The sequence below is a fragment of the Ranitomeya imitator genome, chromosome 2 (genome assembly GCF_032444005.1).
Source record: "Ranitomeya imitator isolate aRanImi1 chromosome 2, aRanImi1.pri, whole genome shotgun sequence".
In the NCBI taxonomy this organism is placed as follows: domain Eukaryota; kingdom Metazoa; phylum Chordata; class Amphibia; order Anura; family Dendrobatidae; genus Ranitomeya; species Ranitomeya imitator.
The window spans coordinates 292,835,216-292,979,394 of record NC_091283.1 but is presented as its reverse complement, the minus strand read 5'-3'; the positions used below and the strand labels follow the sequence as shown (position 1 = coordinate 292,979,394).

General features: G+C 45.6%; 2 protein-coding genes across 2 annotated transcripts; both read left to right on the top strand.

Moving 5' to 3' along the window:
* Window positions 1-30,391: 30,391 nt before the first annotated feature.
* Window positions 30,392-112,798, top strand: LOC138663272 (oocyte zinc finger protein XlCOF8.4-like). Its single transcript, XM_069749448.1, has 7 exons — window positions 30,392-30,429; window positions 86,259-86,408; window positions 86,538-86,717; window positions 86,800-86,923; window positions 87,007-87,104; window positions 87,303-87,393; window positions 112,664-112,798. Exons 1-6 carry the CDS (start codon window positions 30,409-30,411, stop codon window positions 87,357-87,359), a joined length of 630 nt encoding a protein of 209 aa, XP_069605549.1. The 5' UTR covers window positions 30,392-30,408; the 3' UTR covers window positions 87,360-87,393; window positions 112,664-112,798.
* A 14-nt stretch (window positions 112,799-112,812) lies between these two features.
* On the top strand, window positions 112,813-113,700 carry LOC138666434 (oocyte zinc finger protein XlCOF22-like). Its single transcript, XM_069754655.1, has one exon. The coding sequence runs from the start codon at window positions 112,813-112,815 to the stop codon at window positions 113,698-113,700; it is 888 nt and encodes a 295-aa protein (XP_069610756.1).
* Window positions 113,701-144,179: the final 30,479 nt, after the last annotated feature.

Genomic DNA, 144,179 nt, shown 5'->3' with positions numbered 1-144,179 from the left:
TTCCCCCCCCATGCATGGCTCATATTCCCCCCCATGCATGGCTCATATTCCCCCCCATGCATGGCTCATATTCCCCCCCCATGCATGGCTCATATTCCCCCCCCATGCATGGCTCATATTCCCCCCCATGCATGGCTCATATTCCCCCCCCATGCATGGCTAATATTCCCCCCCATGCATGGCTCATATCCCCCCCCCATGCATGGCTCATATTCCCCCCCCATGCATGGCTCATATTCCCCCCCATGCATGGCTCATATTCCCCCCCATGCATGACTCCCCCCGCTCCCATCTTGAATGCCGTCCTCATTCATCCCCCCCTACCCTGTCCCTCATACTTAACTGTTCCTCACCGCGCGGCCATCCCTCTCGCAGTGTCCCGACTCCCGGCTCAGTAGTGCACCTTCTTCTTCCTGCTTGAGCGGTCATGTGATACTGCTCATTAAGGTCAATGAATATGCGCATATTCATTGACCATAATGATGCTACCACGTGACCGCTCAAGCAGGAGCGCTGCAGAAGCCGGAACCAGGCATCGCTGGAGCAGGGTGAGTATCGTCTTCAAGGAGGGGAGGAGGGGAGGGGAGGCGGTGAGGGGAGGGGAGGAGAGGCGGGTGGGGCGGGGTCGGTCGGGAGGTGACCCAGCTTTTATAAAAAAAAAAAAGAAAAAACAGCAACAAACCTTGCGTAGTGCGGGACAACTAATGTCCCGCTCGGGATCACGGGGCTGACTGCCGAAATCTGGACAGTCCCGCGGGATCCGGGACGGTAGGGAGGTATGCAACAGGGCTAAGCTGAGCAAGCAGCTTTGCTTGAATTGTCTGAGTAAATTAGCAGTTCTTCCGTATGGAACAGTTTTTCTCAACCTATAAAGGGACATAGTACTGTCCTGGGAGCAGAAAATACCAAGAGGTGGAAGGAAAAAATCCTTCCCAATTCCACATGTGACAATCAGGCTGGTTTCCTTGATTAACATCCAGTAGACAGATTCTCGTCCCATAAGTCTATTGTATTATGGTTACCAGGGACGGCACGTCTGCCTTTGGCACCTTGTGGCGAATCAGCTCCTCTCTGGTGAGAAGAATCCTGTTTTTCTCTAGCCATAGAGTACTACTCTACTCTAGGCTACTCCCTCCATGGCTGTCTGGGTGGATAAATAACACTGACAAGCTTGCCCCTTAGGATATGTATATGTGTGTAATATCAGTAAAATAGGAGTGATGATCCACGTTTCCCTTTCAGCGTTTCTAATGAGAAGGCCAACTCTGGTAATGTTAGGAAATATTACCTGCCGTATTGTCTATTCCTTAGTTGCAATAATATCCAACCCTTGTTTGGGGTTTAGACACCTAAGGATTCGGAATAGACGTGATCTCCTGGATGAGTAATGTGTGTACATCCTAATGCTCTGCCATTATCCATGTACTAACTGTTATTGGTTTGTTCTTCCCGCAGTCCAGGACCGGAGGCTAGTGCACACGCGTGGGGTGAGAGCGCGCCCTTATGACGCAAGCAGACGCTCCAAGTCCCCTCCTCGTGGAAATATAGAGCAGGTGGTCGGGGGCCGGTACTCAAAGCCCTAATATGTGGCAATGGTCAAAAGGCTGGTCACCCAGACTTCTCTGGTGCAACTCCTCAGAATATTAGCCATAATATTGATCGTGAATGTTTCCAGGAGTAGAGAAGACCATGTAGGAACCACCAAACTGCTGGGGGGGGGCGGGGGGAAACCTGGAGGAACTTCCTTTCAGGTTCCAAGTTAGAAGAGGGAGTTTCCAATAACAGCTGTCTTAGAGTTTCTGCAAGGAATTGGAACAGGGGCTAGCCACAAATACTTTAAAAGTTCAGGTCTTTTGGCTTTAAGGGCCCTGTACAATTACGACCCGGCTGGGTATCGGGGATATCCAGGTTCATCAAAGCGTTGGCCAGGTCTAGACCCATCCCCTCTCGGTTTACTCCTCCTTGGAATTTAAACTTGGATATTATATCCCTATCCAAATCTCCTTTTGAACCCCGGTCAGAGGCTTCTCTGGGAATCTGTCCCTTAAAACATCACTTTATGAATCGGTGGGTTTCCAGGTTCATCAGGGCAGCAGGTAGTTCGAGGCCACTTCCAGTAAAGTTCCCTTCAACGGGATTTATTTTCGGTCCTTAAAACCCTGTCTAAACCGCCTTCGAACCCTTAGAGGATATCCCATTAAAACTCCTATCCCTCAAAACATCCCTGCTCGTCGCCCTCTCATCTGCTCGTAGAATAAGCAACATACAGGCTCTATCTGCTAACCCTCCTTATACACGGTTTTTAGAGGATAGTGTTACTCTCAAAATAGATCCAGCATACCTCCCGAAGGTGGCATCCCGGTTCAACAGAACTCAAGAGATATCTCTCCCCTCCTTTTGTCTTAACCCTAAAAGTAGGGAGGAGGAATCATTGCATACACTAGATGTCAGGAGATGCTTCATGCAGTACTTAGAAGCCACCAGAGAGAGTAGGGAGGATGCCTCTCTTTTTGTGTGCTTTCAGGATCCCTGGAAGGGGAAAAAAGCCTCCAAAGCTACTCTGGCGAGATGGATCACAGATGCTATCAGCCTATCATACTCATCAAGTGGAATATCTGTTCCAGGGGAGGTCAAGGCTCACTCAACGAGAGCAGTGGCAGCTTCTTGGGCGGAGAAGGCTGGAGCTTCGATTGACCAGATATGTAGAGCTGCTACTTGGTCATCACTTTCCACATGCTATAGGCACTATAGATTGGACCTTATCTCCTCTTCGGACCTTACTTTCCGTAAAGGGATCTGGAAGCAGTGGTCCCTCCCTGAATGTACAAATCTATGAAATCTCTCCGTGGTGCCGTCATGGGCGACAGAGAAAAATATAGTTCTTACCGATAACGGTATTTCTCTGAGCCCATGACGGCACCCGTACATTGCCTCCCTTCACTCATGGGTGTGCACGTTAATATAGTGCCATAGTTTATTTATGACAGGTCACGCGGTATCTCAATTAAGTTAAGTAATATTGAAACTAATAAGCTGTTCCATAGTCTCCCATTGTTCTGTAGTAAACAACTGATGCGGGAGAGTGGTACTGCCCTTTTTATCTGTAGGTTTCCTGTCCTTGGTGGGCGGATCCCCTCTCTCCGTGGTGCCGTCATGGGCTCAGAGAAATACCATTATCGGTAAGAACTATATTTTTTGTCCACAAAAATTATTTTTTAGCCCCCAGTTTTGTATTTTCCTGAGGGTAACAGGAGAAATTGGATCCCAAAAGTTGTTGTCCAATTTGTCCTGAGTACGATGATACCCCATATGTGGGAGAAAACTACTGTTTGGGCGCATGGCAGAGCTCAGAAGGGAAGAAGTTGCATTTTGGAATGCAGACTTTGTTGGAAAGGTCTGCGGGCTTCACGTTGCGTTTGCATTGCCCCTGATGTACAGTACAGACCAAAAGTTTGGATACACCTCATTTAAAGATTTTCTGTATTTTCATGACTATTGTAAATTCACACTGAAGGCATCAAAACTATGAATTAACACATGTGAAATTATATACTTAACAAAAAAGTGTGAAACAACTGAAATTATGTCTTAAATACTAGGCTCTTCAAAGTAGCCACCTTTTGCTTTGATGACTGCTTTTCACACTCTTGGCATTTTCTTGATGAGCTTCAAGAGGTAGTCACCGGAAATGGTTTTCACTTCACAGGTGTGCCCTGTCAGGTTTAATAAGTGGGATTTCTTGCCTTATAAATGGGGTTGGGACCATCAGTTGTGTTGTGCAGAAGTCTGGTGGATACACAGCTGATAGTCCTACTGAATAGACTGTTAGAATTTGTATTATGGCAAGAAAAAAGCAGCTAAGTAAAGAAAAACAAGTGGCCATCATTTCTTTAAGAAATGAAGGTCAGCCAGTCCGAAAAATTGGGAAAACTTTGAAAGTGTCCGCAAGTGCAATTGCAAAAACCATCAAGCGCTACAAAGAAACTGGCTCACATGAGGTCCGCCCCAGGAAAAGAAGGCCAAAAGTCACCTCTGCTTCTGAGGATAAGTTTATCTGAGTCACCAGCCTCAGAAATTGCAGGTTAAAGGCAGCTCAGAATTAGAGACCAGGTCAATGCTACACAGAGTTCGAGCAGCTGACACATCTTTACAACAACTATTAAGAGTACTTTGGTCTGATGAGTCCAAATTTGAGATCTTTGGTTCCAACCACCGTGTCTTTGTGCAACGCAGAAAAGGTGAATGGATGGACTCTACATGCCTGCTTCCCACCGTGAAGCATGGAGGAGGAGGTGTAATAGTGTGGGGGTGCTTTGCTGGTGACACTGTTGGGGAATTATTCAAAATTGAAGGCATACTGAACCAGCATGGCTACCACAGCATCTTACAGCGGCATGCTATTCCATCCGGTTTGCGTTAGTTGGACCATAATTTATTTTTCAACAGGACAATGACCCCAAACACACTTCGAGGCTGTGTAAGGGCTATTTGACCAAGAAGGAGAGTGATGGGGTGCTATGCCAGAAGACCTGGCCTCCATAGTCACCAGACCTGAACCCAATCAAGATGGTTTGGGGTGAGCTGGACTGCAGAGTGAAGGCAAAAGGGCCAACAAGTGGTAAGCATCTCTGGGAACTCCTTCAAGATTGTTGGAAGACCATTCCCGGTGACTACCTCTTGAAGCTCATCAAGAGAATGCCAAGAGTGTGCAAAGCAGTCATCAAAGCAAAAGGTGGATACTTTGAAGAACCTAGAATATAAAATATATTTTCAGTTGTTTCACACTTTTTTGTTAAGTATATAATTCAACATGTGTGATTTCATAGTTTTGATGCCTTCAGTGTGAATTTACAATTTTCATAGTCATGAAAATACAGAAATATCGTTACATGAGGTGTGTCCAAACTTTTGGTCTGTACTGTACCTAAACAGTAGAAACCCCCCAGAAGTGACCCCCATATTGGAAACTAGACCCCCCAAAGGAACTTCTCTAGATGTATTTTGAGAACTTTGAACCCCCAAGTGTTTTACTAAAGTTTATAACACAGAGCCATGAAAATAAAATATCTATTTTTTCCCACAAATATGATTTTTTAGCCCCCAGTTTTGTATTTTCCCAAGGGTAACAGGGGAAATTGGACCCCAAATGTTGTCCAATTTGTCCTGAGTACGCTGATACCCCATATGTGGGGGTAAACCAATGTTTGGGCGCAAGGCAGAGCTTGGAAGGGAAGGAGCACCGTTTTACTTTTTCAACGCAGAATTGTATGTAATTGAGATCGGATGTCATGTTGCATTTGCAGAGCCCCTGGTGTGCCTAAACAGTGGAAAGCTCCCAATTCTAACTCCAACCCTAACCCCAACACACCCCTAACCCTAATCCCAACCATAACCACACCTCTAACCTGAACACACCCCTAACCCTAATCCCAACCCCAACACACCCCTAACCCCAACAAACCCATAACCCTAATCCCAACCCTAACCATACTCCTAACCATGACACACCCCTAACCCAGCCACAAACGTAATCCAAACCCTAACCCCAACTCTAGCCCCAACCCTAACTTTAGCCCCAACCCTAACTTTAGCCCCAACCCTAACCCTAATGGGAAAATGGAAATAAATACTTTTTTAAATTTTATTAGTTTTCCCTAACTAAGGCGGTGATAAAGGGGGGTTTGATTTACTATTTAGGCTGCTGTCACACTAACAGTATTTGGTCAGTATTTTACATCAGTATTTGTAAGCCAAAACCAGGAGTGGAACAAATAGAGGAAAAGTATAATGGAAACATATGCACCACTTCTGTATTATCACCCACTTCTGATTTTGGCCTACAAATACTGATGTAAAATACTGACCAAATACTGCTAGTGTGACGGCAGCCTTATAGTGGGTTTTTATAGCGGGTTTTTATGTTTGGCAGCTGTCACACACTAAAAGACGCTTTTTATTGAAAAAAATATTTTTTGCGTTGCCACATTCTGAGAGATAAAATTTTTCCATATTTTGGTCCTCAGAGTCATGTGAGGTCTTGTTTTTTGCAGGACGAGTTGACATTTTTATTGGTATCATTTTTGGGCACATGACATTTTTTTATCACTTTTTATTCCAATTTTTGTTAGGCAGAATGAACAAAAATCAGCAATTCGTGAATTTCTTTTGGGGGGCGTTTATATCGTTCCATGTTTGGTAAAATCGATAAAGCAGTTTTATTCTTCGGGTCAGAATGATTAGAGTGATACCTCATTTATATCATTTTTTTATGTTTTGGCGTTTTTATACAATAAAAACTATTTTATAGAAAAAATAATTAATTTTGCATCGCTTTATTTTGAGGGCTATTATTAACCCCTTCAGCACTGAGACTCTTTTGGGGTTTTTGTTGCCACTTTATAAGAATCATAACATTTCTGTTTCTGTTTCCTGTAATAGATACATACGACCCAACTATGGAAGACAGGAAGCGAGGAAACAGATTGTTCTCACAGTACAGGGACACTTTCTTAGCCCCCACACAGTGTAATGCCCCATTATGCCCCTGTAAGTAGGGTTCTGCCCCACAACCACTTGCCTCGGGCACTTTACCATGAGCTGGTACCTCAGAATCTTCCCCAACATCCTGTTCCTTTGATTGGTGCCAAATCTGTTCTGGCTTTGGGGCTATGGCCTTTATAATAACAGTAAACTACGTCATCAAGGTCACCTGACCTGGTGTACTATCTAGTCCAGGGTGGGGAACCTTTTTCCAGCCGGGTCCATTTCAAAATTTCTACCATCATTCGGGGGCTACACAAAAATGATCACCTTGAAAATCACCCTTAATGTGATGGCTGGAGCTGCTTCTCTTTGGTGCAGCTGTAATGTTAGGTGATACTGATCATGTTGCTTCTCACAGCTGCTTTTCCAGGTTTGTGTCGGCCAGGAGAGCAGTCAGCTTTTTGTCATAATAAGTTTTCTAAATCATATACATCACATAGGAGACGCTGGGACTAATGTATGTACATCGCATAGGAGACGCTGAGACTGCTGTATATACACCACACAGGAGACGCAGGGACTGCTGTATATACATCACACAGGAGATGCTGAGACTTCTGTATATACATCACACGGGATGCTGGGACTGCTGTATATACATCTCACAGGAGACGCTGGGACCGCTGTATATGCATCACATAGGAGAAGCTGGGACGGCTGTACATACATAACACAGGAAACATTGAGGCTGCTATGTATGCATCACAGGAGACTCTGGGGTCATATAAATTACAGGAGGGGCTGGAGGCATAGACATCACAAGAGATGCTGGGACATATTCATCAAAGGGGAGGATGGGGGGAGTAGACATCACTGAGGGGCTATATACATCACTAGGAAGCACAGACCGCACTGGGTGTATACATGTCCCTGGGGTGGATATACATCACTGGTGGGGGTCACATACATCACTGGGGGCTATATATATCACAGGTTGGGGGATATACAGTACTTGGGGTAATATACAGCACTTTTGGGGTAAATGCAGCAATGGGGAATATACGCATCACTTGGGGGCACATACAGTTATATGAAAAAGTGTGGGCACCCCTATTAATCTTAAGCTTAAGGTTTTATAAAAATTGTTTTTTTTTTGCAACAGCTATTTCAGTTTCATACAGTCATGGCCAAAAGTATTGACACCCCTGCAATTCTGTCAGATAATACTCATTTTCTTCCTGATAATGATTGCAAACTTTATTATTTGGTATTATTATCTTCACTTAATTTGTCTTAAATGAAAAAACACAAAAAGAATTGTCCTAAAGCCAAACTGGATATAATTCCACACCAAACATAAAAAAGGGGTGGTCAAAAGTATTGGCACTGTCATAACCAACAACTAAACCAAGCAACAGCCTAATGTGGATCCTTCTGCAACCCATCCAGAGGATAACTGATATTTCAAGCCTCCATCAACCTCCACTGAGCCGACGGTGGTGCATACACCTGACCAGACTGTTGCAATTAATTAAGTAAATAAGGCAGCACACTGCAGCGCTAAAACATACAAACTTGAAAAACGAAATTTGAACTGCATTACTGCACTAGAAATATGAAACATGAGAGCTTTTAGCGCATAAAAATGGCCAATTTTATGTGTACCTGGTAGCCCCGTTACGGCATCTCTCTTATACCAGGTCCTAAACTTGCCTTACCTCGCTGAGAATAAACGTCTCCATCTGAATGGGTACATGTGAAAACCTCTTACTAGACTAAAATTCTCTCTCTCTGTGGAGGGGTATTGGACCTGCTGTAATTAAAACACCTGAAGCTAGGAGGCGGAGTGCATGATCAGAAGGCTAAAGAATACATTTCAAAAACCTGACCGGCACATCCAAACATAGACTCAGTGTGAACAGGTGCTGAACCTAGAGTCGCCAACTCGTATATAGTTAAGTAAATAAGGCAGCGCACTGCAGCGCTAAAACATAAAAACTTGAAAAACGAAATTTGAACTGCATTACTGCACTAGAAATATGAAAAATGGGAGCTTTTAGCGCATAAAAATGGCCAATTTTATGTGTACCTGGTAGCCCCGTAATGGCATATCTCTTATACCAGGTCCTAAACTTGCCTTACCTCGCTGAGAATAAACGTCTCCATCTGAATGGGTACATGTGAAAACCTCTTACTAGACTAAAATTCTCTCTCTCTGTGGAGGGGTATTGGACCTGCTGTAATTAAAACACCTGAAGCTAGGAGGCGGAGTGCATGATCAGAAGGCTAAAGAATACATTTCAAAAAACTGACCGGCACATCCAAACATAGACTCAGTGTGAACAGGTGCTGAACCTAGAGTCGCCAACTCGTATATAGTTAAGTAAATAAGGCAGCGCACTGCAGCGCTAAAACATACAAACTTGAAAAACGAAATTTGAACTGCATTACTGCACTAGAAATATGAAAAATGGGAGCTTTTAGCGCATAAAAATGGCCAATTTTATGTGTACCTGGTAGCCCCGTTACGGCATCTCTCTTATACCAGGTCCTAAACTTGCCTTACATCGCTGAGAATAAACGTCTCCATCTGAATGGGTACATGTGAAAACCTCTTACTAGACTAAAATTCTCTCTCTCTGTGGAGGGGTATTGGACCTGCTGTAATTAAAACACCTGAAGCTAGGAGGCGGAGTGCATGATCAGAAGGCTAAAGAATACATTTCAAAAACCTGACCGGCACATCCAAACATAGACTCAGTGTGAACAGGTGCTGAACCTAGAGTCGCCAACTCGTATATAGTTAAGTAAATAAGGCAGCACACTGCAGCGCTAAAACATAAAAACTTGAAAAACGAAATTTGAACTGCATTACTGCACTAGAAATATGAAAAATGAGAGCTTTTAGCGCATAAAAATGGCCAATTTTATGTGTACCTGGTAGCCCCGTTACGGCATCTCTCTTATACCAGGTCCTAAACTTGCCTTACCTCGCTGAGAATAAACGTCTCCATCTGAATGGGTACATGTGAAAACCTCTTACTAGACTAAAATTATCTCTCTCTGTGGAGGGGTATTGGACCTGCTGTAATTAAAACACCTGAAGCTAGGAGGCCGAGTGCACGATCAGAAGGCTAAAGAATACATTTCAAAAACCTGACCGGCACATCCAAACATAGACTCAGTGTGAACAGGTGCTGAACCTAGAGTCGCCAACTCGTGTATAGTTAAGTAAATAAGGCAGCACACTGCAGCGCTAAAACATACAAACTTGAAAAACGAAATTTGAACTGCATTACTGCACTAGAAATATGAAAAATGAGAGCTTTTAGCGCATAAAAATGCCCAATTTTTGAAAAGTTTTTCAGGTTTTTGAAATGAAACAGACTGTTGCAATTGACGGGGGGATAGAAATCGCAAGGAGTTTAGGGAAGCCCAACTCACGGACCCCACCCTAGAGTTTGCCCGCAGTACGGCCTCTCGACCTAGAGAGAGATCAGGGGGAGGTGTATAAATGGGAGAAATGACTGCTATATCAGGAAAGCTTACATCCTGCCTAGAGAAACCCTGGACTCGTGTCCATCAGCTGGTGGTGCCCCATCAGTATCGACTCTAACTCCTGTGCTTGGCACATGACATTCCTGTTGCTGGGCACATGTGGGTCAGAAAGACCCGGGCTTGACTGCTGCGTATTTTCTTTTTACCAAAGGTCGCTCAAGAGTTGCGGAAATACCGAGCTGTTATGAAGGCAATCCAGTAACACAGTGTGCAGTAATCAGAGCACATACAGTGATCTGACAATAACCCAAAAACAATAGAACGAGCTCTGAGACGTGGAATCTCTGTAGACCGCAATACCTGAACCTATCCTAAACACAACTAAAGGCAGCTGTGGATTGCGCCTGACACTACCTATGCAACTCGGCACAGCCTGAGGAACTGACTAGCCTGAAGATAGAAATACAAGCCTGACTTGCCTCAGAGAAATACCCCAAAGGAAAAGGCAGCCCCCCACATATAATGACTGTTAGCAAGATGAAAAGACAAAACGTAGGGATGAAATAAATTCAGCAAAGTGAGGCCCGATATTCTAGATAGAGCGAGGATAGCAAAGAGAACTTTGCAGTCTACAAAAAACCCTAAAGCAAAAAACCACGCAAAGGGGGCAAAAAGACCCACCGTGCCGAACTAACGGCACGGCGGTACACCCTTTGCGTCTCAGAGCTTCCAGCAAAAACGAATAGACAAGCTGGACAGAAAAAACAGCAACAAAAGCAAAGAAACACTTATCTAAGCAGAGCAGCAGGCCACAGGAAAGATCCAGAAGCTCAGATCCAACACTGGAACATTGACAAGGAGCAAGGAAGACAGAATCAGGTGGAGTTAAATAACAAGGCAGCCAACGAGCTCACCAGAACACCTGAGGGAGGAAGCCCAGAAGCTGCAGTACCACTTGTGACCACAGGAGTGAATTCAGCCACAGAATTCACAACAGTACCCCCCCTTGAGGAGGGGTCACCGAACCCTCACCAGAGCCCCCAGGCCGACCAGGATGAGCCACATGAAAGGCACGAACAAGATCTGGAGCATGGACATCAGAGGCAAAAACCCAGGAATTATCTTCCTGAGCATAACCCTTCCATTAAACCAGATACTGGAGTTTCCGTCTAGAGACACGAGAATCCAAAATTTTCTCCACAATATGCTCCAATTCCCCCTCCACCAAAACAGGGGCAGGAGGCTCAACAGATGGAACCATAGGTGCCACGTATCTCCGCAACAACGACCTATGGAATACATTATGTATGGAAAAGGAGTCCGGGAGGGTCAGACGAAAGGACACAGGATTGAGAATCTCAGAAATCCTATACGGACCAATAAAACGAGGTTTAAATTTAGGAGAGGAAACCTTCATAGGAATATGACGAGAAGATAACCAAACCAGATCCCCAACACGAAGTCGGGGACCCACACGGCGTCTGCGATTAGCGAAAAGTTGAGCCGTCTCCTGGGACAAGGTCAAATTGTCCACTACCTGAGTCCAGATCTGCTGCAACCTGTCCACCACAGAATCCACACCAGGACAGTCCGAAGACTCAACCTGTCCTGAAGAGAAACGAGGATGGAACCCAGAATTGCAGAAAAATGAATGGAGAGACCAAGGTAGCCGAGCTGGCCCGATTATTAAGGGCGAACTCAGCCAACGGCAAAAAGGACACCCAATCATCCTGGTCTGCAGAAACAAAACATCTCAGATATGTTTCCAAGGTCTGATTGGTTCGTTCGGTCTGGCCATTAGTCTGAGGATGGAAAGCCGAGGAAAAAGATAGGTCAATGCCCATCGTACCACAAAAGGCTCGCCAGAACCTTGAAACAAACTGGGAACCTCTGTCAGAAACAATATTCTCAGGAATGCCATGCAAACGAACCACATGCTGGAAGAACAAAGGCACCAAATCAGAGGAGGAAGGCAATTTAACCAAGGGCACCAGATGGACCATTTTAGAAAAGCGATCACAGACCACCCAAATGACTGACATCTTTTGAGAAACGGGAAGGTCAGAAATGAAATCCATCGAAATATGTGTCCAAGGCCTCTTCGGGACCGGCAAGGGCAAAAGCAACCCACTGGCACGTGAACAGCAGGGCTTAGCCCTAGCACAAATCCCACAGGACTGCACAAAAGTACGTACATCCCGTGACAGAGATGGCCACCAGAAGGATCTAGCCACTAACTCTCTGGTACCAAAGATTCCTGGATGACCAGCCAACACCGAACAATGAAGTTCAGAGATAACTTTACTAGTCCACCTATCAGGGACGAACAGTTTCTCGGCCGGACAACGATCAGGTTTATTAGCCTAAAATTTTCGCAACACTCGCCGCAAATCAGGGGAGATGGCAGACACAATGACTCCTTCCTTGAGGATACTCGCCGGCTTTGATAAACCCGGAGAGTCGGGCACAAAAGTCCTAGACAGAGCATCCGCCTTCACATTTTTAGAGCCCGGAAGGTACGAAATCACAAAATCGAAGCGAGCAAAAAATAACGACCAACGGGCCTGTCTAGGATTCAAGCGCTTGGCAGACTCGAGATAAGTAAGGTTCTTATGATCAGTCAATACCACCACGCGATGCTTAGCTCCTTCAAGCCAATGACACCACTCCTCGAATGCCCACTTCATGGCCAGCAACTCTCGGTTGCCCACATCATAATTACGCTCAGCAGCAGAAAACTTCCTGGAAAAGAAAGCACATGGTTTCAACACTCAGCAACCAGAACCTCTCTGTGACAAAACCGCCCCTGCTCCAATCTCAGAAGCATCAACCTCGACCTGGAACGGAAGAGAAACATCTGGTTGACACAACACAGGGGCAGAACAAAAACGACGCTTCAACTCCTGAAAAGCTTCCACGGCAGCAGAAGACCAGTTAACCAAATCAGCACCCTTCTTGGTCAAATCGGTCAATGGTTTGGCAATGCTAGAAAAATTACAGATGAAGCGACGATAAAAATTAGCAAAGCCCAGGAACTTTTGCAGACTTTTCAGAGATGTCGGCTGAGTCCAATCCTGGATGGCTTGGACCTTAACCGGATCCATCTCGATAGTAGAAGGGGAAAAGATGAACCCCAAAAATGAAACTTTCTGCACACCGAAGAGACACTTTGATCCCTTCACGAACAAAGAATTAGCACGCAGGACCTGGAAAACCATTCTGACCTGCTTCACATGAGACTCCCAATCATCTGAGAAGATCAAAATGTCATCCAAGTAAACAATCAGGAATTTATCCAGATACTCACGGAAGATGTCATGCATAAAAGACTGAAAAACAGATGGAGCATTGGCAAGTCCGAACGGCATCACTAGATACTCAAAATGACCCTCGGGCGTATTAAATGCCGTTTTCCATTCATCTCCTTGCCTGATTCTCACCAGATTATACGCACCACGAAGATCTATCTTAGTGAACCAACTAGCCCCCTTAATCCGAGCAAACAAGTCAGATAACAATGGCAAGGGATACTGAAACTTAACAGTGATCTTATTAAGAAGGCGGTAATCAATACACGGTCTCAGTGAACCATCCTTCTTGGCTACAAAAAAGAACCCTGCTCCCAGTGGTGATGACGATGGGCGAATATGTCCCTTCTCCAGGGATTCCTTCACATAACTGCGCATAGCGGTGTGTTCAGGCACGGATAAATTAAATAAACGACCTTTAGGGAATTTACTACCAGGAATCAAATTGATAGCACAATCACAATCCCTATGCGGAGGTAGGGCATCGGACTTGGGCTCTTCAAATACATCCTGATAATCAGACAAGAACTCTGGGACCTCAGAAGGAGTGGATGACGAAATAGACAAAAATGGAACATCACCATGTACCCCCTGACAACCCCAGCTGGATACCGACATAGAGTTCCAATCCAATACTGGATTATGGGTTTGTAGCCATGGCAACCCCAACACGACCACATCATGCAGATTATGTAGCACCAGAAAGCGAATAACTTCCTAATGTGCACGAGCCATGCACATGGTCAGCTGGGCCCAGTACTGAGGTTTATTCTTGGCCAAAGGTGTAGCATCAATTCCTCTCAACGGAATAGGACACCGCAAAGGCTCCAAGAAAAACCCACAACGTTTAGCATAATCCAAATCCATCAGATTCAGGGCAGCGCCTGAATCCACAAACGCCATGACAGAATACGATGACAAAGAGCATATCAAGGTAATGGACAGAAGGAATTTGGACTGTACAGTACCAATGACGGCAGACCTATCGAACCGCTTAGTGCGCTTAGGACAATCAGAAATAGCATGAGTGGAATCACCGCAGTAGAAACACAGCCCATTCAGACGTCTGTGTTCTTGCCGTTCAACTCTGGTCATAGTCCTATCGCACTGCATAGGCTCAGGTTTAATCTCAGACAATACCGCCAGATGGTGCACAGATTTACGCTCGCGCAAGCGACGACCGATCTGAATGGCCAAAGACATAGACTCATTCAAACCAGCAGTCATAGGAAAACCCACCATGACATCCTTAAGAGCCTCAGAGAGACCCTTTCTGAACAAAGCTGCCAGCGCAGATTCATTCCACAGAGTGAGTACTGACCACTTCCTAAATTTCTGACAATATACTTCTATATCATCCTGACCCTGGCACAAAGCCAGCAAATTTTTCTCAGCCTGATCCACTGAATTAGGCTCATCGTACAGCAATCCGAGCGCCAGGAAAAACGCATCGACACCACTCAATGCAGGGTCTCCTGGCGCAAGAGAAAATGCCCAGTCCTGAGGGTCGCCGCGCAAAAAAGAAATAATAATCAAAACCTGTTGAACTGAATTACCAGAAGAATGAGGTTTCAAGGCCAGAAATAGCTTACAATTATTTTTGAAGCTCAGAAACTTAGTTCTATCACCAAAAAACAAATCAGGAATAGGAATTCTTGGTTCTAGCATAGATTTCTGATCAATTGTATCTTGAATCTTTTGTACATTTATAACGAGATTATCCATTGAAGAGCACAGAGCCTGAATATCCATGTCCACAGCTGTGTCCTGAAGCACCCTAATGTCTAGGGGAAAAAAAAGACTGAACACAGAGCTGAGAAAAAAAAATGATGTCAGAACTTCTTTTTTCCCTCTATTGAGAATCATTAGTTTGGCTCCTTGTACTGTTATGAAGGCAATCCAGTAACACAGTGTGCAGTAATCAGAGCACATACAGTGATCTGACAATAACCCAAAAACAATAGAACGAGCTCTGAGACGTGGAATCTCTGTAGACCGCAATACCTGAACCTATCCTAAACACAACTAAAGGCAGCTGTGGATTGCGCCTGACACTACCTATGCAACTCGGCACAGCCTGAGGAACTGACTAGCCTGAAGATAGAAATACAAGCCTGACTTGCCTCAGAGAAATACCCCAAAGGAAAAGGCAGCCCCCCACATATAATGACTGTTAGCAAGATGAAAAGACAAAACGTAGGGATGAAATAGATTCAGCAAAGTGAGGCCCGATATTCTAGATAGAGCGAGGATAGCAAAGAGAACTTTGCAGTCTACAAAAAACCCTAAAGCAAAAAACCACGCAAAGGGGGCAAAAAGACCCACCGTGCCGAACTAACGGCACGGCGGTACACCCTTTGCGTCTCAGAGCTTCCAGCAAAAACGAATAGACAAGCTGGACAGAAAAAACAGCAACAAAAGCAAAGAAGCACTTATCTAAGCAGAGCAGCAGGCCACAGGAAAGATCCAGAAGCTCAGATCCAACACTGGAACATTGACAAGGAGCAAGGAAGACAGAATCAGGTGGAGTTAAATAACAAGGCAGCCAACGAGCTCACCAGAACACCTGAGGGAGGAAGCCCAGAAGCTGCAGTACCACTTGTGACCACAGGAGTGAATTCAGCCACAGAATTCACAACACCGAGCCTCTTGTCCAGTTTGTCAACGAATGGGGCAAGCACCCTGTCGTGCCCCACTCCAATCCATGCCCTTGGTAGGTGAACCATTTCAGAGGGTTGCCATTGATTTAGTGGGCCCTTTAGCTATCCCCAGCCACAGCGGAAAGGGGTTTATTCTCACCCTGTTCGACTCTGACACCTGCTGTTGCCTTGTTATCCATAGATGCTGAACACGTGGCTCAAGCTCTACTGGACATTATTAGTCAAGTAGGGTTTCCACAGGAGGTATTGACTGACCAGGCGACCCAGTTCCACAGCGAGCTGATTGAGACCCTCTGTGAGAAACCTGGTGTCCGCCCCATGCGTACCACCCCAACACTAACGGGTTGTGTGAGCGTTTCAACACAATGCTCAAGCAGCTTTATTAGTTGGTATGTGGAGTCTGATGAAGGGGGACTGGGAGAAAAAACCTACAGCAGCTCCTGTTAGCCTACTGGGAGGTGCCGCAGGATTCTGTCGGGTTCTCACATTTTGAATTGCTGTACGGACGAAAAGTACGAGGGTCGTGGAGCTAGTAAGAGAGAGTTGGGAGGGCATTTTTCCCAAAGAAGAGTTTTCCATTCCAGAGTATGTCCTAAAAGTTTAGGAAGAAGATGGGGTACCTCACGGCCTTAGGCCATAGGAATTTAGACGTAGCACAGAAAAGGCAACAATGGTGTTGCAACCATGTTGCCAGATTCCGAGACATTCCTGTGGACAATAGGTTCTAGTGCTAGTACCAGTATGCAAAAAGAAGCTGCAAGCCATGTGGGCAGGTCCGTTTACCATCACTAGGAAATGCGGGGAAACAAATTCCACTGTGGCCTTGGATCGAGCAGGTGTGTGTGAACGGACCTATCATGTTAACATGCTAAAAGCTTATGAGGAAAGGAAAGATACCAACCTAGTAGTTTGCTGTCCCCCTTTAGATGACCTAGATCTGGACCAGATCTCGGACTTATTGGTTTAATCCAAAAGAGGAATGGGGGTAACGGATGTCCCATTCGGGGAGCGTCTTGGTCCATCACAGAAGCAGCAATTAACAAAACTGATTGGAACATATGGCTCCCTGTTCCCGAGTCGGCCTGGTCGATCCCCTTTGATCCAGCACTATGTCAACACAGGGCTAGCGACTCCACTCAGACAACCTGCCTACCAGGTGACACCTCCAGTGTTGGCAATGATGAATTCCAAAGTGGATGACATGTTGAATATGGGGGTCATAGTTTATTCCCATAGCTCATGGGCAGCCAGTGTAATGTTGGTACCCAAGAAAGACAAGAGTACTCGCTTCTTTGTGATCTATAGGCGACTCGATGAGGTCACCATTATAGATGCGTACCCCATGCTTCAGGTGGATGAACTACTAGACAGATTAGGTGGATCTCAGTTGATATCTACCATCGATTTGAGCAAGGGATAGTGACAGATCTCACTCGTAAGAGGTTCAAGAGAAGTCTGCATTCATCACCCCCTTTTGCCTGTATGAATTTACCAGCATACCATTTGGGACGCCCCAGCTACTTTCCAAAGGATGGTAGACCAGTTATTAGAGGGATGTCGGGTATGCCCGGGCCTACCTGAATGACATCGCTATCTTCAGTGATACTTGGAAAGGGCATCGTCAACATGTGTCTCAGATGCTGCAGATCGTAGCAAAAGCCCAGCTTAGCATCAGATCCGACAAATGCCAGATGGGGATGGCTGAGGTACTATACCTTGGACATCAGGTGGGAAGTGTGTGCATTCGTCCCGACCTGCAAAAGTAGAAGCGATTACCCAGTGGCCTCACCCGCAAGCAATTATCAAAAGTTTATCTCCAATTACAGTATCCACATAATCTCATCTGGACCCCAGAGTGCTTGTCCACATTCCTCCAGTTGAAAACCCAGCTAGCCCAAAGTCCAGTCCTGACTTCTCCTGACTTAAACCGTCGGTTCATTGTCCAAGTAGATGCATTGAACATTGGATTGGGAGCTGTACTCAGTCAAGTGGGGGACGATGGTCAGGAACACCCGGTAGCCTATGTTTCCCCGAAGCTGTTGGACCGGGCAAAGAATGCTTTGCCATAGTCGTTGCCCTAAAGAAATTGCAGCCCTACCTCTACGGCAAGGAATTCACTGTCCTAACCGACTATAATCCTTTAAGTTGGCTAAATCAGACTGCTTGGGACAAGGGAGGTTTACTCAGATGGAGTGTGGCCTTAAAATAATTTAATTTTTCTGTCTCCAATTAATAGGGAAAAGATTATGGAAAAGGCTGGAAAAACACAGAACCGCTTCGTTGACCATCACTGAAAACCCCAGAGATGTCTTAAAGAATCCAAGTTGGGACAGTCGGGTCACCTGGCTACATACCTCACTGCTCTTGTTTAGCTTCCTAAGCTTGTCATTAACTCCTCGCTGCGGGGGCCCGCCAAAAGCGGGGAGCCACTCATGGGGGTATTTGGCACTGGAAGCTGCTCTAATCCCGGTGAGTCAGCAGAAGGGTGAGACTCTGTAATTTGCACCATCTTGGGTATTTGCTGGGACTGTAATGTATGCTATTGTGTTGGTGGTTCAGTAAATTGCCACACTGTTTTACCCTCATCCTATGTTGTCTGAGTAGTGTTCTACCCACGGGGAGAGAGAGTGGGCATTCAGTGGTATGAGCCTAGTCCATGCAGTCTTTCTAAAGACAGCCGAGCCAGTGGACGACAGTACCCACTGACCCCCGTGTCTCTAGGAAGAGAGGTGGTACAGGGAGTATGGACCAGAAGTGAGAAAACACTGTCGTCAAATGCAAAGGAATTGCTGGCAGTAGAGAAGGCTGTAAATAAATGTCTTGTATTCCTACAGAGCCTACATGTCACGATCCTCTTGGACAATCAATTATATAAATATAATTCAAGTGGAGTGGGAGCTGAGTCATGAAATCTTCAGATAGTTCGGATGTGGAGTCCCAATTTCAAGACCTTTTTGCAAGCAGACTAAACAGAAAGGTAAAGGTGTTTTATTCCCTGGACCCCAGGGAGGATCCACTAGTAGTAGGCGCATTCTGAGCCTCCTGGGACTTTAGCCTGGCATATGCGTTCCTCGCAATAACCCAGATCCCATTAGTCATAAGAAAAATCAGGAAGGACAGAGCAAGGATTGTCGATTGCTCCCTTCTGGCCCAAAAGACCATGGTTTTCATGGCTAAGAAGGATATAGGTGTCCAATCCATGTGTTCTTTCGGAGGTGCTGAAGCTGCTTTCTCAGGGGCCAGTATTACATCTGCAAGCAGCCAGTCTCCACTTGACTGTGTGGAATTTTAAAGCGCAAAGTTAAGGGAGAGCGTTTTTTTTCCCAAACCTTGTATCCACTCTGCTTCAGAGTAGGAAAGCAGTCACGACCAGGATATATGCTAGGATATGGAGAAAATGTTTATACTCGTCAGGTTCTAGGGTCGAAGATGGGCAACCGGTAAGGATCTTATCTTATCTTCGAATTTTTGCAGAAAGCCTTGAGTTAGGTTTGTCCACCAGTACCATTAAAGTGCACGTGGCAGCTCTTGGGGCTCTGTACAGCTGTAATGTGGCCGGTAATTATTGGGTTTCAATATTTATAAAAGAATTATTAAAATCTAGGACCATTTGTAAAGTAAAATTAGTATCGTGGGACTTAAATCTGGTCTTGACAGCCTTAATGGATGCTCCTTTTGAACCCATGGAATCTGCATCCCTGAAGATCCTTTCCCTTAAAACAGGTCTGCTGGTAGCATTGACATCAGCCAGAAAAGTCAGGCTAATCAGGATATTCAGGCTCTTTCTATAGCCCCACCATTCACCCAAATCCTAGTTGATAGGGTAACCTTTAAGCCTGAACCATCCTACCTTTCCAAAGTAGCGTCGTGATTCCAGGCTACAAGAAATCAACCTCCCCTTATTTTGTTCCAATACAAAAAAACAGAAGGAGGAAAAAACTGCATACTTTGGATGATAGGAGATGTGTAATTAGATACCTGTCCACTTTGAAACACTGGAGAAAGGAAATATCTTGGTTCTTATCCCTCTAGAGTTTTAGGAAAGGATGTAGAGCCTCATAACCCACAATTGCTAGGTGGATTACAGAGGCCATTTCTCTAGACTACTTAGCAAGTGGCTAGATGGCCACATAACTTCTCAAGCATCTTTCTACTCGGGCCATGGCATCCTCCTGGGCAGAGAGGTCGGACCACTTGACAGAAGACATCTGTAAGGCAGAAACCTGGTCCTCTACTTCTATCTTCTATAAGCACTATTGATTGAATATAAGTGCGTCCTCCAACCTCACATTTGGGCAGGGGTACTCCAGGTGGTAGTCCCACCTTAGATTATGATATTTCTCTGTGACTCTCTCACATAAAATAGGCCATTTTTATGCGCTAAAAGCTCTCATTTTTCATATTTCTAGTGCAGTAATGCAGTTCAAATTTTGTTTTTCAAGTTTGTATGTTCTAGCGCTGCAGTGTGCTGCCTTATTTACTTAACTATATACGAGTTGGCGACTCTAGGTTCAGCACCTGTTCACACTGAGTCTATGTTTGGATGTGCCGGTCAGGTTTTTGAAATGTATTCTCTAGCCTTCTGATCATGCACTCCGCCTCCTAGCCACAGGTGTTTTAATTACAGCAGGTCCGATACCCCTCCACAGAGAGAGAGAATTTTGGTCTAGGAAGAGGTTTCACATGTACCCATTCAGATGGAGACGTTTATTCTCAGCGAGGTAAGGCAAGTGTAGGACCTGGTATAAGAGAGATGCCGTAAAGGGGCTACCAGGTACACACAAAATTGGCCATTTTTATGCGCTAAAAGCTCTCATTTTTCATATTTCTAGTGCAGTAATGCAGTTCAAATTTCGTTTTTCAAGTTTGTATGTTCTAGCGCTGCAGTGTGCTGCCTTATTTACTTAACTATATACGAGTTGGCGACTCTAGGTTCAGCACCTGTTCACACTGAGTCTATGTTTGGATGTGCCGGTCAGGTTTTTGAAATGTATTCTCTAGCCTTCTGATCGTGCACTCCGCCTCCTAGCCACAGGTGTTTTAATTACAGCAGGTCCGATACCCCTCCACAGAGAGAGAGAATTTTGGTCTAGGAAGAGGTTTCACATGTACCCATTCAGATGGAGACATTTATTCTCAGCGAGGTAAGGCAAGTGTAGGACCTGGTATAAGAGAGATGCCGTAAAGGGGCTACCAGGTACACATAAAATTGGCCATTTTTATGCGCTAAAAGCTCTCATTTTTCATATTTCTAGTGCAGTAATGCAGTTCAAATTTCATTTTTCAAGTTTGTATGTTCTAGCGCTGCAGTGTGCTGCCTTATTTACTTAACTATGTACGAGTTGGCGACTCTAGGTTCAGCACCTGTTCACACTGAGTCTATGTTTGGATGTGCCGGTCAGGTTTTTGAAATGTATTCTCTAGCCTTCTGATCGTGCACTCCACCTCCTAGCCACAGGTGTTTTAATTACAACAGGTCCGATACCCCTCCACAGAGAGAGAGAATTTTGGTCTAGGAAGAGGTTTCACATGTACCCATTCAGATGGAGACGTTTATTCTCAGCGAGGTAAGGCAAGTGTAGGACCTGGTATACGAGAGATGCCGTAAAGGGGCTACCAGGTACACATAAAATTGGCCATTTTTATGCGCTAAAACCTCTCATTTTTCATATTTCTAGTGCAGTAATGCAATTCAAATTTCGTTTTTCAAGTTTGTATGTTCTAGCGCTGCAGTGTGCTGCCTTATTTACTTAACTATATACGAGTTGGCGACTCTAGGTTCAGCACCTGTTCACACTGAGTCTATGTTTGGATGTGCCGGTCAGGTTTTTGAAATGTATTCTCTAACCTTCTGATCGTGCACTCCGCCTCCTAGCCACAGGTGTTTTAATTACAGCAGGTCCGATACCCCTCCACAGAGAGAGAGAATTTTGGTCTAGGAAGAGGTTTCACATGTACCCATTCAGATGGAGACGTTTATTCTCAGCGAGGTAAGGCAAGTTTAGGACCTGGTATAAGAGAGATGCCGTAACGGGGCTACCAGGTACACATAAAATTGGCCATTTTTATGCGCTAAAAGCTCTCATTTTTCATATTTCTAGTGCAGTAATGCAGTTCAAATTTCGTTTTTCAAGTTTGTATGTTCTAGTGCTGCAGTGTGCTGCCTTATTTACTTAATTATCTCTCATTGTGTTGTCATGTGCGATCGATAAAGTCTTAGTTACTTACTGGTAACGTGATTTTTCAGATCCATGACAGCACCCTTATTTTCTCTCCTTTTACATGTGGGTGAACACTACTTTTGCTAGCGTTGTTTCCACACCTTTAGTTTATTAGGTGGTGTTAGTTGTTTTATTATGTCTTTGGTAATAATAAAGGACACATAAAGGACTCTCAGACTATGAGAAATAAGATTCTCTGGTCTGATGAGACGAAGATAAACCTTTTTGATGAAAATTCTAAGCGGTATGTGTGGAACAAAACAGGCACTGCTAATCACCTGCCCAATACAAGCCCAACAGTGAAGCGTGGTGTTGGCAGCAACATGCTGTGGGGGTGTTTTTCAGCTGCAGGGACAGGACGTCTGGTTGCCATTGAAGGAAACCTTAATGTGGAGAAGTACAGAGATATCCTGGATGAAATCCTCTTCCAGAGTGCTTCGGACCTCAGATTTGGCAAATGTTCACCTTTCAATAAGACAATGACCCTAAGCACACAGCTAAAATAACAAAAGGAGTGGCTTCAGAACAACTCTGTGACCATTCTTGACTGGCCCAGCCAGAGCCCTGACCTAAACCCAATTGAGCATCTCTGGAAGGACCTTATAATGGCTGCCCACCAACATTCACCATCCAGCTGGAGAGATCCCCAAATCCAGTCTAATAAAAGTCATCACCGGCTAGAGTATACATTGAATTTTATTGAAGAAACATCCCAATGATAACAGTATAATCTCCAAAATGAATAAAAACTCAAAATGCATTGTTCCAAATTATTAGGCACAGTAGAATTTCTAAACATTTGATATGTTTTAAAGAACCAAAAATGCTCATTTGTGGAATTTGCAGCATTAGGAGGTCACATTCACTGAACAAAAAAGCTATTTAACTCCAAAACATCCTAACAGGCTAAGTTACATGTTAACATAGGACCCCTTCTTTGACATCACCTTCACAATTCTTGCATCCATTGAACTTGTGAGTTTTTGGAGAGTTTCTGCCTGTATTTCTTTGCATGAAGTCAGAATTGCCTCCCAGAGCCGCTGTTTTGATGTGAACTGCCTCCCACCCTCATAGATCTTTTGCTTGATGATACGCCAAAGGTTCTCTATAGGGTTGAGGTCAGGGGAAGATGGTGGCCACACCATGAGTTGAGTTTATCTCCTTTTATGCCCATAGCAGCCAATGACTCAGAGGTATTCTTTGCAGCATGAAATGGTGCATTGTCATACATGAAGGTGATTTTGCTCCTGAAGGCACGTTTCTGCTTTTTATACCATGGAAGAAAGTTGGCAGTCAGAAACTCTATATACTTTGCAGAGTTCATTTTCACACCTTCAGGACCCTAAAAGGGCCCAACCAGCTGTTTCCCCATGATTCCGACCCAATACATGACTCCACCTCCTTGCTGACATCGCAGCCTTGTTGCGACATGGTGCCCATTCACCAACCATCCACTACTCCATCCATCTGGAACATCCAGGGTTGCTTGACACTCATCAGTAAATAAGACTTTTTGAAAATTAGCGTTCATGTATGTCTGGGCCCACTGCAACCGTTTCTGCTTGTGAACATTGTTTAAGGGTGGCTGAATATTAGGTTTATGCACGACAGCAAGCCTTTGAAGGATTCTACAACTTGAGGTTCGAGGGACTTCAGAGGCACCAGCAGCTTAAAATAACTGTTTCCTGCTTTGTAATGGTATTTTGGCAGCTGCTCTCTTAATCCAATGAATTTGTCTGGCAGAAACCTTCCTCATTATGCCTTTATCTTCAGGAACTCTGTCTGTGCTCTTTTTGTCACAAATCTCTTCACAGTATAATGATCACCCTTAAGTTTTCGTGAAATATCTAATATTTCTAAGGCATTGCACTATTTAACGCTTTTCAGCAGCAGAGAGATCCTTTTTATTTCCCATATTGCTTGAAACCTGTGGCCTACTTAATAATGTGGAACATCATTTTTAAGTAGTTTTCCTTTAATTAGAAACACCTGGAAAACTATTTATCACGTGTTTAAGATTGATTTCAGTGACCCATTGAGCCCTGAAACACAATACCATCCACGTGTTTATTTGAAAAACAAAACAATTAAATCTTTGACACTTAAATCCAATTTGCATAATAATTTGGAACTCGGTGTAAAGTCCTTTATTAGAAATAGAACAAAACACAGTTTTCCATTTTTATTTAAAAATAACAAATACCATTCTACTCACCTAACACTTAAATCCACCGAAGCCCTCGATCTCCTGTAATAAACCAAAAATAAAAAAATAACAATATGCCATACCTGTCTGTCATTCTGTCCCTCACCGTAATCTATATCTGGAGGATAAACAATTTTCAACCTGGACGGTGCCAAGATTCGCTCGTCCAAGCTGAGAACCACGGGTGACTGAACTGTGAGCGCAGTGACATCATGGAGGTTACCTCTGGTCACTGAGGCTCTGTTCCCAGCTGGGCTGAACTGCCATGACCTCGGTGAGATCTCCGCTAGCACCGTGAGAGTTTTAAATTAAAAAAAAACTGCGTGGGGACCCCTCCGTTCATGATAACCAGCCTTGCTGAAGCTGATAGCTGAGGGTTGCAGCCCCCGCTGTGAGTTTTGCCTGGCTGGTTATCAAAAATACAGCGCAGCGCAGGAGCACCTGATGAATACTCCCATCCGCTGCTCCTGCTCTCACTGATATTAGTGGCTGCAGGTGACGGATAGTGGGAGCAGTATTCCCATCAGCTGGCACCAGTGACCAGAGGTAAACTTTATACCTCTGATCACAGTTGAGCTCTCACGCTGTCGTTTGCCGCACTGTCATGCACATGACCGCGTGACAAACACCTGGTGTTTGGGCAGCCGAACCCAAACAGTAGGTGTTCGATATGGATGCCGAACTTTACTGTTTGGATTTGCCCATCTCTACTGCCAAGTCCTGCTGGAGAATGAAATTTTCATCTCCAAAAAGCTTATCAGCAGAGGGCAGCATGAAATTTCCAGGTGGATGGCTGCGCTGATTTTGGTCTTGATAAAACACAGTGGACCTACACCAGCAGATGACATGACTCCCCAAACCATCACTAATTGAGGAAACTTCACATTAGACCTCAAGCAGTTTGGATTGTGGCCTCTCCACTCTTTCTCCAGATTCTGGGACCTTGATTCCCAAATGAAATGGAAAATTTACTTTCATCTGAAAACAACACCTTGGACCACTGAGCAACAGTCCGGTTCTTTTTCTCCTTGGCCCAGGTAAGACGCTTCTGGCGTTGTCTAATGGTCATGAGCGGCTTGACACACGGAATGTTACACTTGTAGCCCATGTCCAGGATACATCTGTGTGTGGCGCCGGCGGCTCTTGAAGCAATGACTCCAGCAACCTTCCACTCCTTGTGAATCTTCCCCATAATTTTTGAATAGCCTTTTCTGAACAATCCTTTCAAGGCTGCGGTTATCCCGGTTATTTGTTCACCTTTTTCTACCACACATTTCGATTAATAGAAACAGAACCAGTTGAAGTGCATTTGGCACAAAACGGCCGTCGTCCGTGTGCATTCACCACCATCCCTGCGTTCTGTATGTTTTTGTCCGAATAAATCTGACGTTTCACTACCGGTGAGTGCGCTCTATTCTTTTTCTTTTTTTGTGGATTTCCATTAATATGCTTGGATACAGCACTCTGTGGCTTACCCTCCTTGTGGAGTGTGTCAATGACTGCCTTCTGGAAATCTGTCAAGTCAGCAGTCTCCCTCATGATTGTGGAGCTACTGAAACAGACTAAGGGACCTTTTCAAATGCTTAGGAAGCTTTTTTTTGTTAATTATTCTAATTTACTGAGGTAATGACTTGTTGTAGAGGCTAAAGTCTGACTGATTAATTGAGTCTATGGACAGGAGTCTTTTATAATGGTAACTATGTAAGACAGCTGTGTTTAATTCAGGTAACAAGTTGATCAGGAGCGTCTAACTGGTCTGTAGGAGGCAGAAATCTTAATGGTTGGCAGGGGATCAAATATTTAATTCTCGCTGCAAGATGCAAATAAATTTAATTAATTTATACAATGTTATTTTCTCGATTTTATTTTTGATATCTGTCAATGTTAAAATTAACCTACCCTTAAAATTTTAGACTGTTCATGTCTTTTGTCAGTGGGCAAACTTACAAAATCAGCAAGGGATCAAATACTTATTTCCCCCACTGTATGAGCATGATGAAACTGCCTTACCATTTCAATGGCAAGCACTCAAATGTGTCCTCAGAGGGATAGTAAAAAAAAACGTGGATAGAGGCTAAAAAAAGAGAGCAGCTAAAGTCTCCCATTTGCTTGAGCGGATTGATCTCGTTGACAAACAACATAAATGATCTGCTTCCCTTCAGGTATACGCAGACCTGCTTAATGCTAAAAGTGAACTAAGATAGTTTCATGGATGGGGTACAGCCAAATATTGTGGAATTTCAGGGCACCTACTTATGGAAGGAACCAAGTGGAAGCTTCCATTCTTGGTACTAAATATGGGGCATCCTCGAGAAAATGAGTTAAAGTGCCCTACACTAAAGTTAATATATAAGTTTTGGGATAGGGGGAAAATATTCTGGGATGGGAAAGTACACAAACTATACTCCTTTATGGCACAACTATAACTTACCAGAGCTACAGAACTAATAGGAGGATAGGGGTTTATGTCTGGTATCAGACATTGAGGGATGGATTATTCAAGAGCTTTGAGCAAATAAAGGCAGATTTTAACCTTCCGCATAAGGTGTTTTATCAATATCTACATATACGTCATATATCAATAATCCCATAATCCTATTTAAATAGGCGAAAAGGACTTCAATTTATCAATAAACACAATCTACCAAAATGGTACAAAGCGACTAAAGAAGTAGTGAGATAAAATAATTTTTTTCTTAAATACAAATGTTAAAACTATGGTTTTCATTTGTTCTGTTGTTACCTTTCTGTATCCATGTACAGTCTTTGGAAAAAGCCGCAGTAAGGATGATAATATGATCATATAGTCCCCTTCATTGCCTAGGTCCCTCGGCATACACAGTCACTTTTTCTATCCTATAAAGCAGGCTAAAAAAATTTCAAACACCCTTTGATTACAGATGTTGTTAATTCCTTCCACCTGACTGTACCAGTCCCCAGGTACGGACTGGGCCTGAAATTCAGCCCTGGCATTTGAAATCACACAGTCCCATGTTGACCCTGTCCCCATGAACCAGATGGGATACATTACTAATATTATGCTGGATGGAGGAAAGGAAGACTTACTACAAGACCAATATTTCTAATGATACCTGTGGCCTGCTGGGGTAAGTGACGGAGTCAGCAACTTTGTGCTCCATCACAACTCTTAACAGTATGGGTGTCTAGAGAACACCGATTGTGTCAGTAACATAGCAGACAAGGCAGTCCACAACCAGACAGGCCCTTCTGGCATTTGCTAGAATTGCCAGATGGCCAGTCTGGCCCTGCCAGTCCCTGACATTTCTTGGAGGTTATTGTTCCTTTATTTCCCTATCTTTTTAACCATAGTTTTATCTGAGGAGCAGTAGAGGGAAATACTGGATTCGACACCTAAACTTTCCTTGTCGGAGTCACAAAGATTGTCCCACATTCCTCTCATCCATAGGGAATATAGATCCCCAATATTTTATTTAAAATTGGAATATGAACAGATGACAAATGCCCTAGATGTGGTCACAATGACGCCCACCTGATGCATATGATGTGGGGATGTGAGAATATTGGTGACTACTGGAAGGGGGGGATCGATCTTGTACTATCTGTATTTGGGATCCAACTTCAGTTGGAACCTAAAATCTGTATCCTAGGACTCCTGGGAGAGGACGTAGACCCAGACTCCCATATGGCAATAGCTCAAGAATACTATTCTAGCCAGAAAGTTGTTGGCTCTACATTGGATAGACAATTCTCCCCCAACGATAACAGAACTAAAGTCCAGGATAAATATCACTCTATGTTTGGAAAGGGGAAGCTAATATTAAAGGAACGTTCTCAAGAAATCCATCCACATATGGAACAATGGTTAATTACCCCCAGTATTGTTTCAGAAAACCTTCTCAGAAATCCTATACTGGACCGTTTCTCCATTTCCTTACAGTAACCTGGGAATTTCTATCCTTATACCCAAGGTGTCCGCAGATAATAAATTGCCTCAGGCCACACAATTGCCCCTTCTTAGATCTATTCTTTTTCTTTTGATGTCCTAATAGTTGAAAAAATAATCAGTCAGGAAATATTCAGATATTTATGTCTGTACAAATGGAAAATTACTATTCCAGAGCATTGTACTATAGAGCGAAATCGGGATTCGTTTTTACTGTTTTTCTCACAACATTTGTATAAAAATAAATCCTAAATGTTGGGAATTTTTTTTGTTTTGTTCAATAAAAACGATCTGACTGAAAAAGAAAGAAGCCAAAGTCGTTAACCCCTTCACCCCCGGGCCATTTTCCATTTTTTGCTCCCCTTCTTCCCAGACCCATAACTTTTTTATTTTTCGGACAATATGGCAGTGTGAGGGTTTGTTTTATTACAGGACGAGTTGTACTTTTAAAGGAATCCATTGGTTTTACCTTATACTATACTAGAAAATGGGGACAAATCCCCAAAACGTGCTATTTCACAACTTTATATATATCTTACCACGATCACTAAATGCTGAATCTGCCGGCGATTCTGATTCTCCAGATACCGAACATGTATCGGGTTTTTTTTTAATGTAAGTGGTAAATAAATGGCGCTATTTTCTGAGACCTGTGGAGATCTGGGGCTCGGTGAGGGATTATTCTTTGTGCTCCGAGCTGACGCTTTTATTAATACCATGTTGGAACAGATACATTGATCGTTCACCGCTGGCCGGTGCTCAGATCAGCTATGACAACCACAATGGTCTCCTGCAGACCCCAGGGCATCATATCAACCCATCGGTGCCCCGTGATCATGTGACAGAGGCGCCGATGGGCAGAGCCAGTGATGCGCTTCCAGAGTGGCCATGTTAAGTGCCTCAGATTTTCATAGCAGTATTTAACGTGTTAACAGCTGTGGGGGGATCGCGATTCCATCAGCGGAAGTTGGGGGCACAAAACAGCTGATCAGACCAGTGCCGGAGCCGCATGGAGCCAGGGACAAGACCAATCACGTGTATATATGTCATCGCTCGTGAAGAGGTTAATGTTTTCAATATTTTAAGCAGGAAACGTCCAACCACAGTTTTACCGTGTGTGTCTGGTGTCAGATCTACAGTGTGATAAAGAGCTGCGGGGTCTGTCAGTGAAGCTGGGGGTATACGGGTGTATACAGTGTACTGAGGGGTCTGCGACTGAAGCTGGGGGTACACAGGTGTATACAGCGTACACAGGGGAGTCTGTGACCAAAGCTGGGGGTATACGGGTGTATACAGCGTACACAGAGAGGTCTGTGACCAAAGCTGGGGGTATACGGGTGTATACAGTGTACTGAGGGGTCTGCGACTGAAGCTGGGGGTACACAGGTGTATACAGCGTACACAGGGGGGTCTGTGACCAAAGCTGGGGGTATACAGGTGTATACAGCGTACACAGAGGTCTGTGACCAAAGCTGGGGGTATACGGGTGTATACAGCGTACACAGAGGGGTCTGTGACCGAAGCTGGGGGGGATACGGGTGTATACAGTGTACACAGGGGGGGTCTGCGACTGAAGCTGGGGGTATATGGGTGTATACAGAGTACACAGAGGTCTGTGACCAAAGCTGGGGGTATACGGGTGTATACAGCGTACACAGGGGGGTCTGTGACCGAAGCTGGGGGTATATGGGTGTATACAGGGTACACAGGAGGGTCTGTGACCGAAGCTAGGGGTATACGGGTGTATACAGCGTACACAGAGGGGTCTGCGACTGAAGCTGGGGGTATACGGGTGAATACAGTGTACACAAAGGGGTCTGCGACTGAAGCTGGGGGTATATGGGTGTATACAGTGTACACAGAGGGATCAGTACACAGTAGTCCGTACACATGCGGCTCCGCTCCGTACACCTCGTACACACGCGACTCCCCTAGATCTACACACTGAAAACCGCTCCTGACCCCACACATAAACTTCCCCTCATACAGCACCATGACAACCAGCACAGCAGAGTCCTGCATACACTGAGGCCTCTGATCATGTGACCCCCTGACTCCTCCCCCCTGTGACCTCATCACAGGTCCTGTACGCACAGAGCAGCCGTAAATGTGGAGTGCGGCTCTGCAGGTCAGTTATGGGCATTATAGCTCTTCTTGCAGCAAATTTTCACACTTTTCTCCCTCGAGTCCCTTCACTATAAAGCCCGGGCCTCATTATACAGCTGTACAGGGGCCTAGTGGAGGCTTTTTAGCCATTTCTCAGACTGTAGCTCCTGGGAACAGGCCCTCACTCCAGTCCCTTCACTATAAAGCCTGGGCCTCATTATACAGCTGTACAGGGGCCTAGTGGAGGCTTTTTAGCCATTTCTCAGACTGTAGCTCCTGGGAACAGGCCCTCACTCCAGTCCCTTCACTATAAAGCCTGGGCCTCATTATACAGCTGTACAGGAGCCTAGTGGAGGCTTTTTAGCCATTTCTCAGACTGTGGCTCCTGAGAACAGGCCCTCGCTCCAGTCCCTTCACTATAAAGCCTGGGCCTCATTATACAGCTGTACAGGGGCCTAGTGGAGGCTTTTTAGCCATTTCTCAGTCTGTAGCTCCCGGGAACAGGCCCTCACTCCAGTCCCTTCACTATAAAGCCTGGGCCTCATTATACAGCTGTACAGGAGTCTAGTGGAGGCTTTTTAGCCATTTCTCAGACTGTAGCTCCTGGGAACAGGCCCTCGCTCCAGTCCCTTAACTATAAAGCCTGGGCCTCATTATACAGCTGTACAGGGGCCTAGTGGAGGCTTTTAGCCATTTCTCAGACTGTAGCTCCTGGGAACAGGCCCTCACTCCAGTCCCTTCACTATAAAGCCTGGGCCTCATTATACAGCTGTACAGGGGCCTAGTGGAGACTTTTTAGCCATTTCTCAGACTGTAGCTCCTGGGAACAGGCCCTCACTCCAGTCCCTTCACTATAAAGCCTGGGTCTCATTATACAGCTGTACAGGGGCCTAGTGGAGGCTTTTTAGCCATTTCTCAGACTGTAGCTCCTGAGAACAGGCCCTCGCTCCTGTCCCTTCACTATAAAGCCTGGGCCTCATTATACAGCTGTACAGGGGCCTAGTGGAGACTTTTTAGCCATTTCTCAGACTGTAGCTCCTGAGAACAGGCCCTCACTCCAGTCCCTTCACTATAAAGCCTGGGCCTCATTATACAGCTGTACAGGGGCCTAGTGGAGACTTTTTAGCCATTTCTCAGACTGTAGCTCCTGGGAACAGGCCCTCACTCCAGTCCCTTCACTATAAAGCCTGGGTCTCATTATACAGCTGTACAGGGGCCTAGTGGAGGCTTTTTAGCCATTTCTCAGACTGTAGCTCCTGAGAACAGGCCCTCGCTCCTGTCCCTTCACTATAAAGCCTGGACCTCATTATACAGCTGTACAGGAGCCTAGTGGAGACTTTTTAGCCATTTCTCAGACTGTAGCTCCTGGGAACAGGCCCTCACTCCAGTCCCTTCACTATAAAGCCTGGGCCTCATTATACAGCTGTACAGGGCCTAGTGGAGACTTTTTAGCCATTTCTCAGACTGTAGCTCCTGGGAACAGGCCCTCACTCCAGTCCCTTCACTATAAAGCCAGGGCCTCATTATACAGCTGTACAGGGGCCTAGTGGAGGCTTTTTAGCCATTTCTCAGACTGTGGCTCCTGGGAACAGGCCCTCACTCCAGTCCCTTCACTATAAAGCCTGGGTCTCATTATACAGCTGTACAGGGGCCTAGTGGAGGCTTTTTAGCCATTTCTCAGTCTGTAGCTCCTGGGAACAGGCCCTCGCTCCAGTCCCTTCACTATAAAGCCTGGGCCTCATTATACAACTGTACAGGGGCCTAGTGAAGGCTTTTTAGCCATTTCTCAGACTGTAGCTCCTGAGAACAGGCCCTCGCTCCAGTCCCTTCACTATAAAGCCTGGGCCTCATTATACAGCTGTACAGGGGCCTAGTGGAGGCTTTTTAGCCATTTCTCAGTCTGTAGCTCCTGGGAACAGGCCCTCGCTCCAGTCCCTTCACTATAAAGCCTGGGCCTCATTATACAGCTGTACAGGGGCCTAGTGAAGGCTTTTTAGCCATTTCTCAGACTGTAGCTCCTGGGAACAGGCCCTCGCTCCAGTCCCTTCACTATAAAGCCTGGGCCTCATTATACAGCTGTACAGGGGCCTAGTGGAGGCTTTTAGCCATTTCTCAGACTGTAGCTCCTGGGAACAGGCCCTCGCTCCAGTCCCTTCTCTATAAAGCCAGGGCCTCATTATACAGCTGTACAGGGGCCTAGTGGAGGCTTTTTAGCCATTTCTCAGACTGTAGCTCCTGGGAACAGGCCCTCGCTCCAGTCCCTTCACTATAAAGCCTGGGCCTCATTATACAGCTGTACAGGGGCCTAGTGGAGGCTTTTTAGCCATTTCTCAGACTGTAGCTCCTGGGAACAGGCCCTCACTCCAGTCCCTTCACTATAAAGCCTGGGTCTCATTATACAGCTGTACAGGGGCCTAGTGGAGGCTTTTTAGCCATTTCTCAGACTGTAGCTCCTGGGAACAGGCCATCGCTCCAGTCCCTTCACTATAAAGCCTGGGCCTCATTATACAGCTGTACAGGGGCCTAGTGGAGGCTTTTTAGCCATTTCTCAGACTGTAGCTCCTGGGAACAGGCCCTCACTCCAGTCCCTTCACTATAAAGCCTGGGCCTCATTATACAGCTGTACAGGGGCCTAGTGGAGGCTTTTTAGCCATTTCTCAGTCTGTAGCTCCCGGGAACAGGCCCTCACTCCAGTCCCTTCACTATAAAGCCTGGGCCTCATTATACAGCTGTACAGGCGTCTAGTGGAGGCTTTTAGCCATTTCTCAGACTGTAGCTCCTGGGAACAGGCCCTCGCTCCAGTCTCTTCTCTATAAAGCCTGGGCCTCATTATACAACTGTACAGGGGCCTAGTGGAGGCTTTTTAGCCATTTCTCAGACTGTAGCTCCTGGGAACAGGCCCTCACTCCAGTCCCTTCACTATAAAGCCTGGGCCTCATTATACAACTGTACAGGGGCCTAGTGGAGGCTTTTTAGCCATTTCTCAGACTGTAGCTCCTGGGAACAGGCCCTCGCTCCAGTCTCTTCTCTATAAAGCCTGGGCCTCATTATACAGCTGTACAGGAGTCTAGTGGAGGCTTTTTAGCCATTTCTCAGACTGTAGCTCCTGGGAACAGGCCCTCGCTCCAGTCCCTTAACTATAAAGCCTGGGCCTCATTATACAGCTGTATAGGGGCCTAGTGGAGGCTTTTAGCCATTTCTCAGACTGTAGCTCCTGGGAACAGGCCCTCACTCCAGTCCCTTCACTATAAAGCCTGGGCCTCATTATACAGCTGTACAGGGGCCTAGTGGAGACTTTTTAGCCATTTCTCAGACTGTAGCTCCTGGGAACAGGCCCTCACTCCAGTCCCTTCACTATAAAGCCTGGGTCTCATTATACAGCTGTACAGGGGCCTAGTGGAGGCTTTTTAGCCATTTCTCAGACTGTAGCTCCTGAGAACAGGCCCTCGCTCCTGTCCCTTCACTATAAAGCCTGGGCCTCATTATACAGCTGTACAGGGCCTAGTGGAGACTTTTTAGCCATTTCTCAGACTGTAGCTCCTGGGAACAGGCCCTCACTCCAGTCCCTTCACTATAAAGCCTGGGCCTCATTATACAGCTGTACAGGGCCTAGTGGAGACTTTTTAGCCATTTCTCAGACTGTAGCTACTGGGAACAGGCCCTCACTCCAGTCCCTTCACTATAAAGCCAGGGCCTCATTATACAGCTGTACAGGGGCCTAGTGGAGGTTTTTTAGCCATTTCTCAGACTGTGGCTCCTGGGAACAGGCCCTCACTCCAGTCCCTTCACTATAAAGCCTGGGTCTCATTATACAGCTGTACAGGGGCCTAGTGGAGGCTTTTTAGCCATTTCTCAGTCTGTAGCTCCTGGGAACAGGCCCTCGCTCCAGTCCCTTCACTATAAAGCCTGGGCCTCATTATACAGCTGTACAGGGGCCTAGTGAAGGCTTTTTAGCCATTTCTCAGACTGTAGCTCCTGAGAACAGGCCCTCGCTCTAGTCCCTTCACTATAAAGCCTGGGCCTCATTATACAGCTGTACAGGGGCCTAGTGGAGGCTTTTTAGCCATTTCTCAGACTGTAGCTCCTGGGAACAGGCCCTCACTCCAGTCCCTTCACTATAAAGCCTGGGTCTCATTATACAGCTGTACAGGGGCCTAGTGGAGGCTTTTTAGCCATTTCTCAGACTGTAGCTCCTGAGAACAGGCCCTCGCTCCAGTCCCTTCACTATAAAGCCTGGGCCTCATTATACAGCTGTACAGGGGCCTAGTGGAGGCTTTTTAGCCATTTCTCAGACTGTAGCTCCTGGGAACAGGCCCTCACTCCAGTCCCTTCACTATAAAGCCTGGGTCTCATTATACAGCTGTACAGGGGCCTAGTGGAGGCTTTTTAGCCATTTCTCAGACTGTAGCTCCTGGGAACAGGCCCTCGCTCCAGTCCCTTCACTATAAAGCCTGGGCCTCATTATACAGCTGTACAGGGGCCTAGTGGAGGCTTTTTAGCCATTTCTCAGTCTGTAGCTCCTGGGAACAGGCCCTCGCTCCAGTCCCTTCACTATAAAGCCTGGGCCTCATTATACAGCTGTACAGGGGCCTAGTGAAGGCTTTTTAGCCATTTCTCAGACTGTAGCTCCTGGGAACAGGCCCTCGCTCCAGTCCCTTCACTATAAAGCCTGGGCCTCATTATACAGCTGTACAGGGGCCTAGTGGAGGCTTTTAGCCATTTCTCAGACTGTAGCTCCTGGGAACAGGCCCTCGCTCCAGTCCCTTCTCTATAAAGCCAGGGCCTCATTATACAGCTGTACAGGGGCCTAGTGGAGGCTTTTTAGCCATTTCTCAGACTGTAGGTCCTGGGAACAGGCCCTCGCTCCAGTCCCTTCACTATAAAGCCTGGGCCTCATTATACAGCTGTACAGGGGCCTAGTGGAGGCTTTTTAGCCATTTCTCAGACTGTAGCTCCTGGGAACAGGCCCTCACTCCAGTCCCTTCACTATAAAGCCTGGGTCTCATACAGCTGTACAGGGGCCTAGTGGAGGCTTTTTAGCCATTTCTCAGACTGTAGCTCCTGAGAACAGGCCCTCGCTCCAGTCCCTTCACTATAAAGCCTGGGCCTCATTATACAGCTGTACAGGGGCCTAGTGGAGGCTTTTTAGCCATTTCTCAGACTGTAGCTCCTGGGAACAGGCCCTCACTCCAGTCCCTTCACTATAAAGCCTGGGCCTCATTATACAGCTGTACAGGGGTCTAGTGGAGGCTTTTTAGCCATTTCTCAGACTGTAGCTCCTGGGAACAGGCCCTTGCTCCAGTCCCTTCACTATAAAGCCTGGGCCTCATTATACAGCTGTACAGGGGCCTAGTGGAGGCTTTTTAACCATTTCTCAGACTGTAGCTCCTGGGAACAGGCCCTCGCTCCAGTCCCTTAACTATAAAGCCTGGGCCTCATATAGCTGTACAGGGGACTAGTGGAGGCTTTTTAGCCATTTCTCAGTCTGTAGCTCCTGGGAACAGGCCCTCACTCCAGTCCCTTCACTATAAAGCCTGGGTCTCATTATACAGCTGTACAGGGGCCTAGTGGAGGCTTTTTAGCCATTTCTTAGACTGTAGCTCCTGGGAACAGGCCCTCACTCCAGTCCCTTCACTATAAAGCCTGGGCCTCATTATACAGCTGTACAGGAGACTAGTGGAGACTTTTTAGCCATTTCTCAGACTGTAGCTCCTGGGAACAGGCCCTCACTCCAGTCCCTTCACTATAAAGCCTGGGCCTCATTATACAGCTGTGCAGGGGCCTAGTGGAGGCTTTTTAGCCATTTCTCAGACTGTAGCTCCTGGGAACAGGCCCTCACTCCAGTCTCTTCACTATAAAGCCTGGGCCTCATTATACAGCTGTGCAGGGGCCTAGTGGAGGCTTTTTAGCCATTTCTCAGACTGTAGCTCCTGGGAACAGGCCCTCGCTCCAGTCCCTTCACTATAAAGCCTGGGCCTCATTATACAGCTGTACAGGAGCCTAGTGGAGGCTTTTTAGCCATTTCTCAGACTGTAGCTCCTGAGAACAGGCCCTCGCTCCAGTCCCTTCACCATACCTCCCAACCGTCCCTCATTGTGCAGGACTTTCCCGGATTTGACACTTTGCCCCACTGTCCAGCGCAGGACCCTCTTGTCCCGAGAGACAGAAGGAGAACTCCGTCACACCCCCTTTTGGTAGGCCACGCCCCTTCCCCATGTTCCTGAGTCTCCCAGCGTCACTGTTCAGAGAGGGAGAGAGGGGACACTTCTAGTAGTAGTTTGAGGTAACAGCCTGGGTGCCGGCGCCAATGTAAGCAGCAGACCAGTGTGAGTGGACTGGAGCTGCTAATTATAATGCCTGGCTCGTGTAATGGTGCTTGGAATGAGTGGGGCTGAGCAGGGAGGGACGGACACACTCACAGCCTCCTCTGTTTGCCTCGGCTGCTCAGTGCTGTGTTATCTGCAGATCAGTGTGAGTGAGATCGATCACTCACTGACACGTCTGTCTCCCTGGGAGAGGGTGACAACAGGAAGCTATTGTGGCTGCTATTCCCCCCCCCCCTGCATAAAAAGGGCTAAACCAAAGCCCCTGTGACAGTCTGACACTGTAATGTAGCAGAGCCGTGTGTGTACGAGGTGTATGGATCGGAGCAGCGTGTGAAAGGTGTATGGAGCAGAGTCGTGTGTGTAAGACGTGTACGGAGCCGTGTGTATGAGGTGTGCGGAGCAGAGCCATGTGTGTACAAGGTATACGGAGTGGAGCAGCGTGTGCAATGTGTATGGAGCGGAGCCGTGTGTGTGCAATGTGTACGGAGTGGAGCCGTGTGTGTGCAATGTGTACGGAGTGGAGCCGTGTGTATAAGGTGTATGGAGCTGAGCCGTGTGTGTGCAATGTGTACGGAGTGGAGCCGTGTGTGTGCGAGGTGTACGGAGCGGAGCCGTGTGTGTGCGAGGTGTACAGAGCAGAGCCGCATGTGCAAGGTGTATGGAATGGAGTCGTGTGTGTATGAGGTGTACGGAGCAGAGCCGCATGTGCAAGGTGTACAGAGTGGAGCCGTGTGTGTATGAGGCGTACAGAGCGGAGCCGTGTGTGTGCGAGGTGTACGGAGTGGAGCCGTGTGTGTATGAGGCGTACAGAGCGGATCCGTGTGTGTGCGAGGTGTACGGAGTGGAGCCGTGTGTGTATGAGGCGTACAGAGCGGAGCCGTGTGTGTGCGAGGCGTACGGAGCGGAGCCGTGTGTGTGCGAGGTGTACGGAGTGGAGCCGTGTGTGTATGAGGCGTACAGAGCGGAGCCGCATGTGCAAGGTGTATGGAATGGAGTCGTGTGTGTACGAGGTGTACGGAGCAGAGCCGCATGTGTACGAGGTGTACGGAGTGGTGCCGTGTGTGTACGAGATGTATGGAGAGGAGCCGTGTGTACAAGGTGTATGGAGCGGAGCCATGTGTGTGCAAGGTATACTGAGCGGAGCAGCGTGTGCAATGTGGACGGAGCGGAGCCGTGTGTGTGCGAGGTGTACGGAGTGGATCCGTGTGTGTATGGAGCGGAGCCGTGTGTGTACGAGGTGTATGGAGCAAAGCCGCATGTGCAAGGTGAATGGAGCGCAGTCATGTGTGTACAAGGTGTACGGAGCAGAGCCACATGTGCAAGGTGTATTGAGCGGAGCCATGTGTGTACGAGATGTATGGAGAGGAGCCGTGTGTATGAGGTGTACGGAGCGGAGCTGTGTGTGTATAAGGTGTATGGAGCGGAGCCGTGTGTGTACGAAGTGTATGGAGTGGAGCCGTGTGTGTACAAGGTGTATGGGGAGGAGCCGTATGTATGAGGTGTACGGAGCGGAGCTGTGTGTGTATAAGGTGTATGGAGCGGAGCCGTGTGTGTACGAAGTGTATGGAGTGGAGCCGTGTGTGTACAAGGTGTATGGGGAGGAGCCGTATGTATGAGGTGTACGGAGCGGAGCCGTGTGAGCGGAGCCGCATGTGCAAGGTGTATGGAGCGGAGTCGTGTGTGTACGAGGTGTATGGAGCGGACGCTGGCTGTGTCAGATCGGAGCAGATATTGCTCCTCGCTCTGACACGGACTGGCACAGGAGACACGGAGGTCTTTATCAGTGGCATATCACAGCTGCAGCGACGTGAGCAGTCAGCGGCGCAGCTGGATGACACCATTCAGCGCCGTGGGAGTGGAAGCTGCCGGCTGCTGCGAGGGTGCGCGGTGAAAGGTGTCTGTGTGTAGTGATGGAGAAGGCAATGATGGGGGTGGGGTAACCATGTGTGGCCAGTATACTGTACCCAGCATTATGTGTGGCCATTATTCTATACCCAGCATTGTGTGGGGCCTTTATACTGTACAAAGCATAATGTGGCGCCATAATACTGTATGGACCATCACGTGGGGCAAGTATGCTGTACGCAGCATCATGCATACAGTATGGAGCATATTGTGGCCAATGGCCATTGTACAGTATGGAGCGTCGTGTGTGGCCATTATACAGTATGGAGCGTCATGTGTGGCCATTGTACAGTATGGAGCGTCATGTGTGGCTATTATACACTATGGAGCGTCGTGTGGGGCCATTGTACAGTATGGAGCGTCATGTGTGGCCATTGTACAGTATGGAGCGTCATGTGTGGCTATTATACACTATGGAGCGTCGTGTGTGGCCATTGTACAGTATGGAGCGTCGTGTGTGGCCATTGTACAGTATGGAGCGTCGTGTGTGGCCATATTTTTTTGTTTATAATTATTGTTTACGAAACATTGTGATCAGAAGTGCTAAATGGGTGTGGTTGGGCGTGGCTAGTTGTGAAATGGGTGTGGTCAGAGGTGTGGCCTAAAATTTGCCGCGGCGCGCTTTACGCGCCGCTGACTTTATCCCTCTTTCCCTTACTCGAAAGTTGGGAGGTATGCCTTCACTATAAAGCCTGGGCCTCATTATACAGCTGTACAGGGGCCTAGTGGAGACTTTTAGCCATTTCTCAGACTGTAGCTCCTGGGAACAGGCCCTCACTCCAGTCCCTTCACTATAAAGCCTGGGCCTCATTATACAGCTGTACAGGGGCCTAGTGGAGGCCTTTAGCCATTTCTCAGACTGTAGCTCCTGGCAACAGGCCCTCGCTCCAGTCCCTTCTCTATAAAGCCAGGGCCTCATTATACAGCTGTACAGGGGCCTAGTGGAGGCTTTTTAGCCATTTCTCAGACTGTAGCTCCTGGGAACAGGCCCTCACTCCAGTCCCTTCACTATAAAGCCTGGGCCTCATTATACAGCTGTACAGGGGCCTAGTGGAGACTTTTAGCCATTTCTCAGACTGTAGCTCCTGGGAACAGGCCCTCACTCCAGTCCCTTCACTATAAAGCCTGGGCCTCATTATACAGCTGTACAGGGGCCTAGTGGAGGCCTTTAGCCATTTCTCAGACTGTAGCTCCTGGCAACAGGCCCTCGCTCCAGTCCCTTCTCTATAAAGCCAGGGCCTCATTATACAGCTGTACAGGGGCCTAGTGGAGGCTTTTTAGCCATTTCTCAGACTGTAGCTCCTGGGAACAGGCCCTCACTCCAGTCCCTTCACTATAAAGCCTGGGCCTCATTATACAGCTGTACAGGGGCCTAGTGGAGGCTTTTTAGCCATTTCTCAGACTGTAGCTCCTGGGAACAGGCCCTCACTCCAGTCCCTTCACTATAAAGCCTGGGTCTCATTATACAGCTGTACAGGGGCCTAGTGGAGGCTTTTTAGCCATTTCTCAGACTGTAGCTCCTGAGAACAGGCCCTCGCTCCAGTCCCTTCACTATAAAGCCTGGGCCTCATTATACAGCTGTACAGGGGCCTAGTGGAGGCTTTTTAGCCATTTCTCAGACTGTAGCTCCTGGGAACAGGCCCTCACTCCAGTCCCTTCACTATAAAGCCTGGGTCTCATTATACAGCTGTACAGGAGCCTAGTGGAGGCTTTTTAGCCATTTCTCAGACTGTAGCTCCTGAGAACAGGCCCTCGCTCCAGTCCCTTCACTATAAAGCCTGGGCCTCATTATACAGCTGTACAGGGGCCTAGTGGAGGCTTTTTAGCCATTTCTCAGTCTGTAGCTCCTGGGAACAGGCCCTCGCTCCAGTCCCTTCACTATAAAGCCTGGGCCTCATTATACAGCTGTACAGGGGCCTAGTGAAGGCTTTTTAGCCATTTCTCAGACTGTAGCTCCTGGGAACAGGCCCTCGCTCCAGTCCCTTCACTATAAAGCCTGGGCCTCATTATACAGCTGTACAGGTGCCTAGTGGAGGCTTTTTAGCCATTTCTCAGACTGTAGCTCCTGGGAACAGGCCCTCACTCCAGTCCCTTCACTATAAAGCCTGGGCCTCATTATACAGCTGTACTGGGGCCTAGTGGAGGCATTTAGCCATTTCTCAGACTGTAGCTCCTGGGAACAGGCCCTCGCTCCAGTCCCTTCACTATAAAGCCTGGGCCTCATTATACAGGTGTACAGGAGCCTAGTGGAGGCTTTTTAGCCATTTCTCAGACTGTAGCTCCTGGGAACAGGCCCTCGCTCCAGTCCCTTCACTATAAAGCCTGGGCCTCATTATACAGCTGTACAGGGGCCTAGTGGAGACTTTTAGCCATTTCTCAGACTGTAGCTCCTGGGAACAGGCCCTCGCTCCAGTCCCTTCACTATAAAGCCTGGGCCTCATTATACAGCTGTACAGGAGCCTAGTGGAGGCTTTTAGCCATTTCTCAGACTGTAGCTCCTGGGAACAGGCCCTCGCTCCAGTCCCTTCACTATAAAGCCTGGGCCTCATTATACAGCTGTACAGGGGCCTAGTGGAGGCCTTTAGCCATTTCTCAGACTGTAGCTCCTGGCAACAGGCCCTCGCTCCAGTCCCTTCTCTATAAAGCCAGGGCCTCATTATACAGCTGTACAGGGGCCTAGTGGAGGCTTTTTAGCCATTTCTCAGACTGTAGCTCCTGGGAACAGGCCCTCACTCCAGTCCCTTCACTATAAAGCCTGGGTCTCATTATACAGCTGTACAGGGGCCTAGTGGAGGCTTTTTAGCCATTTCTCAGACTGTAGCTCCTGAGAACAGGCCCTCGCTCCAGTCCCTTCACTATAAAGCCTGGGCCTCATTATACAGCTGTACAGGGGCCTAGTGGAGGCTTTTTAGCCATTTCTCAGACTGTAGCTCCTGGGAACAGGCCCTCACTCCAGTCCCTTCACTATAAAGCCTGGGTCTCATTATACAGCTGTGTTATGGCTGGCAATCAGGCAACACAGCGTGCAGTAATCAGCGCACATACAGAGATCTGGCAAAAACCCAAAACAATAGGACGAGCTCTGAGACGTGGAATCTCTGTAGACTGCAGTACCTGATCTATCCTCACACAACTGGAAGCAGCAGTGGATTGCGCCTATCAACTACCTATGCAACTCGGCACTGCCTGAGGAGCTGACTAGCCTGAAGATAGAAATACAAGCCTGACTTACCTCAGAGAAATACCCCAAAGGAATAGGCAGCCCCCACATATAATGACTGTTAGCAAGATGAAAAGACAAACGTAGGAATGAAATAGATTCAGCAAAGTGAGGCCCGATATTCTAGACAGAGCGAGGATAGCAAAGAGAACTATGCAGTCTACCAAAAACCCTAAAACGAAAACCACGCAAAGGGGCAAAAAGACCCACCGTGCCGAACTAACAGCACGGCGGTGCACCCCTTTGCCTCTCAGAGCTTCCAGCAAAAGATAATAACAAGCTGGACAGAAAAAACAGAAAACAAACTAGAAGCACTTATCTAGCAGAGCAGCAGGCCCAAGGAAAGATGCAGTAGCTCAGATCCAACACTGGAACATTGACAAGGAGCAAGGAAGACAGACTCAGGTGGAGCTAAATAGCAAGGCAGCCAACGAGCTCACCAAAACACCTGAGGGAGGAAGCCCAGAGACTGCAATACCACTTGTGACCACAGAAGTGAACTCAGCCACAGAATTCACAACAGTACCCCCCCCTTGAGGAGGGGTCACCGAACCCTCACCAGAACCCCCAGGCCGACCAGGATGAGCCACATGAAAGGCACGAACAAGATCTGGGGCATGGACATCAGAGGCAAAAACCCAGGAATTATCTTCCTGAGCATAACCCTTCCATTTGACCAGATACTGGAGTTTCCGTCTAGAGACACGAGAATCCAAAATCTTCTCCACAATATACTCCAATTCCCCCTCCACCAAAACAGGGGCAGGAGGCTCCACAGATGGAACCATAGGTGCCACGTATCTCCTCAACAACGACCTATGGAATACATTATGTATGGAAAAGGAGTCTGGGAGGGTCAGACGAAAAGACACCGGATTGAGAATCTCAGAAATCCTATACGGACCAATAAAACGAGGTTTAAATTTAGGAGAGGAAACCTTCATAGGTATATGACGAGAAGATAACCAAACCAGATCCCCAACACGAAGTCGGGGTCCCACACGGCGTCTGCGATTAGCGAAAAGCTGAGCCTTCTCCTGGGACAAGGTCAAATTGTCCACTACCTGAGTCCAGATCTGCTGCAACCTGTCCACCACATAATCCACACCAGGACAGTCCGAAGACTCAACCTGTCCTGAAGAGAAACGAGGATGGAACCCAGAATTGCAGAAAAATGGAGAGACCAAGGTAGCCGAGCTGGCCCGATTATTAAGGGCGAACTCAGCCAACGGCAAAAATGACACCCAATCATCCTGGTCAGCGGAAACAAAACATCTCAGATATGTTTCCAAGGTCTGATTGGTTCGTTCGGTCTGGCCATTAGTCTGAGGATGGAAGGCCGAGGAGAAAGATAGGTCAATGCCCATCCTACCACAAAAGGCTCGCCAGAACCTCGAGACAAACTGGGAACCTCTGTCAGAAACAATATTCTCAGGAATGCCATGTAAACGAACCACATGCTGGAAGAACAAAGGCACCAAATCAGAGGAGGAAGGCAATTTAACCAAGGGCACCAGATGGACCATTTTAGAAAAGCGATCACAGACCACCCAAATGACCGACATTTTTTGAGAAACGGGAAGGTCAGAAATGAAATCCATCGAAATATGTGTCCAAGGCCTCTTCGGGACCGGCAAGGGCAAAAGCAACCCACTGGCACGTGAACAGCAGGGCTTAGCCCTAGCACAAATTCCACAGGACTGCACAAAAGCACGCACATCCCGTGACAGAGATGGCCACCAGAAGGATCTAGCAACCAACTCCCTGGTACCAAAGATTCCTGGATGACCGGCCAGCACCGAACAATGAAGTTCAGAGATAACTTTACTAGTCCACCTATCAGGGACGAACAGTTTCTCGGCCGGACAACGATCAGGTTTATTAGCCTGAAATTTCTGCAACACTCTCCGCAAATCAGGGGAGATGGCAGACACAATGACTCCTTCCTTGAGGATACTCGCCGGCTCAGATAACCCCGGAGAGTCGGGCACAAAACTCCTAGACAGAGCATCCGCCTTCACATTTTTAGAGCCCGGAAGGTATGAAATCACAAAATCAAAACGAGCAAAAAATAACGACCAACGGGCCTGTCTAGGATTCAAGCGCTTGGCAGTCTCAAGATAAGTAAGGTTCTTATGATCAGTCAAAACCACCACGCGATGCTTAGCACCCTCAAGCCAATGACGCCACTCCTCGAATGCCCACTTCATGGCCAGCAACTCTCGGTTGCCCACATCATAATTACGCTCAGCAGCAGAAAATTTCCTGGAAAAGAAAGCACATGGTTTGAACACTGAGCAACCAGAACCTCTCTGTGACAAAACCGCCCCTGCACCAATCTCAGAAGCATCAACCTCGACCTGGAACGGAAGAGAAACATCAGGTTGACACAACACAGGGGCACAGCAAAAACGACGCTTCAACTCCTGAAAAGCTTCCACGGCAGCAGAAGACCAATTAACCAAATCAGCACCCTTCTTGGTCAAATCGGTCAATGGTCTGGCAATGCTAGAAAAATTACAGATGAAGCGACGATAAAAATTAGCAAAGCCCAGGAATTTCTGCAAACTTTTTAGAGATGTCGGCTGAGTCCAATCCTGGATGGCCTGAACCTTAACCGGATCCATCTCGATAGTAGAAGGGGAAAAGATGAACCCCAAAAATGAAACTTTCTGCACACCGAAGAGACACTTTGATCCCTTCACGAACAAGGAATTAGCACGCAGTACCTGGAAAACCATTCTGACTTGCTTCACATGAGACTCCCAATCATCTGAGAAGATCAAAATGTCATCCAAGTAAACAATCAAGAATTTATCCAGATACTCACGGAAAATGTCATGCATAAAAGACTGAAAAACAGATGGAGCATTGGCAAGTCCGAACGGCATCACCAGATACTCAAAATGACCCTCGGGCGTATTAAATGCCGTTTTCCATTCATCTCCCTGCCTGATTCTCACCAGATTATACGCACCACGAAGATCAATCTTAGTAAACCAACTAGCCCCCTTAATCCGAGCAAACAAGTCAGAAATCAATGGCAAGGGATACTGAAACTTAACAGTGATCTTATTAAGAAGGCGGTAATCAATACACGGTCTTAGCGAACCATCCTTCTTGGCTACAAAAAAGAACCCTGCTCCCAATGGTGACGACGATGGGCGAATATGTCCCTTCTCCAGGGACTCCTTCACATAACTGCGCATAGCGGTGTGTTCAGGTACGGACAAATTAAATAAACGACCCTTAGGGAATTTACTACCAGGAATCAAATCGATAGCACAATCACAATTCCTATGCGGAGGAAGGGCATCAGACTTGGACTCTTCAAATACATCCTGAAAGTCCGACAAGAACTCTGGGATGTCAGAAGGAATGGATGACGAAATAGACAAAAATGGAACATCACCATGTACTCCCTGACAACCCCAGCTGGTTACCGACATAGAGTTCCAATCCAATACTGGATTATGGGTTTGTAGCCATGGCAACCCCAACACGACCACATCATGCAAATTATGCAGTACCAAAAAGCGAATAACTTCCTGATGTGCAGGAGCCATGCACATGGTCAGCTGGGCCCAGTACTGAGGCTTATTCTTGGCCAGAGGTGTAGCATCAATTCCTCTCAACGGAATAGGACACCGCAAAGGCTCCAAGAAAAATCCACAACGTTTAGCATAATCCAAATCCATCAGATTCAGGGCAGCGCCTGAATCCACAAACGCCATGACAGAATATGATGACAAAGAGCACATTAAGGTAATGGACAAAAGGAATTTGGACTGTACAGTACCAATAACGGCAGAGCTATCGAACCGCCTAGTGCGTTTAGGACAATTAGAAATATCATGAGTAGAATCACCACAATAGAAACACAGTCTGTTCAGACGTCTGTGTTCGTGCCGTTCTACTTTAGTCATAGTCCTGTCGCACTGCATAGGCTCAGGCTTACTCTCAGACAATACCGCCAGATGGTGCACAGATTTACGCTCGCGCAAGCGACGACCGATCTGAATGGCCAAGGACATAGACTCATTCAAACCAGCAGGCATAGGAAATCCCACCATTACATCCTTAAGAGCTTCAGAGAGACCCTTTCTGAACAAAGCCGCTAGTGCAGATTCATTCCACAGAGTGAGTACTGACCATTTTCTAAATTTCTGACAATATACTTCTACATCATCCTGACCCTGGCATAAAGCCAGCAGATTTTTCTCAGCTTGATCCACTGAATTAGGCTCATCGTAAAGCAATCCCAGCGCCTGGAAAAATGCATCAACATTACTCAATGCAGAATCTCCTGGTGCAAGAGAAAACGCCCAGTCCTGTGGGTCGCCGCGCAAAAAAGAAATAATAATCAAAACCTGTTGAATAGGATTACCAGAAGAATGAGGTTTCAAGGCCAAAAATAGCTTACAATTATTTCTGAAGCTCAGGAACTTAGTTCTGTCACCAAAAAACAAATCAGGAATCGGAATTCTTGGTTCTAGCATCGATTTCTGATCAATAGTATCTTGAATCTTTTGTACATTTACAACGAGATTATCCATTGAGGAGCACAGAGCCTGAATATCCATGTCCACAGCTGTGTCCTGAAGCACTCTAATGTCTAGGGGAAAAAAAAGACTGAAGACAGAGCTAAGAAAAAAAAATGATGTCAGGATTTCTTTTTTCCCTCTATTGGAAATCATTGAAGGGCTCCTTGTACTGTTATGGCTGGCAATCAGGCAACACAGCGTGCAGTAATCAGCGCACATACAGAGATCTGGCAAAAACCCAAAACAATAGGACGAGCTCTGAGACGTGGAATCTCTGTAGACTGCAGTACCTGATCTATCCTCACACAACTGGAAGCAGCAGTGGATTGCGCCTATCAACTACCTATGCAACTCGGCACTGCCTGAGGAGCTGACTAGCCTGAAGATAGAAATACAAGCCTGACTTACCTCAGAGAAATACCCCAAAGGAATAGGCAGCCCCCACATATAATGACTGTTAGCAAGATGAAAAGACAAACGTAGGAATGAAATAGATTCAGCAAAGTGAGGCCCGATATTCTAGACAGAGCGAGGATAGCAAAGAGAACTATGCAGTCTACCAAAAACCCTAAAACGAAAACCACGCAAAGGGGCAAAAAGACCCACCGTGCCGAACTAACAGCACGGCGGTGCACCCCTTTGCCTCTCAGAGCTTCCAGCAAAAGATAATAACAAGCTGGACAGAAAAAACAGAAAACAAACTAGAAGCACTTATCTAGCAGAGCAGCAGGCCCAAGGAAAGATGCAGTAGCTCAGATCCAACACTGGAACATTGACAAGGAGCAAGGAAGACAGACTCAGGTGGAGCTAAATAGCAAGGCAGCCAACGAGCTCACCAAAACACCTGAGGGGGGAAGCCCAGAGACTGCAATACCACTTGTGACCACAGAAGTGAACTCAGCCACAGAATTCACAACACAGCTGTACAGGAGCCTAGTGGAGGCTTTTTAGCCATTTCTCAGACTGTAGCTCCTGAGAACAGGCCCTCGCTCCAGTCCCTTCACTATAAAGCCTGGGCCTCATTATACAGCTGTACAGGTGCCTAGTGGAGGCTTTTTAGCCATTTCTCAGTCTGTAGCTCCTGGGAACAGGCCCTCGCTCCAGTCCCTTCACTATAAAGCCTGGGCCTCATTATACAGCTGTACAGGGGCCTAGTGGAGGCTTTTAGCCATTTCTCAGACTGTAGCTCCTGGGAACAGGCCCTCACTCCAGTCCCTTCACTATAAAGCCTGGGCCTCATTATACAGCTGTACAGGGGCCTAGTGGAGACTTTTAGCCATTTCTCAGACTGTAGCTCCTGGGAACAGGCCCTCACTCCAGTCCCTTCACTATAAAGCCTGGGCCTCATTATACAGCTGTACAGGGGCCTAGTGGAGGCCTTTAGCCATTTCTCAGACTGTAGCTCCTGGCAACAGGCCCTCGCTCCAGTCCCTTCTCTATAAAGCCAGGGCCTCATTATACAGCTGTACAGGGGCCTAGTGGAGGCTTTTTAGCCATTTCTCAGACTGTAGCTCCTGGGAACAGGCCCTCACTCCAGTCCCTTCACTATAAAGCCTGGGCCTCATTATACAGCTGTACAGGGGCCTAGTGGAGGCTTTTTAGCCATTTCTCAGACTGTAGCTCCTGGGAACAGGCCCTCACTCCAGTCCCTTCACTATAAAGCCTGGGTCTCATTATACAGCTGTACAGGGGCCTAGTGGAGGCTTTTTAGCCATTTCTCAGACTGTAGCTCCTGAGAACAGGCCCTCGCTCCAGTCCCTTCACTATAAAGCCTGGGCCTCATTATACAGCTGTACAGGGGCCTAGTGGAGGCTTTTTAGCCATTTCTCAGTCTGTAGCTCCTGGGAACAGGCCCTCGCTCCAGTCCCTTCACTATAAAGCCTGGGCCTCATTATACAGCTGTACAGGGGCCTAGTGAAGGCTTTTTAGCCATTTCTCAGACTGTAGCTCCTGGGAACAGGCCCTCGCTCCAGTCCCTTCACTATAAAGCCTGGGCCTCATTATACAGCTGTACAGGTGCCTAGTGGAGGCTTTTTAGCCATTTCTCAGACTGTAGCTCCTGGGAACAGGCCCTCACTCCAGTCCCTTCACTATAAAGCCTGGGCCTCATTATACAGCTGTACAGGGGCCTAGTGGAGGCATTTAGCCATTTCTCAGACTGTAGCTCCTGGGAACAGGCCCTCGCTCCAGTCCCTTCACTATAAAGCCTGGGCCTCATTATACAGGTGTACAGGAGCCTAGTGGAGGCTTTTTAGCCATTTCTCAGACTGTAGCTCCTGGGAACAGGCCCTCGCTCCAGTCCCTTCACTATAAAGCCTGGGCCTCATTATACAGCTGTACAGGGGCCTAGTGGAGACTTTTAGCCATTTCTCAGACTGTAGCTCCTGGGAACAGGCCCTCGCTCCAGTCCCTTCACTATAAAGCCTGGGCCTCATTATACAGCTGTACAGGAGCCTAGTGGAGGCTTTTAGCCATTTCTCAGACTGTAGCTCCTGGGAACAGGCCCTCGCTCCAGTCCCTTCACTATAAAGCCTGGGCCTCATTATACAGCTGTACAGGGGCCTAGTGGAGGCCTTTAGCCATTTCTCAGACTGTAGCTCCTGGCAACAGGCCCTCGCTCCAGTCCCTTCTCTATAAAGCCAGGGCCTCATTATACAGCTGTACAGGGGCCTAGTGGAGGCTTTTTAGCCATTTCTCAGACTGTAGCTCCTGGGAACAGGCCCTCACTCCAGTCCCTTCACTATAAAGCCTGGGCCTCATTATACAGCTGTACAGGGGCCTAGTGGAGGCTTTTTAGCCATTTCTCAGACTGTAGCTCCTGGGAACAGGCCCTCACTCCAGTCCCTTCACTATAAAGCCTGGGTCTCATTATACAGCTGTACAGGGGCCTAGTGGAGGCTTTTTAGCCATTTCTCAGACTGTAGCTCCTGAGAACAGGCCCTCGCTCCAGTCCCTTCACTATAAAGCCTGGGCCTCATTATACAGCTGTACAGGGGCCTAGTGGAGGCTTTTTAGCCATTTCTCAGACTGTAGCTCCTGGGAACAGGCCCTCACTCCAGTCCCTTCACTATAAAGCCTGGGTCTCATTATACAGCTGTACAGGAGCCTAGTGGAGGCTTTTTAGCCATTTCTCAGACTGTAGCTCCTGAGAACAGGCCCTCGCTCCAGTCCCTTCACTATAAAGCCTGGGCCTCATTATACAGCTGTACAGGGGCCTAGTGGAGGCTTTTTAGCCATTTCTCAGTCTGTAGCTCCTGGGAACAGGCCCTCGCTCCAGTCCCTTCACTATAAAGCCTGGGCCTCATTATACAGCTGTACAGGGGCCTAGTGAAGGCTTTTTAGCCATTTCTCAGACTGTAGCTCCTGGGAACAGGCCCTCGCTCCAGTCCCTTCACTATAAAGCCTGGGCCTCATTATACAGCTGTACAGGTGCCTAGTGGAGGCTTTTTAGCCATTTCTCAGACTGTAGCTCCTGGGAACAGGCCCTCACTCCAGTCCCTTCACTATAAAGCCTGGGCCTCATTATACAGCTGTACAGGGGCCTAGTGGAGGCATTTAGCCATTTCTCAGACTGTAGCTCCTGGGAACAGGCCCTCGCTCCAGTCCCTTCACTATAAAGCCTGGGCCTCATTATACAGGTGTACAGGAGCCTAGTGGAGGCTTTTTAGCCATTTCTCAGACTGTAGCTCCTGGGAACAGGCCCTCGCTCCAGTCCCTTCACTATAAAGCCTGGGCCTCATTATACAGCTGTACAGGGGCCTAGTGGAGGCTTTTAGCCATTTCTCAGACTGTAGCTCCTGAGAACAGGCCCTCGCTCCAGTCCCTTCACTATAAAGCCTGGGCCTCATTATACAGCTGTACAGGGGCCTAGTGGAGGCTTTTTAGCCATTTCTCAGACTGTAGCTCCTGGGAACAGGCCCTCACTCCAGTCCCTTCACTATAAAGCCTGGGTCTCATTATACAGCTGTACAGGAGCCTAGTGGAGGCTTTTTAGCCATTTCTCAGACTGTAGCTCCTGAGAACAGGCCCTCGCTCCAGTCCCTTCACTATAAAGCCTGGGCCTCATTATACAGCTGTACAGGGGCCTAGTGGAGGCTTTTTAGCCATTTCTCAGTCTGTAGCTCCTGGGAACAGGCCCTCGCTCCAGTCCCTTCACTATAAAGCCTGGGCCTCATTATACAGCTGTACAGGGGCCTAGTGAAGGCTTTTTAGCCATTTCTCAGACTGTAGCTCCTGGGAACAGGCCCTCGCTCCAGTCCCTTCACTATAAAGCCTGGGCCTCATTATACAGCTGTACAGGTGCCTAGTGGAGGCTTTTTAGCCATTTCTCAGACTGTAGCTCCTGGGAACAGGCCCTCACTCCAGTCCCTTCACTATAAAGCCTGGGCCTCATTATACAGCTGTACAGGGGCCTAGTGGAGGCATTTAGCCATTTCTCAGACTGTAGCTCCTGGGAACAGGCCCTCGCTCCAGTCCCTTCACTATAAAGCCTGGGCCTCATTATACAGGTGTACAGGAGCCTAGTGGAGGCTTTTTAGCCATTTCTCAGACTGTAGCTCCTGGGAACAGGCCCTCGCTCCAGTCCCTTCACTATAAAGCCTGGGCCTCATTATACAGCTGTACAGGGGCCTAGTGGAGACTTTTAGCCATTTCTCAGACTGTAGCTCCTGGGAACAGGCCCTCGCTCCAGTCCCTTCACTATAAAGCCTGGGCCTCATTATACAGCTGTACAGGAGCCTAGTGGAGGCTTTTAGCCATTTCTCAGACTGTAGCTCCTGGGAACAGGCCCTCGCTCCAGTCCCTTCACTATAAAGCCTGGGCCTCATTATACAGCTGTACAGGGGCCTAGTGGAGGCCTTTAGCCATTTCTCAGACTGTAGCTCCTGGCAACAGGCCCTCGCTCCAGTCCCTTCTCTATAAAGCCAGGGCCTCATTATACAGCTGTACAGGGGCCTAGTGGAGGCTTTTTAGCCATTTCTCAGACTGTAGCTCCTGGGAACAGGCCCTCACTCCAGTCCCTTCACTATAAAGCCTGGGCCTCATTATACAGCTGTACAGGGGCCTAGTGGAGGCTTTTTAGCCATTTCTCAGACTGTAGCTCCTGAGAACAGGCCCTCGCTCCAGTCCCTTCACTATAAAGCCTGGGCCTCATTATACAGCTGTACAGGGGCCTAGTGGAGGCTTTTTAGCCATTTCTCAGACTGTAGCTCCTGGGAACAGGCCCTCACTCCAGTCCCTTCACTATAAAGCCTGGGTCTCATTATACAGCTGTACAGGAGCCTAGTGGAGGCTTTTTAGCCATTTCTCAGACTGTAGCTCATGAGAACAGGCCCTCGCTCCAGTCCCTTCACTATAAAGCCTGGGCCTCATTATACAGCTGTACAGGGGCCTAGTGGAGGCTTTTTAGCCATTTCTCAGTCTGTAGCTCCTGGGAACAGGCCCTCGCTCCAGTCCCTTCACTATAAAGCCTGGGCCTCATTATACAGCTGTACAGGGGCTTAGTGGAGGCTTTTTAGCCATTTCTCAGACTGTAGCTCCTGGGAACAGGCCCTCACTCCAGTCCCTTCACTATAAAGCTTGGGCCTCATTATACAGATGTACAGGTGCCTAGTGGAGGCTTTTTAGCCATTTCTCAGACTGTAGCTCCTGGGAACAGGCCCTCACTCCAGTCCCTTCACTATAAAGCCTGGGCCTCATTATACAGCTGTACAGGGGCCTAGTGGAGGCATTTAGCCATTTCTCAGACTGTAGCTCCTGGGAACAGGCCCTCGCTCCAGTCCCTTCACTATAAAGCCTGGGCCTCATTATACAGGTGTACAGGAGCCTAGTGGAGGCTTTTTAGCCATTTCTCAGACTGTAGCTCCTGGGAACAGGCCCTCGCTCCAGTCCCTTCACTATAAAGCCTGGGCCTCATTATACAGCTGTACAGGGGCCTAGTGGAGGCTTTTAGCCATTTCTCAGACTGTAGCTCCTGGGAACAGGCCCTCACTCCAGTCCCTTCACTATAAAGCCTGGGTCTCATTATACAGCTGTACAGGGGCCTAGTGGAGGCTTTTTAGCCATTTCTCAGACTGTAGCTCCTGAGAACAGGCCCTCGCTCCAGTCCCTTCACTATAAAGCCTGGGCCTCATTATACAGCTGTACAGGGGCCTAGTGGAGGATTTTTAGCCATTTCTCAGACTGTAGCTCCTGGGAACAGGCCCTCGCTCCAGTCCCTTCACTATAAAGCCTGGGCCTCATTATACAGCTGTACAGGAGCCTAGTGGAGGCTTTTTAGCCATTTCTCAGACTGTAGCTCCTGAGAACAGGCCCTCGCTCCAGTCCCTTCACTATAAAGCCTGGGCCTCATTATACAGCTGTACAGGGGCCTAGTGGAGGCTTTTTAGCCATTTCTTAGTCTGTAGCTCCTGGGAACAGGCCCTCGCTCCAGTCCCTTCACTATAAAGCCTGGGCCTCATTATACAGCTGTACAGGGGCCTAGTGAAGGCTTTTTAGCCATTTCTCAGACTGTAGCTCCTGGGAACAGGCCCTCGCTCCAGTCCCTTCACTATAAAGCCTGGGCCTCATTATACAGCTGTACAGGTGCCTAGTGGAGGCTTTTTAGCCATTTCTCAGACTGTAGCTCCTGAGAACAGGCCCTCGCTCCAGTCCCTTCACTATAAAGCCTGGGCCTCATTATACAGCTGTACAGGGGCTTAGTGGAGGCTTTTTAGCCATTTCTCAGACTGTAGCTCCTGGGAACAGGCCCTCACTCAAGTCCCTTCACTATAAAGCTTGGGCCTCATTATACAGCTGTACAGGTGCCTAGTGGAGGCTTTTTAGCCATTTCTCAGACTGTAGCTCCTGGGAACAGGCCCTTGCTCCAGTCCCTTCACTATAAAGCCTGGGCCTCATTATACAGCTGTACAGGTGCCTAGTGGAGGCTTTTTAGCCATTTCTCAGACTGTAGCTCCTGGGAACAGGCCCTCACTCCAGTCCCTTCACTATAAAGCCTGGGCCTCATTATACAGCTGTACAGGGGCCTAGTGGAGACTTTTAGCCATTTCTCAGACTGTAGCTCCTGGGAACAGGCCCTCGCTCCAGTCCCTTTACTATAAAGCCTGGGCCTCATTATACAGGTGTACAGGAGCCTAGTGGAGGCTTTTTAGCCATTTCTCAGACTGTAGCTCCTGGGAACAGGCCCTCGCTCCAGTCCCTTCACTATAAATCCTGGGCCTCATTATACAGCTGTACAGGGGCCTAGTGGAGGCTTTTAGCCATTTCTCAGACTGTAGCTCCTGGGAACAGGCCCTCACTCCAGTCCCTTCACTATAAAGCCTGGGTCTCATTATACAGCTGTACAGGGGCCTAGTGGAGGCTTTTTAGCCATTTCTCAGACTGTAGCTCCTGAGAACAGGCCCTCGCTCCAGTCCCTTCACTATAAAGCCTGGGCCTCATTATACAGCTGTACAGGGACCTAGTGGAGGCTTTTTAGCCATTTCTCAGACTGTAGCTCCTGGGAACAGGCCCTCGCTCCAGTCCCTTCACTATAAAGCCTGGGCCTCATTATACAGCTGTACAGGTGTCTACTGGAGGCTTTTTAGTCATTTCTCAGACTGTAGCTCCTGGGAACAGGCCCTCACTCCAGTCCCTTCACTATAAAGCCTGGGCCTCATTATACAGCTGTACAGGGCCTAGTGGAGACTTTTTAGCCATTTCTCAGACTGTAGCTCCTCGGAACAGGCCCTCACTCCAGTCCCTTCACTATGAAGCCTGGGCCTCATTATACAGCTGTACAGGGCCTAGTGGAGACTTTTTAGCCATTTCTCAGACTGTAGCTCCTGGGAACAGGCCCTCACTCCAGTCCCTTCACTATAAAGCCTGGGCCTCATTATACAGCTGTACAGGGCGTAGTGGAGACTTTTTAGCCATTTCTCAGACTGTAGCTCCTGGGAACAGGCCCTCACTCCAGTCCCTTCACTATAAAGCCAGGGCCTCATTATACAGCTGTACAGGGGCCTAGTGGAGGCTTTTTAGCCATTTCTCAGACTGTGGCTCCTGGGAACAGGCCCTCACTCCAGTCCCTTCACTATAAAGCCTGGGTCTCATTATACAGCTGTACAGGGGCCTAGTGGAGGCTTTTTAGCCATTTCTCAGTCTGTAGCTCCTGGGAACAGGCCCTCGCTCCAGTCCCTTCACTATAAAGCCTGGGCCTCATTATACAGCTGTACAGGTGCCTAGTGGAGGCTTTTTAGCCATTTCTCAGACTGTAGCTCCTGAGAACAGGCCCTCGCTCCAGTCCCTTCACTATAAAGCCTGGGCCTCATTATACAGCTGTACAGGGGCCTAGTGGAGGCTTTTTAGCCATTTCTCAGTCTGTAGCTCCTGGGAACAGGCCCTCGCTCCAGTCCCTTCACTATAAAGCCTGGGCCTCATTATACAGCTGTACAGGGGCCTAGTGAAGGCTTTTTAGCCATTTCTCAGACTGTAGCTCCTGGGAACAGGCCCTCGCTCCAGTCCCTTCACTATAAAGCCTGGGCCTCATTATACAGCTGTACAGGTGCCTAGTGGAGGCTTTTTAGCCATTTCTCAGACTGTAGCTCCTGAGAACAGGCCCTCGCTCCAGTCCCTTCACTATAAAGCCTGGGCCTCATTATACAGCTGTACAGGGGCTTAGTGGAGGCTTTTTAGCCATTTCTCAGACTGTAGCTCCTGGGAACAGGCCCTCACTCCAGTCCCTTCACTATAAAGCCTGGGCCTCATTATACAGCTGTACAGGAGTCTAGTGGAGGCTTTTTAGCCATTTCTCAGACTGTAGCTCCTGGGAACAGGCCCTCGCTCCAGTCCCTTCACTATAAAGCCTGGGCCTCATTATACAGCTGTACAGGGGCCTAGTGGAGGCTTTTTAGCCATTTCTCAGACTGTAGCTCCTGGGAACAGGCCCTCGCTCCAGTCCCTTCACTATAAAGCCTGGGCCTCATTATACAGCTGTACAGGGGCCTAGTGGAGGCTTTTAGCCATTTCTCAGACTGTAGCTCCTGGGAACAGGCCCTCACTCCAGTCCCTTCACTATAAAGCCTGGGCCTCATTATACAGCTGTACAGGGGCCTAGTGGAGACTTTTAGCCATTTCTCAGACTGTAGCTCCTGGGAACAGGCCCTCACTCCAGTCCCTTCACTATAAAGTCTGGGCCTCATTATACAGCTGTACAGGGGCCTAGTGGAGGCCTTTAGCCATTTCTCAGACTGTAGCTCCTGGCAACAGGCCCTCGCTCCAGTCCCTTCTCTATAAAGCCAGGGCCTCATTATACAGCTGTACAGGGGCCTAGTGGAGGCTTTTTAGCCATTTCTCAGACTGTAGCTCCTGGGAACAGGCCCTCACTCCAGTCCCTTCACTATAAAGCCTGGGCCTCATTATACAGCTGTACAGGGGCCTAGTGGAGGCTTTTTAGCCATTTCTCAGACTGTAGCTCCTGGGAACAGGCCCTCACTCCAGTCCCTTCACTATAAAGCCTGGGTCTCATTATACAGCTGTACAGGGGCCTAGTGGAGGCTTTTTAGCCATTTCTCAGACTGTAGCTCCTGAGAACAGGCCCTCGCTCCAGTCCCTTCACTATAAAGCCTGGGCCTCATTATACAGCTGTACAGGGGCCTAGTGGAGGCTTTTTAGCCATTTCTCAGACTGTAGCTCCTGGGAACAGGCCCTCACTCCAGTCCCTTCACTATAAAGCCTGGGTCTCATTATACAGCTGTACAGGAGCCTAGTGGAGGCTTTTTAGCCATTTCTCAGACTGTAGCTCCTGAGAACAGGCCCTCGCTCCAGTCCCTTCACTATAAAGCCTGGGCCTCATTATACAGCTGTACAGGGGCCTAGTGGAGGCTTTTTAGCCATTTCTCAGTCTGTAGCTCCTGGGAACAGGCCCTCGCTCCAGTCCCTTCACTATAAAGCCTGGGCCTCATTATACAGCTGTACAGGGGCCTAGTGAAGGCTTTTTAGCCATTTCTCAGACTGTAGCTCCTGGGAACAGGCCCTCGCTCCAGTCCCTTCACTATAAAGCCTGGGCCTCATTATACAGCTGTACAGGTGCCTAGTGGAGGCTTTTTAGCCATTTCTCAGACTGTAGCTCCTGGGAACAGGCCCTCACTCCAGTCCCTTCACTATAAAGCCTGGGCCTCATTATACAGCTGTACAGGGGCCTAGTGGAGGCATTTAGCCATTTCTCAGACTGTAGCTCCTGGGAACAGGCCCTCGCTCCAGTCCCTTCACTATAAAGCCTGGGCCTCATTATACAGGTGTACAGGAGCCTAGTGGAGGCTTTTTAGCCATTTCTCAGACTGTAGCTCCTGGGAACAGGCCCTCGCTCCAGTCCCTTCACTATAAAGCCTGGGCCTCATTATACAGGTGTACAGGAGCCTAGTGGAGGCTTTTTAGCCATTTCTCAGACTGTAGCTCCTGGGAACAGGCCCTCGCTCCAGTCCCTTCACTATAAAGCCTGGGCCTCATTATACAGCTGTACAGGTGCCTAGTGGAGGCTTTTTAGCCATTTCTCAGACTGTAGCTCCTGGGAACAGGCCCTCACTCCAGTCCCTTCACTATAAAGCCTGGGCCTCATTATACAGCTGTACAGGGGCCTAGTGGAGGCATTTAGCCATTTCTCAGACTGTAGCTCCTGGGAACAGGCCCTCGCTCCAGTCCCTTCACTATAAAGCCTGGGCCTCATTATACAGGTGTACAGGAGCCTAGTGGAGGCTTTTTAGCCATTTCTCAGACTGTAGCTCCTGGGAACAGGCCCTCGCTCCAGTCCCTTCACTATAAAGCCTGGGCCTCATTATACAGCTGTACAGGGGCCTAGTGGAGGCTTTTAGCCATTTCTCAGACTGTAGCTCCTGGGAACAGGCCCTCACTCCAGTCCCTTCACTATAAAGCCTGGGTCTCATTATACAGCTGTACAGGGGCCTAGTGGAGGCTTTTTAGCCATTTCTCAGACTGTAGCTCCTGAGAACAGGCCCTCGCTCCAGTCCCTTCACTATAAAGCCTGGGCCTCATTATACAGCTGTACAGGGGCCTAGTGGAGGATTTTTAGCCATTTCTCAGACTGTAGCTCCTGGGAACAGGCCCTCGCTCCAGTCCCTTCACTATAAAGCCTGGGCCTCATTATACAGCTGTACAGGAGCCTAGTGGAGGCTTTTTAGCCATTTCTCAGACTGTAGCTCCTGAGAACAGGCCCTCGCTCCAGTCCCTTCACTATAAAGCCTGGGCCTCATTATACAGCTGTACAGGGGCCTAGTGGAGGCTTTTTAGCCATTTCTCAGTCTGTAGCTCCTGGGAACAGGCCCTCGCTCCAGTCCCTTCACTATAAAGCCTGGGCCTCATTATACAGCTGTACAGGGGCCTAGTGAAGGCTTTTTAGCCATTTCTCAGACTGTAGCTCCTGGGAACAGGCCCTCGCTCCAGTCCCTTCACTATAAAGCCTGGGCCTCATTATACAGCTGTACAGGTGCCTAGTGGAGGCTTTTTAGCCATTTCTCAGACTGTAGCTCCTGAGAACAGGCCCTCGCTCCAGTCCCTTCACTATAAAGCCTGGGCCTCATTATACAGCTGTACAGGGGCTTAGTGGAGGCTTTTTAGCCATTTCTCAGACTGTAGCTCCTGGGAACAGGCCCTCACTCCAGTCCCTTCACTATAAAGCCTGGGCCTCATTATACAGCTGTACAGGTGCCTAGTGGAGGCTTTTTAGCCATTTCTCAGACTGTAGCTCCTGGGAACAGGCCCTTGCTCCAGTCCCTTCACTATAAAGCCTGGGCCTCATTATACAGCTGTACAGGTGCCTAGTGGAGGCTTTTTAGCCATTTCTCAGACTGTAGCTCCTGGGAACAGGCCCTCACTCCAGTCCCTTCACTATAAAGCCTGGGCCTCATTATACAGCTGTACAGGGGCCTAGTGGAGACTTTTAGCCATTTCTCAGACTGTAGCTCCTGGGAACAGGCCCTCGCTCCAGTCCCTTTACTATAAAGCCTGGGCCTCATTATACAGGTGTACAGGAGCCTAGTGGAGGCTTTTTAGCCATTTCTCAGACTGTAGCTCCTGGGAACAGGCCCTCGCTCCAGTCCCTTCACTATAAATCCTGGGCCTCATTATACAGCTGTACAGGGGCCTAGTGGAGGCTTTTAGCCATTTCTCAGACTGTAGCTCCTGGGAACAGGCCCTCACTCCAGTCCCTTCACTATAAAGCCTGGGTCTCATTATACAGCTGTACAGGGGCCTAGTGGAGGCTTTTTAGCCATTTCTCAGACTGTAGCTCCTGAGAACAGGCCCTCGCTCCAGTCCCTTCACTATAAAGCCTGGGCCTCATTATACAGCTGTACAGGGACCTAGTGGAGGCTTTTTAGCCATTTCTCAGACTGTAGCTCCTGGGAACAGGCCCTCGCTCCAGTCCCTTCACTATAAAGCCTGGGCCTCATTATACAGCTGTACAGGTGTCTACTGGAGGCTTTTTAGTCATTTCTCAGACTGTAGCTCCTGGGAACAGGCCCTCACTCCAGTCCTTTCACTATAAAGCCTGGGCCTCATTATACAGCTGTACAGGGCCTAGTGGAGACTTTTTAGCCATTTCTCAGACTGTAGCTCCTCGGAACAGGCCCTCACTCCAGTCCCTTCACTATGAAGCCTGGGCCTCATTATACAGCTGTACAGGGCCTAGTGGAGACTTTTTAGCCATTTCTCAGACTGTAGCTCCTGGGAACAGGCCCTCACTCCAGTCCCTTCACTATAAAGCCTGGGCCTCATTATACAGCTGTACAGGGCGTAGTGGAGACTTTTTAGCCATTTCTCAGACTGTAGCTCCTGGGAACAGGCCCTCACTCCAGTCCCTTCACTATAAAGCCAGGGCCTCATTATACAGCTGTACAGGGGCCTAGTGGAGGCTTTTTAGCCATTTCTCAGACTGTGGCTCCTGGGAACAGGCCCTCACTCCAGTCCCTTCACTATAAAGCCTGGGTCTCATTATACAGCTGTACAGGGGCCTAGTGGAGGCTTTTTAGCCATTTCTCAGTCTGTAGCTCCTGGGAACAGGCCCTCGCTCCAGTCCCTTCACTATAAAGCCTGGGCCTCATTATACAGCTGTACAGGTGCCTAGTGGAGGCTTTTTAGCCATTTCTCAGACTGTAGCTCCTGAGAACAGGCCCTCGCTCCAGTCCCTTCACTATAAAGCCTGGGCCTCATTATACAGCTGTACAGGGGCCTAGTGGAGGCTTTTTAGCCATTTCTCAGTCTGTAGCTCCTGGGAACAGGCCCTCGCTCCAGTCCCTTCACTATAAAGCCTGGGCCTCATTATACAGCTGTACAGGGGCCTAGTGAAGGCTTTTTAGCCATTTCTCAGACTGTAGCTCCTGGGAACAGGCCCTCGCTCCAGTCCCTTCACTATAAAGTCTGGGCCTCATTATACAGCTGTACAGGTGCCTAGTGGAGGCTTTTTAGCCATTTCTCAGACTGTAGCTCCTGGGAACAGGCCCTCACTCCAGTCCCTTCACTATAAAGCCTGGGCCTCATTATACAGCTGTGCAGGGTTCTAGTGGAGGCTTTTTAGCCATTTCTCAGACTGTAGCTCCTGGGAACAGGCCCTCGCTCCAGTCCCTTCACTATAAAGCCTGGGCCTCATTATATAGCTGTACAGGAGCCTAGTGGAGGCTTTTTAGCCATTTCTCAGACTGTAGCTCCTGAGAACAGGCCCTCGCTCCAGTCCCTTCACTATAAAGCCTGGGCCTCATTATACAGCTGTACAGGGGCCTAGTGGAGGCTTTTTAGCCATTTCTCAGACTGTAGCTCCTGGGAACAGGCCCTCACTCCAGTCCCTTCACTATAAAGCCTGGGCCTCATTATACAGCTGTACAGGCGTCTAGTGGAGGCTTTTTAGCCATTTCTCAGACTGTAGCTCCTGGGAACAGGCCCTCGCTCCAGTCCCTTCACTATAAAGCCTGGGCCTCATTATACAGCTGTACAGGTGCCTAGTGGAGGCTTTTTAGCCATTTCTCAGACTGTAGCTCCTGGGAACAGGCCCTCACTCCAGTCCCTTCACTATAAAGCCTGGGCCTCATTATACAACTGTACAGGGGTCTAGTGGAGGCTTTTTAGCCATTTCTCAGACTGTAGCTCCTGGGAACAGGCCCTCGCTCCAGTCCCTTCCCTATAAAGCCTGGGCTTTATACAGCTGTACAGGTGCCTAGTGGAGGCTTTTTAGCCATTTCTCAGACTGTAGCTCCTGGGAACAGGCCCTCACTCCAGTCCCTTCACTATAAAGCCTGGGCCTCATTATACAGCTGTACAGGGGCCTAGTGGAGACTTTTTAGCCATTTCTCAGACTGTGGCTCCTGGGAACAGGCCCTCGCTCCAGTCCTTTCACTATAAAGCCTGGGCCTCATTATACAGCTGTACAGGGGCCTAGTGGAGGCTTTTTAGCCATTTCTCAGACTGTAGCTCCTGGGAACAGGCCCTCACTCCAGTCCCTTCACTATAAAGCCTGGGCCTCATTATACAGCTGTACAGGTGCCTGGTGGAGGCTTTTTAGCCATTTCTCAGACTGTAGCTCCTGGGAATAGGCCCTCGCTCCAGTTTCTTCACTATAAAGCCTGGGCCTCATTATACAGCTGTACAGGTGCCTAGTGGAGGCTTTTTAGCCATTTCTCAGACTGTAGCTCCTGGGAACAGGCCCTCACTCCAGTCCCTTCACTATAAAGCCTGGGCCTCATTATACAGCTGTACAGGGGTCTAGTGGAGGCTTTTTAGCCATTTCCCAGACTGTAGCTCCTGGGAACAGGCCCTCGCTCCAGTCCCTTCACTATAAAGCCTGGGCCTCATTATACAGCTGTACAGGGGCCTAGTGGAGGCTTTTTAGCCATTTCTCAGACTGTAGCTCCTGGGAACAGGCCCTCGCTCCAGTCCCTTCACTATAAAGCCTGGGCCTCATTATACAGCTGTACAGGGGCCTAGTGGAGGCTTTTTAGCCATTTCTCAGACTGTAGCTCCTGGGAACAGGCTCTCGTTCCAGTCCCTTCACTATAAAGCCTGGGCCTCATTATACAGCTGTACAGGTGCCTAGTGGAGGCTTTTTAGCCATTTCTCAGACTGTAGCTCCTGGGAACAGAACCTCGCTCCAGTCCCTTCACTATAAAGCCTGGGCCTCATTATACAGCTGTACCGAGGCCTAGTGGAGGCGTTTTAGCCATTTCTCAGACTGTGGCAGATAGCCGTAGGCACTACTATAAATTGTGGTGCACAAGTAGGTGCCCAAACCGTACTTATGTTGTAGATAAACTTGGCACACACTTGGTCAAATGAAAGTGAGATTTAATTGAAAGAGAGTACATACAATATTGACGTTTTGGTCTCAGGTTAGACCTTCATCAATGTACCTCTCTTAGAGTATTTCATAGATTGACGTTCTAATAGGAGATTAATTCCTCGGCTTGTGGCTGGTACAGCTATAAATAGCCGGCTACACTTGGCGCCGATGCTGTGCTGTGCGGACGCGGCATCCACCGCTCGTCCTGAGTGTGTGCCAAGTTTATCTACAACATTTCTCAAACAGTAGCTCCTGGGAACAGGCCTTCGCTCCAGTCCCTTCACTATAAAGCCTGGGCCTCATTATACAGCTGTACAGGGGCCTAGTGGAGGTTTTTTAGCCATTTCTCAGACTGTAGCTCCTGGGAACAGGCCTTCGCTCCAGTCCCTTCACTCTAAAGCCTGGGCCTCATTATACAGCTGTACAGGGGCCTAGTGGAGGCTTTTTAGCCATTTCTCAGACTGTAGCTCCTGGGAACAGGCCCTCGCTCCAGTCCCTTCACTATAAAGCCTGGGCCTCATTATACAGCTGTACAGGGACCTAGTGGAGGCTTTTTAGCCATTTCTCAGATCTGTAGCTCCTGGGAACAGACCTTCGCTCCGGTACCTTCACTATAAAGCCTGAGCCTCCTTATACAGCTGTACAGGGGCCTAAGTACACTAAGCTGCTCCACCAATCGTCAAGGTATACCCATATAGAGCAGTCCTATCTAATGTATATAATCCCTATCTGATGTATAACTATATTGTATAACTACAGTATATACATTAGTTAGGACTGCTCTATATCGGTATACCTTGACGATTGGTGGAGCGGCTTAGTATACTTTTTTTGCAAAAAAAACGTATCAACTAAATACCCCTTTTTTTCCATCTTTTGACTAGCACTTGCTTATTACTGTGATTTTTTTTTTTACAACAGAGTATTTTTGACTTCGCTGTGCTCTTTTGTGTCTTCAAGTTTCTTGGTGGGGTGAACATGTTTCTCCAGACTTGTTCAATGTGCAAGTAGCTCATGTGTTTCTGGTCCCTTCACTATAAAGCCTGGGCCTCATACAGCTGTACAGGTGTCTAGTGAAGGCTTTTAGCCATTTCTCAGACTGTAGCGCCTGGGAACAGGCCCTCGCTCCAGTCCCTTCACTATAAAGCCTGGGCCTCATTATACAGCTGTACAGGAGCCTAGTGGAGGCTTTTTAGCCATTTCTCAGTCTGTAGCTCCTGGGAACAGGCCCTCGCTCCAGTCCCTTCACTATAAAGCCTGGGCCTCATTATACAGCTGTACAGGAGCCTAGTGGAGGCTTTTTAGCCATTTCTCAGACTAGCTCCTGGGAACAGGCCCTCGCTCCAGTCCCTTCACTATAAAGCCTGGGCCTCATTATACAGCTGTACAGGGGCCTAGTGGAGGCTTTTTAGCCATTTCTCAGACTGTGGCTCCTGGGAACAGGACCTCGCTCCAGTCTCTTCACTATAAAGCCTGGGCCTCATTATACAGCTGTACAGGAGCCTAGTGGAGGCTTTTTAGCCATTTCTCAGACTGTGGCTCCTGGGAACAGAACCTCGCTCCAGTCCCTTCACTATAAAACCTGGGCCTCATTATACAGCTGTACAGGAGCCTAGTGAAGGCTTTTTAGCCATTTCTCAGACTATGCCTCCTGGGAACAGGCCCTCGCTCCAGTCCCTTCACTATAAAGCCTTGGCCTCATTATACAGCTGTACAAGAGCCTAGTGGAGGGTTTTTAGCCATTTCTCAGACTGTAGCCCCTGGGAACAGGCCCTCACTCCAGTCCCTTCACTATAAAGCCTGGGCCTCATTATACAGCTGTACAGGAGCCTAGTGGAGGCTTTTTAGCCATTTCTCAGACTGTGGCTTCCGAGAACAGGCCCTCACTCCAGTCCCTTCACTATAAAGCCTCGGCCTCATTATACAGCTGTACAAGAGCCTAGTGGAGGGTTTTTAGCCATTTCTCAGACTGTAGCCCCTTGGAACAGGCCCTCACTCCAGTCCCTTCACTATAAAGCCTGGGCCTCATTATACAGCTGTACAGGAGCCTAGTGGAGGCTTTTTAGCCATTTCTCAGACTGTGGCTCCTGGGAACAGGACCTCGCTCCAGACCCTTCACTATAAAGCCTGGGCCTCATTATACAGCTGTACAGGAGCCTAGTGAAGGCTTTTTAGCCATTTCTCAGACTGTAGCTCCTGGGAACAGGCCCTCGCTCCAGTCCCTTCACTATAAAGCCTGGGCCTCATTATACAGCTGTACAGGAGCCTAGTGGAGGCTTTTTAGCCATTTCTCAGACTGTGGCTCCTGGGAACAGGACCTCGCTCCAGACCCTTCACTATAAAGCCTGGGCCTCATTATACAGCTGTACAGGAGCCTAGTGAAGGCTTTTTAGCCATTTCTCAGACTGTAGCTCCTGGGAACAGGCCCTCGCTCCAGTCCCTTCACTATAAAGCCTGGGCCTCATTATACAGCTGTACAGGAGCCTAGTGAAGGCTTTTTAGCCATTTTTCAGACTGTAGCTCCTGGGAACAGGCCCTCGCTCCAGTCCCTTCACTATAAAGCCTGGGCCTCATTATACAGCTGTACAGGAGCCTAGTGAAGGCTTTTTAGCCATTTCTCAGACTTTAGCTCCTGGGAACAGGCCCTTGCTCCAGTCCCTTCACTGTTATGGTCTGGTGATTAAGGAGCGACATGCGACTAGCTCTGAGCAGGTGGTAACTATACTGACCGCAGTCCCTAATCTCGACACAACACTAGAAGTAGCCGTGGAATACTCCTAACTTTGCCTAGGCTTCTCGTCACAGCCTAAGAGCTAACTACCCCTAAAGATAGAAGCAGGAAAACTATCTTGCCTCAGAGAAAATCCCCAAAGGATAGATTAGCCCCCCACAAGTAATGACTGTGAGAGGAGAAGGAAAAGACATACGTAGTATGAAACAAGATTAAGCACAGGAGGCCACTTCTAGCTAGATAGAAAAAGTACAGGACAGAACGCTGTGCGGTCAGTAATAAAAACTAGAAAAAGTCCACCGCAGAGGAATGTAAAAATCTCCACACCTAACTAAAGGTGTGGAGGGCAAACTGCTGCCCAGAGCTTCCAGCCTAGCTGAATAGATCCATACTGATAAGCTGGAGAAATGAACAAAACATAGAAAGTGCTGAACAATAAGTCCACAACAAGTGAACTGCAAAAGGAAAAGCAAGGACTTAGCTTTTGCTGAACTGGTCAGAGTGTCAGGAAAATCCTAAGAGCAATGACTCCAGGCAGGAACAATTGACAACTGGCATTGAATGAGGGATAAGGCCAGACTAATACAGCCGAGCCAAAAAGACGATCAGTGAAAACAGCTGCTGAAGCTAAATCCAAGAAGCAGCCATACCACTCAAAACCGCAGGAGGGAGCCCAAGAGCAGAACTCACAAAAATGCTACTTACAACCACCGGAGGGAGCCCAAGAGCGGAATTCACCACAGTACCCCCCCTTGAGGAGGGGTCACAGAACCCTCACCAGAGCCCCCAGGCCGATCAGGACGAGCCAAATCAAAAGCACGAACCAAATCGGCGGCATGAACATCGGAGGCAACAACCCAAGAATTATCCTCCTGGCCATAACCCTTCCACTTGACAAGATACTGAAGCTTCCGCCTCGAAAAACGAGAATCCAAAATTTTCTCAACCACATATTACAACTCCCCCTCAACCAACACAGGGGCAGGAGGATCAACAGGTGGAACAACGGGCACTACATATCTCCGCAACAAAGATCTATGGAAAACATTGTGGATGGCAAAAGAGGCTGGAAGGGCCAAACGAAAAGACACAGGATTGATAATCTCAGAAATCTTATAAGGACCAATAAACCGAGGCTTGAACTTAGGGGAAGAAACCTTCATAGGAACATGACGAGAGGACAACCAGACCAAATCCCCCACACGAAGCCGAGGACCAACACACCGACGGCGGTTAGCAAAACGCTGAGCCTTTTCCTGGGACAACGTCAAATTGTCCACCACATGACTCCAAATCTGCTGCAACCTCTCCATCACAGAATCCACACCAGGACAATCAGAAGGCTCAACCTGCCCTGAAGAAAAACGAGGATGGAAACCAAAATTAAAAGAAAGGCGAAACCAAAGTAGCCGAACTGGCCCGATTATTAAGGGCAAACTCGGCCAACGGTCATCATCCTGATCAGCAGACATAAAGCATCTCAAATAGGTCTCCAAGGTTTGATTAGTTTGCTCAGTTTGACCATTTGTCTGAGGATGGAACGCCGAAGAAAAAGACAAATCAATACCCATCCTAGCACAAAAGGCCCGCCAAAACCTGGAAACAAACTGGGAACCTCTGTCAGACACAATATTTTCCGGAATGCCATGCAAACGAACCACATGTTGAAAAAACAATGGAACCAAATCAGAGGAGGAAGGCAATTTAGGCAAAGGTACCAAATGGACCATTTTAGAGAACCGGTCACAAACCACCCAGATAACAGACATCCTCTGGGACACAGGAAGATCCGAAATAAAATCCATGGAAATATGCGTCCAAGGCCTCTCCGGGACAGGCAAAGGCAAAAGCAACCCACTAGCGCGGGAACATCAAGGCTTAGCCCGGGCACAAGTCCCACAGGACTGCACAAAATAACGCACATCCCGCAACAAGGAAGGCCACCAAAAGGACCTAGCAACCAAATCTCTGGTACCAAAAATCCCAGGATGACCGGCCAACACAGAACAATGGACCTCAGAAATTACCTTACTTGTCCATCTATCAGGAACAAACAGCTTCCCCACAGGACAGCGGTCAGGTTTATCAGCCTGAAACTCCCGAAGCGCCCGCCGCAAATCAGGGGAGATGGCAGACAGAATCACCCCTTCTCTAAGAATGCCAACCGGCTCAAGGACTCTAGGAGAATCCGGCAAAAAACTCCTAGAGAGGGCATCCGCTTTAACATTCTTAGATCCAGGAAGATATGAGACCACAAAATCAAAACGGGAGAAAAACAGGGACCACCGAGCCTGTCTTGGGTTCAGCCGCTTGGCCGACTCAAGGTAAATCAGATTCTTATGATCGGTCAAGACCACAATGTGGTGCTTGGCTCCCTCAAGCCAATGTCGCCACTCCTCAAATGCCCACTTCATAGCCAACAACTCCCGATTGCCAACATCATAATTGCGTTCCGCAGACGAAAACTTTCGGGAAAAGAAGGCACATGGCTTCATCAAGGAACCATCAGAATTCCTCTGTGACAAAACGGCCCCTGCCCCAATCTCAGAAGCGTCAACCTCAACCTGAAAGGGAAGAGAAACATCCGGCTGACGCAAGACAGGGGCAGAAGTAAATCGGCGTTTAAGCTCCTGAAAGGCCTCAACAGCCTCAGAGGACCAATTAGTCACATCAGCGCCTTTCTTCGTCAAATCGGTCAGGGGTTTAACCACACTAGAGAAGTTGGCAATGAAACGGCGATAAAAATTAGCAAAGCCCAAAAATTTCTGAAGGCTCTTCACAGATGTGGGTTGAATCCAGTCATGAATGGCTTGGACCTTAACAGGATCCATTTCTATAGACGAAGGGGAAAAAATAAACCCCAAAAAAGAGACCTTCTGCACTCCAAATAGGCACTTAGACCCCTTCACAAATAGAGCATTATCACGAAGGATCTGGAATACCATCCTGACCTGCTTCACATGAGACTCCCAATCATTGGAAAAAATCAAAATATCATCCAAATACACAATCAAGAATTTGTCAAGATAATTGCGGAAAATATCATGCATAAAGGACTGAAATACAGAAGGAGCATTAGAAAGCCTGAAAGGCATCACCAGGTATTCAAAATGGCCTTCGGGCGTATTAAATGCAGTTTTCCATTCGTCACCCTGTTTAATACAAACAAGATTATATGCCCCTCGAAGGTCAATCTTGGTAAACCAACTAGCCCCCTTAATCCTAGCAAACAAATCAGAGAGCAAAGGTAAAGGGTACTGGAACTTGACCGTGATCTTATTAAGAAGGCGATAATCAATACAGGGTCTTAAGGAGCCATCCTTCTTGGCAACAAAAAAGAATCCCGCTCCCAATGGTGACGAAGACGGCCGAATATGCCCCTTCTCTAAAGACTCCTTAACATAGCTCCGCATGGCGGCATGCTCTGGCACAGACAGATTGAAAAGTCGGCCCTTAGGGAACTTACAGCCAGGAATCAAGTTAATAGCACAATCACAGTCCCTATGTGGAGGAAGGGAACTGGACTTGGGCTCATCGAATACATCCTGGAAATCTGACAAAAATTCAGGAACATCAGAAGAGGGGGAAGAGGAAATTGACATTAAAGGAACGTCACTATGTACCCCTTGACAACCCCAACTAGTCACAGACATTGATTTCCAATCCAGCACTGGATTGTGTACTTGTAACCATGGAAAACCCAGTACAACAACATCATGTAAATTATGCAACACCAGAAAACTGCAATCTTCCTGATGTGCAGGAGCCATGCACATAGTCAACTGAGTCCAATATTGAGGTTTATTCTTGGCCAATGGTGTAGCATCAATACCCCTCAAGGGTATGGGACTCTGCAAAGGCTGCAAAGAAAAACCACAGCGCCTAGCGAATTCTAAGTCCATTAAGTTCAGAGCAGCGCCAGAATCCACAAATACCATGACAGAAAAAGATGACAATGAGCAAATCAGGGTCACAGACAGGAGAAACTTAGGCTGCACAGTACTAATAGTAACAGATCTAGCGACCCTCTTAATACGCTTAGGGCAATCAGAAATAGCATGAGTAGAATCACCACAGTAAAAACACAGCCCATTCTGACGTCTGTATCCCCTCTGTTCCGCTCTAGTCAAAATCCTATCACATTGCATGGCCTCAGGACTCTGCTCAGAGGAAACTGCCATATGGTGCACCACTTTGCGTTCGCGCAGGCGCCGATCAATTTGAATGGCCAAAGACATAGATTCGCTCAAACCAACAGGCGTGGGAAACCCCACCATAACATCTTTAAGGGCTTCAGAAAGACCCTTTCTGAAAATTGCTGCCAGAGCGTCATCATTCCATTTAGTGAGCACAGACCATTTTCTAAATTTCTGGCAGTATAATTCTGCCGCTTCCTGACCCTGACACAGGGCCAATAGTGTTTTCTCAGCATGCTCTACAGAGTTAGGTTCGTCATACAATAATCCGAGCGATTGAAAGAATTCATCTATATTGAGCAATGCCGGATCCCCTGACTCAAGAGAGAATGCCCAGTCCTGAGGGTCGCCACGCAGCAGAGAAATAACTATTTTTACTTGCTGAATGGGGTCACCAGAGGAACGGGGTTTCAGAGCAAAAAACAATTAGCAGTTATTTTTAAAGTTCAAAAACTTAGATCTATCCCCGTAAAACAAATCCGGAGTAGGAATTCTAGGCTCTAAGGCCGGAGTCTGAACAACATAATCTTGAATGCTCTGTACTGATCCACACGAGAAAACAACCCCTGAACATCCATGCCTGCATCCAAATCCTGAATCACCCAGAAATTAAGAGGAAGGAAAAAGACAAAACAAACTAAAGAAAAAAAAATGGCTCAGAACTCCTTTTCTTTTCCTTCTTTTGAGATGCATTCAGCTCATTTTTGGCCAGTTGTACTGTTATGGTCTGGTGATTAAGGAGCGACATGCTACTAGCTCTGAGCAGGTGGTAACTATACTGACCGCAGTCCCTAAGCTCGACACAACACTAGAAGTAGCCGTGGAATGCTCCTAACTCTGCCTAGGCATCTCGTCACAGCCTAAGAGCTAACTACCCCTAAAGATAGAAGCAGGAAAACTATCTTGCCTCAGAGAAAATCCCCAAAGGATAGATTAGCCCCCCACAAGTAATGACTGTGAGAGGAGAAGGAAAAGACATACGTAGTATGAAACAAGATTAAGCACAGGAGGCCACTTCTAGCTAGATAGAAAAAGTACAGGACAGAACGCTGTGCGGTCAGTAATAAAAACTAGAAAAAGTCCACCGCAGAGGAATACAAAAATCTCCACACCTAACTAAAGGTGTGGAGGGCAAACTCTGCTGCCCAGAGCTTCCAGCCTAGCTGAATAGATCCATACTGATAAGCTGGACAAATGAACAAAACATAGAAAGTGCTGAACAACAAGTCCACAACAAGTGAACTGCAAAAGGAAAAGCAAGGACTCAGCTTTTGCTGAACTGGTCAGAGTGTGAGGAAAATCCTAAGAGCAATGACTCCAGGCAGGAACAATGGACAACTGGCATTGAATGAGGGATAAGGCCAGACTAATATAGCCGAGCCAAAAAGACGATAAGTGAAAACAGCTGCTGAAGCTAAATCCAAGAAGCAGCCATACCACTCAAAACCACGGGAGGGAGCCCAAGAGCAGAACTCACAAAAATGCTACTTACAACCACCGGAGGGAGCCCAAGAGCGGAATTCACAACACTTCACTATAAAGCCTGGGCCTCATTATACAGCTGTACAGGAGCCTAGTGAAGGCTTTTTAGCCATTTCTCAGACTGTAGCTCCTGGGAACAGGCCCTCGCTCCAGTTCCTTCACGATAAAGCCTGGGCCTCATTATACAGCTGTACAGAAGCCTAGTGAAGGCTTTTTAGCCATTTCTCAGACTATGGCTCCTGGGAACAGGCCCTCGCTCCAGTCCCTTCACTATAAAGCCTGGGCCTCATTATACAGCTGTACAGGAGCCTAGTGGAGGCTTTTTAGCCATTTCTCAGACTGTGGCACCTGGGAACAGGACCTCGCTCCAGTCCATTCACTATAAAGCCTGGGCCTCATTATACAGCTGTACAGGAGCCTAGTGAAGGCTTTTTAGCCATTTCTCAGACTGTAGCTCCTGGGAACAGGCCCTTGCTCCAGTCCCTTCACTATAAAGCCTGGGCCTCATTATACAGCTGTACAGGGGCATAGTGGAGGCTTTTTAGCCATTTCTCAGACTGTGGCTCCTGGGAACAGGACCTCGCTCCAGTCCCTTCACTATAAAGCCTGGGCCTCATTATACAGCTGTACAGGAGCCTAGTGAAGGCTTTTTAGCCATTTCTCAGACTGTAGCTCCTGGGAACAGGCCCTTGCTCCAGTCCCTTCACTATAAAGCCTGGGCCTCATTATACAGCTGTACAGGAGCCTAGTGAAGGCTTTTTAGCCATTTCTCAGACTGTAGCTCCTGGGAACAGGCCCTCGCTCCAGTCCCTTCACTATAAAGCCTGGGCCTCATTATACAGCTGTACAGGGGCCTAGTGGAGGCTTTTTAGCCATTTCTCAGACTGTAGCTCCTGGGAACAGGCCCTCGCTCCAGTTCCTTCACTGTAAAGCCTGGGCCTCATTATACAGCTGTACAGGGGCCTAGTGGAGGCTTTTTAGCCATTTCTCAGACTGTAGCCCCTGGAAACAGGCCCTCACTCCAGTCCCTTCACTATAAAGCCTGGGCCTCATTATACAGCTGTACAGGGGCCTAGTGGAGTGTTTTTAGCCATTTCTCAGACTGTAGCTCCTGGGAACAGGCCCTCGCTCCAGTCCCTTCACTATAAAGCCCGGGCCTCATTATATAGCTGTACAGGAGCCTAGTGAAGGCTTTTTAGCCATTTCTCGGACTGTAGCTCCTGGGAACAGGCCTTTGCTCCAGTCCCTTCACTATAAAGCCTGGGCCTCATTATACAGCTGTACAGAAGCCTAGTGAAGGCTTTTTAGCGATTTCTCAGACTGTAGCTCCTGGCAACATGCCCTCACTCCAGTCCCTTCACTATAAACCCTGGGCCTCATTATGCAGCTGTACAGGAGCTTAGTGGAGGGTTTTTAGCCATTTCTCAGACTGTAGCTCCTGGGAACAAGCCCTCACTCCAGTCTCTTCACTATAAAGCCTGGGCCTCATTATACAGCTGTACAGGAGCCTAGTGGAGGCTTTTTAGCCATTTCTCAGACTGTAGCTCCTGGGAACAGGCCCTCGCTTCAGTCCCTTCACTATAAAGCCTGGGCCTCATTATACAGCTGTACAGGAGCCTAGTGGAGGCTTTTTAGCCATTTCTCAGACTGTAGCTCCTGGGAACAGGCCCTCGCTTCAGTCCCTTCACTATAAAGCCTGGGCCTCATTATACAGCTGTACAGGTGTCTAGTGAAGGCTTTTAGCCATTTCTCAGACTGTAGATCCTTTCACTATAAAGCCCTGGCCTCATTATACAGCTGTACAGGTGCCTAGTGGAGGCTTTTTAGCCATTTCTCAGACTGTAGCTCCTGGGAATAGGCCCTCACTCCAGTCCCTTCACTATAAAGCCCGGGCCTCATTATACAGCTGTACAGGAGCCTAGTGGAGGCTTTTTAACCATTTCTCAGACTGTAGCTTCTGGGAACAGGCCCTCACTCCAGTCCCTTCACTATAAAGCCTGGGCCTCATTATACAGCTGTACAGGAGCCTAGTGGAGGCTTTTTAGCCATTTCTCAGACTGTAGCTCCTGGGAACAGGCCCTCGCTTCAGTCCCTTCACTATAAAGCCTGGGCCTCATTATACAGCTGTACAGGAGCCTAGTGGAGGCTTTTTAGCCATTTCTCAGACTGTAGCTCCTGGGAACAGGCCCTCGCTCCAGTCTCTTCACTATAAAGCCTGGGCCTCATTATACAGCTGTATAGGAGCCTAGTTGAGGCTTTTTAGCCATTTCTCAGACTGTAGCTCCTGGGAACAGGCCCTTGCTCCGGTCCCTTCACTATGAAGCCTGGGCCTCATTATACAGCTGTACAGGTGTCTAGTGAAGGCTTTTAGCCATTTCTCAGACTGTAGATCCTTTCACTATAAAGCCCTGGCCTCATTATACAGCTGTACAGGTGCCTAGTGGAGGCTTTTTAGCCATTTCTCAGACTGTAGCTCCTGGGAATAGGCCCTCACTCCAGTCCCTTCACTATAAAGCCCGGGCCTCATTATAGAGCTGTACAGGAGCCTAGTGGAGGCTTTTTAACCATTTCTCAGACTGTAGCTTCTGGGAACAGGCCCTCACTCCAGTCCCTTCACTATAAAGCCTGGGCCTCATTATACAGCTGTACAGGAGCCTAGTGGAGGCTTTTTAGCCATTTCTCAGACTGTGGCTCCTGGGAACTGGCCCTCGCTCCTGTATTGTGACTTATTCTCTAATATCTGATATTTGTGGTTTCTCCATTAGTCAGCGCTGTGACATCTGGAGAACATTCTTTTCAGTAAATCCTTGGAGACCTGTTCCAGGCTCTTAGGCCGGATTCACACTCAGCGTATAAAACATCAGTCTGATTTTGACTGCTGAGAATCGCACCAATGTTTTCCGTATGGCCATCCGCATGTAATACGTTTGCAATGTGATGATGCGATTTTCTCGCAGCTATGTATCCGTATGGCTTTACATTTCTCACTGTTTTCCTCATTGAATTTAATGGCTCAATGGGCTGAAGTGAGAAAAATGTGTGCGTATTTCTCACAAGTCACACGGATGGTCCGTGTGGTGTGCGATTTTTTTTCTCGCACCCATAGACTTGCATTGGCGAGACTCAGCCAATGTACGTGTAAAATCTTGAATATAGGAGAACCAGAGTTATTCGTATAAACACCATTTATTAAATATAAAAAACATGAAAATACAAAAGACTTTTATAGATATCACATATAATGTGTAAGCATGAAAGTATAGAAGATAGAGTGATCCCTTTGGTGCAAAACGCAAAGGGGTCGTAATCCTGGATTGAGAGAGGCAGCAATGAACAGTATAACTATAACTATCTTGTTTATAGTTTCATTATTTTTTGTGATCAGCATATACAGCGATTTTGAATGACGGTTGAAAATCTATTGGCGCAAGCAACCACGTTCAAGAAAACTTCATTTGAATATCTTACAACAGCCATGATTGTATTTATTATTTTTTAATTTATTATTTTTCATATATTTTTTCTGTTTAATGTATAATATGTATATAATAGCTACAACAGTCACTATTGCTTTGTCTTATTAATATAAAATATGTTGTAATCATATTTTTGTCACATTTTAATGTTTTATGTGTAGACATTTCTTATATCATTGTGTGTTTATAAACATGTAGGTGCATGGTTTACGGCACAATAATACAATGTGAACCACAATATTACTTTCATAGTATCTAGATCACTATTTTATACGCAGCAATTTTATGCTCCGTTATTAACCTAATTCACTTCTAATAACAATCACATTTATCACTGCAGTTTGCTTTATAATTTTCATTACACATGTTCATTATATGGCTGGTTTATTTCTTGAAATGTTTTACTTGCGTGTCCGCTGTGCTCCGGGCCCATTTGCGTGCTCTGTGCCGTCATGTCTCATGTCGGGTAATATGCGGCTTGGTGCCGGCCGCTGTATCCGGCATGGGCATTGGCGGCGTGGGGTTGCAATTCATTGGTCCCGGCAACAGCGTCTACGCATGCGCGAAAACATGGTATGCTACAGGCTTGTTGCTGGTCATGTGACCGGAACAGCCATGTATTTAACGCTGACGTCTATCCAGTTGAGACCACGCCCCCTTGAGGAAGCGAGATTCATTCTCGCGAAACGCGCGTCGGGGAGAGAGGTCGTGTCCTGGACTGCACCGCATATATTATGGGTAATTAACCTTTTATCATGCAATTTTCATTTTGGGGCAGCAATCGTTCTCTATGATACATGAGGTATTTATGTTTGGCTGGAACTACTTGTAGGTTTACAAGGAAGGAAACTACCTTCCCTGCCAGTATATGTTTAGTACAAGTTTCCATGCCAATAATTACGTCCATTTGGAAGCTATACTGTTCATTGCTGCCTCTCTCAATCCAGGATTACGACCCCTTTGCGTTTTGCACCAAAGGGATCACTCTATCTTCTATACTTTCATGCTTACACATTATATGTGATATCTATAAAAGTCTTTTGTATTTCCATGTTTTTTATATTTAATAAATGGTATTTTTTTATACGAATAACTCTGGTTCTCCTATATTCAATATGTTATAATTGAGTTAGTATTTATGTTACAAATTCTACATGCTGGTTTTTTTCTATATGTTATACGTGTAAAATCGTAGCATGCTGAGAAAAAAACGGTGATCTGAGTTTCCCCACAGATTAATACTGGTCCGAGTGCTAAGCGATGTTTTATCCCTATTGTCTCTATTATACGGTAGTGTGACTCTGGCCTTACAGAGAAACTGATCTCTGCACCGCACACATGCAGATTACAGGATGGAAGAAAAGCAGATTACATAGTTAAATGAGTTTATATCACCTGAAACAAAAATGTCTAAATGCTCACAACTTTCCCTGCTGGTTGTGCACAGCACTACAATTCCCAGCAAGTCATATGGCTGCAGCACTGGTTACATCCTGACTTTAGTGACAGTAAAGTTATAGTAATGATCATTGAGACAGTATTGCATGTAGAGCAGGTTTACAGAGGTGTCCACGACTTCACCATTGATAGCCTTAGGCTAGAGTCACACATAACGTATAAAAATCAGTCCGTTTTTCATGCACGAAAATCACGTCAATGTTCCCTAACAGTGATCCGTATGTCATCCGTGTGCAATGCGCGGATGCGATTTTTTTATCATCAAAGTATCCGTGTGACATCCGTATGGCATCCGTATGGCGAGATTCTCTCGCCGGCTTGCAAAATGGGCATATAATGGATCCATGGCCTCAAAAATTCGTGAAATTATATATATATGTATATATATATATATATATATATATAGTGCCTTGAAAAGTGGGACGTGCAATATTATTCAGCCCCTTTAACTTAATACTTTGTTGCGCCACCTTTTGCTGCGATTACAGCTGCAAGTCGCTTGGGGTATGTCTCTATCGGTTTTGTACATCGAGAGACTGAAATTCTTGCTTATTCTTCCCTGGCAAACAGCTCGAGCTCAGTGAGGTTTGATGGAGATTGTTTGTGAACAGCAGTTTTCAGCTCTTTCCACAGATTCTCGATTGGATTGAGGTCTGGACTTTGACTTGTCCATTCTAACACCTGGATATGTTTATTTGTGAACCATTCCATTGTAGATTTTGCTATATGTTTGGGATCATTGTCTTGTTGGAAGACAAATCTCTGTCCCAGTCTCAGGTCTTTTGCAGACTCCAAGAGGTTTTCTTCAAGAATGATCCTGTATTTGGCTCCATCCATCTTCCCATCAATTTTAGCTATCTTCTCTGTCCCTGCTGAAGAAAATCAGGCCCAAACCATGATGCTGCCACCACCATGTTTGACAGTGGGGATGGTGTGTTCAGGGTGATGAGCTGTGTTGCCTTTATGCCAAACATATCGTTTGGCATTGTAGCCAAAAAGTTCGATTTTGGTTTCATCTGACCAGAGCACCTTCTTCCACATGTATGGATATCTTTAAGAAATTGCTTTCTTCTTGCTACTCTTCATAAAGGCCAGATTTGTACAGTGTACGACTGATTGTTGTCCTATGGACAGACTGTCTCACCTCAGCTGTAGATCTCTGCAGTTCATCCAGAGTGATCATGGGCCTCTTGGCTGCATCTCTGATCAGTCTTCTCCTTGTTTGAGATGAAAGTTTAGAGGGACGGCCGGGTCTTGGTAGATTTGCAGTGGTATGATACTCCTTCCATTTCAATATGATTGCTTGCACAGTGCTCCTTGGGAGGTTTAAAGTTTTGGAAATCATTTTGTATCCAAATCTGGCTTTAAACTTCTCCACAACAGTATCACGGACCTGCCTGTTGTGTTCCATGGTCTTCATGATGCTCTCTGTGCTTCAAACAGAACCCTGAGACTATCACAGAGCAGGTGCATTTATACGGAGACTTGATTACACACAGGTGGATTATATTTATCATCATTAGGCATTTAGGACAACATTGGATCATTCAGAGATCCACAATGAACTTCTGGAGTGAGTTTGCTGCACTGAAAGTAAAGGGGCTGAATAATATTGCACGCCCCACTTTTCAGTTTCTGAATTTCCACAAAAATAACCAATAAATTTCGTTCAACTTCACAATTGTGTTCCACATGTTGATTGCTCACAAAAAATTTACATTTGGTATCTTTATGTTTGAAGCATAATATGTGGGAAAAGGTTGAAAAGTTCCAGGGGGCCGAATACTTTCGCAAGGCACTGTATATATATTTCATACAGAGCTAGATAGCAGAATAGCCGATAATTCAATTGTCGGGTTCTATTAAATCATTACAGAACCTGATAGGATGTCAGACATGGTTTACATACAGTAAACCATTTCATATCCCTTATATTTTTATATGTCCCTCACTAATAATGTTAGTAATGTGTGTGTGCAAAATTTTGGAGCTGTAGGTATTAAATTAAAGGATTAATTCACGGAAAAAACTGGTGTGGGCTCCCGCGCAATTTTCTCCGCCAGAGAGGGAAAGCCAGTGACTGAGGGCAGATATTAATAGCCCAGAGAGGGACCATGGTTATTTGCATCCCATGGCTAAAAACATCTGCCCCCAGCCACCCCAGAAAAGGTGCATTTGTAAGATGCGCCTATTCCGGCACTTAGCCTCTCTCTTCCCACTGCCCAGTAGCGGTGGCAAATGGGGTAATAAGGGGTCAATGTCACCTTGATATTGTAAGGTGACATTAAGCCTGGTTAATAATGGAAAGGTGTCATTAAGATACCTATCCATTATTAATCCAATAGTATGAATGGGTTAAAAAATATACACACATTAAGAATAAAGTCTTTTAATGAAATAATTGAACACACAGGTTTAACATCTTTATTACACTCTCAATCCAAAGGAAGACCTCTTTCTTCTGTAAAAAATCCAAAATAAAAAAGCAACAATGTCCCATACCTGTCCACCATACAGTCAAGTCCCACGCTGCTATCCATCTCAACGGGTTAATCAGTTTACAACAGGGAGCGGTGCTAATGCTACCGACTGGGCTGTAAACCACAGAGGAATGAATGAAAAGCTGCCTGCGCAGCCTCCCCGCCTGACCGGACATGAACTCTCTAGCGTGGGAAAGTTTCTGAACATTTTCCCACGCTGTCAAGTTTACCTCAGGTCATGTTGAGAATCTGCGCATGCTCAGTGGCGTCAGCGGTAATCGGCCCCGCCTGACCTGAGGTGAATTTGACAGCATGGGAAAATGTTCCGAAACTTTCCCACGCTAATTAGTTCATGTCCGGTCAGGCGGCGAGGCTGCGCAGGCAGCTTTTCATTCATTACTAGAAAACATCAAAAATGGAAAACGGATGCAAAAAGTCATAAAATTACATGATTTTTATTGAACTAAATATTTAAAAACATTTTTTATAAAATGTAGTTGTTGGTACAAAATGGGGATACGGATATGCAACAAAAACCACCAAAAAGGAGGTGATGGATTGCTAATAGCTTGATAAAAAGTAGAAAAGATGTCTTTGAGTGTTATTATTAGCAAAAAGGCATAGAGGGCCCGTTATGTAAATGGTAAAGATGAGCCAAAACCAAAGCCTCCTGAATAAAAAAAGAGGTAAATTTTTAAGCCCAAAAAAGAGAGAGAAAAAAATTATATATGCTTATGTGCCTCTAAAATATGCCATAATTGAACATGTTTGCCTGAAAGTGCATGTATATATGAGTGAGTACCACAGAACGTGGCAAAAAGGTTCTTTCGTGCACTTTACCTGAGACGAAGCTACAAGTGAAACGCGCGTCGGGGTGCCGCCACCTCTTGAAGGTAATGTTTTAACATGTTTCCTTAATGCTTGATATCCATATTTAAATGATCTGAGTAATACATCGCCTGATTTACCATATGTTACCAGTCCACTTGGCCTTATTAATTTGAATTCTTTCAAAGTTAACAACCGTCTTAAAGGCAAAGTTTACGAACTTGCCTGAGAGAACCTTTTTGTCACGTTCTGTGGTACTCACTTATATATACATGCACTTTCAGGCAAACATGTTCAATTATGGCATACTTTAGAGGTCCGTATCCCCATTTTATACCAACAACTACATTTTATAAAAAAATGTTTTTAAATATTTCAATAAAAATCATGTAATTTTATGGCTTTTTGCTTCCGTTTTCCATTTTTGATGTTTTCTAATAATGTTGGAAGTTTTGCCGCTGATCTAGGCAGCGTTTTTCTTTGATGTACTTTTTAATTCATTACGCAGTGGTTTACAGTCGGGGTGGTAGCATTAGCACCGCTACCGATTGTAAACTATTTAACCACTTGAGATGGATTGCAGTGTGGGACTTGACTGTACGGCGGACAGGTATGGGATATTGTTGCTTTTTTATTTTACAATTTTTTTACAGGAGAACGAGGGCTTCGCTTGGATTGAGAGTGCAATAAAGATGGAAAACCTGTGTGTTTAATTATTTCATTAAAAGACTTTATTGTTAATGTGTGTGTGTTTTTTTTAACCCTTTCAGACTAGTGGCTTAATAATGGAGAGGTGTCTTATTGAGCGCTCAGACACACGTGTACCAGCGTCTCCCACTGGCCCACCAATGCTGGCTCCTGCAGCTTCGTCTTGCACACGCTCCTGGGGTACAACGGTTGCTGTATCTACAACTGTGCTGCCGCCATTGGATTTGGCCTCCCAACCTATGCAACAGCACCGACCTGCCTCAGACACAATACCAGCATTTCCTAAATAGCCATTGGTGCCGGCTTCTGCTACAACGCTATCCAGCTGTTGCCATGACACAATCGTGTCTGCATTACCACTTACGGAACTAGATTCTTCTAGACATATATAATCATTGTGGCGTCATTTTTGACCCTTGTGCATAACCTTCCCTATTTTGGACTTTGTCTGTTTTCTCTCACACCAACCATCCTCATTGACATTTCGTGTTCTAATCTAGGGAAATTTTTCCAAGGGCGGCATTATGATCAAGGCCATTAACTGGCCGAAACTTTAAAAATTTGCCTGTCAGTTCACCTGCCACCTGTATTAAATTATTCACTTGAAGCAAAATTCCTCAATTTGTACGAGTGAATTTGCTTTTTGTTTGGCATTTTTAGTAGGTTCACTAAATGCTAAATCTGACCTGCCATTATGATTCTCCAGGTCATTACGAGTTCATAGACACCAAGCATGTTTAGGTTATTTTTTTATCTAAGAGGTGAAATAAAATTCCAAACTTTGCTTAAAAAAAAAAAAAAGCAATTTTCCAATACCCGTAGCGTCTCCATTTTTCATGATCCGGGGCTCAGAGAGGGCTTAATTTATTTTGTGCTGGGCTGAACTTTTTAATGATACCATTTTGGTGCAGATACGTTCTTCTGATCGCCCGTTATTACATTTTAATGCAATGTCACGGCGACCAAAAAAAAGTAATTCTGGCGTTTTTCCTTTTTTTTCTCGCTACGCCGTTTAGCAATCAGGTTAATTCTTTTTTTTTTTTATAGATCGTGCGATTCTGAATGTGGCGATACCAAACATGTGTAGGTTTGAAATTTTTTTCATTGTTTTCTTTTGAATGGGGCGAAAGGGGGGTGATTTGAACTTTATTTTTGTTTATTTTTTTCATATTTTTAATAATATTTTTTTTTTTACTTTTGGCATGCTTCAATAGCCTTCATGGGAGACTAGAAGCTGGCATAGCCAGTTTCTATTTTGTGCTCACTCACTTCTCTGCCCCCATACTGTCTCCTCACACTATTCCCCTCCCTCCTCATACTGTCTCCTCACACCTCCCCTGTTCATCATACTGTCTCCTCATAAATTTAACGCCTCACTTTCTATACTGCCTGCTCACCTGACTCCCCATACTGTGTATGCACACATCCCATCACCCTCACTCCCCGTACTCTGTCCACATACATTTTTCACATCGCTACTCATACTGTGCCCACATACATTCCTCCGTTTGCTCCCCATACTTTCTGCACCCATCCCCCCATTTTCTCATTTATGCCCCCATTCCCCGATACTGTTTCCTCATATATGCTCCCCATTCCCCATACTGTTTCCTCGTACATGCCCCCCATTCCCCCATACTGTTTCCTCATACATACCCCCTAACCCCAATACTGTTTCCTCATATATGCCCTCCATTCCCCATACTGTTTCCTCATACATGCCCCCCATTCCCCCGTACTGTTTCCTCATACATGCCTCCCATTCCCCTGTACTGTTTCCTCATACATGCCTCCCATCTCCCCCTTTGCTCTTCATTTTGTGTCCATAAATCTCCCCCCCACACATTCTCCCCACACATAATAAATCCTCCAATCCCCACTCAGATTCTCCCCACACAATAAATCCCCTCATCCCCACTCCAATTCTCCCCCCACACAATAAATCCCCCTATCCCCACTCCAATTCTCCCCCCACACATAATAAATCCCCCTTCCTGCACTTAATCTTCGGTGTCTTCAGCTCCACTGGAGCACTTACCACCAGTGTTCGCCTCTGCAGCGTGGGCGAGTGACGTCAGCAGTGTGGTCACATGATCTGATTACGCTGCTGGCTCCGCTCTGACCCTGCAGTCAGACTGAGCCTGAATTGTACTCGCTTCTGTACAATTCATCCCTGGAAGCCGGCGCGCTGCAGCTTCTCTGTGCAGGCCGTCAGCTTGACAGTCAGCAGAGAACAGCCGTATGCAGCCGCCCGGGGGAGACACTGCGGACTGCTGCATTAGGCGGCCTGACTGCGCCCCCTAGATCCGCCTCTGGGTCTGTGTGTGTCAGTGTCTCCGGTACGTGTGGAAACTGTCACCACATGTACCAGAGATACTGACGTGTGATAGAGCCCTAATAAGGAAGTGCATTTTTTTAAAAACTATATAAATGTGTCCACACAAGTACAATCTATTTAAATCTAAAATTAACATGATCTGTAAAAACTATAAAAGAAAAAAAAAGATGTATTTAATGCCAGAATTGTGGGGTTTTCGTCACAATACCATAAAAATGCATTAAGAAGCAATCAAAGCATCACATGTACCCTGACATTTATATATATGTCCCAGATGTTTTGGAAAATTGCAAGTCAAGTAATTTTTTTGTTATGAATTTCACTATTTTTTCACCCCAATAAAATAAAAAAAACACAATCTCAAGCAACATTTTTTTATTTTCCAGCTGACAAAGTCAAAGTTACAGTTCTTAGAAGAAGGGAAAACTGAAAGAGCAGAAATTAAAGAAAAAGGTAACATTCCATGATTGCACACTTACCGGGCTATAGAGGCCGTGTGTGTGAGTCAGTGCTGTTGACTTATTACACTATTATTGTACATATACCGGGATCTGTCCACAGTATATGCCTCAGATTATATTATTACTTTCCCACTGTAGAGCAGCAGGAACTACAGGAATTAATGGGAGGAAGAAATCCCCCTCCTGTTATTAACCTAATCGCTGCCAGTTCCTCACCGCAGTGCCTTGGCTCCTCCTGCTACACTGTATACTTCTATAAGTAGGTGTGGATGAAGGAACACCACATCAAATCCCTGTCTTGGCCAGCCCAGTCTCCAGACCTGAACCCCATTGAAAACCTCTGGAATGTAATCAAGAGGAAGATGGATAGTCACAAGCCATCAAAGAAGAATTGCTTAAATGTTTGTACCAGGAGTGGCATAAGGTCACCCAAAAGGAGTGTTGAAGACTGGTGGAAAGCATGCCAAGACGCATGAAAACCATGAATAAAAATCATGGTTATTCCACAAAATATTGATTTCTGAACTCTTCCTGAGTTAAAATATTAGTATTGTTGTTTCTAAATGATTATGAACTTGTTTGTTTTTTTTTAGTTTATTTGAGGTCTTCAAGCAATGCATTTTGACCATTTCTCATTTTCAGAAAAAAAAATACAAAATGTATTGCTTGGAACTTCGGAGACACGTTGTCAGTAGTTTATAGAATAAAAGAACAGTTTCCATTTTACTCAAAAATCTAATATATAAAGCTGAATGTGTGTATGTATGTATGTGTGTATGTCCGGGATTGGCATCTGCACCGTCGCAGCTACAGCCACAAAATTTTGCACAGTCACACGTCTGGACCTCGAGAGCGTCATAGGCTATGTTGTGAGGCGAAATTTTAACCCCGCGCGTTCCAATTCCCCAAACAAATTTGCCCCTATCTACATAATGGGGAAAAAGTGAAAGGAAAAGTGTTGGAGGCGTCGCAGCTACAGCCACAAAATTTTGCACAGTCACACGTCTGGACCCTGAGAGCGTCATAGGCTATGTTGTGAGGTGAAATTTTAACTCCGCGCTTTCCAATTCACCAAACAATTTTGCCCCTATCTACATAATGGGGAAAAAGTGAAAGGAAAAGTGTTGGAGACAAATTGACAGATGCCAGATGTGAACAAGGGGGACTTACAGAGTGAGAGCGATGGCGCCAAAGAGTATATACCATACAGTTGCTAAGGTGGGGCCCCGACATGGGATACTCACCACACACGGGGATATGAACACACACACAAAAGGCGCCACAAACTACCATGTGCTTGAACGCATATACCACCCTTAGCACACATTTCACCACACATACACCAACCTCGCCACATAAAAGTCGAAACACAAAAGTCACCGCTCAAAACTCGCCACATGCAAAACTAGGCTCACGCAAAACTCGCCACACGTGCAAAACTCACCTCATGGAAAACTCGCCACACGCAAAACTTGCACCCGCAGAAAAATTGCTACATGCACAAAAGTTGCCTCACTCAAAACTTGCACATACTCAAAACGCACCACACATAAAACTCGCCACGCGCAAAACTCGTCACGCGCAAAACTCGCCATGCGCAAAACTTGCTGCACACAACTTGCTACACTAACCTGTCACATGCAACTCGACACACAAAAAGTTGCTACACGCATGTTGCCACACAAAACTCATCTCACAAAAGTCGCTACATGCATGTCGCCATATGCAACTCAACACACACAACATGAAACTCGTCCTAAAACACACACAAGTCTGGTATTATCCTTCAAAAATAAAAATTACAAGAGCAACAAATGTACCATATAGGAAATACGGCAGCTGTCAGTCACATGACCTGTCTATTATGTGTATGTGTGAGCTAATATATACTGCCAGGGGGGAGGGCTTCCTGTTGGCTGGGGATTTATCAGGCTGCCAATTTAGTACTATATACAGGAGAGATGACACACAGGTATATACTATATACAGGAGAGATGACACACAGGTATATACTATATACAGGAGGAGATGACACACAGGTATATACTATATACAGGAGCAGATGACACACAGGTATATACTATATACAGGAGGAGATGACTTACAGGTATATACTATATACAGGAGCAGATGACACACAGGTATATACTATACACAGGAGGAGAAGACACACGTATATACTATATACAGGAGGAGATGACACACAGGTATATACTATATACAGGAGGAGATGACACACGTATATACTATATACAGGAGGAGATGACACACAGGTATATACTATATACAGGAGGAGATGACACACAGGTATATACTATATACAGGAGGAGATGACACACACATATATACTATATACAGGGGAGATGACACACAGGTATATACTATATACAGTGGAGATGACACACAGGTATATACTATATACAGGTGGAGATAACATAAAGGTATATACTATATACTGGAGGAGATGACACACAGGTATATACTTTATACTTTATACAGGAGCAGATGATACACAGGTATATACTATATACAGGAGGAGATGACTTACAGGTACATACTATATACAGGAGGAGATGACACACGTATATACTATATACAGGAGGAGATGACATACAGGTATATACTATATAAAAGAGGAGATGACACAGGTATAGAGGAGGAGAGGACATACAGCAGGTATATACTATATACAGGGGAGATGACATACAGGTATATACTATATACAGGAGACGACATACAGGTATATACTATATATAGGAGGAGATGACATACAGGTATATAGTATATACAGAAGAGATGACATACAGGTATATAATATATACAGGAGGAGATGACACATGGGTATATACAATATACAGGAGGAGATGACATACAGCAGGTATATACTATTTACAGGGGAGATGGCATACAGGTATATACTATATACAAGAGAAGACATACAGGTGTATACTATATGTAAGGGAGATCAGGCTGCCAATTTAGTACTATATACAGGAGAGATGACACACAGGTATATACTATATACAGGAGAGATGACACACAGGTATATACTATATACAGGAGGAGATGACACACAGGTATATACTATATACAGGAGCAGATGACACACAGGTATATACTATATACAGGAGGAGATGACTTACAGGTATATACTATATACAGGAGCAGATGACACACAGGTATATACTATACACAGGAGGAGATGACACACGTATATACTATATACAGGAGGAGATGACACACAGGTATATACTATATACAGGAGGAGATGACACACGTATATACTATATACAGGAGGAGATGACACACAGGTATATACTATATACAGGAGGAGATGACACACAGGTATATACTATATACAGGAGGAGATGACACACACATATATACTATATACAGGGGAGATGACACACAGGTATATACTATATACAGGAGGAGATGACTTACAGGTACATACTATATACAGGAGGAGATGACACACGTATATACTATATACAGGAGGAGATGACATACAGGTATATACTATATAAAAGAGGAGATGACACATAGGTATAGAGGAGGAGAGGACATACAGCAGGTATATACTATATACAGGGGAGATGACATACAGGTATATACTATATATAGGAGGAGACGACATACAGGTATATACTATATATAGGAGGAGATGACATACAGGTATATAGTATATACAGAAGAGATGACATACAGGTATATAATATATACAGGAGGAGTTGACACATGGGTATATACAATATACAGGAGGAGATGACATACAGCAGGTATATACTATTTACAGGGGAGATGGCATACAGGTATATACTATATACAAGAGAAGACATACAGGTGTATACTATATGTAAGGGAGATAACAAACATGTATATACTGAGCTGAAAATGAGGGGCGTAAGGTGAAAATGAAAACGTGTTAGTGCAAAATGAGAGGAGTGAGGGAAAATAGTGTAGTGATCAGAAAATGACAGATGTGAGGTCGAAATGACAAGTGTTAGGGGGGAATGAGAGGAGTGAGGGGGAAAATAAGAGGAGCGAGGGGGAAAATGAGAGGTGTAAGAGAGAAAATGAGAGGCATGATGGGAAAATAAGAGACGTGAGGTGCTATAACTAACCACAGATATTTACTATGCCCAGGCAACGCCGGGCTCTTCAGCTAGTATACCTATAAAGACAAAAGTCAGACACACTAAAAATTTTGCAGTGGTCTTTTAAAGTTTTTCCAGACCTGTAGGTTTTATTACTGGATGTAAACAAGGAAACTAAATACTGTAAAATAATAAATCTCCTCATATGTTTCCCTTATTATCTCCAGTAATTGTATTATTACACAGGATTTGTATGAAGTTACATCGGCTCATCTTCTCATTCAGGTTTCTACAATATCGGCTCCTCTCAGTGAAGATCTTCTATATAAGAGAATTTTCCTGATTTACCCATCAAAGATGGATATGGACAGAGACAAGATGGCGGAGAGGATATTGCACCTCACCCTAGAGATCCTCTTCCGTCTTACTGGAGAGGTGAGAGATTCTGATGACGTCACATTACATCATTCTTATCTATGGGAATAACAGATGGACAGAACTGGAGAGGTGAGGACTCTGGAAATGTCTGTAGTGAGATTTATTAATGTGTCTCTCTATAACCAGGATTACACAGTGGTGAAGAAGACCTCTAGTGAGCGCTGTCAGGACCCTGTGTCTGAGGGATGGAGAAGGCCCCTGAACCCAATCATGGGGCCTCCACCTCACCCCCTGATACATGGGGACATCAATGACCAGAAGATCCTAGAACTCACCTACAAGATGATTGAGCTGCTGACTGGAGAGGTGACACTGCAGGGAATGCTGGGACATTATACAGTAACACTATGAAGGGATCGGGGGATGACGGTGTCATTGTATGTGTCAGGTTCCTATAAGATGTCAGGATGTCTCCGTCTATTTCTCCATGGAGGAGTGGGAGTATTTAGAAGGACACAAAGATCTGTACAAGGACGTCACGATGGAGGTTCCCCAGCCCCTCACATCACCAGGTAATAGACAGAACTAAATACACACGGCCAATAATTATCTGTATGTAAAAAATGAGTTCAGTCCCTGTATTTGTTTCCTCCAGATCTATCCAGTAAGAGGACAACACCAGAGAGATGTCCCCGTCCTCTTCTTCCACAGGACTGTAACCAAGAAGATCCCAATGTTCCTCAGGATCATCAGGTAGATGGAGAGAAGGAGTCATGAGATCTCCCCTATGATGTGTAGATGGCTGTGAAGGTCTTGTGTTCAGTCTTGTTTTATCCACCAGTATTATATTTTTTATTCTTGTGTAATGAGAACGGTGGAGATGGCAGGATTAGAGCTGATCATAGATGTGACTTCTCCATCTGTCTGTGACCTTTACAATATTTGTTTCAGGGTGAAGATCTGACCCGTATTAATACTACAGAGACATATGTGAGGGGTGATGAGTGATGTAAAGAGGAGATTCCTACATATGACTACCCAGGTGAGTAGTAACCACTAAATGCAGAGAAGTCACAGATTCTTCTCAGTAACCGACTATGGCTGCTTTATCGGTGGTGTAGTCCGGCAGTATCACAATCGTGTGATCACCATTTTGCCTCAAGGCCACAACATTCTCCTCCCAAAACTGTTCTAATGACTTTGGTCATTGAAAGCCATTTTCTATAGAACTTACAACCTGGAGGATCCACCTACCCCCTGGGATTAGAAGACACTGTTACCTGCCCAGATCTGTAAACTAGGAAGCCAAATGATAGCGTACCTAGAATGTGCTGACAAGTTAGAAAATCACTTGAAAAAAAGTATCATGATGGGCCTGTAAGAGAAAGCGGAGGGTAATGATGCTGTTGGTTTCCTAAAATCCTGATATCTTATTGGATGAATCTACCTTCTCCCCCTTCTGTGCTGCTGAATGTGCTCATATGGTCCCTACAAGACCAGGTCCAGTCTTTCTGGGCAAACTTCACTTTTATGATTGACAACATTGAATGTGCAGTAAGGCCAAGTGTGAATTTCTGTTCAATATCAGAGTTTCCCTTTATTCTGACTTTTAAATTTCTTTTAAAACCTTCTAACTTCAAACAGGATTGTGATAATCTACATAAAAAACATTACACCTGTGCCATGATATATCTGTAAGCAGTGCGTGGTTCATGGCTGTAATATACATTTATTCCCGCCTGCAGGAGATGTGTTGGCTAGAGCCCTGGTTTCATGGATTCACTCCACGACATAAATTCCATTATGTTTTCGATCCTGAGGAATTCAGATTACTGCACAATCTCTCCTGAAATGAGGAGCACTAATACTTTCTCTACTCTTCTGGTCAGGACTCATAGTAGCTCCAATGGTCCACCATAAATGAGTGCAAATCCAGTTCTCTCCTTGTACATACGTTGTTGGGAGTGTAACTTTTTTTTATTCTATGTCTTTTTTTTTTTTTTACCTGTTCCTTCTGTATGATAGTTTGATTGTGGTGGGATTGATCTGCCTCACTTATGTGAGTCTGTAACTCCCTGATGGTCTTAAAAAAAGCTCTCCATCGCCTCTTCCAAATGCCTAAGATTTAAATTTAAAGTGAGCCTGTCAGCAGGATTGTGCTCAGTAACCTACACACAGTGTCAGGTCAGCGCCGTTATACTGATCACATAGATACCTGGTGATGAAATCCATCTTGTTGTTGTTGATTAATCTTTATTTGTAGTTTTCAGTTAATAAGATTCTCGTGCTCCGGAGTGGGGCTGTGGGCGGGGCTGCGGTGGGACTATGGGCGGGGCTTTGTGATGCTCTGCTTACATATTCATCTGCTTTATCTTATGACATGTCACTGATCCCTCATTGACCTGCCCTCTATTTTATGTAATGCATATAATAGTGTTGATAATGCCTATAATAATGTGGCTATTGTGAGGCTTAGAAAAAGAAATTACATCCAGCAAAATGTCATGGTCGGCGATAGCATTTATCTCTTACTAATAGATGCTACTACTAAGGCGCCGCCATCGCTGGTGACCTTTTGCTGGATGTAATTTTTTTCTAAGCCTCACAATTGCCACAATATTGTAGGCATTATCAACAATAATATCAACACTATTATATGCATTATGTAAAATAGGGGGCAGGTCACTGAGGGATCACGTACCTGTCATAAGCCAATACAGATGAATATGTAATCACTAGTGATGAAAGAGCCTGCTCGCCACTACTCGATGCTCGCCTGAGCATCGCGATGCTCAGAGCTCGCCGAGTATTTCTGGCTTCGCTCGGCGTTAGTTCGGGTCACCGCCCTGCATGTTCTCTTTAGACATGCAGAGATTGCCTGCCACACACTGTAATGCCGCAGCCATCTTTGTTGTGGCATTACAGTGATTGGCTGGCCGCACAGCATCATCAGGTCTATAAGAGACCTAGCGCCGCCCTGCTCGCCGCATTCTGCTCCAGACTCAGCGAGTGTAGAGAGAGCTGCTGCTGAGATAGGGACAGAATCATCCTTGTAATAGTTAGTGTGGGTCTTCTACTGTTCAGACCACAAATCCTGACAAACCAACAGTCCTTTTTAGGGCTAATTCAGGGGTATATAGATTGCAATGCTAGGTAGGCAGGGGAGTCTATGTGCACATATCCACATCAGTGCAAAACATGCAGGCACTATATGTGAGTACATAGCTCTGCATACCTCCAAAAGCTCCATTACTGTCTGCTGCTTCTTTATTATAAACCTTGCTGCAGTTATCTGTGGCAATTTTTTTATTTTTGCATCTTATACCTGCTCCTTTTATTGTAACGCAATCCATAGCCTCCTTTGTTCTACATTTATTTGCTTGGTCACGCTGCAGACTACATCCTCGTTATTGTAATTGAAGAATGTGCAAATCTAAGAATTGCAAGTTTATTTGTTTTTTTTGTCCCAGTCATCAGATGTGAGTGCGCCCCCCCCCCCCCCTCAAAAATCTGTAGCTGTTCTAAAAATACTTACAGTTCTTAGATTTATCACTGTGAGTTGTACGCTACACACATCGCATATAATTGTGCCAAATATCTCACAATTTTAGTACTCCTTTTTTTATTTTTTGTGTCATAGCTAACTTGTTGACACAATTTTGTTGGGCCCCAAAAAATCAAGGCCACATTTAGATCAGTCTGTTATCTCCGGCTGAGTTGCATAAGTTCTGTCTGCTAGCCTTGTTCTACAAATGTTTTATTTTTTGCCAAATTAAAAAAAAAAAAATTATAGTCTGTTATCTGCGGCTGAGGCCTGGTGTATCTGTGGTGGAAAAATCTTCACTTTGCAGGCATACTGATCACATATATTTTTTCTCCAAAGAAATAAATTTGTCTTGAGCTTTTGAAATAGTCCAGTAGTCTATTTAAAATGGGCAAAGCTAGGGATGGGGGAAGTGGACGTGATGGTGCATGCAGAGGACAAAGCCGTGGCCAAGCTGAAAGTGGGCCACAACAAAGACCTACATCTTCTCGCTCAACCTTCCTGTCCCAGTTTCTAAGGGACTGCAGCACACCACTATTGAAGCCAGAGCAGTGTGAAATGGTTTTTGGTTGGATAGCGAATAATGCTTCCAGTCACTTAGTCATGTCTTCCACACCGTCAAGTCTGAGTAGCCATGAGTTTGGACCGGATATTACTCACCCTGATCCTCCTTCCTCCCACCATGCCGAGTGCCCTGAGACAACTGATCCCACACTTGGACACTACAAAGAGCTGTTCAGTTTTCCCTTTAAAGATTCCGGACTCTTGGCCAGTCAACTTGAAGTGGGGCAAGATGAGATTGCATGTAGCGATGCCCAAATCATTGAACAGCCACGGTCACATGAAGGCGATGATGGGAAAGTGTCAGAAGAGGTGGACGATGATGAGACACAATTGCCATAAAGTCAGGAGGAGGAGCAGGGTGCAGATGTGGAAGACGAGGTGGTGGATGACATAGTGACTGACCCAACCTGGCAGGAGGACATGCAGAGCAAGGACAGCAGCACACATGGGGAGGAGGAAGGCATATCGCGCCCACTAGCAGGAAGAAGCAATGTGGTGGCCACAGACAAGTCGTGCATCCATTTTCTGTAACCAACATGAGGGAAGTTGCATTCCAACTGTTAGATCTTCACGAGTATGGTTATTTTTTAAAGACTGCCGATAACCTCAAACAGGCCATTTGCAGCACCTGCCATGCCCGCATCAGCAGGGGTAGCAAAACTACCAGCCTGACCACTACCAGCATGATCACGCACATGGCAGCAAAGCACCCGACTTTGTGGACTGAACCCCAGGCTCCAGGAACACTGTCTGCGGGTGACACCACTGCTTCTTCCACTGTTTTGCATAGAAGCCAATCCCCAGTCCACTGTGCATGTGAAGATGCCTCTGACCCTGCACCTGTTGTTGCCCACAGTCAAGCAGCACCATCCTCAAGCCCATCCATGTCCTTGTCCCAGCACAGCCTTCAGCTGTCTATACCCCAGTCATTGGAACACAAGCGTAAATACCCAGCCAATGCCCCACAGGCCACAGTACTAAATTCTAACATTTATCATCTGCTTGTTCTTGAAATGTTGCCTTTTAGGCTTGTTGAGACTGAAGCTTTCCGCAACCTGATGGCAACGGCCGTCCCAAGGTACTCAGTCCACAGTCTCCACTATTTCTCCTAGAGTGCCGTACTGGCATTACACCAGCATGTGTCTCACAACATTACCCGTGCCCTCAACAATGCTGTTACTGGGAAAGTCCACCTACCCACGGACACGTGGACAAGTGCTTATGGGCAGGGATGGTACATCTTACTGACGGCACACTCGGTTAACATAGTGGAACCTGGGACCCAGTCGGACCTTGCGATGGATGGAACACATCCTCCCCACACAGAGAATTGCGGGCCCTACACAATCAGGGTTGCCCCCACAATCTACAGCTCCTGCACCACCTCCTCCTCCTCTTCAGCCTCCATCTCTGAAATGAACACATCAGTCAGAAGCTGGAGACACCGCAGCACTGCCTCATCCAAACTGCAACAGGCTGTGCTGAAACTAATCTGCTTACAGTAGGTGACAAACCGCAAAATGCAGAAGAGTTGTGGACAGCGCTGAAAGAGCAATCAGATATTTCGATGACACCGCTGAACCTACATCCAGGCATATTCATGTGTGACAATGGCCGGAAGCTGGTGGCGGCTCTGAGGCAAGGTGAGCTGACACACGTACCTTGTGTGGCCCATGTGCTTAACCTCGTGATTCAACGTTTTCTGAAAAGTTACACGGAGCTTCCAGATCTGCTAGTGAAAGTGCGCCATCTGTCTGCCCATTTTAGAAAGTCAGGTACAGCTTCAGCCGCCCTTGCCATGCTTCAGCAGCGTTTGCAGCTTCCGGCTCACCAACTGGTGTGTGATGTCCCCACGCGTTGGAATTCTACACTGCATATGTTGGAAAAGATTTGTGAGCAGAAGAGGACAGTTGTTGACTACCAGCATCAACAAGGCCGTCGATATTCAGTTCAGACTCCACACATAAGACCTCAGGAGTGGACATAGATGTCAGACATATGTACCATCCTCCAAAACTTTGAGGACTGCATCAAGATGGTGAGCGGCAATGAAGTCATAATTAGCATCACCATCCCGCTTCTCTGCATTCTGAAAACCTCTCTGCTTATAATTAAATAGGATATATTGCAGGCAGAGCATGAGGACATAGAGCAAGATCCCATACAGGGTGATTACACTCACCCCAGCCTCATGTCTTCCCAATGTGGATTGGTTGACAATGAGGAGGAAGAACAGGCGCTACGTTCATATGCTATAGACGGTACTACAAGCACAGCTGTCATACTGTCTCTCCAGCGGGGATGGCCTGAGGACAGGGAGGAGGACAGCATGGTCAGTTGTCCTGTTGGTAAGGACACGAAAGTCTTGCCTGTTAGCAGTCTGGCACGCATGGTTGACTTTATGTTGCACTGCGTTTCACATGACCCTCGCATTATTAAATTTTTTGGTGACACTCATTACTAGTTTGTGACACTTCTAGACACACGCTACAAGGAGAACTTACAATCTCTTATTCCAGAGGCAGACAGTTGTACTAAAATGTTGCACTACCAGAGGGCCCTTGTAGCAGAATTGTTTAAAAAATTCCCATGTGAAAACGCTGGCAGCAGACGTCAGAGTTTGTTGTACAAACAAGGAGTCCAAGCGAGAGAGACAGAAGTACAATCCAGCTCAGGCAGGGGAACGATGGCAAAGTTCTGGGACAGTTTTCTCAGACCCTCCCATCGTGCCGGCACAGAGGCAAGGGGTGCTGTCACAAGAAGTGCAATGTTTGGGAAGATGCTGAGGGAGTACCTTGCAGATCGTGCAATCGTCCTCTATGATTCCTCTGGGCCTTTTATTTATTGGGTATCCAAGCTGGACACGAGGCATGAACTGGCTCTATACGTCTTGGAGGTCCTGGTCTGCCCTGCTGCTAGCGTTCTGTCAGAGCGGGTTTTTAGTGCCGCTGGGGGAATTAGAACAGATGAGCGCATCCGGCTGTCAACTGAAAATGCTGACGGGCTGACTCTTATAAAAATGAACAAGGGCTGGATTGGGCAAGACCACCAAGTACACCACACCACCAAGTGAAAACAGCAAAACATAACCTATAATTGTCTTTATGGTGGAGGTGTATTCTCATGCACCTCTTCACAACTCCCAAATGTTACTCCCCCAGGAGGAAATGTCATAAAAATGAGATGTACGTCTATTCTTCCCATTTATTTGTATATTTTCCTTTTTTTCCTATCTGTGGCCAGTCCCCTAATGAGGTAGTGTATACCTCTACAATAGAAAATAATGATACTTTTATTTTATCTTTTTATTTATATCCCTATCCCTGAGCTGTTGCTAGGGACAAACATATCTCGTTGGACACATTCTGGCTTCATATTTATGAACCTGTGCTCGCCCCTCCCTTTTCTTATTTTCTTTAATGTGGATTCACATTTTTTATTTATTTCTTTGATTTCAGTATGATTTATGTTATGTCTCCTCATTCTCCACCACTACATCACCAAGTTTAATGTGTTCTGTGCTGCTACACCAGTGCAATTTTTGGCAAGGGTGTCTATGATGCCCATTAAATCATTAAATTTTTTTTACCCCAATGGGGAAGTTTTTGGCAGCCCATGCACTTCGTGTATGGGCATTTCCAGTCCAGGAGAACCAGCTCCATAATGTTGGGCCTAGTTTTAATAATGCCTTCATTAATGTTTCTTCATTCTCTACCACTGCATCAACAGGGTTAACGAGTTCCGTGCTGCTACAGCCAGTCCAATTTTTGGCAAGGGTGTCTATGATGCTCATAAAATCATTTTTCTAAATTTTACCCCAATGGGGAAATGTTTGGCAGCCCATGCACTTCGTGTATGGGCATTACAAGTCTAGGAGACCCGCTCCTTAACATTGGGCCTAGTTTTTATTAATGCCATCCTCCGCATATCATCATTCGCCGCCACTAGAAGACCATGGTGAACGTGTTGTATGCTGCTACAGCCATTCAGTTTTTGGGCAAGGGTGTCTATGATAACCATAAATATTTTTTTAAAACTGTAACCCCCATTGGGAAATGTTTGGCAGCCCATGCACTTAGTGTTTGGGCATTACAAGTCTAAGAGACACGCTTCTTTATATTGGTCCTAGTTTTGTATTGAGCCCTTTATCTTATGTCTCCTCATTCTCCACCACTAGATCACGAGGTTTAACGTGTTCTGTGCTGCAACACCAGTGCAATTTTTGGCAAGGGTGTCTATGATGCCCTTAAAAAATTTTTTTAAAATTGAACCCCAATGGGGAAATGTTTTGCAGCCCATGCACTTCGTGTATGGGCATTACAAGTCTAGGAGACCTGCTGCTTAACATTCGGCCTAGTTTTTAATAAGGCCTTCATCAATGTTTCCTCATTCTCCACCACTACATCAACAGGGTTAACGGGTTTTGTGCTGCTACAGCCAGTCCAATTTTTGGAAAGGGTGTCTGTGATGGCCAGAAAATAGTTTTTAAAAATGTACCCCCCATGGGGAAATGTTTGGAAAATGTTAGTACTCAAAATGTTTCATTTTAGTGTCATAGCCTACTTATGGACACAATTTTGGTGGGCCCAAACAAAAAACACATTTTGATCACTCTGTTATCTCTGTCAGACATACGGTATATCTGTGGTGTCCAAATCCTTCCTTTGCAGGCATACATTGCATTTTTTGGACTACTACCCTTGATGTATACAGTATTTGGTGGTTTTGAAAATTTTACAAAATACATCCCACATATTGAAGCAGTCTGTTATCTCCATCCGACGGCCATTTTATGTGTAGTCTAAAATTAGTTTTTTGTCATGCATACATTCCAATTTTTGGTCTGTCTAATACCCCAGGTCTATACACTATCTTGGATAAGACAAAGAAATGTTTACAGTGTGGTCGTTCTGTGACACGCCTCATCTATCTGTGGGCTACAAAGTGTGCTTGTGAGGCTTCCATTCAACTTTTGTTTTGTTGTTACCCTAGCTCAAAACAGTAAACACTATCTTTGTCATGAATTTTGTTTTTTTGTTTTTTTTACCCCCCCATGGGGAAATGTTGGTCAGCCCCTACACTTAGTGTATGGGGAGTACAAGTCTAGGAGACACACTCCTTGGTAATGGGACAGTTTTGTTTAGGAGACCCTCCATGTTTCTTCCAAGGGGGGGTTTGAGGTGCATGCAAATTTGGGTCAAGGCAGCCCTTGCATTCAATGCATAACAAACCTGTATGGCAGGACAAACTGAAGACTGTGAACTGGGTTTTCCTGTGGCCTTCCAGTATCTGGCTTCAAAAGCTTATTGTGGTGCATATGACTTGATAGCAGGGCAGGCCTTGCATTCAATTCAAAAAAAATTTCAGGAGGCCCTCCTGTACCTCTCGTGAAAGGCATATTGGGGCGCATTGTAATTCTTGGCAACCCAGCCACTCACTGCATAGGCAATAACAGCATAGGAGACCCACTGTTTAATAATGGCCCTTTGAGAATATTAATGCCACCTGATGCCACTCTAAAAATAAGCTTTGTGACTTTAAGAGTCCCTTCTTCATAAATGAAACAAGAAGTGTCCCCTTATGTGTCACACACCACATGGCCAGCTAGGGTTAAATGTTACAATGACATTTCCAAGTGAATGCATTTGTATTGGTTGAAAGCAATGTTAAAGCTGAAAAAAGCATCAAAAACGCTGTGTGTGAACATAACCCAAGTGGTGGAGGAACATTTTGGTCTGGGGTTAATTATTTTGCCTTATATACAAGTCATTACCCTGGAAAGGATGTGCCTTAACATATTTCCCAGCAAAATCCATTTTGGTTTTGTTTTTGTATGCTTTTCGTTGCACCTGTAAAAATGGCGTGAAACTCTGACAAGATTGCTTACAGCTGGAAACTAGGAGTCAGAAATGCTACAAGGGGCGATTCCCATGATGTTCCTGTGTCATTTGAGCAGTGTTTCCATCATTTCCAGACGTTTTTAGACCTTAAAAGGACCCCTGGGGGATTGTGGTAAAAATACTCGGGTTTCCCATAGAGTTACATTGGGCTCGTTGCTCGGGTCGAGTACCCAAGTGTTCCAATTTGCTTGACCCAAGCAACGATCACCACCACCGCATTTTAGTGCTCGCTCATCACTAGTAATCACAGAACCACACAAAGCCCTCCCACCTGCCTCCCACATTCCCACTCCGAAGCACGAGAATCTCTTTAACTCAAAACTACAAATACAGATTAAACAACCACAAAATGGATTTAATCAACCAAGGTATCATTGTAATCAGTATAACGGCGCCAACCTGACAGTGTCTGTAGGTTACTGTGCACAATCCTGCTGACAGGGACACTTTAAGAAATCTCAGCTCTGCACTACTATACACAGTTACATAGTAACATAGTAACATAGTTAGTAAGGCCGAAAAAAGACATTTATCCATCCAGTTCAACCTATATTCCATCATAATAAATCCCCAGATCTACGTCCTTCTACAGAACCTAATAATTGTATGATACAATATTATTCTGCTCCAGGAAGACAGCCAGGCCTCTCTTGAACCCCTCGACTGAGTTCGCCATCACCACCTCCTCAGGCAAGCAATTCCAGATTCTCACTGCCCTAACAGTAAAGAATCCTCTTCTATGTTGGTGGAAAAACCTTCTCTCCTCCAGACGCAAAGAATGCCCCCTTGTGCCCGTCACCTTCCTTGGTATAAACAGATCCTCAGCAAGATATTTGTATTGTCCCCTTATATACTTATACATGGTTATTAGATCGCCCCTCAGTCATCTTTTTTCTAGACTAAATAATCCTAATTTCGCTAATCTATCTGGGTATTGTAGTTCTCCCATCCCCTTTATTAATTTTGTTGCCCTCCTTTGTACTCTCCCTAGTTCCATTATATCCTTCCTGAGCATCGGTGCCCAAAACTGGACACAGTACTCCATGTGCGGTCTAACTAGGGATTTGTACAGAGGCAGTATAATGCTCTCATCATGTGTATCCAGACCTCTTTTAATGCACCCCATGATCCTGTTTGCCTTGGCAGCTGCTGCTTGGCACTGGCTGCTCCAGGTAAGTTTATCATTAACTAGGATCCCCAAGTCCTTCTCCCTGTCAGATTTACCCAGTGGTTTCCCGTTCAGTGTGTAATGGTGATATTGATTCCTTCTTCCCATGTGTATAACCTTACATTTATTATTGTTAATCCTCATCTGCCACCTTTCAGCCCAAGTTTCCAACTTATCCAGATCCATCTGTAGCAGAATACTATCTTCTCTTGTATTAACTGCTTTACATAGTTTTGTATCATCTGCAAATATCGATATTTTACTTTTCTCTTTAAATGTGTAATATTTCTTATTGATAACTCATCTGACAGAAAATATTGGAGCTTACTAGTGATGAGCGAGTATACTCGTTGCTCAGGTGGTCTCAGAGTATTTGTTAGTGTTCGGAGATTTCATTTTCATCGCCGCAGCTGAATGATTTACACCAGAGGTGTCAAACTGCAATCCTCAAGGGCTGCAAACATGTCATGTTTTCAGGATTTCCTTGTACTGCACAGGTGATAATTTAATCACCTACACACATAATGATTACAGCACCTTGTGCAAAGCTAAGGAAATCTTGAAAACACGCATGGTTTGCGGCCCTCGAGGAATGCAGTTTGACACCCCTGATTTACACCTCCTAGCCAACCTGAGTAAATGTGGGGGTTGCCTGGTTGCTAGGGAATCTCCACATGTATTCAAGCTGGCTAGTAGCTGTAAATCATTCAGCTGCGGCGATGAAAACTAAATCTCCAAGACACTTACAAATGCTCAGAGACCACCCGATCGTGCTCTGGAGAACCCGAGCAACGAGTATACTCGCTCATCACTAGAGCTTACGATAGTTCAGATTGTGAAGTCACCGAGACCCAAACACAAATTACACCAGAGAGGTTTCACCACTTGTTACTCATTTATTATTGATGAAGACTGTTGAGTTTGATAATACAGTAGATGTGTTATTGTCTATAGTCACAGTTTTCAACTACAGTGGTTAGTGTCCAAAATACTCTGATTTAACCTTTTCCCGTAGCCAGTTTTGTGTTCCTGATCAGGCCCCATTTTTAAAATCTGACGTATCACTTTATGTGGTGATAACTTTGGAATTATTCACAAAGGTTAAACGAAAACAAATGGATCTTACAAATTATTTTCCAACTTCGCATAATACCCTATATGCGGTTGTACACTACTGTCTGGGCACATGGCAGTGTTGAGAAGGGAAGGAGCGCCATTTAGTTATTTGAATGCAGATCTAGCTGGAATAGTTTGCAGACACAATGTACAGTATTGGGGGCACTGTTTGTGGTCACCTGGCATCTCAAAAGATATGCTTTCCATATCTCAAGGATTGCCTCTCTCATCGCTCTTTAACACTCTTACATGGATCTGGACACTGGGACTCTTAGGCTTGGACCGTGGTGTTACTTGCTATTCTGTGGTGTTATATGGCAAGAAGAATAGTCAGGTAGCTGGGTCAGAACCAGAAGGACAGAATCAGAAGATACAAGAGTATTCAGTAAGCGGGCCACGGTCACAACAGGACACAAATACACAAGCAGCGAGCTGAGCACAGAGGACTGAACCACAGGAGAATAATGCTGTAACTGGCAGATTCCGGCAATATTCTTTGACCTTTAGTAGGGTGTGGTACTTTCCAATTGGCTGAAGTAGGGAGCAGATTACTCCAGCTGGAACAGATCCCAGATGAAATCGGACACACCATAAACAGAAACCCTAATATAACTAAATGACAAAAAACGAGAATAGTCAAAATCCCCATAAAGTGATTCCATGTTATAAAATAATTCACTGATGGTTATAATCTATAGTAGAAGTGAATATTTTGACTCCACAGCCACTTTCTGGAAATTAACATGTAGTGGATATAATCCCCACCTGGTATGATCATCCACTAAGCTCTCCTGCTTTGTCTGTCTATATGAAGTGCTTATAATCCCCACCTGGTACGTCACCCCACTTTCCACACAGACTCTTACCTCTGCTCCTAGTATTCACATGGTACGTCTTTCAACTAAACCCAGCTTTACCCCAGTGTTATTTATGGCCTTGTTTACTTTGGCTTGATTATATGCATCTGGTCCACTCTTAATTCTCAGACCAGAATGAACAGAGACAACTCCTCTCTGCTTCACAACTGAATGCACTTTGTAGCACATATATTGCATAGCTCCAGTCTGCCAAGACTTTAGGCTGCAATGTGTATCCTATAAGTGTATCATACAAGTGTGAAGATCAGAATTAAAACCAAAAGGGAATTGAAGGGAACTGGACAGTCACTGTAAACAATGTTTGTTTGTTTTCACTCTCCCCCTTCTAATCCTTTACATTGGGCTAAAGGTACCGTCACACTAAGCGACGCTGCAGCGATACCGACAACGATCCGGATCGCTGCAGCGTCGCTGTTTGGTCGCTGGAGAGCTGTCACACAGACAGCTCTCCACCGACCAACGATGCCAGTAACCAGGGTAAACATCGGGTTACTAAGCGCAGGGCCGCGCTTAGTAACCCAATGTTTACCCTGGTTACCATCGTTAAAGTAAAAAAAACAACCACTACATACTTACCTACCGCTGTCTGTCCCCGGCGCTCTGCTTCTCTGCTCTGGCTGTGAGCACAGCGGCCGGAAAGCCGATGTTTACCCTGGTTACCAGCGAAGACATCGCTGAATCGGCGTCACACACGCCGATTCAGCGATGTCAGCGGGAGATCCAGCGACGAAACAAAGTTCTGGACTTTCTTCCCCGACCAGCGATATCACAGCAGGGGCCTGATCGCTGCTGCCTGTCACACTGGACGATATCGCTAGCCAGGACGCTGCAACGTCACGGATCGCTAGCGATATCGTCTAGTGTGACGGTACCTTAACTCCCCTAATCCCTACTCTTAGTAAGGAACTGTTCATCTCTTCTTCAATCCTCCCTATCCATCTCACCTCCTCCTCTGAACTGTTCCTCAACATACAATGTTCTGTCTCCAAGCACAGACAGTCCCCCTCATGCCCTCTCCTGCTCCCACCTGCTAACACTTTCTCTGCTCCTCCTCACTGCTGGTGATATCTCTCCAAATCCTGGTCCTCCTCACTACAACCCAACAGTCATTTCTACCTCTCATCCATGCTCTCACAAATTTCTGTAACCTCTCTAACCTTATACCCATTAGCCCAGCCCCCGCCTCCCCAAGTCCCACTAACAGGAGCTCTGTGGAACGCTCGCTCTGTCTGCAACAAGCTTTCCTACATCCATGATCTTTTTGCTACTAAGAAAAACACCAAAAAAAGGAAAAATTCAAGAGAACACACCAAAAACAGGCAGAGATGCTTACCTGTCTAAATAGGCCTCAATACAATTGCACAGACATTGTGCAGCGGACCCAAATAAAATGTCAAATGTACAGGTGCAATACCTAATGAAACAGCCAGCCTTCAATCGGGGATTGGCCGTCTGGTACACCAATGCACTAAGATATATACTCTGTATGTGGCGTGTTCACACAAGGAATGCAAAGCATCTGGCTCCAGCCTAGTAATAACACCCTATGGCGGGCTGCCCAGTGCTACAATGCACCCTGTGTGAACAGAGGCCACAGTGTACAGAACCATTTGGGCCCAACTGCACCCTGCAAAAAATATAACGTGCAAAACAAAACATATAAATATATGCAAGGTATTGGTTGATATTCTGGCCATAATATGTAAGCCGGCAACGCGCGGCAGTTGGGCCCAAATGGTTCTGTACACTGTGGCCTCTGTTCACACAGGGTGCATTGTAGCTCTGCATTCCTTGTGTGAACACGCCACATACAGAGTATATATCTTAGTGCATTGGTGTACCACACGGCCAATCCCTGATTGAAGGCTGGCTGTTTCATTAGGTATTGCACCTGTACATTTGACATTTTATTTGGGTCCGCTGCAACCTGTCTGTGCAATTGTATTGAGGCCTATTTAGACAGGTAAGCATCTTTGCCTGTTTTTGGTGTTTTCTTTTTGCTACTACCAAACTTTCCCTCCTCGCCATCACCGAAACCTGGCTCACCCCTTCTGACACAGCCTCTCCTGCTGCACTTTCGTATGGTGGATTCCACCTTTTTCATACACCCCGCCCCAGCAGCAAGCATGGTGGGGGAGTTGGTTTTCTCCTGTCAGGTAACTGCTCCTTCACCCCAATCCAATTACCACCCTCTGTTACCCTCCCTTCCTTTTGAGGTGCACATCTACTCCCCCTCCAACCTCCAAATGGCTGTCATTTACCTCCCCCCAGGGCCAGCCACCACTTTCTTTGACCACTTCACCAACTGGCTACTTCATTTCCTCTCCGCTGATATCCCCACTATCATCTTGGGTGACATCAACATCCCCATTGACACTTCCCTCTCAGCTGCCACTAAGCTTCTATCTCTCACTTTTTCGTTCCGCCTCTCTCAATGGTCTTCTACAGCCACTCACAAAGATGGCCACAAACTAGACATCCTCTTCCCCCGCCTCGCCTCCCAATCTATCCTCTGTAACTCACCTCTTCCTCTTTTTTTTTTTTTTTTATTAAATAGATTTTTATTGAAAGCGAATATGAACAATACAATTTATGCATTTTCCAGTATATTACAAAATTTTTACATTTTCCAAACCCCCAACAATCCCAACAAAACCCAAACCTCCCCCTCCCCTGACAGCTCATACCCAGTTATACTTTGTTACCAGTATTGATGGCTCTTTGAGCCATTTGAATCACTTATGTCCGCTTGTTCTTTAGCACTCTCTTCCTTTCAGAGGCCCTCATCCTCCCATTTCCCATACCTACTATCCCAGCTCGAGCCACGGAGACCACATTTTATCAAACGTTTCTATTTTCCCACGTCTTTTGTATACCCCCCTTTCCAAATTGAGACCATGTTTAACATATTTCAGGAATTCACCCCTTGTAGGCGGCTCATCCTTGATCCAGTTCCTTGCTATTACCTTCCTTGCCATATATAATAGCCTAGCTATTGCTATCTTCCAGGTGTTATCCACTCTAATTTCCTCTACATGTCCCAGTATACACACTATCGGATCTCTCGGCACTCTGCATTTATACGCCCCTTCCACACGGCTCATTACCACCAACCAGAAAGCAACCAGTCTTGGACATGTCCACATCATGTGGTATATTCCTGCATTCTCAGTCTTACATCTCGGGCATTCAGAGTCCGCACGCAACCCCGCTCTGTGCAACACTTCCGGTGATTTATAGACTCTGTGCAAGATGTACAGCTGCGATAGTCTATACGGCTCGCTCAGTGACACTCGTGGAACCCACTCCAACACCGACTCCCAGGTTTCATCCTCCATTGGGCCTAAATCTCTTTCCCATTTCGCTCTCGCTTTTAGAGGGAAGTCTAGTAAATATGCATGTAGAAGGTCCTTATAAAGGGTGGTAATGACTCCCCTTGTGGACCCTTCCCCACATACGTATTCCAGAACTATGTCCTCCTGGATCTCAATACCACCGCCCTTGTTTTGCGCTTTAAAGGCATGTTTCATCTGAGCATATTGATACTCCCCAGTCGGTCTCAATCCAAACTCTCCCTGCAGCTGCGAAAAGGACTTTAATCCTTGTTGTTGAATTATCTGAGCCACCAAGTGGATTCCTTTGGCCTGCCACTCCACCAGCACTCCAAGAGCCGCAAACTCAACCAAATTATTATTAAGCCATATCGGTGTAAATTTAGTCAGCCCCGTAACCCCCCGAATATGTCGCAGTCTGGTCCATAATTTATGTATCAAAAACATAGTTGGGTATAATTTCCCCAATACTCCCAAGGAGCCATCCTCCAGACACTGCGCCACCGGTCTTCGGTTTGTCACCCTCTCCATCAAGTGTTGTACCGCACTGGTAGACGCTCCCCGCGCCCAGCCCTTCAAATGCTGGCTCTGGGCTGCAAGAAAATATAACTCAGGATTGGGTAAAGCCAATCCTCCATCTTCCTTGGGTCGCTGAAGCGTCTCCAGGCGGATACGTGGGTACCGCCTCCCCCATATCAGGCTTCTAAAAAGAGCATTAATCTGCCGGAATTTCCCACGTGGAATCCAAACTGGCGCATTATGTAGGACGTAAAGTAATTTGGGCATCAGAACCATTTTAATGAGATTAACCCTACCCACCACCGATAGGTGTAATTTATTCCACGCATCCACTTTTGCTTTAAGGGCGCCCATGAGAGGAGTCAAATTCCTATACAAAAACTCTGTAACTGGCATCGAGATCCATATTCCCAGGTATTTGAAAAGGGATGCCACCTTAAGCCGCCCCTCTCCCAATGGCTCACTTCTGCTCTCCTCCACCCCATCCACCTCGAAGAGGACCGATTTATCCCAATTTATCCTCAATCCCGACAAGGCTCCAAATTTCCCAATGATCTCGATAGCCCCATTCAAGGCTTCATCCGGGTCCGCCAGGAACAGTAAAATGTCATCTGCATATAACGCGATCTTCTCCTCAACACTCCCATATCTGAACCCAGGAACCTCATCCGATTGTCGGATCTTAGCGGCCAGTGGCTCCACAGCTAAGGCAAACAGAAGGGGCGACAGTGGGCAACCCTGCCTCGTACCTCTGGCCAACTTTATAGGCTGAGAAAGTTCCCCATTCACTCTAATTCTAGCTGTTGGTAGTGAATATAACAGTTGAGTCCATGCCACAAATTGCGGACCAATACCCATACACTTCAACACCCGCCAGAGATATCCCCACTCCACACTGTCAAACGCCTTATGGGCATCCAAGGATGCAATAACCCTTCGGCCACAGTTGTCAGACTTCAGCTGTAGGTTCATATGCAGCCTCCGCAGATTAACCGCTGTAGACCTGTCAGGCATAAAACCAGACTGATCCGGATGTACAAGGCTAGCAATGACGCTGGACAAACGGGTAGCTAACACCTTGGCCAAGAGTTTGACATCGATGGTTAACAGAGAGATTGGTCGATACGACTCAGGCTTCCCCAGATCCTTATCCTCCTTCGGAATAACCACTATAATAGCCTCCCTCATAGATGCTGGGAGATACCCCTGGCATCCAGCCTCCTCCAGTACTAACTTTAATCTGGGAATCAGCACTTCCTCCAAACTTTTATAGATTTCGGCTGGTAACCCATCAACCCCAGGTGCCTTCCCATTAGCCATAGACTTCAGCGCCCGACTCAGTTCCTCCTCGGTGATAGGGGCATCGAGGCTCACCCCATCCTCCTCACTCAATTTCGGAAGACCCAGACTCTCAAGGAAAGTCTCCGTATCTCCGGCTGACTCATTGACCCTGGAGGAATATAAGTCCGCGTAAAAGTCCGCAAAGACCTTTATAATTTCAGGTGTTTCAGATACCCTGCTCCCCCCATCTGAAACCAACGAATGTACATACGAGGTACCACGCTGAGCCGCGGCTACCACCGATAGCATGTGTCCCACTGTTTCTCCCTCCTGAAAATAAGCCACCCTCTGAAACTCCCGCTTCCTTTCAGCTTTTCCCAGCAGAATCTTTTCCATACAATTTTGCGCTGTTCTCAACCTTTTCTCTGCCTCAGAAGTCCCCAGCACTACCATCTCGTCCTCTGCGGCTTTCAGCTCCTCCAACGCCACTCTCTCCGCTTCCCTCGTCTTCCTCTTACACCTACTAATGTCTCTAAATAGTAACCCTCTCAGGTACGCTTTCATTGCATCCCAAACAGTTAGAGCATCTGTACTCCCATCATTTAAAGCAAAGAATTCCGTCACCTCCTTCCCTATACCGTCCAAATCAATACTCTGTAACCAGTTAGGATGGATCTTCCATTCTCTCCCACTTGCGGTCCGTGTCCCCAACAACCTAACCTCCACCTCAATTGGACTGTGATCCGAAAGGGCCCTCGGCAGATAACGCACCTCTCCCACCATTGTGTCCAACAGGCGGTTACCCAGCGCCATATCAATTCTGGATAGCGTAGCATGAGCCGGCGAGTAGCACGAGTACCCTCTCTCCCCAACATGTCTAACTCTCCATAGATCAATCATGCCTATTTCACGCACATAGGTACCAAATGTTGTAGTGTGCCCCTCCGACCTGTTCTGGGTGTTCTTATTTTTATCCCAAAAGTCATCACAGATATTGTTCAAATCCCCAATAATTAAGAGTGGTAGTGGTTCCCATCGTTGCACCCTCTCCAACACCTCCCTGATCTTCTTACTTGAATATGGAGGTGGAATATACATTGCCGCCACACACAATCTCACTCCATACAATATACATTGTATCACCACATACTGACCCTCAGCATCCACACATACTTTCACCTCTTCATACTGCACTCCCACCGGCACCAACACTGACACACCTCTTGAGTACGTCGAAAAGGTAGAATGATACCCTTTCTGTATCCAACGTCTATTCAGTACATCCACTTTCTCCTGTATCAAGTGCGTCTCTAGCAAGCATATCATAGAAGCCCGCTGATCCTTCGCATACTGCAAGCTCGCAGCTCTCCTAGATTTATCCGCCAGACCTCTCACATTCCAACTCAAAATCTTAAAGCGGTCCCCTATTATGTGACTCATCATCTTTAGTTATGTCTTTACTTCCCGTTCTGAGCTGTCTAACTTCCCTCCCCACCCTTACCCCTACCCCCCCTCCCCCACACCCCCCAATACTATACATTCTGCCTCTTATCAAGAGTGGGGCACCATCACCCATTGCGAACACTCTTGTTAACGTAACCTTCTCCTTCCGCCTCCCGCTACCGTTTATAACAGAATTCGGCGCAATTCTTAGAAGAACAATATAATTCAACCTGTATTAAATTACAACTGCAAGAAACTAAATAAACTTTTAGTACGCTGCACACCCTTCCTCCCTCGTACTTCTCCGCCGCATCAGCACACCCAGTACATTCCCTGAATAATACCCAGCTCCACCCTCCAACCTTCACATTTCAATTACCAGTGTACTGTCAGTCCATCTCTTTTTCCCCTTTTTGAAAGAATTAAAATACCTCCCGACTAACCCACCCCACATTTTCAATCTCCTTTCCCTTTAAGCTTTTTAGCATTAAGATCTATCCACTGGGTAGCGTCCTCCGGCGTCTGGAAAAAATGAATCTTATCCAGCGCTACCACTCTCAGTCGTGCCGGAAACATCATGGAGTATTGCACTCCCAGTTCTCTCAGCCGTCTCTTGATACCCGTGAACATCATCCGTTGTTTCTGTACCAGGGCGGAATAGTCAGGGTAAATAGCAACTCTTTGACCTCCAATTGTCAGATCCGTCATGTCTCTAGCTTTCCTCAGGATAATGTCTCTATCTCTGTAGTTTAGGATTTTGGCAAGCATGGTACGGGGATTTGCTCCAGGGACAGGTGGTTTCGGTGGGACCCTGTGGGCTCTTTCTACCGCAAATACTTTTGTCAGTGCTGCATCACCAAAGGTCTCAAGGAGCCAGCTTTCAATATACTCCGTGGGATTCCTCCCCTCAATTTTTTCAGGGACACCCACTATACGAATGTTATTTCTTCTGGACCTGTTCTCCAGATCCTCATTTTTTGCAGCCAGCTCCGATATTGCCTGAGTAAACTTCCTCTCCGCTTTCTGCAGCTGCACTATATGGTCTTCTGCCGTGCTCACTCTTTCCTCCACAGCCCCCACACGTTTGTCAATCTTCTGCAGGGCTGCATTTATCTGGGCTGTATCCCCCTTGACCTCCTGTAGCTGCTGGGTGAGGGATTGTTTGCATGATGATACCAGTGCAAAGACATCTCTAAGGGTGGGCTCTGCTCCTGACTCCTTATCTTCAGGTCCCCCTACTACCACCGCCATGTCACCATCCCTGCTCCCCTGTTGTACCTCCTGCTCCTCTGCTGGGCTTTCCTCCTCTCCTTCTGTGTCTGTGTCTGCTCCGGCATCCTCCTCTGCTTTTCCTGTGTTCCCTGCGGCCTCCACTCTAGCAAACTGCTGGAGCTTTGCCGCCGCCGACATTCTCTTCTGGCATGCCGCGTTGTCCTTCTCCGCCTTCTCTCTGGCGTCGGCGCCATCTTGGCTGATCCCAGCCTCGCCGGCTCCTGCATCTCTTTGCCTCCTCCTGGTCATATTTGTTGACCTCGAGGCCGCCTCTATTCACCGCCGCACTCCCGGGACTTTCCTGCAGCCGGTAAGCGCCTTGAATCGCCGCTCAGCTGCGGCTTATAAGGATAAATTGTGCGTTAGCAGCGGGAGCGCTCTGTCACACGTCCGCTCACATGGACGTTCAGGCCACGCCCTACCTCTTCCTCTTTCTGACCACAACCTACTCACATTCTCTTCCCTCTCCACTCCTTGTCTACAACCCCCAAACTTGCACACCCTTGCAGAAATCTTAAACACCTCGATCTACACACTCTCTGAATCCCTTCTCCCTCTTACAGAAATAAGTTCCCTACACAATGCGGGTGCCGCTGCCGCTCTATATAACACCACAATAGCTGTAGCTTTGGAATCTGTTGCCCCTCTCACACATACCAAAGCTCGCAAAATCAATGTCAATTTCGCTATTTCATCCTTCCTCTCCGCTAGATTTCTAAAACTTAACATGGACAAAACAGAATTCATCAACTTTCCCCCACCTCATGCGACCCCCCAACGAACCTATCCATTACAGTAAATGGCTGCCCGCTCTCCCTAGTCCCACAAGCTCGCTGCCTCGGGGTAATCCTTGACGCTGATCTCTCCTTCAAACCACATATCCAAGCCTTTTCCACTTCCTGCCACCTTCAACTCAAAAATATTTCACGGATTCGTACATTAGTAAACTAAGAATCTGCAAAAACCCTAGTCCAAGCCCTCATCATCTCCCACCTTGACTACTGCAACCTCCTGCTCTGTGGCCTCCCCTCGAACACTCTCGCACCCCTCCAATCTATTCTAAACTCTGCTGTCCGACTAATCCTCCTGTCCCCCCCATTCCCCAGCCTCCCCCCTCTGTCAATCCCTTTACTGGCTCCCCATTGCCCGGAGACTCCAGTACGAAAACACATAGAAAAAAGATCATGCCCATATATTGGGAACACCTCAGATTATATAAAAGTCAAAAAAGCTTTATTGGTAGGAATACACAGCACAAACAACAGTTAAAAACACTAAAATACAAACAGATACCTATACAAGAAACCATACCCTAGTATAGGGGAATGACGACTAGCACTTAGAGTCCCCTCCCCCCTTATTTTTCACACAGAAAACAATATGCAAATAATGTGCAAAAAATGCAAACGTGCAAAGTATGTGGAAAATACAAAGACTGGCTCCTAAGTAATAAACCATACAGGTCTCAATGTTCATATATCCAGACACAATGTGCAGATGGAAAACATATATGCCTAAACCGATGTCACAGTACTGTATGGGTGCAAAAAGATGTTAAATAACATCCTTGCAAGGAAAAATGCAATGCACAATGAATGATAGGAAAGCAGATGGATAAATATGCCCAGATACCATGAGTCCAGGAATGGAGATGGAGCCAGCATGAGCAGAGGGGGGGGGGGGGACCCAGGTGTGGGATAGGATACCACGCATATCGCCGCAAACCAGGCGGCTTCCTCAGGGAGAAATAGCATACTGTGCTGGGTTCCCAGCAAGTATATATACTTACAGTGATTTTTAGAGGGCGAGCACCTGTTCAAAAGGCTGATACCAATCAGGTGCACAGAGAGATGTAGGGACGCAGCCATCTTTGCCCTGCTCCAGACTGAAACAAAGCAACAGAAATATGCTGTGAACACGCGCATGCGCAGAAGGTGCAAGCCACATGGCGCATGTGTGAAGACAGATCGCACACAGGCGCAATGGGGCCGGAGATAATGCAGCGCAGCAAGAACACAGCGCTTGCGTACGCATTAAAAAGCCCAAAGATGAAAATAAATGTGCTGGTAAAAGAATGGTGCATGTACACACAGTCAAAGCCAGGGGTGTCAAACTGCATTCCTCGAGAGCTGCAAACAGGTCATGTTTTCAGGATTTCCTTGTACTGCACAGGTGATAATTTAATCACCAACTCATGCCAAAAAGGAAACAGAGAAGCACATTGCTAAGGAGAGTAAAACTAATCCCAAACTGTTCTTCAACTATATCAATAGTAAAAGAATAAAAACTGAAAATGTAGGCCCCTTAAAAAATAGTGAGGAAAGAATGGTTGTAGATGACGAGGAAAAAGCTAACATATTAAACACCTTCTTCTCCACGGTATTCACGGTGGAAAATGAAATGCTAGGTGAAATCCCAAGAAACAATGAAAACCCTATATTAAGGGTCACCAATCTAACCCAAGAAGAGGTGCGAAACCGGCTAAATAAGATTAAAATAGATAAATCTCCGGGTCCGGATGGCATACACCCACGAGTACTAAGAGAACTAAGTAATGTAATAGATAAACCATTATTTCTTATTTTTAGTGACTCTATAGCGACAGGGTCTGTTCCGCAGGACTGGCGCATAGCAAATGTGGTGCCAATATTCAAAAAGGGCTCTAAAAGTGAACCTGGAAATTATAGGCCAGTAAGTCTAACCTCTATTGTTGGTAAAATATTTGAAGGGTTTCTGAGGGATGTTATTCTGGATTATCTCAATGAGAATAACTGTTTAACTCCATATCAGCATGGGTTTATGAGAAATCGCTCCTGTCAAACCAATCTAATCAGTTTTTATGAAGAGGTAAGCTATAGGCTGGACCACGGTGAGTCATTGGACGTGGTATATCTCGATTTTTCCAAAGCGTTTGATACCGTGCCGCACAAGAGGTTGGTACACAAAATGAGAATGCTTGGTCTGGGGGAAAATGTGTGTAAATGGGTTAGTAACTGGCTTAGTGATAGAAAGCAGAGAGTGGTTATAAATGGTATAGTCTCTAACTGGGTCGCTGTGACCAGTGGGGTACCGCAGGGGTCAGTATTGGGACCTGTTCTCTTCAACATATTCATTAATGATCTGGTAGAAGGTTTACACAGTAAAATATCGATATTTGCAGATGATACAAAACTATGTAAAGCAGTTAATACAAGAGAAGATAGTATTCTGCTACAGATGGATCTGGATAAGTTGGAAACTTGGGCTGAAAGGTGGCAGATGAGGTTTAACAATGATAAATGTAAGGTTATACACATGGGAAGAGGGAATCAATATCACCATTACACACTGAACGGGAAACCACTGGGTAAATCTGACAGGGAGAAGGACTTGGGGATCCTAGTTAATGATAAACTTACCTGGAGCAGCCAGTGCCAGGCAGCAGCTGCCAAGGCAAACAGGATCATGGGGTGCATTAAAAGAGGTCTGGATACACATGATGAGAGCATTATACTGCCTCTGTACAAATCCCTAGTTAGACCGCACATGGAGTACTGTGTCCAGTTTTGGGCACCGGTGCTCAGGAAGGATATAATGGAACTAGAGAGAGTACAAAGGAGGGCAACAAAATTAATAAAGGGGATGGGAGAACTACAATACCCAGATAGATTAGCGAAATTAGGATTATTTAGTCTAGAAAAAAGACGACTGAGGGGCGATCTAATAACCATGTATAAGTATATAAGGGGACAATACAAATATCTCGCTGAGGATCTGTTTATACCAAGGAAGGTGACGGGCACAAGGGGGCATTCTTTGCGTCTGGAGGAGAGAAGGTTTTTCCACCAACATAGAAGAGGATTCTTTACTGTTAGGGCAGTGAGAATCTGGAATTGCTTGCCTGAGGAGGTGGTGATGGCGAACTCAGTCGAGGGGTTCAAGAGAGGCCTGGATGTCTTCCTGGAGCAGAACAATATTGTATCATACAATTATTAGGTTCTGTAGAAGGACGTAGATCTGGGTATTTATTATAATGGAATATAGGCTGAACTGGATGGACAAATGTCTTTTTTCGGCCTTACTAACTATGTTACTATGTTACTATGTTACTATTATTTGTGTAGGTGATTAAATTATCACCTGTGCAGTACAAGGAAATCCTGAAAACATGACCTGTTTGCAGCCCTCAAGGAATGCAGTTTGACACCCCTGGTCAAAGCACAGGTACCAGTACCTCCCATTCACATCATACAGCATACATACCGAACCAAAAAAATGCAGCTGCATAGATGGTGCAGATAGAGCATGGTGGTTAGACTTAGAAACCTTAAGGAATAGCGATAATAAGCAACGGAGAGACAGAGCTATTGTGTTGCATTCTTATTCATTATTTATTATAATGTGAAAAAAGTATAATGTATAAAGAATACAAAAAAAAAGGAAAAGTCCCGGCCTGTCTCCCATGCTGATGCTTGCCTGGCCCTAAGCTGCTTAGCAACTGCAAACAGACAAGAACGAGCACATTAGACTTAAATGGCCATTGAATACAGATATCAAAGCGTAACCCTATGCCTTTCTGACTGAATATTCTGAAAATATATTGGGCCAAATAACCCACAAATATATATTTTTTTAAATTGATGCAATGGTTAGTTTATTATCCTTGCAGTATGAGATTCCCCAAATATGGGGGGAATGATAGACACATACCACGGCCTGAATGTGAAATGGTCCAGAGCAAAGAACCAGTAGAAAGCTGTAGTTAGAAACAGCCAGTTGGTCAATCACAAAACCCGAGGTAAGAAATGATAAAGAACCCATGCAGTAATGTACCGTATAATGAAAAATGGAGGCTGGATTGCTGGAAAACATCACCGAAACGGTGTGAGATTTAGCAAGGCGAACTGTTATAAAGTTTTCCAGAAACAGGGAATCCATAGGTCCTACAGAGTGAATCCAATACATGGTATCATAAGGGTTGTCCCGGAGATTTCCCACGGTAATAGTAACCAGGCACCGTGTGTCCAATACAAGGCTGTAAAAAACAGCCAGTTGGTCAGTCAAAAACAGAATAAAGGAGATGGTTTCTTTTTATTCGATATTTGGGAGGCAGAATGAACAAACAGTTGAATGCTACGCTCTACTGGTTCATCCAACAAGGTTTGATATTAGGCTGTGAACTGTCATTGTCTTGGTAAATAATTAAAGTTTTTTACATAGCTTGCCATTTTTATGGACAGTTTAATTAGAAATGTTCAAAAATATAAAACTCAAAGATATTTTATTAAAAAATAATTGTTTTTTTTATCTTAGCAGATGACTGTACCAGGAGATCAGAGGGACAGCTGACATCTTCAGTTTTTAAATCTGATGATCTTGAGATCCTACAAGATACAACAGAAGTGATTGCTTTTACTACAGATATACAGTCATCCATTCACATCAAAGATCTGTCATTTGATCCTATGAAACAGGTCCCATCTTATGATTCATTACTGACTACTAAGGAAAATCAAAGTCCCAAAAGAGGCATTAAAAAACAAACTGATCATAAAGTAAAGAAGTTATATTCATGTTCAGAATGTGGGAAATATTTTACACTGAAGTCACATTTTCTTAACCACAAGAGAACTCACAAAGTAGAGAAGCCTTTTACCTGTCCAGAATGTGGGAAATGTTTTAACTGGAAATCGGTTCTTGACATCCACCAGAGAACTCACACAGGGGAGAAACCTTTTTCCTGTTCAGAATGTGGGAAATGTTTTGCACGTAAATCATGTTTTGTTAATCACCAGAGCACTCACACAGGGCAGAAACCTTTTTCATGTTCAGAATGTGGGAAATGTTTTGCACGTAAATCATATTTTCTTAACCACCAGAGAGCTCACACAGGGGAGAAACCTTTTTCATGTTCAGAATGTGGGAAATGTTTTGCACATAAATCACATTTTGTTCAGCATCAGAGAGCTCACACAGGGAAGAAGCCTTTTTCCTGTTCAGAATGTGGGAAATGTTTTAACCGGAAATCTGTTCTTAATGGCCACCACAGAACTCACACAGGAGAGAAACCTTTTTCATGTTCAGAATGTGGGGAATGTTTTGCACGTAAATCAAATCTTATTAACCACCATAGAACTCACACAGGGGAAAGGCCTTTTTCCTGTTCAAAATGTGGAAAATGTTTTAGCTGGAAATCGGTTCTTAATAGCCACCAGAAAACTCACACAGGGGAGAAGCCTTTTTCCTGTTCAGAATGTGGGAAATGTTTTAACAAGAAATCCGATTTTGTTATACACCAGAGAACCCACACAGGGGAGAATCCTTTTTCCTGCTTATATTGGCCTGCCATCTAGATGAAGCAGAGCTGAACCTGTGATGAGACTAATGGATTAAAAGCATCTCTGCGGAAAGGTGAGAAACTTTGTTGTTGTTTTTTTTTTTTAACCTCTTTTGCAGATGCCAATGGCATCAGGGGAATGGGCGCGGTTGTAAGTATGGTTTAGTTAAGAATATGAAGTAGGTGTCTTTCTTTCAATTAAAGGACTTTATCTGAGTGTCTGTGTTTTCTTACAATGTGACTATGGGGTTAGTAATGGGGGTGTCTTATTGATGCCTCTCCATTACTAACCCCGGGGCTTGATGTCACCAGACAATACAAAGGTAACATCAACCCCCCCAACTATTACCTCACTTGCCATCGCTTCAGGGCAAGTGGGAAGAGCGAGGCTAAGTGCCAGAATTGGTGCATGTTAGAGAAGTGCCACTTCTGGGGAGGCTGAGAGCTGATGTTTTTAGCCTGGGGGGAGTATCCATAGCCCCTTCCTAGGCTAATAATATCAGCCTGCAGCTGTCTGCATAGCCTTTGCTGGTTGTGAAATATAGCGGACCCCACATCATTTTTTCGGGGGGTCTCCCATTTTGAAAGCCAGTAAAGGTAAGTAAACAGTTGTGAGCTGATATTGACAGCCTGGGATGCTCCATGGGTATTCTCCCCTTCCCAGGCTATAAACATCAGCCTCTGGCTTTCCCTTTCCTGGTTACGAAAATTGTGTCGGAGCCCACACCATTTTTTTCCAAAAAAACATTATTTTATTAAATGCATGTACAGTAATTTGCACACACACTGTACTAATTGTATTTGCAGCTGACATCTATATATCTTCCTATTTACTGTATGTAATCCATCTCTTCTATCCTGTCGGCTCCGGCAGTGATTTTACAGAACCCGGCAGATGCATTACTGGCTTTACTTCTATCTATCTATGCAATATAAATACATATATATGTGTGTCACTGACCTCTATATATGTATTCTATATGTATATACCTATTCTAACCTGTAACTCTGTGATTATACTGTACGTGGCAGATTAATTGCCGGCTTCTATTCTATCTATCTGTGTTTTGAAGAATATTTCCTTTGAAAGCGATGTGTAAATTACAGAGAATTGCTGTATGTAAAAGTTCATGTTAAATTCGAAATGCAATCGGATAGCAATCACACTGCATTCGGATGTCAATCCGATGCTAGGTGTGAGAAATCAGAATGCACTCGCATTACTCTCCTGCGACTCTAGGCAGGGAGACTCGGACTGATTTTTCACACATAAAGTGTGACTCCAGCCTAACAAGGAACTCCTCATTGTCTGATATCACATTGATCACATAAATATAGATTATACTGATCATATACAGTGGGGCAAAAAAGTATTTAGTCAGTCAGCAATAGTGCAAGTTCCACCACTTAAAAAGATGAGAGGCGTCTGTAATTTACATCATAGGTAGACCTCAACTATGGGAGACAAACTGAGAAAAAAAAATCCAGAAAATCACATTGTCTGTTTTTTTAACATTTTATTTGCATATTATGGTGGAAAATAAGTATTTGGTCAGAAACAAAATTTCATCTCAATACTTTGTAATATATCCTTTGTTGGCAATGACAGAGGTCAAACGTTTTCTGTAAGTCTTCACAAGGTTGCCACACACTGTTGTTGGTATGTTGGCCCATTCCTCCATGCAGATCTCCTCTAGAGCAGTGATGTTTTTGGCTTTTCGCTTGGCAACACGGACTTTCAACTCCCTCCAAAGGTTTTCTATAGGGTTGAGATCTGGAGACTGGCTAGGCCACTCCAGGACCTTGAAATGCTTCTTACGAAGCCACTCCTTCGTTGCCCTGGCGGTGTGCTTTGGATCATTGTCATGTTGAAAGACCCAGCCACGTTTCATCTTCAATGCCCTTGCTGATGGAAGGAGGTTTGCACTCAAAATCTCACGATACATGGCCCCATTCATTCTTTCATGTACCCGGATCAGTCGTCCTGGCCCCTTTGCAGAGAAACAGCCCCAAAGCATGATGTTTCCACCACCATGCTTTACAGTAGGTATGGTGTTTGATGGATGCAACTCAGTATTCTTTTTCCTCCAAACACAACAAGTTGTGTTTCTACCAAACAGTTCCAGTTTGGTTTCATCAGACCATAGGACATTCTCCCAAAACTCCTCTGGATCATCCAAATGCTCTCTAGCAAACTTCAGACGGGCCCGGACATGTACTGGCTTAAGCAGTGGGACACGTCTGGCACTGCAGGATCTGAGTCCATGGTGGCGTAGTGTGTTACTTATGGTAGGCCTTGTTACATTGGTCCCAGCTCTCTGCAGTTCATTCACTAGGTCCCCCCGCGTGGTTCTGGGATTTTTGCTCACCGTTCTTGTGATCATTCTGACCCCACGGGGTGGGATTTTGCGTGGAGCCCCAGATCGAGGGAGATTATCAGTAGTCTTGTATGTCTTCCATTTTCTAATTATTGCTCCCACTGTTGATTTCTTCACTCCAAGCTGGTTGGCTATTGCAGATTCAGTCTTCCCAGCCTGGTGCAGGGCTACAATTTTGTTTCTGGTGTCCTTTGACAGCTCTTTGGTCTTCACCATAGTGGAGTTTGGAGTCAGACTGTTTGAGGGTGTGCACAGGTGTCTTTTTATACTGATAACAAGTTTAAACAGGTGCCATTACTACAGGTAATTAGTGGAGGAAAGAGGAGACTCTTAAAGAAGAAGTTACAGGTCTGTGAGAGCCAGAAATCTTGATTGTTTGTTTCTGACCAAATACTTATTTTCCACCATAATATGCAAATAAAATGTTAAAAAAACAGACAATGTGATTTTCTGGATTTTTTTTTCTCAGTTTGTCTCCCATAGTTGAGGTCTACCTATGATGTAAATTACAGACGCCTCTCATCTTTTTAAGTGGTGGAACTTGCACTATTGCTGACTGACTAAATACTTTTTTGCCCCACTGTAAATATATACAGTGGGTACAGAAAGTATTCAGACCCTTTAATTTTTTCAGTTTGTTTCATTGCAGCCATTTGGTAAATTCAAAAAAGTTTTTTATCACATTAATGTACACTCCCGATCTTGACTGAAAAAAAAAAAGAAATGTAGAAATTTTTGCAAACTTATTTAACTCCTTCCCGACCCATGACGCCACGTAGGCGTCATGAAAGTCGGTGCCAATCCGACCCATGATGCCTATGTGGCGTCATGGAAAGATCGCGTCCCTGCAGATCGGGTGAAAGGGTTAACTCCCATTTCACCCGATCTGCAGGGACAGGGGGAGTGGTAGTTTAGCCCAGGGGGGGTGGCTTCACCCCCCCGTGGCTACGATCGCTCTGATTGGCTGTTGAAAGTGAAACTGCCAATCAGAGCGATTTGTAATATTTCACCTATTAAAACTGGTGAAATATTACAATCCAGCCATGGCCGATGCTGCAATATCATCGGCCATGGCTGGAAACACTAATGTGCCCCCACCCCACCGATCGCCCCCCCAACCCCCCGATCTGTCCGGTACACTGCTCCGGCTCCCCTCCGTCCTGTGCTCCGCTCCCCCCGTGCTCTTGTCCGCTCCCCCCGTGCTCCAATAACCCCCCCCCGTGCACCAATCACCACCCCTGCACTCCGATCCACCCCCCCGTGCTCCGTTCCACCCTCCCGTGCTCCGTTCCACCCCCGTGCTCCGTTCCACCCCCCCGTGCTCCGTTCCCACCCCCCCCACGCTCCGATCCACCCCCCCATGCTCCGATCCCCCTGTGCTCCCCCCTCACTCCATCATACTTACCGATCCTGCCGGGGTCCGTCCGTCTTCTCCCTGGGCGCCGCCATCTTCCAAAATGGCGGGCGCATGCGCAGTGCGCCCGCCGAATCTGCCGGTTGTAAAACCGCTGCGGAATCCGCACAAAGAAGTGACATGCTGCGGAATGTAAACCGCTGCGTTTCCGTGCAGTTTTTCTGCAGCATGTGTACAGCGATTTTTGTTTCCCATAGGTTTACATTGAACTGTAAACTCATGGGAAACTGCTGCGGATCCGCAGCGTTTTCCGCAGCGTGTGCACATACCTTTAGAATTAGGCTATGTGCACACAGTGCGGATTTGGCTGCGGATCCGCAGCGGATTGGCCGCTGCGGATTCGCAGCAGTGTTCCATCAGGTTTACAGTACCAAGTAAAGCTATGTAAAACCAAATCCGCTGTGTCCATGGTGCGGAAAATACCGCGCGGAAACGCTGCGTTGTATTTTCCGCAGCATGTCAATTCTTTGTGCGGATTCTGCAGCGTTTTACACCTGTTCCTCAATAGGAATCCGCAGGTGAAATCCACATAAAAAACACTGGAAATCCGCGGAAAATCCGCAGGTAAAACGCAGTGCCTTTTACCCGCGGATTTTTCAAAAATGATGCTGAAAAATCTCACACGAATCCGCAACGTGGGCACATAGCCTTAGGGTTAGGGTTGGAATTAGGGTTGTAATTAGGGTTAGGGGTGTGTTGGGGTTAGGGTTGTGGTTAGGGGTGTGTTGGGGTTAGGGTTGTGATTAGGGTTATGGCTACAGTTGGGATTAGGGTTAGGGGTGCGGGGGGTTAGTGTTGGAGGTAGAATTGAGGGGTTACCACTGTTTAGGCACATCAGGGTCTCCAAACGCAACATGGCGCCACCATTGATTCCAGCCAATCTTGTATTCAAAAAGTCAAATGGTGCTCCCTCACTTCCGAGCCCTGACGTGTGCCCAAACAGTGGTTTACCCCCACATATGGGGTACCAGCATACTCAGGATAAACTGCGCAACAATTACTGGGGTCCAATTTCTCCTGTTACCCTTGTGAAAATAAAAAAATGCTTGCTAAAACATCATTTTTGAGGAAAGAAAAATGATTTTTTATTTTCACGGCTCTGCGTTGTAAACGTCTGTGAAGCACTTGGGGGTCCAAAGTGCTCACCACATATCTAGATAAGTTCATTGGGGGGTCTAGTTTCCAAAATGGGGTCACTTGTGGGGGGTTTCTACTGTTTAGGCACACCAGGGGCTCTGCAAACGCAACGTGACGCCCGCAGACCATTCCATCAAAGTCTGCATTTCAAAAGTCACTACTTCACTTCCGAGCCCCGGCATGTGCCCAAACAGTGGTTTACCCCCACACATGGGGTATCAGCGTACTCAGGAGAAACTGGACAACAACTTTTGGGGTCCAATTTCTCCTGTAACCCTTGGGAAAATAAAAAATTCTGGGCTAAATAATTATTTTTGAGGAAAGAAAACGTATTTATTATTTTCACGGCTCTGCATTATAAACTTCTATGAAGCACTTGGGAGTTCAAAGTGCTCACCACACATCCAGATAAGTTCCATTTGGGGTCTAGTTTCCAAAATGGGGTCACTTGTGGGGGGTTTCTACTGTTTAGCCACATCAGGGGCTCTGCAAACGCAACGTGACGCCCGCAGAGCATTCCATCAAAGTCTGCTTTTCAAAACGTCACTACTTCACTTCCGAGCCCCGGCATGTGCCCAAACAGTGGTTTACCCCCACATATGGGGTATCAGCGTACTCAGGAGAAACTGGACAACAACATTTGGGGTCAAATTTCTCCTGTTACCCTTGGGAAAATAAAAAATTGCAGGCTAAAAGATCATTTTTGAGAAAATAATTTTTTTTTTTTATTTTCATGGCTCTGCGTTATAAACTTCTGTGAAGCACTTGGGGGTTCAAAGTCCTCACCACACATCTAGATTAGTTCCTTTGGGGGTCATGTTTCCAAAATGGGGTCATTTGTGGGGGATCTCCAATGTTTAGGCACACCGGGGCTCTCCAAACGTGACATGGTGTCCGCTAAAGAGTGGAGCCAATTTTTGATTCAAAAAGTCAAATGGCGCTCCTTCCCTTCCAAGCCCTGCCGTGCGCCAAAACAGTGGTTCACCCCCACATATGAGGTATCAGCGTACTCAGGACAAATTGGACAACAACTTTCGTGGTTCAGTTTCTCCTTTTACCATTGGGAAAATAAAAAAATTGTTGCTAAAAGATAATTTTTGTGACTAAAAAGTTAAATGTTCATTTTTTCCTTCCATGTTGCTTCTGCTTCTGTGAAGCACCTGAAGGGTTAATAAACTTCTTGAATGTGGTTTTGAGTACCTTGAGGGGTGCAGTTTTTAGAATGGTGTCACTTTGGGGTATTTTCAGCCATATAGACCCCTCAAACTGACTTCAAATGTGAGGTGGTCCCTAAAAAAAATGGTTTTGTAAATTTCGTTGTAAAAATGAGAAATCGCTGGTCAAATTTTAACCCTTATAACTTCCTAGCAAAAAAAAATTTTGTTTCCAAAATTGTGCTGTTGTAAAGTATACATGTGGGAAATGTTATTTATTAACTATTTTGTGTCACATAACTCTCTGGTTTAACAGAATAAAAATTCAAAATGTGAAAATTGCAAAATTTTCGCTAAATTTCCGTTTTTATCACAAATAAACGCAGAATTTATTGACCTAAATTTACCACTAACATGAAGCCCAATATGTCACGAAAAAACAATCTCAGAACCGCTAGGATCCGTTGAAGCGTTCCTGAGTTATTACCTCATAAAGGGACACTGGTCAGTATTGCAAAAAACGGCAAGGTCTTTAAGGTCAAAATAGGCTGGGTCATGAAGGGGTTAAAAAGTTAAACTGAAATATCACATGGTCATAAGTATTCTGACCCTTTGCCCAGACACTCATATTTAAGTCACATGCTGTCCATTTCCTTGTGATCCTCCTTGAGATGGTTCTGCACGGTGGCGCAGTGGTTAGCACAGCAGCCTTGCAGCCCTGGAGTCCTTGGACAACATCTGCAAAGAGTTTGTATGTTCTCTCCGTGTTTGCGTGGGTTTACTCCGGGCACTCCGGTTTCCTCCCACAATCCAAAGACATACTGATAGGGAATTTAGATTGTGAGCCCCATCGGGAACAGCGATGATAATGTGTGCAAACTGTAAAGCGCTGCGGAATATGTTAGCGCTATATAAAAATAAAGATTATTATTATTATTATTACTCCTTCATTGGAGTCCAACTGTGTTTAATTAAACTGATAGGACTTGATTTGTAAAGGCACACACCTGTCTATATAAGATCTCACAACTCACAGTGCATATCGGACCAAATGAGAATCATGAGGTCAAAGGAACTGGCCAAGGAGCTCAGAGGCACAATTTTGGCAAGGCACAGATCTGGCCAAGGTTACAAACAAATTTCTGCAGTACTCAAGGTTCCTAAGAGCACAGTGGCCTCCATAATCCTTAAATGGAAGAAGTTTGGGACCACCAGAAGTCTTCTTAGACCTGTCCGTCCAGCCAAATTGAGCAATTGTAGGAGAAGAGCCTTGGTGAGAGAGGTAAAGAAGAACCCCAAGATCACTGTGGCTGAGCTCCAGAGATGCAGTAGGGAGATGGGAGAAAGTTCCACAAAGTTAACTATCACTGTAGCCCTTCACCAGTCGGACCTTTATGGCAGAGTTGGCTGATGGAAACCTCTCCTCGGTGCAAGACATATGAAAGCCTGCGTAGAGTTTGATAAAAAACACATGAAGGACTCCCATACTATGAGAAATAAGATTTTCTGGTCTGATGAGACGAAGATAGACCTTTTTGGTGATAATTCTAAGTGGTATGTGTGCCCAATACAATCCCAACAGTGAAACATGGTGGTGGCAGCATCATGCTATGGGGGTGTTTTTCAGCTGCAGGGACAGGACGACTGGTTGCAATTGAAGGAAACGTGAATGCAGCCAAGTATAGAGATATATGGCCAAAGGTTCACCTTCCAACGAGCCAATGACCCAAAGCACATAGCTAAAATAACAAAGGAGTGGCTTCAAAACAACTCTGTGACCATTCTTGAGTGGCCCAGACAGAGCCCTGTCCTAAACCCAATTGAGCATCTCTGGAAAGACCTGACAATGGCTGATCACCATCCAAACTGACGGAACTTGAGAGGATCTGCAAGGAAGAATGGAAGAGGATCCCCAAATCCAGGTGTGAAAAACTTGTTGCATCATTCCTAAGAAGACTCATGGCTGTACTAAATCGAGTGCTTCTACTCAATACTGAGCAAAGGGTCTGAATATTTATGACCATGTGATATTTACGTTTTTCTTTTTTAATAAATTTGCAAACATTTCTACATTTCTGTTTTTTTCAGTCAAAATGGGGTGCAGAGTGTACATTAATGAGAAAATAAATGAACTTTTTTAAATTTACCAAATGGCTGCAATGAAACAAAAAGTGAACAATTTAATGGGGTCTGAATACTTTCCGTACCCACTGTATGGGAGGAACATTTTATAGAAACCACCAGTAACCCTTTCTTTTCTCACATAGCATGGTATGGATGCAATGTGGGTAATCTTCTCATAGTGTGGATAGGTGCCCCATCTATTGTTCCACAGTTTCTTCAGTACATCAACACCAATTATTACAATTTACGGTTCACAGCTGACAAACCAAATATCTCTGATCCCTTTTTAGACCTTATGCTTCCAGGTATACCATCAAGCAATAAGGTTGGAACAACACTTTTTAGCAAAGACATTACAAGCACTGCAATCCTTTCTAGTAGTTGCCACCCTAGACATACTATTGAGGCTTCCGTTTTGGCGAATTCACACTGGCCAGACGAATATACTGTATACTCAATATATAGATATGTTTCTCAACTGCATCAGTTAAATCCTGGAGGGCACCAAAGATGGTTTTATAGACGTGCATCTATTCTACCGCACACTATGGTTGTACAATCAGTAGGCAGCTTTTATATCTGGGATTATGATTTGTCTGATCTCATGAATATGGCACAATTAATTATGATGTAATGAAATCCATATGCATGGCTCCTTCATGAGCAAATCCCTATACATGGTATCTATATGGTTCCTATACAATTCGTGTATGACTCCAATATTCCTTTTGTTCCATTTGTTTGCACACTGTGATCTTTTTGCTGTCGAACAAAATTATGTAAATGTTTTATTATAAGTTTATTAAAATTGGTGTCTGGTCTCCCGCCAGATTATGTGACAGCGCTGCTCTTGAGATTAACCCTGTATTCACACGACATAAATCACAGCCGGCTGATCACAATCCCCTTCATACGTGGTATTTTGTGCTTCGTTGTTCTCTGGAAGGATTTTTCTTGATGTCATCATTTAGTTCAATGGACGTGTCTACATTTATGTGATTAATGTGTATCCAGAGTGTAAGGAGTTCCTTGTTGCTTAGTCAGTACATACATAATGCTGGACTATAGATTGTTTTAGGCTGTGTGCACACGTTGCTGATTTTTCATGGTTTTTTCGCAATAAAAACGCTATAACCGCAAAAAAAAAGCATACAATATGCATCCCATCATTTAGAATGAATTCCGCATGTTTTGTGCACATGATGCATTTTTTTCCGCGAAAAAAAACGCATTACGGTAAAAAACGCAGCATGTTCATTAATTTTGCGTTTTTTTTTGCGGATTTCCCACTATAAAATGCATTGGGAAATGTCGGGAAAAAAACGCATCAAAAACGCATGCAGATTTCATGCAGAAAATTTCAGGTTTTTCTCAGGAATTTTCTACAAGACATCCTGAACGTGTGCACATAGCCTTACTGTGAACTAGTATAATTTGTATAACACTTCATATCAATGTATTTCTTCAGTTTTTAAAAATCTTTTCCATAACATGATATAATAACTAGTCTATTTCAGCTTACAAGATGCAGAATAGTCTATGACAGCTGGAATTTCTGGGAATTCATCAGAATATTGCAGTATTTTTATAGACAATGGTATATGATGGCTTTTTGTATAATCTTTTGTTTGTAATAGACAGTCCTCCTGTAAATTAGCCTTCTTAGCATGATGGATCTACGTGACCTGTGGTAACTCCTGTGCTTCATGCTTCACAATGGTTTTCCACCTATGCTGTAATTGGCTTAGAGCTATTTAATAGTTCACTCAGAATATCCTGCCATACCCGATGACTAAGGGCGCTAGGGAGCCCGAAACGCGTCAGGTTTTATATATATTTTTTGGATTCCATGTTTTTAATGAATTGAATAAAGCATGAAATAATTTTTACCTATTGTTGGGCGGATGTGCCGATTATTTCCTCTTATCTTTGAATCTTTGGCTGAACTTCACCATCAGGACTGGCACCCGACACACCGATCTCAACCCTTAATACCAGATGACATGGCGTGGTAAGCTCACAATCCCCCTCTATCAGACTATGAATATCTCTACAGTGAGCGCACTCCTCTGCAGCTGGCAGCTGAATACATTGTCCACAGCTCCACCATTTCTCTACACCAGGAACAGCTGAATACATAGTCCACAGCTCCACCATTTCTCTACATCGGGAACAGCTGAATACATTGTCCACAGCTCCACCATTTCTCTACAGCGGGAACAGCTGAATACATTGTCCACAGCTCCACCATTTCTCTACACCAGGAACAGCTGAATACATTGTCCACAGCTCCACCATTTCTCTACACCGGGAACAGCTGAATACATTGTCTACAGCTCCACTATTTCTCTACACCGGGAACAGCTGAATACATTGTCTGTTATGATCTGGTGGCCTTGGAGCAGCATGAGACGTACTCTGGAGAAGGTGGTCCCTGTACTGACCGCGTACCCTGAACCTAGCAGCGCAACTAAAAGCAGCCGTGGGGGGTACCTAACTCTCCCTAGACCCCTCGGCACAGCCTAAAATCTAACTACCCCTAAAGACAAACAGGAAACCTATCTTGCCTCAGAGAAAATCCCCAAAGGATAGGTAGCCCCCCACAAATATTGACTGTGAGAGGAGAGGGAAAAAACATACGCAGATATGAAATCAGATTTTAGCATAGGAGGCCATACTAGCTAAAAAGAAAGAATAGAACAGAGTACTATGCGGTCAGTACAAAAACGCTAAAAAATATCCACCGCAGAAAATACGGATCACCACATCTGACTAAAGACATGGGGGGTATATCTGCATCTCCAGAGAAATAGCTAGGCTGCAAAAAATCCTTCACAGACCAAGCTGGACAAGACAAAAACATGAAAATGCACAGAACTATAAGGTCCACTGCAGGTGGACAGAAAAAACAAAGCCAGGACTTATCTTTGTAGAAAAACACATCAAACTGGAGAGACCAGCAGGGAAGTGAATCCTTCAAGAACAATGGACAACTGGCACTGATTAAAGGATCCTGCAAAGCTATATACCCCAGTCCGTCCTGCAATTAGTAGAAACACATGTCCACTCCTGCAATCCAGACACAACTGCATTACCCTCTACAACCACCGGAGGGAGCCCAAAAGCTGAATTCACAACAGTACCCCCCCCCCCCCTTGAGGAGGGATCACCGAACCCTCACCAGAGCCCCCAGGCTGATCAGGATGAGCCCGATGAAAGGCACAAACCAAATCAACGGCATGGACATCAGAGGCAGAAACCCAAGAATTATCCTCCTGGCCATAACCTTTCCACTTGACAAGGTACTGAAGCTTCCGCCTCGAAAAACGAGAATCCAAAATCTTCTCAACAACATATTCCAACTCCCCATCGACCAATACAGAGGCCGGAGGATCAACAGAGGGAACAACGGGCTCCACATATTTCCGCAACAAAGATTTATGGAAGACGTTATGAATAGCAAATGAGGCCGGAAGCGCCAGACGAAAGGACACCGGATTAATAATCATAGAAATCCTATAAGGACCAATAAATCGAGACTTAAACTTAGGGGAAGAAACCTTCATAGGAACATGATGGGAAGATAACCAAACCAGATCCCCAATCCGAAGCCGGGAACCAACACACCGACGACGATTAGCAAAACGTTGAGCCTCCTCCTGAGACAGCACCAAATTGTCCACCACATAAGCCCAAATCTGCAACCTGTCGACCACAGAATCCACACCAGGAAGGTCAGAAGGCTCAACCTGCCCAGAAGAAAAACGAGGATGAAAACCAAAATTACAAAAAAAAGGCGAAACCAAAGTAGCCGAACTAACCCGATTATTAAGGGCAAACTCGGCCAATGGCAAAAAAGCCACCCAATCATCCTGATCAGCAGACACAAAGCATCTCAAATAAGTCTCCAAGGTCTGATTAGTTCGCTCAGTCTGGCCATTTGTCTGAGGATGAAATGCAGAAGAAAAAGACAAATCAATGCCCAGCTTGGCACAAAAGGCCCGCCAAAACCTAAAAACAAACTGGGAACCTCTGTCGGACACAATATTCTCCGGAATACCATGCAAACGCACCACATGCTGAAAAAACAACGGAACCAAATCAGAAGAAGAAGGCAATTTAGGCAAAGGCACCAAATGAACCATCTTAGAAAATCGGTCACAGACAACCCAGATAACCGACATTCTTTGGGAAACAGGAAGATCAGAAATAAAATCCATAGAAATATGTGTCCAGGGCCTCTCGGGGACCGGTAATGGCAAAAGCAACCCACTAGCACGGGAACAGCAAGGCTTAGCCCGCGCACAAATCCCACAGGACTGCACAAAAGAACGCACATCCCGTGACAAAGAAGGCCACCAAAAGGACCTACTAACCAAATCTCTGGTGCCAAAAATCCCAGGATGGCCAGCCAACACAGAGCAATGAACCTCAGAAATCACTTTAGTAGTCCATCTATCAGGAACAAACAGTTTCCCCACAGGACAGCGGTCAGGCTTATCAGCCTGAAATTCCTGAAGAACCCGTCGCAAATCAGGGGAGATGGCAGAAAGAATCACCCCTTCCTTCAAAATGCCGACCGGCTCAAGAACCCCAGGGGAATCAGGAAAAAAACTCCTAGAGAGGGCATCCGCCTTAACATTCTTAGTACCAGGAATGTACGAGACCACAAAATCAAAACGGGAGAAAAACAGGGACCATCGAGCCTGTCTAGGATTCAGCCGTTTGGCAGACTCGAGGTAAATCAGATTCTTATGATCGGTCAGGACCACAATACGGTGCTTGGCCCCCTCAAGCCAATGTCGCCACTCCTCAAATGCCCACTTCATAGCCAACAACTCCCGATTGCCGACATCATAATTGCGTTCCGCAGGCGAAAACTTCCGAGAAAAGAAGGCACACGGTTTCATCAAGGAACCATCAGAATTCCTCTGAGACAAAACGACCCCTGCCCCAATCTCAGATGCGTCAACCTCAACCTGAAATGGAAGAGAAACATCTGGCTGACGCAACACAGGGGCAGAAGTAAATCGGCGTTTAAGCTCCTGAAAGGCAGAAACAGCCACGGAGGACCAATTCGTCACATCAGCGCCTTTCTTGGTCAAATCGGTTAGAGGTTTAACCACACTGGAGAAGTTGGCAATGAAACGACGATAAAAGTTAGCAAAGCCCAAGAATTTCTGAAGGCTCTACACAGATTTGGGCTGAATGCAATCATGAATGGCCTGAACCTTAACCGGATCCATTTCTATAGATGAGGGAGAAAAAATTAAACCCAAAAAAGAAACCTTCTGCACTCCAAAGAGGCACTTTGACCCCTTCACAAACAAAGCATTATTACGGAGGATCTGAAATACCATCCTGACCTGTTTCACATGAGACTCCCAATCATTGGAAAAAATCAAAATATCATCCAAATATACAACCATGAATTTATCAAGATACCTCCGAAAGATATCATGCATGAAGGATTGGAACACAGATGGGGTATTAGAGAGTCCGAATGGCATCACAAGGTATTCAAAATGGCCTTCGGGCGTATTAAATGCAGTTTTCCATTCGTCACCCTGCTTGATACGAATAAGATTTTATGCCCCTCGAAGGTCAATCTTAGTAAACCAGCTAGACCCCTTAATCCTAGCAAACAAATCAGTAAGCAAAGGCAAGGGAGATTGAAATTTAACCGTGATCTTATTCAAGAGGCGATAATCAATACAGGGTCTCAAGGATCCATCCTTCTTGGCAACAAAAAAGAACCCCGCTCCCAACGGTGAAGAAGATGGCCGAATATGCCCTTTCTCCAAAGACTCCTTAATATAGCTCCGCATGGCGGCATGTTCAGGCACAGACAGGTTGAAAAGTCGACCCTTAGGGAACTTACAACCTGGAATCAAGTCAATAGCACAATCACAGTCCCTATGCGGTGGAAGGGAACTGGACTTGGGCTCATCGAATACATCCTGAAAGTCTGACAAAAACTCAGGAACTTCAGCAGAGGGGGAAGAGGAAATTGACATCAAAGGAACCTGATCATGAACCCCCTGACAACCCCAACTAGCCACAGACATGGATTTCCAGTCTAACACCGGATTATGTAGCTGTAACCATGGAAAACCCAGCACAATATCATCATGCAAATTATGCAACACCAGAAAACGACAATCTTCCTGATGGGCTGGCACCATGCGCATGGTCAGCTGTGTCCAAAACTGAGGTTTATTTTTAGCCAACGGTGTAGCATCAATGCCCCTCAAAGGAATAGGGTTCTGCAAAGGCTGCGAGGGAAAACCACAACGTCCGACAAATTCTAAGTCCATTAAGTTCAGAGCGGCGCCTGAATCCACAAATGCCATGACAGAACATGATGATAATGAGCAGATCAAGGTCACAGATAACAGAAATTTTGGTTGTATAGTACTGATGGCAACAGAACTAGCGATTCTCTTAGTACGCTTAGGGCAATCAGAAATAACATGAGCAGAATCGCCGCAGTAAAAACACAACCTATTCTGATGCCGGAATGTTTGACGTTCAGCTCTAGACAAAATCCTGTCACACTGCATAGGCTCAGGGCTCCGCTCAGAGGGCAACGCCACAGTGTGCACAACTCTGCGCTCGCGCAAGCGCCGATCAATCTGAATGGCCAGAGACATAGAATCACTCAGACCAGCAGGCGTGGGAAACCCCACCATAACGTCTTTAACGGATTCAGAAAGACCCTTTCTGAAAATTGCCGCCAAGGCATCTTCATTCCATTTAGTCAGTACAGATCATTTTCTAAATTTCTGGCAATACGATTCTGCCGCTTCTTGACCTTGACACAGGGCTAACAAAATTTTCTCAGCATGCTCCACAGAATTAGGTTCATCATACAACAACCTCAATGCCTGAAAGAACGAATCAACATTAAGCAAAGCAGGATTGCCAGATTCCAGGGAAAATGCCCAATCCTGTGGGTCACCATGCAGCAGAGATATGATGATTTTAACCTGTTGAATAGGATCACCAGAAGACCGGGGTCTTAATGCAAAAAACAGTTTACAGTTATTTTTGAAACTCAAAAATTTGGATCTGACACCAAAGAATAAATCAAGAGTGGAAATCTTAGGTTCTAAGGCAGGAGTCTGAACAATGAAATCTGAAATCCCCTGTACCCTAGCAGCAAGCTGATCCACCCGAGAAACTAACTCCTGAAGATTCATGTTAATACTAGACTCCGTAGCCACCCAGAGGTAAAGAGGGAGGAACAGACCAAACAAGCTGAGGAAAAAAAAATGGCTCAAAATCTTTCCACCCTTCTTCTGAGATGCAATTAACTCATTGTTGGCCAGTTGTACTGTTATGATCTGGTGGCCTTGGAGCAGCATGAGACGTACTCTGGAGAAGGTGGTCCCTGTACTGACTGCAAACCCTAAACCTAGCAGCGCAACTAAAAGCAGCCGTGGGGGGTACCTAACTCTCCCTAGACCCCTCGGCACAGCCTAAGATCTAACTACCCCTAAAGACAGAAACAGGAAACCTATCTTGCCTCAGAGAAAATTCCCAAAGGATAGATAGCCCCCCACAAATATTGACTGTGAGAGGAGAGGGAAAAACATACGCAGATATGAAATCAGATTTTAGCATAGGAGGCCATACTAGCTAAAAAGAAAGAATAGAACAGAGTACTATGTGGTCAGTACAAAAACACTAGAAAATATCCACCGCAGAAAATACGGATCACCACATCTGACTAAAGATATGGGGGGTATATCTGCATCTCCAGAGAAATAGCTAGGCTGCAAAAAGTCCTTCACAGACCAAGCTGGACAAGACAAAAACATGAAAATGCACAGAACTATAAGGTCCACTGCAGGTGGACAGAAAAAACAAAACCAGGACTTATCTTTGTAGAAAAACACATCAAACTGGAGAGACCAGCAGGGAAGTGAATCCTTCAAGAACAATGGACAACTGGCACTGATTAAAGGATCCTGCAAAGCTATATACCCCAGTCCGTCCTGCAATTAGTAGAAACACATGTCCACTCCTGCAATACAGACACAACTGCATTACCCTCTACAACCACCGGATGGAGCCCAAAAGCTGAATTCACAACAATTGTCCACAGTTCCACCATTTCTCTACATCGGGAACAGCTGAATACATTGTCCACAGCTCCACCATTTCTCTACACCGGGAACAGCTGAATACATTGTCCACAGCTCCAGCATTTCTCTACACTGGGAACAGCTGAATACATTGTCCACAGTTCCAGCATTTCTCTACACTGGGAACAGCTGAATACATTGTCCACAGTTCCACCATTTCTCTACACCGGGAACTCCCTGTACAAACTTCTCTCTATAAACAAGTAATTTTACATATTTGATTTTTTTAATTATTCAATAAAATAATTGAATTATCCCCCAAAGCTCTTTTGCTCTATTTGCTTTCTGTTTTTCTGCATACTTCGACATAATTTTTTTACATCAGCTTTTGGGTTCATTGAGGCAATTTCTTTCTTTTACTTGGCATTGTATTATTCTCCAGAATAGATCGTGTGTAATTCAGATGTAGATATTAGAGTACCTGGACGTCACATTATTCTCCTGTAGTCCCTGTAAATGTTGTAGGAATATACTTTTTCTCCTTAGCGTTTCACAAATGTCAGACACAAGACATCACATAAGCAGGCAAGTATCTGATGTCTGTATAGAAAAATATTTAGAATTGAGAGTCCTCAGTGGTTGATACCTTTTAATGGCTAACTGAAAAGATGGTAACAAATTGCAAGCTTTCGAGACTACACAGGTCTCTTCATCAGGCAAAGACTAAAACAAATTCTGAAGAATCACATATTTATGCACAACATAGTATAGGAAAAAAATAGAGGGGATGTCTGTATAGTGAGGCAAAATGTATACAGTTGTGGCCAAAAGTATTGACACCTCTGCAATTCTGTCAGATAATACTCAGTTTCTTCCTGAAAATGATTGCAATCACAAATTCTTTGGTATTATTATCTTCATTTAATTTGTCTTAAATGAAAAAAACACAAAAGAGAATGAAGCAAAAAGCAAAACATTGATCATTTCACACAAAACTCCAAAAATGGGCCAGACAAAAGTATTCGCACCCTCAGCCTAATACTTGGTTGCACAACCTTTAGCCAAAATAACTGCGACCAACCGCTTCCGGTAACCATCAATGAGTTTCTTACAATGCTCTGCTGGAATTTTAGACCATTCTTCTTTGCAAACTGCTCCAGGTCCCTGATATTTGAAGGGTGCCTTCTCCAAACTGCCATTTTTAGATCTCTCCACAGGTGTTCTATGGGATTCAGGTCTGGACTCATTGCTGGCCACCTTAGAAGTCTCCAGTGCTTTCTCGCAAACCATTTTCTAGTGCTTTTTGAAGTGTGTTTTGGGTCATTGTCCTGCTGGAAGACCCATGACCTCTGAGGGACACCCAGCTTTCTCACACTGGGCCCTACATTATGCTGCAAAATTAGTTGGTAGTCTTCAGACTTCATAATGCCATCCACACGGTCAAGCAGTCCAGTGCCAGAGGCAGCAAAGCAACCCCAAAACATCAGGGAACCTCCGCCATGTTTGACTGTAGGGACCGTGTTCTTTTCTTTGAATGCCTCTTTTTTTCTCCTGTAAACTCTATGTTGATGTCTTTGCCCAAAAAGCTCTACTTTTGTCTCATCTGACCAGAGAACATTCTTCCAAAACGTTTTAGGCTTTTTCAGGTAAGTTTTGGCAAACTCCAGCCTGGCTTTTTTATGTCTCGGGGTAAGAAGTGGGGTCTCCCTATTGAGTCCCTTCGGGGCCAAGGTATCCAATTTATGGATCCAATAGGTCTCACGTGACCTGAGTAATTTGACATGATCACCCCGTCACCTAGGACGGGGGACATGCTCAATAACTTGAAATTTGAGTTGGGCCACTGTGTGCCTAAATTTCAAAAAATGGTCTGGTAGGGGTAGCCAATTTTTGCCACATCTGATGGTGGATTTGTGACTGGCAATCCGGTCCTTGATATGCTGTGTGGTTTCACCCACATAAAGGAGCCCACAGGGGCATTTAACCAAATAGACAACGAAGTTGGAGTTACATGTGAAGAAACCCCGTATGGGGTAGGATTTACCAGTCATATGGTGGGTTATACAATCCGATGTTATAATGTTAGAACATGCTGCGCAGCTTAGGCAAGGGAAAGTACCATGACGTCGGGTGGTAAGGTATGTCTGTGCAGTGGCGGGGTGCGTACTGCCTATGTCCACCCTGACAAGCCTGTCCTTAATGTTAGTGGGTCTTTTGCTACACATAAGGGCCGGTTCCCTGAACGGGGGGATGTCAGGATATGCTTTTGCCAAGAGGGGCCAGTGTCTCCTAATGATAGAATAGACCTTAGGCATTAGTGGGTGGAAGACATGGACAAATGGAACTCTCTCTGTGGGTCTATTGCGTGGAAGAGGAGATGGAGGTGAACGAGTCCATGTCTTCTCCTCAGTGAGGAGTCTAGAAGGGTAGCATCTAGTCCGGAATTTCTGTGTCATTGTGTCCAACCTGTCATTCAAAGTACTGGTGTCAGAGACAATGCGGGCAACCCTGTTAAACTGAGAACGTGGCAAACTGTTTTTCATGGTACGAGGATGACAACTGGTGTAATGTAAAAGACTGTTACAGTCCGTGGGTTTACAATAGACATCCGTGGATAAGGCCCCCAAGGTGTCCTTCAAGACCATAGTGTCCAAAAAGGGTACTGCTTCAGTGTCATGATGGATGGTAAATTGTAATTCAGGAAAAATTGAATTCAAATAGGCATGGAAAGATGTTAGCGTATCAGAGGTGCCTGTCCAAATGAGAAAGATGTCATCTATATAGCGATGATATCCCAATGCATGGTGTGTAAAGAGACTGTTGGTGAATACATAGGTAATTTCAAAGTAATTCATAAACGCGTTAGCATAAGCTAAAGAAGAAAATAACCGGGTACCTCTAGTAGTTACCTACAATCCAAATCTGGAGGTGCTAAGGGGAGCTGCATGGAAATTACAACCTTTACTGCAAAAAGATGCCCGCTTACAATCCATTTTTCCAGACCCCCCACTACTGTGTTTTAGGCAGCCCCCAAATCTAAGAAGCATCATTGTCAAGAGCTCCCTGTCCTCTCCAACAGCTGCAGGTACCTTTTCTTGCAACCAGAAAAAATGTAAAACCTGTCTATTTATAATGACCACAGACAAGATAAAGATCCCCAATTCACATCAGGACTACAAGATACCAGGTACTTTCAGCTGCGTCACTTCTAATGTGGTGTACCTAATTATTTGTACTAAATGTCCAACTGGGGGTCTATATGTGGGGGAGACAGGGCAAAAGCTTAGAACAAGAATGAATTCTCACCGCCACACAATAAGAGAAAAAATAATGGATCTACCTGTGGCAATACATTTTTGTCTCCGAAATCATAACATTACGGAAATGAAATTACTTGTGTTAAAAGGTAGCTTCAAATCTCAGAGAGACAGAGGAGTCTGGGAATATAAACTGATGATCTTTGACACTCTCACTGCAGGAATGAATGTGTCGCACGGATTTATGTCTTTTTACATCAACTAAGGAACTTGCCCCTCAGACTATGAGGGGTCATCACAACAGAACCAGACCCCAATAAAACATTCCTTATCTAAGAACTGGCCCAATATTTATGGACATAACTGTTTATCACTCATGGTAATTCTGCTTCATGTCACCTGTCTTATCCATGGTGTGTCTTATCCATGTTTTTTCCCTTTTTTTTCTGTGCTATGCTGTGCATAAATATGTGATTCTTCAGAATTTGTTTTAGTCTTTGCCTGATGAAGAGACCTGAGTAGTCTCGAAGGCTTGCAATTTGTTACCATATTTTCAGTTAGCCATTAAAAGGTATCAACCACTGAGGACTCTCAATTCTAAATATTTTTATATAATGTGGACATGAATGATGAACAAAAAACAAAATATTCAAAGTATGGTTACCATCACATATTATTATTATTATTTATTGTTATAGCGCCATTTATTCCATGGCGCTTTACATGTGAGGAGGGGTATACATAATAAAAACAAGTACAATAATCTTAAACAATACAAGTCATAACTGGTACAGGAGGAGTGAGGACCCTGCCTGCAAAGGCTCACAATCTACAAGGGATGGGTGAGGATACAGTAGGCGAGGATAGAGCTGGTCATGCAGCGGTTTGGTCGATCGGTGGTTACTGCAGGTTGTAGGCTTGTCGGAAGAGGTGGGTCTTCAAGTTCTTTTTGAAGGTTTCGATGGTAGGCGAGAGTCTGATGTGTTGTGGTAGAGGGTTCCAGAGTAGGAGTGATATGCGAGAGAAATCTTGCATACGATTGTGGGAAGAGGAGATAAGAGGGGAGTAGAGTAGGAGATCTTGTGAGGATCGGAGGTTGCATGTAGGTAAGTACCTTGAGACAAGGTCACAGATGTATGGAGGAGACAGGTTGTGGATGGCTTTGTACGTCATGTTTAGGGTTTTGTAGTGGAGTCTCTGGGCAATGGGGAGCCAGTGAAGGGATTGACAGAGGGGAGAGGCCGGGGAATAGCGGGGGGACAGGTGGATTAGTCGGGCAGCAGAGTTTAGAATAGATTGGAGGGGTGCGAGAGTGTTAGAGGGGAGGCCACAGAGCAGGAGGTTGCAGTAGTCAAGGCGAGAGATGATGAGGGCAAGGACTAGGGTTTTTGCAGATTCATGGTTGAGGAATGAACGGATTCGTGAAACATTTTTGAGTTGAAGTCGGCAGGAAGTGGAAAGGGCTTGGATATGTGGTTTGAAGGAGAGATCAGCGTCAAGGATTACCCCGAGGCAGCGAGCTTGTGGGACTGGGGAGAGGAGAGTGGGCAGCCATTTACTGTAATGGATAGGTCATATGGGAAAAAGGTTACAGACCACACCCAGATTAAATGATAATGAATTGACACATAGTACAAAAGAAGACAAACTAAGACAATTAATATTGTATATGACCAGCAAAGCCATGCCTACAATAGATGTTTTGGGAAGTCTACAAACTAATATTAATGATGACCCATTAGCATTTTTGGTAAAATTTGAACAGGCCAATAGGATGGTGATGGATCTTAGGCCTCATCAGGAGCCAAATTCCATGATCAGATTTTTTGTAGAAAAGTTCAAATATTTAGATCCTGCCTCAGAACAATTGGCTAGTGCTCAGCCATCATTGCAAGAAGCAGCAGATTGTATTGACAAAGTAAGGAGATCCATGAATCAATATCAGTTCAAGGCTAAAATAGCTGTAGTTAATGAGAAAGAAGACAGTCAGCTGAAACATAGACCCACAGTAACATCCAAGAGCAGAGATTACATTGATCATAGAGGTAAAAATACTACACAAGGAACAATATCCAGCTATTTTTGTGGTATACCTGGACATTTAAAATGGCAGTGCAGAATATTTTTGAGAGCAGAATCAGAGACAGGTACACAAGGAACAGGTGAGCTTGGAAGGGAAAATGGACTCATGCTAAAATCATCCACCAAACCTTCCGCACCTCCATTACATTCTTCTGCACCCACTCACTCACACTGACAACAGACAAACGCAGTCACCGTATGCACCATTAATCAGACAGATCAGAGAGATGACCGTGAAGGAGACTGAGTCCAGGGACAGAATTCCAAGTGCTTTTAAAAAGGACATTGGTCTTCTCCCATATCCTCCATCTTTCTGACAATCACAGACTACTCCTACACCCCATCCATTGGAATTTGTGACTCGTTACATTTGATGACTGTGAAAGACCATTTGTCAAAGGAAATTTAGCAGGACAGAATGTTGTATTTCTTATTGATACAGGAGCTCAATTAAGTGTTACAGATCTTGATTTGAAGCTACAACCAGATTCACCAGTTTGTACAATTGTTGGTTTTAGTGGAAAAGGTGGAACCAAAGCAACCTTAGTTACCAATGTGACGTTGGAAATACCTATCAAAACAGGAATTGACATTTGGTATTGTCGTGATTCTGAAAATATACTTGGCACAGATTTTATGCAGAAATTTCAGATGGGTTGTCGATCTAGGAAATCAAGTGATCTGGAAAGATTCTAATGGTTGTAAACCTGTAGTCATTGACCCTAGTGATTATTATTATTATTTATTTATATAGCACCATTAATTCCATGGTGCTGTACATGAGAAAGGGGTTACATATAGAGTTATAGATGTCGTTTACAGTAAACAAATTTACAGTGACAGACTGGTACAGAGGGGAGAGGACCCTGTCCTTGCGGACTTACATTCTATGGGATAGTGGGGAAGAGACAGAAGGTAGGGGCGAGGCGGCGGCTCTGGCGATGGCGAGGCAGCAGAATGGTTATTGCAGGCTGTTGGAAGTATTTGCTTAAATTATGTTGTGTCATCAGATCATTTGTGGCCTGATACTGGTGGTGAGGAGGTATTAACAGAAATTGTAGAGCTTTTTCCTTCCCTTTGGGCTCAGTTCAGGAATGAGGTTGGTACAATGAAGGATGTTGTTGTAAATGTGGAAGGTCGAGATCCTCCACCACAACGTCAGTATAAGTTGCCTCCAGAATCAATTGATTCTATGTCAAAGATCATACAGGAATTGTTAGATCAAGGTGTCATCCGAAAAGCTAATTCTGTCAGTAACAATCCTTTGTGGTGTGTCCTGAAATCTGATGGTTCTTATCGAATGATATTGGATTTGCGGATGTTTAACATACTCCCAATGTAGCACCCATTGTTGCAGATACTCATGACATGATGGCAAGGTTGAATGCAGAGGCAAAATACTTCTCTGTACTGGACATCAGTAATGTTTTTTCAGTATACCTCTGAAAAGAGTTGTCAGTACAAGTTTGCATTTACTTTCTTGGATGAGCAGTATCTGTTTTGCAGGTTACCTCAAGGAGCACACTTGTCACTTAGTGTTTTCCATCAGGCGTTGGCAAAGGTATTATGCAGATTTCCGAGGCCAGATTGTATTTTGCAATATGTGGATGATATTCTGTTGTCTACTGATGATAAAGAATCACATGTTTCTCTTCTGACAGAATTGTTTGAGCTGCTGCATGATGCAGGGTTGAAGATGAACACCAAAAAGGTCAAATTGATGCAGACTGAGGTCAGGTTTTTGGGAGTGTTGTTGAGTCCAGGAAAAAGACAGCTACTGCAGGAAAGAATAGAGGCAATTGCTTCTCTATGCTTCTCTACTAATTCCAACATCACACAAGGCATTGTGACATTGGGTCTTATGAACTATTCAAGGGACTTAATTTAGAATTTTGCAGACAAGGCCAGGCCTTTGTATGATTTTTTTAAAAGATGAAAATAGTGATTACTTTGGTCCTTGGGGTGATGAACAACAAATCTCATTTGAAAAATTGAAAATCAATTTATAAAATGCACCTGCTTTGTCCACAGTAGATCCTTTGGCTCCATTTGCTTTGCAAGTGCACACATCAGAGACATCTGTGTATGCTGTGCTGCTACAGTTGTAGGGAGAAGAGTGGAGAATTTTGTTCTATTTTTCTAAGCTTCTCTCACCTGTTGAAAGAGGTTTTGAGACCTGTGCAAGACACTTGGTAGGTGTATACTTTGCAGTCAAAGCACCTGAACTCATTGTTGGGTTCAACAAAATCACTTTGCAAACTCCTCATTCTACACTAAAACTTCTCTTTGAGAATAATATCCCAGGTGTGTCACAGAGATTTGCGCATTGGTTAGTTTCATTGTCTCCCAAACAAATTGAGGTAGATTATAAGGCCAAATATGTTCTTCCTCAGTTGATGCAATATGAAGGGCAAACTCATGATTTACAGTCTTTTCAGGATCCTAGTCCATCGCTTTTCTGACGGAAGGCAGAGGTAACAGATGAACCAATTTTTGTAGCTGGTTCCAGATTCAATTCAGATGGGCACAATTATTCAGGATATGCCATTATTTATCCCAAAAGAGGACCGATTGTAAAATGCATATTACCGTGTCATTTTTCAGCTCAAAGGGCAGAGTTAGAAGCAGTAAAAATGGTACTACAGCTGAACGAAGTTGGTGATCAGTGTCCCATTGTAATCTACAGTGATAGCTCCTATGTTGTTAGATCACTGACAGATTATTTGCCAGTTTGGGGAAAAGAGGCTATGTAGATTCTTCTAATAAGACTCTTGTATATAGTGACACACTGAAAACAATTTTTGAGAAACCATAAAAAAACTATAATGGTTTTGCTATTGTCAGTAAGCGCTAACAAGATTTGTTTTCAAGTTATCTCAGAAAAAAAAGTTGTTTTTGCATTCTTTTCATCTTGTGTACAAGCCGAAAGTCTGACAATAGGTTTACATTGTATTGAGGGAAATGTGAAAACTCTCACAAAGAAGGGAGGAAGTATTAATATTACATCTACAGGCTCAAGAAATCTGAAAATCCTTCCGATACAGTTCAAATTGTCACAAATAGATAATTTTCCTTGGGATATGTGGACAAATGAGATAAAGGGTTTGTTAAATGTGTTAACAAAACAATTAAAAGAAGCTGAAATTGTATTCAGACATGAGCAAGGGAATTTAAATGATATTGAACATGAGTGGACGAGTATGTCAGGCTCATCTTGGTGGAGATTTTAGTATCAGTAACTAGCTGGTCACAGTATTCAGCAAAAATGGCAGCAGGAAATGTATTACCTAATCCAATTGTTATATATATTGTGGTTTTGCTGTGTATAATGTATCAAATAGTTATGTGTAAAATTAAGAGAATTCATTAAAAAAAGAGATGAATGAAAAAGGAAGATGATATTTGGCTTCTTCACTTTCTCTCTACTGACATCCCCACCATCATAATGGGTGACTTTAATATCCCTACTGACACCCGCCAACCAGCAGCCTCCAAGCTCCTAGCCCTTATCTCGTCCTTTGGACTTACTCATTACTCAGTGGTCCTCCACAGCCACCCACACAGACGGACATATGCTAGACCTCATCTTCACCCGCCTCTGTTCCTTATCTAATCTCCCAACCTCCCTTCCCCTTATCTGACCACCATCTGCTCACCTTCTCTTCCTTGTCCTCCTCACCTGCCCCCCACGTCCAGCCAGTACCATATCCTCACAGAAACCTTGCACACCTAGACATTCACAGACTCTCAGACTCTCTTCTACCCCTGTCCTCCATATCTTCACTCCATGACACGGATAGCGCCACCGCTTTCTATAACTCCACCCTCACATCAGCCATAGACTCAGTCACCCCTCTCATGCATGGCAAAGTGCGACAAATCAATAGGCAACCCTGGCATAACAACCCCACCCAAAAACTCCGACAAGCATCCAGGGTCGCTGAGCAGCATTGGAAAAAAACACTCCTGCCAGACAACTTCACCACTTTCAAACAAGCTACACTTGCCTTCAAACTAGCCCTCACCTGCTAAACAGACCTATTTCACTAACCTTGTATCTTCACTATCCTACAATCCAAATCAACTGTTCAGCACATTTAACTCCTCCGCCCACCACTGCCACCTCCAACTCCCATACCATCGCAAGCCCTAGCATTACCAGGACAGAACCCTAGTCCCCTTGAGAGAGCTTTGTTCCCTATTTGAGTGTATAAGTCCCCTGAGGAGTCGTGGAGAAGACGAAACGCGTCGGGATGCACAGGGACAAATAGGGCTATGTGTATAAGGGTCAGATGTGGACTGCCCTTGTAAGGGCGGGAGTTTTGGGACCAGGGCCATACTAGCCTATACAGGGCATATTAGGTCTGAATGTCATCCACTCCCTCTATGGAACCTGGTTGTCTGGAAATTAGGAGGAGATGATTGGTACCTGTACAGCTAATGGGTGAGATCTTTCCTTTTTTTCTGATTTTTTGGTGTAGTTGATAACACATGCAATCAGGTTAAGAAGTCTACATAGAGACGGTGTTTGGTATCCCTCTAACAAGAGCATCGTGTATGATGCTCGGATTGATAAATTTACGGTCTACTTACTATTTTTTGATTAGGCATCCTATCTAATCAGAAGTGGTTATTTTATACTTTTAGGGACTCTTGTGTGTAAGAGGTACTATATCCCTATGATATGTTAGTCCGGATGGACGCTTCTGCTGATAAAGTGAGATTTTAGTATGCACTATATCACGTCTTTATTTTTTGGGGGGTAGTTTTTTAGAAATATATTAATAAAAGTTATATTTTATATTAGTTTCTCTTAGCTGCATAGCACCTCCAACTCCTCTAATCTCTTCTGAGGACTTTGCCACCTAATTTAAAAACAAGATCGACCAAACAAGGCAAACCTTTAATTTTCCACCACCCCAACCACTCCATATACCAGACCTCTGCCCTTCCCCAATAACTTCCCTCTCCAACATCACTGAAGGAGAACTTACTTGCCTCCTTTCCAAATCACACCTCACCACCTGTGCACTTGACCCCATCCTTTCCCACTTGCTCTGCAACCTCACTAACATGCTCATTCCAGCCCTAACCCATCTCTTCAACCTATTGCTATCTTCTGGTACTTTCCCCTCTGCCTTCAAACATGCCACCCTCACACCCATTCTCAAAAAAGTTAACCTTGACCCAACTGCTATGCCCAGCTATCGCCCCATATCACTGCTCCCGTTTGCTTCCAAACTCCTTGAGCAGCATGTCCATGGTCAACTTTCCTCCAACATCTCATCTAAATCTCTCCTTGACAACCTCAAATCTGGCTTCCAACCCCACCACTCCACCGAAACTGCTCTGACCAAAATTACAAATGACTTTCTCACAGCCAAAGCTAACAGTCAGTTCTCCATCCTCCTTCTCAATCTGTCCTTTGCTTTTGACACAGTCGACCACCTCCTACTGCTAGAGATTCTTTCTTCCCTCGGCATCAAGGGCCTTGCCCTGTCCTGGATTGCCTCATACCTTTCCGACTGCACATTTAGCGTTTCCCACTCACACACTACCTCCTCACCCCGCCCCTTCTGCCGCCATGTCACCGACCACCTGATCTGCCGCCATGTCACCGACCACCGGAGCTGCCGCCACGTTACTGACCGCCCTAGCTGCCGCCACGTCACCGACCGCCCTAGCTACTGCCACGACCACCCGAGCTGCTGCCATGACCACCCGAGCTGCCGCCTCACCACCACCAGTGCTGCAGCACACCAACCTTCTGTCTCTTCCCCACTATCCTGAAGAATGTAAGTCTGCAAGGACAGGGTCCTCTCCCCTCTGTACCAGTCTGTCACTGTAAATTTGTTTACTGTTAATGATATCTATAACCCTGTATGTAACCCCTTTTCACATGTACAGCACCATGGAATTAATGGTGCTATATAAATAAATAATAATAATAATAATAATATTTTAAGAGAGATGTTAAAATGGAAAAATATAACTCTGATTTAATTTTTTTACAATAGTTTTGAAAATTCAGATGACATTCAAAACAGATGTTGATAAAGGTTTTCAGGATAAAGAATGAATGTGATACGAATGGTGAGAGAATGAGTTTAGAATTGATTATGATTAGTGATGAGCGAGTATACTCGCTGCTTGGGTTTTCCCGAGCACGCTCGGGTGATCTCCGAGTATTTGTAAGTGCTCAGAGATTTAGTTTTCATCACCGCAGCTGAATGATTTACAGCTACTAGCCAGCAGCCTGAATACATGTGTGGGTTGCCTGGTTGCTAGGGAATTCCCACATGAATCCAAGCTGTCTAGTAGCTGTAAATCATTCCACTGCGGCGATGAAAACTAAATATCCAAGCACTTACAAATACTCGGAGATCACCCGAGCATGCTCGGGAAAACTCAAGCAAAGAGTATACTCTCTAATCACTAATTATGATATTTCTCAAATCATAATCAGGGTGGACTGCAAAATATTAATATTTCAATAATAAAAAATATAAATTACTTAACATATGAGCAGTGTTAGAGAAGGGATTTCCAACCTACTCAGGTGTTCTGTCTTTAGGTACCTACGCAATGAAGCAATAATCAGAGAGACACACGCTCGTTGTCTGTCCAAATAGTCTCTGCTCCTTATTTTTAGGGCTGGGCTTTTAAAGGCCCAAGATCAAAAGGAAATGTAGAGTTACATAATAAATTGGCACATACACATCCTGGGATACAAGATAGATTAGGTGAAAGAATGCGGGGAGTCGTTGCACATGTCTGCGGTTTTATGGGATGCTGGCTGGAACTAAGCATTTTTGGGTATTTTATGACAAATACAGATGTCTTTGACATTTTCTGGGAATTATTGACCACTGTTATGTAAGATATCTGGGAAATCGTACTGCTTCTTTTGCTTTCCTAGTGTTACATCTGGTCCTCTATCCCCCTAAACATGGGAAGGGACTGATCGAGTGTAGCATATATACATTCTGGCCTCACTCTTCTCTTATCCTGTCAGCCACATATTTTTTAAGAAACCTAACTTCCTTATGATTTTTCAGGTCATAATCATGATCTGTGAACACTGCTGTACATCTAGCATAAAATCTGTCAATAGGCTCCTCTGAACCCTGAAATACTTCTGGTAATCCTGAAGCTAATTACTCTGCTTTCTGGCAATCATAAGTAACCTGGCTAGAAATTGCTGTCCCGACTCCCTAGTTTTCTTGTCTGCTGGTATCTCCTGTATTATGGCATTTACCTGAATTGCTTTTACTTTCTCAGCTAGCGACACCCCATCAGAGATGCAGCATAGTGGTTCCAAATCACTCCACGCAGCATCATAGTTATCAGCTGTACCCTCCATGGCTTTATAAAACCCAAGGGGATTTTTATATGGGTCTGGGAAACTATTCGCCATGGCAAGTTGCTCAGATCTGCGCCATGATTTATACTAATCAGTGGTATCTCTCTTTGCGTTTTACTCTCCAATCTCATGTGGTTTGCTTGTGGTCTGTGTTATTATAGGGAGGGTTATTGCAGTGTCACCCCTCTCAGTCATAGCACAGAAGTCACATTGGGTTTTTCCATTATCTTGTGGCTTGTTACATTTATTACAGATCCAGGTAGTGGATCCCATGGCTCTTTTATCAATCTGCCTATCCTGTTGATTGCCTGTGTGCACTGGACTGGTCCTCTCTTATACACCTCCATTAGCTGTCTACTCTGCTTTATTGTCATCTGGAGGAGGTGTAGGGGTAGTCTGTAAGTGAAACCTGTCCTCACTTCCTTAGGTAAGGGCTTCCTTCTGCTGTCGGGGACTGTTTATTGGAGTGGAAAACTTCTCGGGATCCTTTTGGCAGCCCAGGGTATTGGGTTGTAGCTAAATACCCCGGAGGGGAAGCCTCACAAGCTGGATATTCTAACTGTACCTGCCCTGGCACTGACATCCACCCTCCTCCCATTACAGGCATCCACAGCGCCCCCTGCTGGATAAGGGGCTGCTGACAAATTACTGGGGTCTGCACCCCCATAGGAGATGGGAATGAAGGTGTGGATATGATACTAGGCAAATAAGTTAGTGTACTAGCCCCAGAGGTGGAAGCCAGGGACTCAGAGACGCTGGAACTAGAGATAGCTCCTTTTTCACACTCATTCGTCACTGGGCTGATTTTAGAGGGGCAGGGCTCCCTTTTCCTGCTGCAGGAGCAGAGGGCGATATCTGTTCTATCTGACTCAGGGAGGGAGGGGCGCTCTGTGTCTGCGCTTGCTGAATTTGGGAAGGAGGGGCTGCCTGTTCCGAGGGGGGCAAAGCTGCAGGTTTCTTTACATACATCCTACTTCTCAAGTGTGCTTCATCACTATCATCCTTCTCAGTATTAAAATACGGATCATGTCGTTCAGAGGTTCTGATCCATACTGCAACTTGCATCCCATAGTCATATTTATCAATCCATGTGGCATGCTTCTTACTTAAATGCTTCCATCTCTCAACATCTAAACATCCATTCCTTGGCATTCCTGCCTTTTCTAGAATTAGCGGTCTCCTTATCTGCTTTATTTCCCACCAGGTCCTTTATCTTATATCTCGGATCCGTAATCTGTCCTGACCTGGTTAATCTATCACCCATAACAGCTGTCAAAGGTAGTGACCCCTATCTTCAGCCCTGTTATGTATAAGCTGGATCCCACTGGTCTACTATGATAGCCAGCAATCCTGCTTCCAAAGCAATAAGCTGAACCACAACTCACTGTTCTGTCTTGATGCTGATGCACTCTGTCCTGAAAAAGTAGCTCACTATGAACAACTCAGTTCCAACCATAAGCGCTATATACTCCTCATACATCTGGATCTGAGTCCTT

Coding starts and splice junctions, on each gene's coding strand:
- LOC138663272 (XM_069749448.1), top strand. CDS start 30,409: ATGTGGAGTGCGGCTCTGCAG. Junction 86,718..86,799: donor TTGAGCTGCTGACTGGAGAG/GTGACACTGCAG, acceptor TGTATGTGTCAG/GTTCCTATAAGATGTCAGGA. Junction 87,105..87,302: donor ATGTTCCTCAGGATCATCAG/GTAGATGGAGAG, acceptor TATTTGTTTCAG/GGTGAAGATCTGACCCGTAT.
- LOC138666434 (XM_069754655.1), top strand. CDS start 112,813: ATGAAACAGGTCCCATCTTATGATTCATTACTGACTACTAAGGAAAAT.